Here is a 114993-nt window from a genome sequence, read left to right on the forward strand (position 1 = left end):
CTTGCCCCTTCCTACGGGCGCTCATGATGACAATTCCTCATATTTTATTTTACTCAACAGATAAACTGACGAAGTAATAAATCTGAATAAGAAACGTTTTGATAAGTACTTTTGTGTATCCTGTTGAAAAGAGAATAACAAAACTGAACAATTTCTGATACAATATTTAGACTTAAGTATAAAACTAACGAGTGAATTAGTTATTATTAATAAATCCAATGAAAGTCCAATATTTTCTTTCCAATCGTATTGTCAAATGTGTCCAACATGCTAGCTTTTTGCTGAACTATTAGATTTAAGTGAAAGACATCTAACAGAGGCAGGGGGACCTTATCGTTTTCTCAGAAGTTAGATTTAGAAACAGTGCTATCTGTTTATACGTACACATATATTTGTGTCTGGGCGTGTGCACGAGGTGGCATGTGTGTTTATCTGGTAGCTACCACAATTATTAATCTTTTTTTTCGTACCACAGGTGTTTTTTTCTGATCATCGGATCAGAAGCAGTTTTCGTTTTCATCTTATCTTCCTCGCTCTTCTCTACAACGGAACAGAAGCCGTCACAGTTGTCTTCTTTCTGACAAATGGTGTAGGCATTACCATGGCAACTAAAACGAGGTGCCTGTTGTCTCCATTTATTTCCTAGTCACTCAAATAAAAATTTACTAAAAATTCAACGCTTCATTTCAATTTATTTTTAAGGTCTAGTTTTTAAATGAAAAAAAGAAATATTGCTGAAACCATATTTTTGGTACATTCTAATCTCGTTAAATCTCATTTAAGAATGTTTTATCATCAAAAACGTTTAACGAATAACGTTTGCAATTGGAACTAAACCTGACAGTTTCGTTCTGTATGTATCTATTGTTTATCGTCGAGATATATTGTTAGAATAAAATGATGAAAACCTGGTCTTTCTTTAAATAAATATGCAACTACGTTTTAAAATCCTCAAAGAATCCAAGTATGCAATATGTATCTTTAGCCTTTCCCTTAGCTTGTCTTTATGACGTTACCAAAGTAAGCCTAGCCGAGCAGATGAAAATTAGAAAGTTATAGACGTTGAAACTTGTTTGTTTGTAGTACATATTTCTGCTGATGGAGATTTAATGGAGCGAATATAATCACGTTAGACGCAACCTTGGGGAAGGAATAGGATGAATGAACATAGGTTTGTTGTTCTTTCTAAGGCTTACAATTGCTGGTGAATATAAAACAACCAATTCTGGTACATAGAACAACATGTTGTAATATAGTGGTTCTGCCACATGCTTCATTTTGTTTTGATATAAGGGTAAAAGTGTAAAGCATTCGAAATAAATGGTGCATTTGTGGGTACTACTTCCACTAATAAAACATCTGTTCATATAGAAGTATCCAACAGATTTTATATATATATTAATTTGTTAAATTAGTGTTGATTAGTTTATCATCAAAATACCAATATTCTTATATCAAAACAGTTTAGAATCGTCTAAAGAGCTTTAAACCTTTCAAACAAGCTGTTCTTATTTTTAAATATTTAGTTTTATATATATTTACTTTCCTTATAATGTATTGATATTAATAATATTTGTGCTATGCTGAAAAATCAGCTTAGGTCACCGAAGATCAAATTTTAAAATGGTTGTTCATTGGATGGAACAGCACGTTGCAATTTTCTAGATCACAGATTAAATGAAAAATACGAATAATTAATTCTATGTTTTTTTGTAAGGAACACAAATACGTATTATATGAAGTAGAAGATCTGACTTAAAGAGATGGTTACATATTTTCATTTGGGGTGAATACGAGTGTGTGACGTGGGTGGAAAATAGGGAGTTGAGATATTATCAGTCGTTACTCAGACAAATATCAGTTTTCCCTCCGGACTAAGGTAATGCTGTGAAAATGTCCACCAGGGGTTATTATCACTATTACTGTTGTTTCCAATGTTGTAGCGGTCTAAAACTAATTGTCATGTGTATAATTTGTTTTGAAGTTTATTCTATATTGAAGACAAAAAATAAATGGAAAATTTATTTCGCGAACATTATTGGTGGTCCTAAATTTGTGCTTTGAATTTGTTTTTGAAACGATATAAAAACTGGTTGGTGTTTTATGGATTCCATACTTTATTTATTATTTTAACTCTGTTTTTGACAATCAGTATTTATTAAACACTGCGTCATTTTTTGTTATAATTGACTAATAGATAGAAAAGTATAAAATTATTTAACATATGTATAAACCCAGAGAAGAATGGTCAGATGAATAAAACTTATTTAGAACCCTAAGTAGACAGCGAAAGGCATCTGGTATGTTGAGCTATGCGTGAAAAACACGTTTATTAGATAAACATTTTCTTTGTGGAAATAAACTGAGTGTCAAAAACAGGTTCTGTAAAAGAACCAGTAAAGAATTATTATCAAAAGAAACGAATAATTATTATCATTATTATATATATATTACTATTTATCATTATATATATATATATTACTATTTCTCTGCCTCTTTATATTAATTTTACGCTCCCCGCTAATATAGAGGTAAGTCTACTGATTTGCAGCGCGAAAGTCAGGGGTTCGATTCTCCGCGGTGGGCTTAGCAGATAGTCTGATGTGGCTTTGCTAAACGAAAAACACACACTTATTAATTTCATATTTAATAGCAAGCATAGACTTATGAAAAGAAATAAGCCACCAAAAAAAATAAATTCAATTTCGTTATTCTGGATTGTAATTCTGTTAGCTATTTAATTTTGTGTAAATATTTTCGCTGTAACTTCTTTGTATCATTTTCTTTCGTTTGTCTGCAATGTGGGAGCGTTTTAATATCATTTGTAATAAACTTTCTTTGTAGTAATTACTTTGTTAGGAATATTTTTCTTAAAAGAATCTCATCAATCATTTCCCCAAAGGAGAAAAAAGGACCATATAAGTGGTTATATATAAAGACTTGAATATCTTGCGTGAAGTCGTGCAAAAAAACCTGTTTCCGCTAAATCTCCGTGAAAAATCAACACCTAAAAGACTTAAAGCTCATTGAACAAAGTAACTTTTGGTGTTTTTCACACATTGTTGATCCTGGTTTTCCGAACATTAAGTGCGTTACTAAACCAGCGTCCAGTGAAGGGTGCAATTTTTCATTAAAAAGTTCAACATCGACGGGACCTGAAAAAATAAGAGGCTCATATGCTGCAGTTTAAAAAAAATAGAAGTAACGATTTTTTTTTAAATCTAAATCTCAGGGATTAGACTTCGGAAACAAAAAAGCATGTATTCATAATTCGGTGTTTTGTTTTGGAAAGAAACAAAATCAAATTAAGATAGTTGGCTTAATAAAAAAAAACACAATGAGCTATTTGCGATGTCTACCGCGGGGAATCGAACCCCGAATTTTAATGTTGTGAGACCGTAACATTGCCATTGCCCCACCAGAGGATAACAAATATCACTGTTTAATAACTAACATTTTCGCCACTATATCTAGAATATTGGACAAAAACTGCGAGTTTCAATAACAAGACTCTGTAATTTCCTGCGCAAGTAAAAGGCGAACAGCAACAAAAACAAAAAAAGGATGAGTTGCGTTTTCAAGAAATCCAAAGTAAAACAGATGACGTATTAGGCTTAGTGTGATGAAAAACATAGTTCATCGTATTCTTCATCTTGTCTGTTTCTTTACTCTCAGACGTTCAGTCAAAGCTACTCAGGAATTATCTGCGCTAACCATCCTTAATTTAAAACTAAAAGATTAGCGGGAAGGCAATTAGTCAACAGAAGGTATCGCCAAATGTTGGGTTTTCTTTTCTGGTAATATAGTGAGAATTGAATGCCGCATTTATAACATCCACACGAGCCCAAGAGCAGAGCTCTGTTTTTATTTAATTTGTGGCATGAACGATGGATTTCCAAAAACATATAGCAGGAAGCGCTGATATATGTGAACGGGCGTGGCCTAGCTGTTTCTCCCTTCCCTTCCCATTGTCTCATAAACGTTTTCTGCTCTTTATAATCGTTTTTGATCTGTCTCAAAAACAGTCAAATTCGATTTTTCCTTAAAAGAAGAGTATTACAAAAGTTGATGGTGGGTACCTCCCATTATCTGCCTTCACTCTACCCTATAAGTTCGAGGCTAGAGAATGCAAACCATGAATCCTTGAGTTAATTTATAGACAACAGTAAACAACACGATTGTTTTTTTCCTGCCAAGCGCAGTATTCCTAATATCAGATTCAAGCAACAAAAGTTTAGAATCTCCCCTTCTTTCATCCTAGTTCGAATAAATTATCTTCCTTGATTTTGTGATATAATCATATTACGACTGTCAAAAGCTAAGAAACAATTATTTAACATGCATTTTGGTCACGTGTAGAATTAGCAGCACCAATCTCGAAAGAAACCCAAAACAAAGAATAACCTTAAAAGACATTACTTCTTCTGAGTTACTTCAACGTACCCCTTAAGGGATTTCTTTCTTACTTTGGAAGGAAAACCATTCTTAATTATGTTAATTCGTATTTTGCTTTTCTTACAAGAGTACTGTAGATCGATTTGAAGAACTCACTCCAAGTTTTCCATATGGCGGTGATTTTAGTAAATCACAAAATCAGTATATTTAAACTAATCAACAAACGAAATGGGAGACAAATAGCATTAGTAGATATTCATTTAGAGACAAAAAAATCAACATTTTATGGAAACGTTACTTTACGTCACGAGAAAGAGAGGGAAATGGAACGTCAAAGGATAGAGGAAAACACAAACCAGAGAATAAAAACTATTTGTTTCGTCTTCTGGTTTACGAGGTACAATAAAAAGACTAACTCGTTAACAATGGCACAAAGCTCTTCTCTAGTGACTAGGACGAAAATGATTTCGTATTTACATAAAAGGAAAATGAATACAGTAAGTTTGTGTACGACTATTATAGTCACATCTCAAGATTAAACAGAGAATTCTAAAACTGCTGTTTCTTTTAAAATACATCCGAGAGAAACTGAAAATAATGACTACATTTTTATTTATTGTTCTTTGATTCGATTTTCAACTTATTTATCCGAATAAATAAACATATTTTTCTTTCATAATAATATTTCTCTTTTATGCATAACATAAATATTAAGAATGTATGTTTTCTTATAACAAATCTACGTCGGGCTATTGGCTGAGCCCACCAAGGCGAATCGAACTCCTAATATAGCGTTGTAAATCCTGAGACATACCGCTGGACTAGCGTGGGGGTGAATTTTAATAATAAAAAGTTATTTTAATGTTTAGATTACAGAAAAAAAACTGTAAAATATATTTATAATTCATACTTGGATTAATCCCTATTAAGATATTATAACTAGGCCTAAGTTACGGATTTTTGCAAACTTGTCATAGACAAATAAAACTATGAAACGAGTTACGACAATAAACGTTAAAATGTATTTCATTACAAGAGGTATCTCACATGTAGGACTTAGATGGCAGATGGGGCTAATAATATCGCACATTTCCAAATTCTATCTCATCACATGTAGACGACAATGTCAACAGAATGTAATTAAAAAGTATCTTGTAAATTGTGGTGTACGTTTTCAACAGCCTTGATTTAAATGAAAAGTATATCAACGGGCAAGTATTTACAGCCTTACCAACAAACACTAATTACGTATTTATTCTTAATAGGTGAGCACAATTAATCAGTAATATCTAGTCAATTGTAAAAGGTGGGGTCACGGTCAATTGTTACCGCTACTTAAACGTAGAAGTACATCACATAAGAGTGCCTTACCATTGTAATAAGCAGTTACTAAAGCTATTAGTCAACTGTTTATTCAAATTATAACTTGCAGTGAAGGAAGTTAAGGTAGTTACTACCCAACAGTGTATTACTTATGAATTACCTTATCACTTGTTCTGGATAAGGACAAGAACAAACATTACTAGTCAACAGTGTATTACTTATGAATTACCTTATCACTTGTTGTGGATAAGGACAAGAACAAACATTACTAAACAACAGTGTATTACTTATGAATTACCTTATCACTTGTTGTGGATAAGGACAAGAACAAACATTACTAAACAACAGTGTATTACTTATGAATTACCTTATCACTTGTTGTGGATAAGGACAAGAACAAACATTACTAGTCAATAGTGTATTACTCGACAATATTGTATTGTATTTTTTTATAGCAAAGCCACATCGGGCTATCTGCTGAGCCCACCGAGGGGAATCGAACCCCCGATTTTAGCGTTGTAAATCCGTAGACATACCGCTGTACTAGCGGGGGGCCAAGTGTGTGTATTTTTGAATTAAGCACAAAGCTACAGAATGGGCTATCTGTGCTTTGCCCACCACGGGTATCGAAACCCGATTTTAGCGTTGTAAGTCCGCAGACATACCGCTGAGCCACTGGGGGGTATTTCTCGACAATATTTTATCACTTGTAGTGAATGAAGTTGATGTCTACAGCTATTTACTAGCGAGCAGCGTATCACTTATCAATTATCTTATCACTTGTAATAAATAGTGTCGAGATCAAACATTACTAGTCAACAGTGTATTACACGACAATATTTTATCACTTGTAGAGAATACGGTCGAACTAGAGCTATTTACGTATTAACCAACCGTGTATCATTTATTAAAAACCTCAACACTAGAAATGATTACGGTCAAGATCAAATATTACTAGTCAAAAGTGTATTACTTGACAATATTTAAACACGTGCAGTGAATTCGATCGATGTCTACAGTTATTTTTTAATCAACAGTTTATCACTTATCAATTACTTTATTACTTGTAATGGATACGATCGAGATCAAACATTACTTGTCAACAGTGTATTACACGACAATATTTTGTCACTTGTAGTGATTACGGTCGACGTCTACAGTTATTTACTACCCGTATCGCTTATTAATTACCTTATCATATGTTGAGGATATAGTCGATTTTGAACATTACTAGTCAGACGTGCATCACTTACCGGTTAATTTATCACTTGTAATGAATACAGTCGAGATCAAACATTACTAGTCAACAGTGTATTACACGACAATATTTTGTTATTTGTAGTGAATACAGTCGAAGTCTACAGCTATTTACTAACCAACGGTGTATCACTTATCAATCACAATATTCGTTGGTAAAAGAGTAGCACCAGAGTTGGCGGCGGGGGGCGATGACTAGCTGCCATCTCTCGAATCTTACACTACTAAATTAGAGACGAGTAGCGTAGAAAGCCCTTGTGTAGCTTTTCGTGAAGTTCAAAACAAACAAATTTAACTCATATGGGCAATGGTTTAAAGAATATGCCACACTAACCTAGTGCTGAATGTACCAAAACGGCGTTACTTTATGGAAAATCTCAACTGAATGCTACAAAACTGCAAGAATGCATGCAGTATGATTTCCTGGACAGCGACGCGTCCATTATTCGCTATCACTAGGAAACAGACTTTTATAAATTACGACAGTCGTTATGTCAGCCTTGGTCGGTTATAAGACATGAAAATGCAAAAGCTGTACTTGTTTCAGTTATTTTAAACACCATCACTAGCACTAGAACTATTGCTTCAGAAAGTTACCTTAGCCAAAGTCCGTAATTTTCATTCTGACCAAGTCCACTTCTAACAGAGTCCTGGAGAGCAGGATTATAAGGTACAACTGGACTTTTGTAATTGGATACTTAGTTGTGTGAAAATCCACAGGTTTTGTTGCGCATTGTAGGGTCCAACGAAGTACAGTTCTTGCGGATAATTTCTGGTCAACACCTTCAATGGCCACTATTGGGCGTCTGATAATCCGCATTGTTTACGACAACACCACCATCAAATACAATGGTGTAATGATGTTTGGTGTGGCATTTACTGTGAGAACGTAAATGTATCACTTATGTGTTGCTTTGTTTTCGCAGCTAATTTTTCAAGGTGTCGTGACTGCATTTTATCTTCAGTTTTTCTCCAAAGGGCAAAGGTTCAGAAGGAAGGTGCACCACCTCATCTTGTTACCCGTGTCGGCAACCATGTAAATAAAGTTCTTTACGACAATGATTGGAAAGGCTGACCCTGTTCTTTGACCTCCACGATCTCCAAATCTCACGCCAGTAGGTTTATGTTTGTGGGAGTTACACCAAAGAATAGGTGTGTTTCCACACCCAGAATTCGGCGAACATATTTAGAAACGGTTCGGTGAAAGTCTTTGCAAAGGTCCAATAGTCCATTAAACATCTACACATTGAGAATTTCTGTGCAAGTTAAGTTGATTGTGCTTACACGACTACTGTATCTTTGTTATTATTTCCTGACGAACACAGGGGATCCAGTTTGAAAAAAACAAGAAACTTTTCCGGAGTGTTATCGTTAGGCTCTCTTACTCTTGTATCGACACATTTTTCCTCCTATTGGTAGTTTCGGAGATAGTATTTAGATGACCTAGATTTCACCTTAATATAATGAAGTTATGTCATGTAACAAATGGTTCTAGATATGTCTAAACACCTTATGTTATCAGAATTGTGTACACTTATATCACAACGATAAGGACAAATGAGAACATTTGAGTCACCCGGTATATTTATTTACATTTTAGAAAGTGAAAGTTGCCAAGATGAAACCATATCGTTTTTTTTTCGCACATTTTAGAAGTATTGTTTTCATGTAGTATTTTCTATATTCACGAGGACACGTGGTAATTCCGTGCAGTCTAAGTTAGAAAATTAATTATGTTTTCGTCTCAGTGTTTAAAAGTGTAAATTTATTTATGCTAGTATCATGATTTTTACGAGATATGTCGATTTGAATAAGAAAAAGTGTGTGTGTAACTGTTGTTTTCTAAAAGAAAGGTTACATCGGACGATTTGTTATGTCTACCGAGGGACATCGAACACTCTGGTTTTAGCGTTGTAAATGCACAGACTTACTGCTATCCCAGAGTGAGACATCAGTTTGAGTGAAGATAAGATGTCATATCTGTGTGCGTATAGCATGTATTCACACAGTAAAACATACTTACACCTAAATCGATGGATATCAAACGAACAAATAAACTTACAGAAACTAAAGTCTCACAATAATATGAGCGTCGTAACTCATAAAATATAGTCCTTACTGTAAAAATTCACAACAAAATTAAAGTTTCTCGATAGAAACCGATACGTTTCTTGTTACGTTAAACTAATGTTGCAAGAGTTTCTAGTGGTTATAGTGATACAGCATAAACAAAAAGGTAAATGGTTCGCATCTGGTCCTTTAAACAAAACTTGTGGGAACAGGAACGTGTTATTTGAGCGATGATTAACTTCCACTATTCCATTAGAGTAACCAAATAGTTAGCGGTACGTTCTATTGGCTAAGTATTTGCTTTCCCTCTAATCTATGAGCTCAAAAATAATGACAGCAGGATGTGTAAATAGAAAAAAAAACAGTAAAATAATTTATACTTTAGTATTACTTTAAAGTTCACCACAAAGACAGGACGTTTTCACCGTCAATAAAATGACTCGGAGCTCGTGTTTTCAGTCTCGCCTCCTATTGTTAATTTTTTACTTGAAATCATACTTGCAAGAAAGACATTTATTCTTTCATTTGTTTTTCAAATACTTTGTATTCAAGTACATCTAATCAATATTTAGGTCACTGAACATTTTTAATAGCTCAGCTATACACGTTTAACGATCCTCATTAACTGGCTACGCTTGGTTCATTACTTAGGAAGTGAATTTTCCCAAAAGGTATATTGGAAGAAAATATAATCTGTAAACGTTGGGGTGTTCACCATCAAAAACTGGTTGAACAACAGAATCAGCAGACCTAACATTCATGTTAAAATCATTTTAAATTGCACATGTTTCCTCTTTTAATCTTTCCAATTAATCCATTATTTATTTCAAATGAGAGGAATGAAAAACATTGCATTGTGGATCTATTTTTTGTGTCGATAGAGGAAACATACTATAGGTAACTTGGTGCAAATACTATCCAGGGAAGGTCAATTTTGTTTAGCCATTTTACAATATTGTACGTGACTTTTGTTATTAGGGTCAACTAACAAAATATCATCACAAATACAATAAAAAAATACGGAAATTGAAAAAACAACAATTTAAAACACAATAGGCAATTGAAATAAACTATAACTTTTAGAACCTGACAACAAAAGATTTTAGAGCGAAATTATGTTTCATCTTCATGTTATAAAGTGCAAAATGAGACGTTTTAGAATATTTTCGATTTAGTAACTTAACATGATAACTAGTTTCTGATAAAGTGATTTTGTATGCCAGATTTATACAGTATTCTAGAATGTAATGGTAACTTTGGAATTTTTTTAGAGTTTTAGGGAATGTTGTATATAAAACAAATACTAATTAGAAGTTCACCAAAACCCACGGCAAAATTCGGTCTCAGTTAGATTATGGAAAATACGGACTTTTTGTTTTGCTTTACGTCTAAAAGGAACTTGGTGACTTTTCTTCCATGAGATTCAACCAAACGTAACAGGTGTTCAGATTAATTCTCAATCAATATTTTTCAAGATGAAATTTATTTTCAACATGGAAAAGTACAAATATTGCAGTACAGTCAAAATTACGCAGATAAACGACAACAGCCATCAAATCTCCTTAAAAGATATATATATATATAAGTACGTATATATATATGTTTGTGTGTATGTATATATATATAGATGTATACATATATATATCGTATCCTTTTCAACATTGTAATATCTATTTTTTTTCTCTGCGTTAAACTTTTAAGCCCTTTAGGATTTATTAAGCTTTCCATAGAACAGTCAAAACACAAACTGTGACTGGCAAGCAAGGCATACTTGAAAACTCGAAGAAATCCCTTGGGAAAATTTGGCCATTCCAGTTAAGTAGGCGGAAAGTTGGCTTTCTGTTCACATCTACACTAGTAGATGGCGCTGCACTTAAACGTTCGCATTTAACTCAAATTATACCAAATTTGTGGGAGACTTATGCAAACATTAGTATTAACATCAAGAGACACCAAAAATTACTCTAAAGTACTATTAAAGATTAAATCAAGAATATTAAAAATTACTATACGATAAAACAGTTTATATACGAGTTGAAGGCCTACTCTATAGCAAGAGAAGCTTTTTCAATCATGCTAAAATAGTTTCAGTTGACAAAAAAATTAACACTATATAATCACTGAAACGCTACAATAATGCACATCACAACTGAACACCAATATACTGCAAAGCAACACATATTGACAATTATCACAAAAACCTAGTCTAGGGTAATTAAGTACATTGTAATGGCTAATTAAGTAGGCTATAATTGTACACACAGCCATGTTGAGTTGTTCTTTTAAAATACCACTTTAACAAACACATTTTTCATAGAGTCACTGTATCCCGAAACTAATTTTTATGGAATGTTATCACGCAAGTGTACTCCATATCTTGCTTATAGCATCTTTAACTAGAATGGCCGATTTAAAAATACTGACTAGAAAATAAAGATACTGAATATGGGACCAAGATTTTAAAATCTAAATAATAATATTTTAGCGGCGTGAAGGAAATTCAAAAAGAAATCAAGAGAATAATTTGGAGACAGGAACCAGAAGTTGTTTGGATTTATATCAAGACCCGCCTTTGTTGAATCAGCACTGGTAAAAGTTAAATCATTCTTATGTTGTATTTAAGATCTTTTTCAACCATTTAGAACATAAAAACCAAGAAACGAAACGTCTTTAAACAACGAACCGAAATAGGGTTGATTTTGATTAATTGATTTCGTATATTATAGCACCATTTTGGAAAAAAATTCATAGGAGAAGAATGAGATATATCATTACCAACAGTTTATAACTATGTCTTTATCCTTTTAAACTAACGTAATTTAAGGTTAATTGAAAAAAAAAAGTAACAAAAAATAAAATGTACAACTGTCAACTGTTTCTACCCATGTCTTTACTCTTTTTGACCAATATCAATCACGGTTAATATTGTGAAAAAAACTGGATAAAACAATTTAAAATATAATATTTTACGTTTCGTGAACTGGATAAACAATTACATAAGATTAAAATTAATATATTCGTACATATACAACCCACAGTACATGGAATACTCAAATGAACATTCAGAATATATCTGCTTGATATTCAACAAGAATTTTGTGCTTCACGTATAGAAGAGGTTTTTCTTTAAGAGTTATAAAAATGTATCGAAGATTACGTCACTTACGTTTATGGTTTAAGCGCTTTTAATGTCGAACCTTATTTGAGGCAAGGGAAAAATAAACGAACTTGTAGAGATATTAATTTTGTTCTACTGTTATTTTAACATTTACAACTCTAAAAAGTATTATCTAAGACTTCGAAGAGGCTGGAAATATTTTATCGATTTTGTATATACTACTAAGTAACCTCTGTGTTAGTAACACTGAATAAGTAATTACAGAATAGTGGTAAAATTCATACTAGATAAAATGTATTATTTTCTTTCTGTACTGTAACAAGAGCCATCCTGTTATGGGAAAAAACAAATATATATATATATGTATCCTACTTCCTATTTCCGATCCTTTCAATCATTTCCATAATACAAGAACAAACAAACTTAGCAACAAAATTCGGTAATTTAACCAGATCCATAGAAGAGTATGTTTCTTTCTGAGCTGTAATGATAGATAAATAGAATTGTGTGACCGTTACACTTTCCTTCAGCAAAACGGTCAGTTCTCTCTGGGAATGATTACTGCTCAATACGCCCAAAAGTATCTTATTGCATCATAAATCTTAAGATATCTAAAATATTTAAAATGGAATGATTTATAAAATTACAGGAATAAACCATGATAAAACCACACCGAGGAAAATCTTAAGTAATCCCCTCTAGCGTCAATAGTCTTCAACAGATCGTTCAAAGAACTGTGGAATGCATCTAGTCGAAGTTGAATCTACTGTAATATTCAGATTCAATTCAGTATCAAAATTTATTTAAGTTGCAATTAAAAGTGAACTCACAAATTGAAGTACAGGTTATCAGTTAGGAATTACATATAGTATTGCACGTAGTCGGCAATAAACAGCACGGGCCTTTCTAACAATAACGTGAGATCAGAAATTAGAAGGAAATGTCATGAACAAACAGTTTAAGTCATATAGAGAATTCTTATATGAGAATATATGGCAGAGTAAGAACAATTCCCTAAAAGCAAGAACAAACTCTACTAAAGTGAATCTAAACTCTTGAATCGATTTGAACTTAACATTCCACTACTATATCATTACCAATAAATATTTTGAGCTATTTAAGCCTTCGTCGTTAACATGTGCCTTATAGGCACGAATAACGCTCATTTTTATCAAAAACTTATTTTTAATGTTGTATTCTGTACAGTACATTTCGCGACACCTATATTGAGAGTGTTTGTATGCGTTGCGCTTATTAGAGTATATATTATATCCAAAGATTCTTCAGTGTACGAGTATTCTATTTGTAAATGTCTTCCTTAATTCAACGGGTTAAACACTCAAGCCCTCTCGTGGAAGAACCAGTTTGCGAGTATTTAATTATGAGTATCATCAGGATATAACGTGATTCAAGTTTCCTTTTACTCCAAGAACCTTGCTCTCATCAAGGATTTTTCTATGAATATTTTCTATAAAAATATACTTCTCTCGTGGAAGTGAAATTATTGGCTGTGGATGTGGTTTGTAACTTTGGAATTTCATATGTCATGGCGCTTGAAAAATATGGGTGGCATGATAAACAGGAATGCATTATGCTCTTTCAAATTCTTTTTCCCCTGAATTTCTGAACATGCACCCAAATAAAACTGAGACAAAAATAATTGCATGCAAGTCGTTAAACATATATACTTATAGGACCATACAATATTATTAAAACGAAAAATAAAACAAAAGAAAAACAAAAGCAGAGGGCTAGGAAGTTATTTAAACAAAAACATAAATTAAAACAACCAAACAATAGATTGCAAATGAAAGTCATTTAATTCAAAGAAAAAAGGATTACAGAGTATAACGAGCCATCTAACGGCTTCAAAACCAAATAAAAACATGCAAAAAGGAAAACGAATTAAAGGCAAATTGAAAAAATAATCACCCATAATAGGAACGAACGCAAAAGATGCAAATTTAGTTTACCTTTTATAAATTTCTTGGTCTACTTTCTAAATTACCAAGGGAAGAATATTAGATTACTGATTGTGATACGACAAGCATTGTTAGACGTAAAGGAAAATCAGCTATTATTGGATTATTTACTACTACTAAATTTTTCTAAATAAGTTAAAATGAATAAATACTTATTTACTGTAAAAACAAAGTGGCTGATATCGGCCATTTTGTTTGGCCTACTTTGACTAGAGTTAATGGTTTTTTTGGTAACTCATATTTATAATCAGAAAGGAGAAAGTGAACGAAACGTAATACGACCTCATGGTTATGTCTAAATTTTGGAAATCATTTTAGATTACGAAAACGATGTTCTAATGTTAGAAAAAAAAGCAGTTTAAACAATTCTCTGAACGTCTTTATAAATAATACATCATTTTAAAATGCGCTGCATTACAACTTTGTTTTTCCCAATAACATAACTTTTTTTTTTTTTTGCGAATTACGTCTCGGTTTTTAAGGTTGGATTTCCGGTATAGAAAATTTTGACCAATAAATATAACAGATGACTAGGATTTCTGAATAGTCAACAGACGACTCGTAGCGATTATAGGTATTCCAAATCAGTTTTTATACTGTTCGCTTCCTTTTCAAGATTAAAGGAGAGAGGATAAGAAGTTCCAGCTATCCATCAAGATAATCTCTCTCACACTTCACTCAGTTAAATCACTCGCGGCATTAAGGGTTAGCAGCTTTATGCTTTACATTTGTTAGTCTTGAAGGATACTTGAAGTACCCTGTTACCAAGGGTGTAGCCGTTGAGGCTTTGAATGGCCACCAGAGCTTCGTCGTAGTTGGTCATGGTAACAAAACCAAAACCTTTGCACTTGTTGGTCTGCAGATCTCTTATCACCTTCACGCTTTGAACCGCACCAAAAGGGCCGAAAAGTTGCCACAAAAGGTTTTCTTCTGTGTCTGGAGCTAGGTTGTAGACAAACATACACCATCCAGATCCATTCACAGCATTGCCTGCCAACAGGGGGTTGGCAGCTAAAAGATCACCAGCAATAGGAGAGTACCTATAAAGAAACCATGATGAAAGACTCAATCCAGTTAAATGAAATATGAAAATCTTATATTCAGTGCTCTAATCCGCAACAGTCCTAAAGTGAAATTAATTTAAATCACGAAATTCATCATATACAAACACACTTGAACTACTTCAGAATAACAATCCCAATAACTGTATCAGTTACTGTTTAAGCTTCAGGTAGTATTATTTACTGGTGATTTTATTTTTCTTTATAATAATAATAAATTTTCCTCTCCTTGCAAAGAAAATACAGAAGAGTAAATAAGTTGTATTAAAACGATTTTCGATGCGCAAATTCCCAACTCACGTGACAACCACAGCTGATATAAAGCCGCTGTAGAACAGTATGTATTAAACATTGTCTAGGCGAAGCAGACAAAGGTAGTGTCGTGATACTCAAAACCAATCGCCGTGGGAAGGGTATGCAACTATCTATTCCGACGCCAACATTCATACAATCACACTGTAAAGAAGTGTTTAGATTAAGAGCTCAGTTTACAAGACAGGGATGTTATTTGCAGTTAATGGAGTTAAAAGACTGTGTTGTTGTTTTTTTTTTAATTTTCGAACACCAGAACCACCCATAAAGAGACGTGCAACAAGTTGTACCTTATCCAGGGTAAGCAAAATGTGGATTCTTGTAACAGATGAGAATCCACGAATACAAAGTTCATTGGTAAAAACAGTCCGTATGCCCCAGGCAACAATATACAACATAATAGAAAGAGGTCTCAGTCTAGAAACGTGCAGATCAAGATAAGGCTTACAGCGACATCTTCTGTCTAACCTCATACCTCAAGCAGCTGGAGAACGAAATGAGTTATTCGTGCTCTTCAACACAAAGATATACCTAACAAGTTACTAGATGCAGCAACTATGGCTTTGTGTGTGATCAGAATATTAAAACCGGTGATGAAAAATCGTTTTTCTCATACACTAAATGGTTTATGAAACGCAAAACAGAATAGTATTGTGCTTTGAACATGACAACTTGAAATGAAGTCTTTATCAACCTTTTTGTTAGTGTTTCATATAAATATTATTTCGCTTTCCATGTAAATTTCGATGCTACTTTTAAAAGTAGGCTTTAATCAATTATCATATTAATCTCAAACTTCTAGAAACGTTATATTTTAAAGTTTAGTTTATAACATCAATTTAAAAAATCCTACATCAAATAATGAACAACTTAAAAGAAATAGTTTTAAAAAGTAAATAAACATTCTGGAAAACATACTACGTGGAATATGCAAATAATTGTAATAAAAGCGAGTACAAATCAACTCCACGTAAATCATTAAGCAATTTTCCTGTTGGTTTTATAAAGTACCGGTACTGGTCTGCTTTCATCTTATACTTTATGTTATCGGTGCAGTATAAGAGCAACAGTCAGTTCCTGAGCGATGATAATTGGTGGTAGAATATTGTAACTGCCTTCCCTCTTGTCTGTTCTAGAATTAGAAAATACGGGAGATAGCTTTTGTCATAAATACAAACTACAAATACATGTTTATACGTTTCGCTGATCCGGGAAGTGAGGAAATAAATTATATATAAAAATACAACTGTAAAGTTACTTACCATATATTTTCCAATTTTCATGTTAAATAAATTATTTCACGGAATTCCGAAGTAGCTACACTAACAAATGGGATACGCACGCTTAAAATTTAAATAATAAAACCTCAACATCTCTATTAACAACACTATTTACTTAATCTAATTTAGCCATGTTCTTGAATAAAGAGGTTTTATTAACTCCACCTAACTTTGCGTATTACTAAGACAATGCACGAGATATTCCTTTCGTTTTTATAAGACTAAATGAAGTTTTTAAAAGGTACGTTTATATACTACAGCAGTAGGACTGATCAGACGATTTTTGTTCCATTTGATTGAATGCAATGACGTACGCTAATTTGCAGTCATGTGACTGTAAAAGATACAAGAATAAAGGTAAATTAAGGCGCACAGAGTTTTACGTATTATAGAAACGTTGCGCTTAAACCACGCGCAGCGATATGTAGGGTTTAATCCTCGCTTTTTATATGCAAAAACGGCTCGTTTGGGCTGAGAAAACACTTTTACATAGAAGAGCGAACAACGTTTCGACCTGACGATGACCGAAGAAGGTCGAAACGTTGTTCGCTCTTCTAAAAAGTGTTTTCTCAGCCCAAACGAGCCGTTTTTGCATATAAATTTCTCAACAAGTGGGTTTCTCGTCATCACTGATTAATCCTCGCTTGGCAACAGCGTGTGTGGAAGGCGTTACTCTTGTTATAACTACCGAACATGCGTCATGTTTCTTTGTCACATTGCCCACAGAAAGAGGCTAGAAGAGGATTATTACTATTTCAACTTCACATAATGACATGTTAAAAATCAAGTAATTATTGTAGAAATTAACCGTACGATTTTCGTGTTTCTATGTAGGACCCCATGTAGTGAAAGTGACTTAACGTTCCATTCAGCCTCAAACTAAGAAAGCGAATTATTTTGTATTAAAATAAAAACAACAACGAATAAATAGCAACATATAATGAAAGGACATTCTTAAAATATAAATAACAAAATAAAAAGCAAAAATTACTTGGCTTTGTATATGTATTGTAACGAGCTTTCAGAACTGTTTCCAACATGCAACTAGTTTCTTATATATATATATATACATAATGAAAATAAAGCTAATGACAGAACGTTAAACGGTTGTCAGCCACTGCTATGGGTGAATCTTTTGACTTCAAATAAAACGCAAACAAAAAAAAAGTTTACATATCGTTGCTACAGTCATGAACATGTAACATTGTTGTTGAGTGCAACAGTTCCATTTTATTTATTTTTTGTAAACAAATGAACTAACAGAAACATGCAAACAAAGGACAAAGGTTACACAGCACTCCGCTGCTGTTGTCACGGTTTCGCTCCACTACCGTTACGATTTCTAAAACAAGTGTTTCGATGAATGCAAGCTTATAAAACATGGCGGTACTATATGAGGCCTATGTTTTTTTGTTGTTTTTTTTTTCTTAAATATTTTTGATTTTAAAACTAATCTTCGATGTTAATGTTAGAATCAACACAAAATACCTTAACTTTGGAACATAAACCGCAACTGAACAACGTATAGGAAGCGCTAAGTAACCATACCTGGAGATCGGAGACAGAGGTATGTACCTGAAGCGGTTGGCCGGGTGATGTATTGGGCCAGGGAAACGTCGCTGTGGTGACAGAAAGGCTGCCAACGGAGCTATGGCCTTAGCATTGTTGCTCGGGTTGTTGGCAAACTTCACTGTTATCGGTTCGGTTGCGCCATCTGGGATCGTGTTGTGCAGCTGTTTGATTGCACGTTCTGCTTCAATCCTTTGATCAAAGCGAACGAATCCGACCCCTTTTGATAGTCCTAGAAGACAGATGAAAGTATTTACCTTTAAATGACTTACAGGTATAAGTTGACAGTTTAATTAACACCTAAAAATATAGGTGACAAACTAAAAGAAAGTAACACACATCCGCTACTACTATTTTATTTTTGTTTTTCGTAAGAGCATGCCTGCTATAACTGCTTAACCGATGTTTCAACACGATAAATGTCCGAAAATGTATCCTTTGAAGCAATCTTATTATTTTCGTTACAGCACTGGTAATTAAGAGGTTTCAGAAAATAGTGGAGATTTCGAAGCCTGTGTCTAACACCAGTTGTGTTTGTTCTTTGACAAACAACGTTCGAGAAATGCAACATATTAAATTTTGTTTCGTTACAAAATATCCTCTGTTTCTTTCACAAATACACACTTTATCGGTATTCAAAGCTGTGTTCCTAAAAGTCTCACATGTCTCAGTGGAGTACACATTTCATGCTCATTCGAAGGATGCGTCGTACTACAAAATCTTAAGTGTCTCTGAGAAATACATTATGAACATTCAAAGAGAGTGTCGAAATACAATATTTTAAGTGTCTCTGAGAAATACGTTATTAATATTCAAAGAAAATTTTGTTCAACACAATCTAAAGTGTCTCTGAGAAATACATTAGTAAGAGTATTCGAATAAAGCGTCATAACACTAAAGTTTTCGTATCTCTGAGAAATATATTATCAGCCTTCAAATAAAGCATTATTAAAAAAACTTATTTGCCTCTGGAAGGTACACTATAATCAACACTCAAAGAAAGCGTAGTGACACATAATGTTACGTGCCTCTGCAGAATATCTTATTAGGATTTAATGTAAGTGTTAATTAGAAAACAAAATGGTACGCTTCTCTGAAGAATACAAACCTTTCTCAGCTTTTAAAGTGAGTTGTTTTTTTCTAACACTCTCAGTGATGTGATGTAGCTCACTCATGTTACTGTTTTCATTAACAGTAACATCGTTACTTCTAATCCTGAAAGGACGATCTAACAGTTGGAGGTCATCTCTATATCTTCCCTGGTTTATCACCATGCTGTATTTGACTGTTAACGAACGCTTTTACATAAAACGGGAGCGAGTAATTGTAAGAAATTTAAACCACGTTATAATTCTCTCAAGGACAGCCCCTTCAACCACAGTTGGGAAGAACTGGATTGGTTTAATTGTTTGTACACTAAGTGAAAAAGAAAATTAATTGAAACTTAATCTGGGAAGGTCATTTGCATGTTACGAAATAGCAACACGGAGGAAGATTAAAAGAGACAAAACAGTTTGTTGGTTAAGAGTCCTTAACAACATATGAGATATATTAAAATATTTAAACATGAATACCATTCACACTCCAGTTAATACCACGAATTGCTGTTGAGATCCCCTGCGTATTTAGCATGGAATATTAGTTACTTCACTCAAACGTTTTGATCAGTCTTTTGCAACGACTATTGTTACGAGCAAAAAAACACACAATTACTCAATACAATGCAGTATGTACACCCCACCAAAGGGTGTGAACAGTTTTATAATAATTAAGTAAATGAGACCAGAAAATTTAATGAACCCAATGTGTGAGACGAGTTGTTCCTGATCAGTTCTCAGTGCCTTCCAGTGGCACAGCTGTAGGTATGCGGACTTACAACGCTAGAAACCTGATTTAGATACCGGCTTCAGACTTAACTACAAAAAACAATTTTTATTTAATCGTCGTAAAGCATAAATTGGAGCTCACTTTTAATTTATACGACGGGCAGTAAAAAGTTCTAAGGTTAAAACAGGTTTAAAAATAATGGCATAATATAGCATTTGATAGAGGTACGTATTCTAACTACTGCAAATTATGTGGATCTACCTACGAATTCTAGAAAACGAACATAACAATACCAGTATACATTATCGTAGAAATCTCCAGACATTCCAGTACTAGTTTCATGTTGAACAAGTTAAAACATGTTTTAAATTTATTTCTGTCAGGTAGCTAATTACAAACTGATACGATTACTTACAATCAAACAAAACCAAAACTTAATATCGAAATTCATACGTTGATAAAACACAAACAATATCCGTTATATTAAGTTAATTTAATACAGAGAGCTTTTATCATGGAGTATATCAACTACCTGGGATATTAATACCTGTGATGTTATCACAAAGAATGCGTGACGTGATAATCCGACCAAATGGATGAAATAAGTTTTCCAGTTCTTGCTGTGCCATAGATTTGGGCAGACCGCTAACATAGAGGTTGGCTCCCTTAATGGCTTCACTGCTAGGCCTCGCGTATGACACCTGTGGAACAAGAGAAACATGGAATGTTCTTCGATACCTTCATATTTTTTTTAAATTACACGTTATTGCCAAGTAAATAAAACATAAGGTGTTCTTCGATATCTCCTATTTCATAAAAAAAATACATGTTGTTGTTAAGTTACAATAAAACAATGGTATAAATGATTGTATTGGTTAGAAACTTTAGAATACAAAACACTTCAAACTCAGCTAACGATATATGAATAGGCGGTTCAGCTAAGAAGAAATAAACTGAATTTCTTGTTTTCAGTTAATAACACCAGAATGTTTTCATACAATTCCATTAAAATTTTTATTTTACTGAACGATATGCGTTACACTGAACAAATATAATAATATACTCTGAATTATTAACACCACCTATAACACTATGTAACAATATTTTTTACTTTTTTTTGTTCCTGGGCAGAAAGTGTTATTTCCCAATTGCTTATGCCTAAAGTAAATGGAAAAGAACTATTTTTATCTTCAAACTTTGCTTTTCTGACCTGGAAGCGTACAGTGAAAACATGATGGGAGACTATATTTGGGACCTGATACGTGAAAGTGATTTACATTACAGTCGCAAATCTCAAAAAACTACTCACTTCTAAACATTTTTGTATAACTTTAGTATAAATACATGTAAATCTTGATTCATATGTTGTTTTATTCAGATCTTATGTAAATGAAAATGTGCAAATTTGCCCGTTTTTACATAGAAAGTAGGTTAATTTCCAAATTTCATTATCCAGGTCATAAAATTAAAGTTCGAATGGAATAATGGCCATTTTTTGTACTTTTACAACATAAGCAATTAAGAAATAACATATATTATCCAGGAACAAAATTTGTGTTACATAATGTATAATTAGAAGACCTAGATGATACTAGTCCTCACCTAAACCTGAAATTTGAGTAGAATCATGTTTCACATCGTGTTTAACTTTCTTAAATTTACTAATTTCATATACAAATCTCTTTTTCGAAATGGTATTTTAAACGTAACCGTATAAACTTATTACATTAAAATCTGAACAATATTTGTTTTCATGGTAATAACTCACGTGAAATGGTGCTCTTTAAATAGGTAAACAGTGGCCGAAAGATATCTTACAGTTCTTAAATACAGTATCACAAACACTACGTGGATAAAACACTTGCGATTTATAAATTTGTACAATATTTAAATAACAAACGCTCATAAAATAATTCGCTGCAAAGCACGATTTTCATTAAAAACAACATTATTAAGATATCAGTTCTGTGATGTTTCTTTAAAATGGACGGAATTAGATTTACTGATGTCAGATTTACGTCGTCTACATTTAAACTGACGTAACAGTTAAAAATATCACTTGTGAAGAAGTATTGCCCTTAGTTCTAAGACAGAATGTGTGTTGTAGTTTTTTACTGATATTACACACTAATCAATATTTTATTTAATGTAATGTTACCTCAGTGTCACTCCTCAAGGGTTACACATTAAGTGTTATTACTTCAGACGTAATTTCATGCCTACAAATTCTTCAAAGGAAGCGTTAACACTGCTGAAGTAATATCATGTTTGTTGTTACCTAGTCCTCCAGTGGCTCAGCGGTATGTCTGCGGACTTACAAGCTAAAATCCGGGTTTCGATACCCGTGGTGGGCAGAGCACAGATAGCCCATTGTGTAGCTTTGTGCTTAATTCAAAACAACAACAACAATTGTTGTCACCCTACATGAATAACACACTAAACGCGATTACTTTTGAAGCAATTGCTACTTCAGCGAAATGGCACACTAAGAGATGTGTCTCTGAATTAATACCATTCAAACTACTACGCCACAGGATAAACACATGAATAATATTAGTTCTAAGAGCAGAGTTGTTCTCATTATTAAGCCACAAAGACCACATGCTATGAGTCCTAATTCTACGGAAGTAATATTATTTATAAGGCATAGGAATAGGTTTGATACACTACGAACGATATTAGATTTCATAGACAAAATGACGTGCCTTGAGCTGTTACTTCTAATATAACGTCGTTTTTGTTGGTGCATCAATTGAAATAGATATTTCGATTTACATTTCCTTTGCTTAGTGTCATATTCTGAGTTCTTTACGTCAAAAGTAACATCTTTCTCACAAGTATTCACAAAAATTAAATGAATTGTGTGCTAACAGGTTCCGTAGTATTCTTCGTCACAGAAACAACATATTTTGTTCCCATTAGTTCTTACACTTTAGTGTTTGATATGTTAGTGGAGTAACGTATTCCAAAGCGTGTAAACACATAGGACCTGGCAAATTATATTAGTGGAAGTACACATCCTTTCAGACATGAGTCTGACCTAAGATGAAGATGCAACTGATATTGATCACAGATATATTAGTTGATCGCTGTATTACTCTAAGAATATTTACAAGCAGTCTCATAGATACGGAGAAACAAAGATAATCAAACTCTCAAAAGAGTCTTAATAGGGCATGTATCACAGTGGCTAAGGGTGTTTCGTAGATATGATGATTCAAGTCATCCGTCATTGGAGCTGGCCAGCAATATATTGAAGATGAGGCATGGTAGTGGGTGCACGTGCACGTAAAGCGTGCAGCGCAGTGGCCAAGGAAATTTTTTTGGACATTCGAGTTTATCAGCAATTGAAAAAGTTGATAAAAGTGTCTAGTGCGTGGGGAAGCTTTATCCCCAAACATCACAAAAAAGAGATAAAGATGGTAAAGTTCAGTGATGATGAAACAATGTACCAACTGAGAGAAATTCAGTATAAGATATTCATCACCTATATCCAACTCTATTCTGCGAATAATTTTACAATAAATGGACAATGGCAGTAGAAGACCAACGTATTAAGCCCTTGGATTCAGATACAAATAAGACAAAACGTCTTGGGTGGTCTTAAGAGAAAAGACAGATTAGTAAAGAATGGCTACTGGTGATGAAATACCGTGTATCATAATTTAACTTTTTTTTTGTACAGCTGTGAGAATTGAAAATATTTACAATAATAGCTCGCCCCTCCTGTGTGGTCTGAGATGTCATGGCCTCTTGTGATGGAGCCATGATTCTGGACATACCACGAAAGGCAGAATGAGTGCCGCAGCTGGCTTCATCATTCAATCTGATTAAGTGACTCTGGTTCTGCCTCAAATGTGCCTTAAAGGGGACAGCTACTTCCAAGATGATGATGTTTCAATAAATTGTGCTCTTATTATGTGTGCATGGTTTGTGGTACGTGACAAAAATTTCTGGAATCCCCTGTGGCCATCACCATCCCCAGATTTCGGTTAAACTAAGCATCTATGAGACGAACTTGGAAGACACATTCGCCATTATGATCTTATGACCACCTTTCTTCATGAATTACGTGCAATATCAATGATTGAAAGTAGAAAACTCCCCACGGCACCATCCAGCACCTTGCAGATTATACGCCACGTCTTACCATGGCTATCATTCGGACAAAATGTAGCCCAACCTGCTATTAATTATTGTTCTTAGTTTATGTAGTTTTACTTTATGCAGTTGCTTTGTTTGTTTTCTTATAGCGAAGCCACATCAGGCTATCTGCTCAGTCCACCGAGGGGAATCAAACCCCTGATCTTAGCGTTGTAAATCCGTACATTTAGCGATGTACCAGAGGGGGAACAGTTGTTGTTTTTTTAAATGTCGATATTACCAAAACACTGCATTAACTTTAAACGATAACCTCGTTCAACATTTTACTTTTCCAACACTAAACTATTCTAAAATAGATTAATAACATCGCATAGTTATTTTATGTTCCAGCATATTAAGGTTTAACTTCATACCCAAATCACTTCGGAGAAAAAAATAATATGACATGTACATTCAATGTCAGTTTACAGTTTCAAAGCTTGTGAAAAAACAACAACATAAAACACGCAAAACAATTCACTTAGTTGTCTAAAATGGTCACAAATTAGTTATTATAACGTATTTTCATAATAAGGGGGTTTGGTAGTTAGGGCGCTTGACTCGCAATCTGAGAGTCGTAAGTTCAAATCCTCCGTCATCAAACATGTTGCGTTTTTCTGTTGTGAGATGTGTTATAATATGGCAGCGAATGCCACTATTTGTTGGTAAAAGAGTATCCCAAGATTTGGCTGTGGGTGATGTGGACTAATTGCTTTCCATCTAGTCTATCACTGTTATACAGTGGAGCCCCTCACTAACAACCCCCTTACTAACGACTTCCCCTGTCATACGACCGGAAAATTTTTGACGGTACCCTGTTTGCATTAAATTGACCCCTCGTGGACGACTTCCCCTCAAACGCGACTAACGACCTACCAAATTGAACAATTTTGATTATTTTACCTCTCACTAACGACTAAGTGACATTATTATGTGGCATATTCTGTGAAGTTACATAGCGGTCTGCCTTCTCATTTATGGCATATTACAAATGAGTTTAATTATTCCGTAGTTAAACAGTATTACGTTATCTACTTCAACAATAAATCTATTTCCAGTGCGTCGAATCGAAAAGAAGATTAATTTTCATTGGTAAATTAATCTTATTCTCAATGCGCTCAGTGTGCTTATTCTATAGTGCATAATGAACACTAAATCGGATTATTTAACAGACAGGATTAGTGTGCATAATATGAAGATTCCTCATAACACAGACTCATTTTTCACCAGAATGTCGAAGAGAAAGTTGCTTAACTCAGAAGAGAGAGTTTCCATCATTAAACGACACGACAAAGGGGAAACTGCAATAAAAATCGCCACGGATCTTGGAGTTGGTAAAACCCAAATTCAAACAATCATTAAAGAGAAAGAAAAAATTTTGAAAAAGTGGGAAACAGGCGAAAATCCAGAAAAAAAGCAGAACAAGAGAAGATGCCTATACGACGAGTTGGATGAGAAGGTGTGGCTGTGGTTTGTGAATACAAGATCCAGGAATCTACCAATTACCGGGAAACTAATTCAAGCAGAACAAGAGAAGATTCCTATACGACGAGTTGGATGAGAAGGTGTGGCGGTGGTTTGTGAATACAAGATCCAGGAATCTACCAATTACCGGGAAACTCATTCAAGAAAAAGCATTAATATTGGCGTATCAGCTTGGCAATGAAGGCTTCTCTGCTAGCAATGGATGGTTAGATAGATTCGTCAAAAGGCATAATATCAAAGCAGCTATTCTCTGTGGCGAAAGTGCTGAAGTTTCTCAAGAAGCAGTTGAAGATTGGACTAATCGTCTCCCATCCATCTGTGAAGGCTATTCCCCTAATGACATATTTAACGCTGATGAGACTGGGATACAATACAGATCACTTCCAACGAAATCAATGGTCAAGAAGGGAGAAACGACATCCGGTGTAAAGGTTTCGAAAGAAAGAGTTACAGTAATGCTTTGCTGTAGCATGTCGGGAGAGAAAGTTCGGCCACTTGTTATTGGTCATAGTGCTAAGCCGCGTTGCTTTCGTAATTCTGATATGAATTCATTGGGTGTAGATTATTATCACAACCGAAAAGCCTGGATGACAATTCCCATATTTACCGAATGGGCAAAAAAATTTAACAACAAAATGAAACTTCAGAAACGCAATGTTCTGCTTTTTATCGACAACTGCACTGCCCATGTTGCAATCCCTCTATCTAATGTAAAAATCGTTTTACTTCCTCCTAATGCAAATTCTAACCTACAGCCTTGTGACGCCGGAGTTATACAGACCGTCAAACTGCTGTATCGCAAAACATTCTTGAGACAACTTTTGTTTCATATGGATAACGACCAGACGGCTACAGGTCCCGAGTTGTGCAAAAAAATCACTCTTCTGAACGCAATTGTGTGGTTACGCGTCGCTTGGCTTCGAGTTAAGACTTCCACAATTCAAAAGTGTTTCTTGAAATGCGGCTTTAACTTCTGTTTAGGCGAAGTGTCAAACGAAAGTGAAGACAATGTTTCAGAAAACCAATCTGACCCCGACTTCAGGCCTGTCTTCAATGGTGTAACTCTTGGCGAATATGTCAACTTCGACAACGAAACTCCAGTTTGTGATGATTCAGTTTCTGACAATATTATCGCGTGTCCTGAAGAAATCGAGAGTGATGATGGTGAAGAATGTGACGACACAACTGTAGAGTCTTTCGAGCCAATTGACTGTGGCACTGCAATGTCATATGCAGAAAAACTTTTGCAGTTTGGTCTCAAACACGGCAAAATGGACATTGTAGATTGCATGGTAGCAGTGAGCAAAGACATTGAAACTGTACAATTTTCGAAGAAAAAACAAACAAAAATTAGTGATTTCTTTAAGAAAATGTAGTTTCTTATCGTATTTTAAGTCTGTATTTGATCATTTTTGTGCGTGTGTAGCATTTCTTCTACAGTGATTTCTTTATAAAAATGTATTTTATCATCGCATTTTAAGTCTGCATGAGCATTAGTGATTTAAGAAAATGTCTTTTATGATCGTATTTTAAGTCTGCATGAACATTAGTGATTTCTCTAGTTTACGATCGTATATCCAGTCAGTATTTGAACACTTTGCCTATTATAAAAACGTACATAATTTAAATCTTGGTAACGAATTGGGTATCCACCCCTCATTAACGACCTTTTTGTCGAGGCATTTTTGAAGTCATTAGTGAGGGGCTCCACTGTATAAGGATCATTAAGAACAGATAGCCCTCGTGTAGATTTGCGGCCCGACATGGCCAGGTAGTTAAGGCACTCGACTCGTAATCCAAGAGTTGCAGGTTCGAATCCCCGTCACACCAAACATATTCACTCTTTCAGTTGTGGGGATGCTATAATATGACAGTCAATCCCACTACTAGTTCGTTAAAGAGCAGCCCAAGAGTTGGCAATGGGTGGTGATGACTAGCTTCCCTCTAATCTTATACCGCTAATTTAGGAACGGCTAGTGCAGATAGCCCTCGTGTAGCTTTGCGCAAAATTCACAGCAAACTAAATCAAACCATGTAGATTTGCAAAAAATTTGAAACCAAACCAAATATAATAAGGTGTAATTTTAAGCCGATACCTTGTATTAATATCACATATAAAGCCTACAATGAAAAGTTTCATTCTTCTACTTGTTTTAAGTGCTTTATCCAGCCTGTCCACACATTTCGTACTCACACACACCGTTCTGTGCGACAGGATGATTGTTTGCCTTTGTACTTCACTACAGTATATCCACAATCGGACAGATCGTATACAGAGATTCCTAAGAGGTCACTTCGAATTGTTTTTCCTCAATGCTCATATTTTATTGTCTTACAAAAATAACATGTTATTCTTAGGGTTGGATTAAGCTCACCTGCTTTTCAAATAGTAGTTTCCAATTTCAAAAGAAATATTGAGATAATTGTTTTCAAAAGCTGCTACTTTTCGGCATATTAGTTATTTCGGTCTTGGTTGTTATTTGTAAGAATATAGTAAGCAGTTAAAATGAGAGAGAAAAAGAGAAATCGTAGATATTTTTAAGAATAAAACACCAGGTGATACTAGTACTAGCTCGGCATGGACACGTGCTCAGAAGTTCTCGACTCGTAATTTGAATTTTGCAGGTTGGAATCACACTTGTATCAAACATACTCGCCCTTTCGGCCCTAAGAGCGTTATAACGTGACTATTCGTTGGCAAAAGAGTAGCCCAAAAGTTGGCGGTGATGACTAGTTGCCTTCCCTCATAACCCTCTAGTCTTATGCTGTTAAATTAGAGACGATTAGCTCAGATAGCTCTCGTGTAGCTTTGCGCGAAATTAAAAAACACACAAAGAAACAGAAACTAGTGTCATTTTCTAGTCGAAAAATAATCAAACTACATGTTAGTGAGTTGAATAAACATAAAACTTAAACTGTCGATAAAGCATATAATGGGGGGTTTTCTTATAGCAAAGCCACATCGGACCATCTGCTGAGCCACCCGATGGGAATCGAACCCCTCAGTATAGCGTGGTAAATCGGTAGACATACCGTTGTACTAGCGAAGGACAAAGCATATAATAATTCTCAAATACAAAATTCTTGTATAAAAACGTTTGACACATAACACTAATTTCTCTATAATAATGTGTAAAAACATGCGATAATTAACATGAATAAAATTAGGACTGCTGTTATTATTATTATTATTTATGGATGCTTAAGTTCTATGTTTTTTTCTGTAATCTAAAGCCTTTTGTCAACGCCCTAAGGTCACGACATGGATGTGGAAAAGTAGTTCGTTATCACAAATGATTGGACGCAGCAAACAACATCTGTGCTCCAACCTTTCTCACTTCTGTATTACTATAAAAAAGTCTCAGTTAGGAAAGAATAGCACTAAACTTGTAATTCCAAAGTAACAACTAGAACATGTGTGGTGATCTGTTATTAGATGATGCAAAAGACAGGGGATTACCTCCACGTGCACTAGAAAAAGATTTGAAGCAGATAATAAGACAAAAGTGTATGCTCAAAGTGCGTGAGTCTGGCGAAACGAAATAGGCAAGACGTAAGACAAGTAACAAATAAACACAAAATGATAACTGTATCAATCAGTTCCAGAAACAAATGCTAAAGATAATGTAATTTGAAAATGGATGCCGACGAACTAAAACAAAATTATAAATGTATAAAGTAGTAGAATGAAACTGTCATGACAAACAGAATTGAAAATCAATTACTATAACACAACTGAAACTTAAAATGTGCTAGTCGACTGGCATAACAAGAGAATCTCTATAGGTAAGGCTTGTGAGTTGAATACCAGACCAGAGAACCAATGATACATTCGCAGATGACTTACCACAATGATACTGAGACTATGAATTGCAGTAACTTCCTCTCAGGTCCAGGGAACTCAGAGGAGGTGACCAGATGATGCTCCAGTGCGACCGAGAGCAGGACGAAAATTAATTAGATCAATAATGTCACCAAACATCGACCATTCGTGATACATTTAACTTTTACTCCATTTTAATGTTCTTCAATGAAGCTACAGTCCAAAAAAAGCTTCTGACAAGTGGTCATAGGTGTGCTGGTTCCTGGTGGACTAAAATAATACATAAGATAGTTTGTTTTGAATTTCGCACAAAGTTAACGAGATCTATGCGTTAGTTAATTTGTTTGTTTGTTTTTAATTTCACGCAAGGCTACATGAGGGCTATCCGCGACAGCCATCCATAATTTAGCAGTGTAAGACTAAATGGCAGGCAGCTAGACATCACCACCCTCCGCCAACTCTTGGGCTACTTTTTTACCAACAAATAGTGGAATTGATCGATACATTATAACGCTTCCACGGCTGAAAGGGCGTGCATGTTTGGTGTGACGGGGATTCGAACCCGTCTATGAGTTAGTCGTCCCTAATTCAATAGTGTAACTCAATAGAGAAAGCAGCTAGTTACCACCACCCACTGCTAACTCTTGAGTTACTCTTTTATTAACATTATAACGCCCCAAGGCTGAAAGAGCGAGTATGTTTGGTAAGATGGGGAGTCGAACCTGCGACCTTCAGATTACGAATCGAGTGCCCTAATCACCTGGCCATACCGGGCCAGATATCAGACCGAAGGAAATTTTTTATGAGTGGATAGTGTATTTAATCAAACATAAATGATAAAAATATTAAGTTATGAAACTATATATTCAACAGTATCCCCGTCTTTTATATCTGGATAATAACAATTCCTACTCCAAACTTTAAAAACCACACCAACATTTATAACGTAAACATCTCAACTGAAAGCTAAACTTTACTCGCGAGCAGATAGAGCATGCACGGTTTCACAGTTCGCTTAAGGCTCGTAGTACTACAGAACAGCGGTAATACGAAATATGCAAATTCGTTTAACACTTTAACACACATTATAGAGTCTCTTCAAAGGATAGCTAAAGACCACAGCAAAATTCCAAAACAGAAGCAATACTTAACTAAGAATAAATCGATCTGTTTACAACGAGTATGAAAACAACGAGCTAAGTTAACTAAACATAATGAAGTCGATAACAGTTGTTACACTAAACATCAAACTGGTGTTCATTAAATCAATATGATAACAACGGGTTAAAGAAATAATAACATAGCTTTCTCTGTATCAGAAACATTTAAAATAAATGTGACGGGATTATTTGTAACTAAGCAGAAATCTACAAAATAAACTATCTGTGCTCTGCCCATCACTGGTATCGAAACTCGGTTTATAACGTTGTGATTCCGCAAGCATACCATTGTGCCACGGGGAGGAGGGAAGTAGAGACGTGAAGCAACTGATGTACATAAATAAACAATTTATATATTTAGATATTCTTTCTATGTGCTTGGATAATGAAACCTCTATATAGCACAAACTTAAACATACCATAAATACAGGGTATGTTAAAGCATCAAACTAATCATCTCCACAAATAATTATGTTTTATTTTACCAACACTGAAACTTAAAGCTACAGACTTATTTCTAAACTAAGCTTAGTATGAACTTAAATCTACAGACTAATATCTGAACTAAACTTGGTAGAAACTTAAATCTACAGATTGACATCTAAACGCAGTTACTCTATTTATTATTTGATTTACTAAATAGATAAGAACTATGAAGTTAAACGGTAATACACTGTTCTAAACGTAAAACATTCCAATCCAGTAACAAAATCAATTCAAACCTATTAGAACGAACGCTAGTCTTAAAAAGTAATACATTGTCACCCAGCCTACACTCAATATATGGTGAGGTGACTAACGCATAGCGCACAAAACTCATGAGAACATAAAAGTACCAATATAAAACACAATCAAAATTACACTTTTGAGTTTATACCCTACATAAAATTTTGCAAAAAGAAAATACTGCTGTAATGTTTACATCTGGTTTTTATACCCTCTTTCATTTTCATACGCCCTAGTCCTTTAAGGTGTTACTTTTAAAGTGGTATTAAAGTGGTATTATTTTGCTTTGAAACCCATGCAGCCACATTTGTTTTTTAAAAAACACAAACAATAACTTTATGTGTATTTCTTTTACACCTTTCTCTCTATCGTTATATATGTGTATACAAACAACTCATCAACTAAAAATACACATTTAAATAATTCACGTATGGTGGTAAGATAAAACAGAACAATATATATATTTACACCAACTGGTCTCACACCTAGTCCTCATTAGTTGACATTATTATGGTGAAGCTTTACACTGTAAAAGCTGTTTTCTCCTGCTGGTGGAAATGGTCTTCACTAGGCTACTGATCTGTGTCAATCCCTTGTTGACCTTACAGAGATCACACTTACACTCTTAGAGTTCCTTTCTTCTCTCATTACAGTTATTAGAATGTGGTTCTTCCTTACATTAAGAGCTTATTTGCTTGGCTCACTACAGTTATTATGCAGTGGTTCTTCTTCACATTCAGAGTTCAGTTGGTTGTCTCGCTACAATTATTAGAGTGCGGTTCTCCTTCACATTCAGAGCTAACTTCCTTGTCTCACTACAGTCAATAGAGTGTGGCTCTTCCTTACATTCAGAGCTAACTTCCTTCTCTCACAACAGTCAATAGAGTGTGGCTCTTCCTTACATTCAGAGCTAACTTCCTTGTCTCACTACAGTCAATAGAGTGTGGCTCTTCCTCACATTCAGAGCTAACTTCCTTGTCTCACTACAGTCAATAGAGTGTGGCTCTTCCTTACATTCAGAGCTAACTTCCTTCTCTCACAACAGTCAATAGAGTGTGGCTCTTCCTTACATTCAGAGCTAACTTCCTTGTCTCACTACAGTCATTACAATGTGGTTGTTCCTCACATTCAGAGCTAACTCCCTGTCTCACTACAATCAATAGAGTGTGGTTCTTCCTCACATTCAGAACTTAAGTCTTTGCCTCATTGTGGTCATTAGAATGTTGTTCTTTCTTCCTAGAAACAAGGTTTCGATACCCGTGGTAGGGCAGAACACAAGGAAGCCATTGTGTAACCTTTGCTTATCTACAAACAAAATCAAAAAGTAATCTTATCATAACGTATTTTCTTTCATACTACTGTTTTTCCTAGCAGTTCCTGTGTATATCTCTTCGTGTCAGTAACAACACTCTTTATTTTGAATTTTGCGCAAAGCTGCACGAGAGCTATCTGCACTAGCTGTCCCTAATTGATCAGTGTAAGACTAGAGGAAAGGTAACTAGTCATCACCACTCACCGCCAACTCTTGGGCTACTCTTTTGCTAACATTACAACGCTCTAAGGGCTGAAAGGGCGAGCATATTTGATGTGATGGGTATTCGAACCCGCGAACCTCAGATTACGATTCGAGTGTTTCAACCATTTGGCCATACCGGGCCGTATTTACTTTTGAAACCTACTAGGTAATTCCAATTATAACTGGCAGTTCTGTGGCTCACTATTTTCTCTTGATGTGCACATAGCAGAGTTTGCACTTTCTTCCCATATCCTTGCAGGAAAGCTGCTAGGAAAACCGTACCGTATGGTTGTTCATTGTAACATTTCCAAGTGATTTCCATAGCTGGAGCTGTAAAAATTGGGAAGACTCCTCTGCTTTAGAAGAGTAAAACTGCTGCATTTCCCCTATCACTGGCATCTGTATCCAGAATGAATGGAAATTGAAGCTTAGAATAAGTTATTATTGGGCCATCAACGAAAGCACATTTTAATGACTGAAATAAGTTTCATTCTTGAGAACGTCTTGGCACTATAATGTTAATTGCTAATAACCAACAATATTAGGCATTAATTATTCCAACCTAATGAATTCTTGGACCACAACTATTGTCAGTGTTACCTCTAGCTCTTCTTAAATATCTCTGATATGATCTGAATCACAACATAGGAACTCAAAACAAATGCTTCAAACTCACATCATTGTCATGTATTTATGTACGATCATATAAAGTACATCATTTACACTTTGCTCTCGAGTGAAACCTTAACGTCTACTTTACCTATTTGTAAGCTACACGGACAAAACATGTAACACTGAAATAAACAGAATCTTATCTAGTTATACGTGTTTATTCTCTAAACTACCATATTTAGATTCTCAATAGTGGTATAAACTGAGTAGCTCAACTAATATGTTGTGAGCATATGTCAGTCAACTTTCTTTCCCATTGGAAACCTAGTCATGCATGTGCCAACAGCTACTTCAATGTAGTGACAAAACGACATATCTGGAATTCCTACAGTCTAACTTCAGTACTGAATGCAATTTGAAGTCTAATTTCATCATCCAGTTCTACCAGTTAATAGCAAACTCTAGTTCGAAAGTACTGAATCATATGGAAACGTCCAAACTGTCCACACGTTTATCTGTTCAAGGGAATAAAAAGCTTCAAAACACACTGCCAGGACCACCCATCTTAGATTCACAAAGTTACTGTAACTGAAATATATAGTTGCCTGAGAGACGTGCAGCCCAAAGAAGCAAATCCTGGTGTTTACTGCATTCACATGCAGCTACAAGTTTACAACAAGATGCAGCCTATGGATTTGATATAATCGGCGGTTGATGTTTTAAATATCTTGATACAGTCTATTCCTCATGAGTTGTACTTACAAGATATTCGATGAATTACCATAAAGTTGTTATCCACTTGTTTCGCAGGCCATGGTTGAGGTTCCTATATCTGAGCCAATACCATCTAGTAGAACATTTATTCTGGAAGACACAACGTTAATGGTATGTTTGAGACAAAGTTCTTTGGTAGTCTATAGCTTATCTACATTAAATTTAAATCCTGTGTTACGGCTTTGATGGAAATGTTTAAAACACTGCAAGGTGAAATAAACTCCCGATTGTTAATGTATTGACTGAAATCCCAACATCACATTCATGGAAAATTAAAGTATTTAATAGGCTAGCTCAAGATATTTTGAGCTGAAAGAACCAACACACTTTTTGAAATAGAGATTTCATTGTATCTTTCAAAGTCTGTGGTCAAACTCGAACTGGAGCTATTTGATTTGAAGATGCTATTCAACATTAAAACTTAAGGTAAATAAGCATTTCTGAATTGTGACTATCCACATCAATAACACACATATTAATTTCAACCAAGATTTTGGTCATAACATCTTTCGTATCATAGCTGTTTTTCAATAGCGTGGACATGATACTGTTATTTCTGTGTACACCATGTTTTTTGGCATTCTGCAACTTGCTGTAACTGAATGTTGAGTTTGGTGGTAACCTATCTCATATCTCAGAAGAGCAGGTACGCCCTGAAAGTTGTACCATAGTTTACTGACCAATAGTAGCTGCTTCTACTGTCTATTTTGAGCTTTGGGGCCGTATGATAAGTTACATCAAATCTTACTGCAACACACATAACTTCGCTTAATTCGAGAACATTTCTGAAAGTATGTGTGTAAGTTGTCTCTGACACCACATGTGTAAATAATGTAGTTCGTTAGCAAAAACTGTAAGATCTTTATTGCAGCTAGCTTTTAAGTCTGATTTGTTTGTTGCCTAATCCTAATGAAAGACCTATGGTAAAGCTCTTACACAGTTGAGCTATGATGACCAAATTTTTCCGCGCTCAGTTGTTGAACACAATCCAAGACTGAACCATATAGAGAGAGCTGAAACTGCTTTGTGGCTTTGTCTTGAATCAAAGTATTCCATTTAATTACCTGATTGAAACACATCAGACATGTATTCAATGCTTCGTTTGCATCATCTTAGTTAAGTTTATAACATTTTCTTATTTCACTTCACCATTCCTTGCTGAAAACAGTGTGGAAGGGAAGCCATCCAGCAAAGGTTCTCTACTTATGTGAAACTGTCTGTGCTGACTTCAACCATGGCGTTAATTCTCAGCCTTCCTACATCCGTATGAATATGAGTCATCTGAGCAATGTCACATGCAAGTAGATGCTGACACGTGAAATAAACAAGGCACAAGATGTTCCACACATGAAAACACATATCTTTATTAATCAGTTGCACAAACAAACAATAAGCGCAAGAGCGTTGAAATTGGGTCTAAAATTAAAATGAAATAAATGTATACAGTTGGATTTGATGAATATAAAAGGAGATAAATGTATAAAGTTGAATTTGGTGAATACAAAAGGAGATAAACGTATAAAGTTGAATTTGATTAATATATAAGGAGATAAACGTATAAAGTTGACTTTGATGAATATGTAGGAGATAAAGATATAAAGTTTAATTTGATGAATATATATCTCAATTTAAATTTTAGAACAAGTTGATCCTCAGCTCATAAACAAACACAATACTTAAATATTCAATTATTACAACTAGGTTAAGCAGTAAGTAATACATACACAATGATCCAGACCGTCACATCCACAATAATATGGCAAATTATGAAGCTAATCATTAACCCGTTTACAGGACCAATGGGACTCAAACAGCGGAAAAGCGAATGTGCTACTTCTCTAGAGACCTCTTATGACCATGCAGGATAAATATTAACGATTAATGGCGCCAACTTCAATCACCCTGAATGTGCTTAAGTTATTCCAGTTCTATTGTCTCCGAAATATAACTTCAAACCTAAGAAAGCTTTGGTCAGTTCGTAAGTGTACTGTTTCCCCAAGACTAAATTCAGTATCAAAATGTAACAAAAATTTTGAAGCCCATTGATATATTTATAAATAAAACACGAACCTGTAAAAAGATGACGTTCAGAATGTAAGAATGTGAACTATAGGAAATGTTAAGATGCGTTTAAATTCATAAAATAATTTGTCGAGAATTTGACCTACGTAGGAACAAGAAACGTCCTTGGAAGATGACGAAAGAATCCTACATCTGTAACAACTACAAATGGTTCTTGATACTGAGGACATTAACAGAAATGAGGCTTGTATGAGTGACCATAAGAAATGAAAACTTTATAAACTAATCGGTATTTTCTCAAAAGAATCAGCTATTCTTCTGCAAGGACCACACTATCACACACATGGTCCATATAAATATTATATATATGTATAGATATATATAATTACATTTTCCTGATCCATATATATATATATATATACACGAGTAAAGTGTGTAAGAGTATGGATCGCAAGGATATTGTTTCAAATCGTGATGCCACTGAAAACACTTATCACTTTCTCCTGGTGGCACAGGCACGAAGCTACAGAATGGCTACCTCTGCTCTGCACATCATGAAACGTGTTTTTGAGTGTTATAATACATCAACTTTCCAAGGAGGCCCGGCATGGCCAGGTGATTAGAGCATTCGAGTCCTCGGCGGAGGGTCGCGAGTTAGAATCCCGGCCACGCCAAACATGCTCACCCTTTCAGCCGTGGTAGCGTTATAATGTTACAGTCAATCCCACTGTTCGTTGGTACAATATAAAAATCACTTGATTCTTTTTTAACAAAAGTTTAAGAGATAATGAATACATAAAAGAAGAAGCCAATTTCAGTGACAACTTGCTGATGGCAAATTAACTCACTCGATATATTTATACGTTGACCAACCCTCTATACTATTTTTCCTATTCTCACGAACTGAGTTAGAAGTTTTGAATAAGCTAAGACTGAACAAAAAATATATATATTACCAGTCATAGTTTTCCAGTTTAACCTGCCTGATTTTAAATATGTTATGGGCGGTTACTCTAGTCATAAATAAGAAAAACAGTTTGTTTTGTTTGTTTAGAATTACGCACAAAGCTACACAATGGGCTATCTGTGCTCTACCCACCACGGGTATCGAAACCCAGTTTTTATTGTGTAAGTCCGTAGACTGGGGTCGAGAAAAACAGAGAAAATGAGTAAGTACAATGAAATATCTATCGATCAAAGAACGACGAGTTTTTCTATAAAAGCGCTTCTATAAGAGTGACATAGTGAAGGTTTTGTGTGGTTTTTTGAAAACATTCTAATGAAAGGTCCCCTGGGGGATATCGTTAAGTCTATGGATTTGTGTTGCTAAAATCAGAGATTCGATTCCTCTCGGTGGACACAGCGGATGGCTTGTTGTGGCTGCGCTATAAAACTTACATGCACTCTAATTAAAAAGATACAAAAACGTTTGTACACAGGTGTCGTCTTCTGTAGCAGTTCCAATCCTTTAAACTTTGTTTTGTAGAATATCGTTTCCAGTTCTTGTGCTAAACTAATTATGGACGTTTCGCTTTCCATTCTTAGTCTCATCATGTGAGATAAAAGTTGAGTATGGTTCATTGTTTAAATAATTCTTGTTAAAGTTATGGGTGAAATTTCTAACCCATCTTTACGTTAAGTGATAATTAAAGACTAATAGATGTTATTTAAGATAATGAGCGTATACGTTAGGTGCGTAGTTAATGTGGTTCCTACGATTATTAAGAATGCCTTTGTAATCCCCGCAAGTATTAATTATCGTAATGCAACAGTAAAAGGAACATTAAAAAGTAATGCAAGTATAATGGGGTATTAAGTATTAGCAAAGCAGTAGGGCTTGGCAAGGCCTGGTAGGTAGGTTGTTCGGCTCGTAACCTGCGGGTAGCGGATTCGAATCCCAATCACACCGAACATGCTCGCCCTTTCAGCCGTGGGGCATTATAAAATTACGATCAATCCCACTGGTCGTTGGTAAAAGAGTAGCCCAAGTGTTAGCGTCGGATGGTGATGACTAGCTACCTTCTCTCTCCTAAATTACGGACTACTAGCGAAGACAGCCTTCGACTAGCTTTGCGTCAAGCTTAAAGAACAACCAAACAATATTAAAGCAGTGCAATTACCAAAGCGATATTAACTTTCCGTTAAAGTTGTGTAATAGTTAATGTAATGTGGCCACACATTTACGCAAAATGGGTTTATCATGTGCTCTCTTGAGAAGACAGATTTTCCAGCTTCACGGGGTTGACTCATAGTGTAGTCTTCACTAACATGCACGAGGAAGCTGCACTACTTAAACTTAAGTGGCAAAGCTCTCGTGAGCTAGAGGTTACGGGTTCCAATTCGAAGCGAGTAAATACATCGTGAAAAAAATAATTGTACCATACGTAAGTTGTTGTAAATTAGTTTTACTTCTAGCTATGATAATGTAACTTGATTAAACATTATGAAATAATAAGTGAAATGAATTTTGATACAACTCTAGTTCAGACTCCCTGAGTTCTCAACTATCCCTCATACCAGGCCCGGCATGGCCAGGTGGTTAAGCGCTCGACTAGTAATCTAAGAGCAACAGGTTTGAATCCCCGTCGCACCAAACATGTTCACTCTTTTAGCTGTAGGAGCGTCATAATGTGACGGTCAGTCCTGCTATTCGTTGGTAAAAAAGTAGCCCAAGAGTTGGTGGTGGGTGGTGATGACTAGATGCTAGTCTTAGGCTGCTAAATTAAGGACAGCTAGCGCAGATAGTCCTCGTGTAGCTTTGCGCGAAATTCAAACACAAAGAAACAAACAATCACTCATACTCTACGGTATGGTAGTGTTGTTTTTTTATTTCATAGTTCCAAATTCAAATACTCCGGACAACAGATGATGCCTTACACTCGTTACATTATTTCTCCCGCACAAATGGTTTCGTTTTGCGATTTTTTTGTTTTGTTCTATCAATATTATAGTTTCGTTATTCGAGCATTTTATTTTGTTATTAATTACTTACGTGTCACATATAATATTTCGTGAACTGATCATGAAAATCAGTGATTACAACTAAATGATTACCCTGTTTTAAGCACGTGCTAGTTTTTATTAGTAGTTTTTTTATTCCCAGTAAACGTGGTAAAGGGGTAATAAATGTGATGTTTGTTTCTGGTTCAATGGAAACTTCAGAGCATATACCAATATTTTACAGGGTTTGGATCCCACATAACACCGACAGCTGGGAGCTTAAACAAATAACCATTTTACTTTGTTCACAGTTATCATTCACATTAACTAAGAATGGCAGTAAATGCTGGTAGCACAATACTCTGAAAATATTGTAGTTTTTAGGTGAAAAAAACAGCTAAGACCAACACACATTTATACGATTAGCGGAGTGGTCGTGGCAGGCATTTCCGTTTTATGACAGTTACAGTCCAATGCTCCAAATGGCCACAGTTGCAAAGAGCTCGTATTCCGAAAATGGAACTTAAATGCAAATACCAATGTATGCTTTTTGTTTATTCAAGTTGTCATATTACATAACCAATAGTATCCGTATAGTGTTAAATTAGGGTCGTCAGCCGATGACATTTTCATGATGACGAGAAATCCACCTAAGATAAAAAATGTATTCTAAAGACAGCTGGTATGGGTAGTAAAACTTTCATCAAAATAAAGTACGGACCAACATTTTGACCTTTTTGGGTCATCTTCAAGTTAAAGTTGCAAACTGTCTTTGCTACCCTGAAGCTGACCCAAGAAAATGAAAACGTTGTTCTGTATTATATCATTTTGAGGTGTAATGATTCCACAGAACTATATTATTGTTACCTATAACTAAAGCTTCCTAATCTTAAGAAAAACGATGGGATTTTTTTTTTCAAAACAATAGTGTCATTACAGCAAGTATGTTTGTTTATCAAATCTCCTATAGATTTCAAAACTAATGATACATCGAGAAGAAAAAACACGAACAAACTAATAATGTCTCCAGTTCAGCCCAGGTGTTGTTTTTACTTTTCATGCAACTGGAAGCTAATGTAAATATGACCACCCCGTTACCACTTATGCTACCGCCAGATAAATACACGAAATAGTACGTCATTCGCGTGGCATGCACGTGCCACTCGAGAGGGAATGTATAAGTAATGTTTATAAAGGTGAGGCTCGTGAATCTACTTAAGCCGTTTTATTGTAATTTACACCGCGACTTTAACAACGTCTGTACGTATTTCTATGAAAATTTTCACGGGGTTTGGTTTTTTTACTGAATATTTGGACAGTGGAAGTGTAAAATGTCTCAAAATAAACCGTTAAAGTAATATTAAATTCTATTATCAGGGTGAGTGTCACACAAACAGTTTTTTTCCCCTTAGATTCTTTTCCGTCTTAATTTCCAGGACAATGCTCTTTAATCAAAAGCAACTTATTCATACAATAATTACGTTTGTTTTGTTATTTAAACTGCTCTGAAGTTGATGTTTTTAAAAAGCGCCGTCAAGTCTTTGTAACAGTGAAGAAGATAAATGCGTTTATATGTAAGTGGGCGTTTGTTGTTTTAGCGCAAAGCTACACAATGGGGCTGTCTGTTTCCTGCCAATCACGAGTATCGAAACCTGATTTTTAGTACTACAAGCCTTCAGAAGTGCCGCTGAGCATGGATCTTATATAAACTAGAAACTTTGTATCCGCAACAGTATATATATATAGTTAACACCTTATTCTCTTCGGTGGTTTGACTTCCAACTCGCTTGCTTCTCTTTGTGTCTTTCAACAAGCGCTACATGTACTTTTCCACACGGTCTTATTCAACCTATACACTCTTTAAACCTTAACGTCTCAACCTGCGCTTTCGCAGACTTCTGTTTCAGGACGGTCTCAGATATTACGGTTCTTGGGTGTTTATTAAGCGGGAACGAACTGTTAACTACAGTAATTGCAAGGGTACGCATAAAGACTTACCATCTTAAAACTCAGTTTACTTTAGTGTAAAACTAGATATTCTGCACCACCCCCACACACATCCACACACGTGCGCAAGAGACACAAAAACAATTTTTTAAAATGTGTTTCAACTTCTTAACACACTAAATAATATATCATTTAGTTAACTTATTTTGAAACATTTCGAACAACAAATCACTAATTCATACTTGTTTAAAGTTTTTCCCCTGTTTCTGAATTACATGTGTTCTTCGGAAATGTCATTCACTCTCTGGATAATGAGACCCAGCATGTCCAGGTGGGTTAAGGCGTTCGACTCGTAATCTGAGGGTCGCGGGTTCGAATACCTGTCGCATCAAACATGCTCGCCCTTTCAGCTTTGGGAGATTTATAATGTGACAGTCAATTCCACTATTCGTTGGTAAAAGAGTAGCCCAAGAGTTGGCGGTGGGTGGTGATGACTAGTTGCCTTCCCTCTAGTCTTACACCCCTAAATTAGGGACGGCTAGCGCAAGTAGTCCTCGTGTAGCTTTGCGCGAAATTCAGAAACAAACAAAATCACTGAATAATGAGTTTATGAAGCTCAGAAATAATGGATTGACTTCGTTAAAATAAACAATAGGAAAAAGTAAAAGGTGTTTGTTTTTCAAATGAAAGTAAAGTTTTCGTGTGTTTTTTCAAGAGGGGAAATTTGAAAAATTATTATTTGTATTACACGATCTTTCTCGTCTCTTTTTTTTTTTAATTTCGCGCAAAGCTACACGAGGGCTATCTGCGCTGCCGTCTCTAATTTGGCAGTGTACGACAAGAGAGATGGCAGCTAGTCATCAACACCCACTACCAACTCTTGGGCTACTCTTTTACCAACGAATAGTTGGATTGCCTGTCACGTTATAACTCTCCTATGGCTGAAAGGGCGAGCATGTTTGGTGTGACAGGGATTCGAACCCGCGATCCTCGAATTACGAGTCATGCGCCTTAACGTCCTGGCCATGCCGGGCCCTTTCTCCTCTGACTCGCAACTTATTCATTGTCGTGAATGGCTACACAGATCACTCCTTTGAAGATGTCGAATTAACCCTTCAACCTCTCATTACCTATGAATTTGTGAAATCAAGATGGCTGAATTAATCAGCCTATGTGATGTTGTTTAGTGAAATCTAGACCTTTCATTAAATCAATTTGGTATAAAAATTTTTGTCAACGCTGAAAGGCTGTACTGAAAATTTATGACGTAATTTCTTACCAGACAGGTTCTGTTTGAGTGCTTTTAGTTCTTAAGGATAAATAAACTTACTGTTTTTCACTGTCTTTACATTAAGTGTCACGTCCGTTTTCACTTTTTAATTTGAAAAGTAACGTTAATATGAAATACTCGTGAGCTGTACTGTTAAGTTTTTCTTGTAGATTTGTTGGTTTGTTGTTAAGCCCAAAGCTACATCATGGACTATTTGTTTTCCACCCACCATGGGTGTCGAAACCTGAGTTTTAGTGTTACATACTATTACACTTACCATCTTGAGGGCTGCTTGTCTGTATTTTATGTCTAACGTGTTTTGGTTTCGCTATCGTTCGAAAAGCTTATTTTAAAATACGATGATATCCTTATAATCTATTTTCATTGAATGTTGTCCAATGGAAGGTCAACTGTAAGTTTAGTCTTCCAACGCTAAAATCTTAAGTTATTCGTGCTCTCTGTTGACAAAGCGCGAATATCCCATTTCACAATTTTGCTTTACGAAAACAACAACGGTGACTCAGAGGTAATCTCCAGACTTACAATGCTAAAACCCGACTCCCGACACCCCTACAGAAGACCGAGTGCAGAGTGCCTATTTTGTAGCTTCGCACTAAAATTCAACAAAGACCAAATTAGTTATCAAGGCTAATATAACTGCTATAATACCTATCTTACGAATCCAATACTTTAACTTTTATTATTTTAGTAAGAAACCATGTGTTACTTCTTAAACGCCATAAAAACTAAAGTAGGAAACAAAACAAAATTCCTATATTGTGTCGGCAGCAATGAAATTGAAGTCTGTTACACCGGTATTAATAAAGTCCTCTAAAGTTGAAACTGGCACGCTAAAGTGTCAGTATAATATATAAAGTGATAAAATTATAGTTACTTTATATTTTATTTCTGTAAACAGTGGCAATACTTATGGGGAAAAAAATCCACTTATCAGACCGATGATTCAGTGCTAAACTAATGGAATCCACATTGTTAGAGATCGTTTCGTAATAACATTGTTACAGATCAATAGAAAATTGCAGCCAAAGTAAGGTATATAAAGAAAAGTCCTTTAATTCTAGAATTTAACACTTATTAGAAAGTTTGAACAAAGCGCGTGTCAAACTACTAGCAACACGTGAGCGAAAGAAGTTAAGATTTCTGGAACCAGCATAAATCCCTTTGTTATTTGATGTTTAATTATGCCACAGTTAAACTTCGCCATTATAACTAATTGTGACTTTTCAGAGCTGTTTGGCAAACTAAGTTTCAGACACTGATATTAGGATTGACAACTAACAGAATTAAACATAGTTTTAAGAACCTCTGTAGTTTATTTGAATATTTTATGATACAATATACCTTGATACATGGGTCTTTTTGTTTCTTTGAATATTTTATGATACAATATACTTTTATACACAGGCCTTCAGGTTTTTGTTTTTATTTGAATATTTTACGATACAATATACTTTGATACACAGGCCCTTTTTGTTTATTTGAATATTTTATGATACACTATACCATGATACCTGGGCCTTTTTTGTTTATTTGACTATTTTGTGACGGAATAAATATAACTTTTACTTACCTCTATAGCATGTCTATTCATTTTATGATACACTAAACCTACATTTATAAAGATCTCTATTGTTTGTCTTATCGTTTTATTACCCACAAACGCTTTTTAATGCACGCAAAAATAGTTTAGTTCTCGATAGAATTTAATCAACAGCTGAGAATTTTATATAGACGGATAAATGAAAAGTCAGTTGAAAAACTAACTCATTCGACTGCAGAACTTACACTTTGAAACTTCAAAATATCAAAATCAGATCTAAAGTTACTATTTAAATCAAACGTTAAAGAATTTTCAGAGGTAACAGAAAGCTAAATTATGCGCAACGCCCCGCATATAAGTGGCTAGCTTGAATACTTATAATTCTAAAATCTAGGGTTCAATCCCTGATATGGACCAATTGCGAATCTTTGCGCTCAAAAACAAATAAAAACCTCTTGCGTAAAGGCCTGGCATGGCCAGGTGGTTAAGGCATTCAACTCGTAATCCGAGGGCCGCAGGTTCGAATCCCCGTCACACCAAACATGCTTGCCCTTTCATCCGTAGGGGCGTTATAATGTGACGGTCAATTCCATTCGTTGGTAAAAGAGTAGCTCAAGAGTTGGCGGTGAATTGTGATGACTAACTGCCTTCCCTCTAGTCTCACATTGCTAAATTAGGAACGGCTAGCGCAGATAGCCCTTGTGTAGCTTTGCGCGAAATTCCAAACAAATTCTTGCGTAAATAATAACCACATAATGCGTGGTCCAGCTTAGGTCCATTAAGTCCAAATTGAGAACACATAATTCAGGAGGAGTTAGTTTTATGTTGTTTCGTAATTTTATGTTAGAAATAAACTCAGTTAAAATATTTCTCAATTCTTGGTCCGCAAGCAGAGATATTCACAAAATAGTCGCCCGGGTCACGGTTGCCACTACCAGGATACTAACTTCCTTGTTGATGAAAAATAGTGCTTTTTGTGATATCTCAGGATCGGCACTAATGCATCAGGTGCTTTAACTAAATAAGCAGTAATAGACACTCTAAACCTAGAAGGACGTGTAGCACATACATCTGGGTTTTCAACGACGACTCGTTCTTGTGCGAAAGTGTTAATATAACACCAGCGTAAATAGATTTTCTTCCTAACACAGTGTATCTAGGCGATATGAAATTAAATGTAAGCAAGCAAATTAGTTATTAAAACCCGTTTTTGGTATATTTAATAGAACGTTTCTTGTACCACGTTTTACCCAATCATTTATGTGAAATACCATTTTAAGATCTATCGTTTTTTTTTTCTTCTTCCTAGTTTGCTTGCCAAGGAGGCCTTTCGTGCAATATTAAAACTCGCCATTTATGCTGAATGATCAGAGATAAAGATATACTAAAACGTTATTTATATATATAATAAGATCGGTTTAAAGTTAAACGCGGAAACCGATTCGAATAAGCCTTTGTATCTCATCGTTCAGTCCAGGTAACGAGTTTTGGTAATGTGCGAAAGGCCTTCTGAACAATCATTGCTATAGATAAAATATTCTATATAGTATATTTACACATTTTGGTTTAAAATACTATGTGGAAAAATATAAGGAAAAAATGATAAACCTTCAGACGTATCTTTAAGCCACTAGGTGCCTGCCTTTATTTTGAATTTCAAGCAAAACTACACGAGGGCTATCTGCACTGGTTGTCTCTAATTTAGCAGCGAAAGACTAAAAGAAAGTCAACTAGTCATCTCCACCGACCGCCAACTCTTGGACTACTCTTATACTAATGAATAGTGATTACCTGTCACATTATAAAGTCCCCATCAATGAAAGGGCGAGGACATTCGAAGGAACAGGGATTCGAACCCACAACTCTCAGATTGCGAGTCAAGCGCACTAACCACCTGGCCATGTCAAGCTAAGATATATGGTATTGAAGGAAAGACCTCATGAGCAGTGACTTATGGTGATACTATACTATATATTTATACACTGTCTTAAATCTGATAATTACAAATTATGAATAATGTAAAAGAAAATAGGAGTTAACATGGTTTTGTTACATAAATTAGGCCTATCAAATTAGGAGTTCACATGTTGAAACCATGCCCAGCCCGCAATATTTCATTTAACGAGTTCTCTGTCATTACTACAGGAGAGTCAGATCTTTAACTCTACAGTAAAGAAAGTGTACCCATAGCTAAAGAAAGTGTACTCATAGCTAAGGAAAGTTTACTCATAGCTAAGGAAAGTTTACCCACAGCTGAAAACCACCCTATTCTTAACGATCCTCGCAAAATTCTTTATACGTAAACTTATAACTCACTTGAAACTCAACTGTTGTGTAATATATCTGTAAAAGTTTGTTTTATTCTACCCTTAAAAACTAAGTAAACTATTAATTAATGATATTATAGTTTTAGTTAGTACATATCTTTGTAATATATTTCCCTGATGATGGAATGAGTGTATTCCGAAATGTTCGAACCTTGTAAACGAAATGTTTTGTGTTTTGTCAACTGTGTTCATCTTCATTATTAGGCCTATTTCTCCACCAGTTTTGTTCATAAATTTAAAGTAATTTATAAACACTCATTATACAACACAAAGAAATAATCAAAAGTAATTAGATAAACGTACCACATGCATATATTGTCAGATTTATCAAAATAAGACAATCTACACTACAATTTCTAGAAGTAGAAACACGAATAGTGCTTTAGGATAAAATCTTACAAAAACTACGTTATTTTAAACCAAGGTTTCATGGCTCTACTTACTTTGATGGTTTTATTCTGCAACCTGAGTCCGTTGAGTGTGTTAATAGCTTTCTCAGCATCATCCGAACGAATATAGTTAACGAAACCGTACCCCAAGCTCTGACCTGTAAAGATTTATAACAAATCCAACAGTAATCTTAAAAAAAATACAGACTGTAAATGGAGGTAATGGAGCCCATGAATCACCAAGCATATGTAATTTATTTACAGTGCATTAGAAATCAAACTTTGTATATATAAACTAGACACATTTCTCACAGTGGGCTCTACACATAAATTCAACTTTCTATAAAAAATTAAAACTTTAAAATTTAGACACTGTTAATAAAAACAGAACGCGTTAGATACGCTAATTAGAATATAACTGAAAGAAAAAAGTAAAATTTTCTTCTATTTTAGTAAGTTTTATGTTTATAATTACGTTTATAAATATATCAGTAATTCGTTAAAACCAAGTGTAAACTCATATTATCCAAGAATAATGAGGCACATTGGGATAATAAAGGTCTTACGTCAAGAAGTAGCGCGTGACCCATGCACATCATACCGCCTTATTGTAATATCTAGAAAACGTAAATTGAAAAATACATCGTTGTTTCTAACGTATTATTTGAGATCACCTCATACGTAAAAATTAGCGGTTCAAGTTAGTACATTTGTGCTGAGATTATATATTTTCATACTCTAGTTTGAACTGAATAAATCAAACGGATACTTTTGAATATTCAGTGTCATAAAAATATTCAATAACGAACCATTAAAATACACATATCAAGCACAAAACCATATTTCACGTAATTGAAAATTAAATGTTCAGCAATAATTAATTAATTAAATAAACTTTTAATTTGTGCTTGTTTATGAAGTTTTTAAGAAATGTTAATTATTATGAGCAGTTTTTGACAATATTATATCAATACGAGCAGTTGTTTGAACAACATTAAATTAATATGGACATTTTAAAAATATTACATTCATAGGGACATTTCTAACAACATTACATTAATATGAACAATTTAACAATATTACGTTAATTGGGACATTTTAAATAATATTACATTAATATGAACATTTTAAACAATATTACATTACTAGGGACATTTTTAACAATATTACCTTAATACGAACATATTAACAATATTACATTAATAGGGACATTTTATATTGCTGTGAACAGTTTTGAACAATGTTATATTAGTAGTGTAGTTTTATTTCACATAAAACATTCTATAATACGTTTTCTTCACAACAGTTTTTTAGAGTTTTGTTTTTCAAGCTACATATATATATATATATATATATTCTGGATTGTTCAAAATTTCACTATAGCTGCTGAACTACTATTCTCACTGCAAGCTTCAAGTTGTAAAAGACAGAAAACGTGAATAACCCAAAAACGTTACATGAAATATCTGGCCACTACGACACCACACTAAACAACTGCTGCTGTGACACGCTTGGTCAGTTATCATCTGTAGATAGTGTTAACTTACATCTGTTGCCATTAATGTCTGCATAAAAACTACCCTTAACCACAAAAGGCAGACAAGCTAACATCTGTCACTTGGTAACCATCTGTACACCTATCCTCTCCCCTTTCATAACTAGAGTGAGGAGGGGGGGTGAAGAGAGAGGCGTTTCTTCTAATAAGCTGTCCAATTTACCAACGAGTGTCTCACTTACGTCTTGACAAAGTTTCCAAACAACCAGATATAAAATACATGGTATGATGTTGTCAAACAACAGACTTACTGTGACAACAATGCATCCAGTCGGTACTTTATAACGTGAGTAAACTATTAATTCCCAGCTGTATAACTTATATTCATAGGTTGTTCGTATATATATATATATAAATCAAATAACTATGCACGCCAAATCTTTATAAATATTAACTGTCGATTGTATAATTTTATTTCAAATCGTCCAATTATTTCTATATGATGACACTTCCCTAATATGAATGAGAAACACGGATTTCTAAATTGAGCCAAAATATCAAAATATTCGAACACCTCAAAGTGTTGAGGATTTACATAACGAAAGTCGAATGTGCTAGAAGACAAAGTGCTTTCCCAACATAAAATGTTACTTACAGTAGAAAAATCAAACAGTTTTGAAGGCAAAATATCATTCCACAACACCTTACGGAGACCTCTGTCAGCGACATATGCCAGGTTCACGTTGTTACTCACATTACAGTGGCATTTTACACTCAAATTCCTACAATGTTTTCATATGTAAATTATGATTCGTCCTCTTATGTTTCTTAAACAGCACAAAACAAATTTACCTTCGAAAAATATTCTTAACATTGATTTTTTCTGCATGACTAGTCAATGTTTACTGGTTCTGTTCCTCATTTTTAATACTAGTACGACCATATACAATTATCATGTGTACAAAAGTTGCATTAAGAAAGCCATTGTGCTTTATAGTCGTTAAACTAGAACGAATCCAGTCACACTGAATATGTCGACATGCCATTATAAGCTTACTAGTGTAATTTGGAAATCCATCTGAGGTGTTATTGTATTATAATGAATAGAGTAAACCTGAACTTTGTCTTACACGTTATCACGTCATCATGAATATAGTAAACCTAACCTTTTTCTTACACGTTTTCACATCGTCATGAATGTAATAAATCTGAACTTTGTTTTACACGTTGTCACATCATCATGAATACAATAAATCTGAACTAAGTTTCTTACACGTTATATCATCATGAATATGGCAAACCTGAGTTGTTTTACACGTTGTCACATCATTATGAATGTAATAAATCTGAACTTTGTTTTACACGTTGTCACATCATTATAAATACAATAAATCTGAACTAAGTTTCTTACACGTTATATCATCATGAATATGGCAAACCTGAGCTGTTTTACACGTTGTCACATCATTATGAATGTAATAAATCTGAACTTTGTTTTACACGTTGTCACATCATCATAAATACAATAAATCTGAACTAAGTTTCTTACACGTTATATCATCATGAATATGGCAAACCTGAGCTGTTTTACACGTTGTCACATGATTATGCATGTAATAAACCTGAACTTTGTCTTACACGTTGTCACATCATCATGGATATAGCAAACCTGAACTGTTTTACACGTTGTCACATGGTCATGAATATAGCAAACCTAAACTGTTTTACACGTTGTCACATCATCATGAATACAGTAAACTTGAACTTTGTTGTACAGGTTATCATATCATCATGAATATAGTAAACTTGAACTTTGTTTTACACGTTATCATATCATCATGAATGTAGTAAACCTGAACTTTGTTTTACACGTTATTATATCATCATGAATGTAGTAAACCTGAACTTTGTTTTACACGTTGTCACATCATCATGAATGTACTAAACCTGAACTTTGTTTTACACGTTATCACATCATCATGAATGTACTAAACCTGAACTTTGTTTTACACGTTGTCACATCATCATGAATATAGCAAACCTAAACTGTTTTACACGTTGTAACATCATCATGAATATAGTAAACTTGAACTTTGTTTTACACGTTATCATATCATCATGAATGTAGTAAACCTGAACTTTGTTTTACACGTTGTCACATCATTATGAATGTAATAAACCTGAAATTTGTCTTACACGTTGTCACATCATCATGAATACAATAAATCTGAACTAAGTTTCTTACACGTTATATCATCATGAATATGGCAAACCTCAGCTGTTTTACACGTTGTCACATCATTATGCATGTAAGAAACCTGAACTTTGCCTTACACGTTGTCACATCATCATGGATATAGCAAACCTGAACTGTTTTACACGTTGTCACATGATCTTGAATATAGCAAACCTAAACTGTTTTACACGTTGTCACATCATCATGAATGTAGTAAACTTGAACTTTGTTTTACACGTTGTCATATCATTATGAACATAACAAACCTGAACTTTGTTTTACACGTTGTCATATCATCATGAATGTAGTAAACCTGAACTTTGTTTTACACGTTGCCACTTCATTATGAATATAACAAACCCGATGCTTGGCTTTCGCGTTGTCGTATTATTATATAAATATAGTAATATTGAAATATGTCTTATATATCAGCACACCAGTACGAACATGGTTAACCTCATCTTTGTCTTACATGTATCACTCTAATATGAATATTGTAAGCCTAATTTTTTATTAGAGCTCTCTTACGTGTCTACGTATGTGATATTCTACAAGGATGACGTTAATAGGTCTGTAATTTGTCTTTCGTGTTTTCATATAAATTTTATATCCCATGACGTAACTAGAAAATTTTCCATCAAAATATTTTAAATTTCCCAAATACTAGGTACGTGAAATATGTTATTAAACTTTTTTAAACTATTAACCTTCAGATACTAGCAACACGTGTCCAGCTGATCTAAGGGAACGATATGTTTAATTGGGATTTTTAAACTCCCTAATTTTTTACAACAATTTTAAAAGGCAGGCGACTGCACCTTCTTGATAACGCCACTGCTTCTACTATAACTCATTTTGGCTTTCATCTATTCCGTGTTTTCGTGTTGAGCTTTAAACTACTTATTCATATACGTAGCTTTGTTATAAAGTTCTAGAAACAATTTCTTTTTCAAAACTAATAAATTTTAGACGTTTCGTTTTTAATGTAATTTATAATTAAACAAACAAAGATACAGTCAATTGTGCAGCTAACGTTTGTTGGGCGTCTCAGAATCAACTTGATTGTAAAGTGAATGAAAAAAAAAACACAGAAGGTTTAGTTTTCTAGTTAGTGTTTGTTTGAAGGTAATCCTGAAGCTGTAGAATGGGCTATTTGCACTCTGCCCATCACGGGTATCGAAATCCAATTTATATCGTTGTTAAGTCTGCAGACGTATTGCTATGCTACAGGGAGAATTTGGCAAGTGTTATGGTAGGAATGTTCTTTATTGGGCTACAGGGAGAATTTGGCAAGTGTTATGGTAGGAATGTTCTTTATTGGGCTACAGGGAGAATTTAGCAAGTGTTATGGTAGGAATGTTCTTTATTGGGCTACAGGGAGAATTTGGCAAGTGTTATGGTAGGAATGTTCTTTATTGGGCTACAGGGAGAATTTGGCAAGTGTTATGGTAGGAATGTTCTTTATTGGGCTACAGGAGAATTTGGCAAGTGTTATGGTAGGAATGTTCTTTATTGGGCTACAGGAGAATTTGGCAAGTGTTATGGTAGGAATGTTCTTTATTGGGCTACAGGAGAATTTGGCAAGTGTTATGGTAGGAATGTTCTTTATTGGGCTACAGGGAGAATTTGGCAAGTGTTATGGTAGGAATGTTCTTTATTGGGCTACAGGGAGAATTTGGCAAGTGTTATGGTAGGAATGTTCTTTATTGGGCTACAGGGAGAATTTGGCAAGTGTTATGGTAGGAATGTTCTTTATTGGGCTACAGGGAGAATTTGGCAAGTGTTATGGTAGGAATGTTCTTTATTGGGCTGGTAGGGAGAATTTGGCAAGTGTTATGGTAGGAATGTTCTTTATTGGGCTACAGGGAGAATTTGGCAAGTGTTATGGTAGGAATGTTCTTTATTGGGCTACAGGGAGAATTTGGCAAGTGTTATGGTAGGAATGTTCTTTATTGGGCTACAGGGAGAATTTAGCAAGTGTTATGGTAGGAATGTTCTTTATTGGGCTACAGGAGAATTTAGCAAGTGTTATGGTAGGAATGTTCTTTATTGGGCTACAGGAGAATTTGGCAAGTGTTATGGTAGGAATGTTCTTTATTGGGCTACAGGAGGCAAGTGTTATGGTAGGAATGTTCTTTATTGGGCTACAGGGAGAATTTGGCAAGTGTTATGGTAGGAATGTTCTTTATTGGCAATGTATTACCAGCACTCATTTAGTAGCTTAAGTACGCCCCCTACAATTGCGAGTGGAGGGGTGTAGACACAATCGGTTTGAATCAGCCAGAATCGTAACTACAATTATAGAGAAATAAAACGTGGGACCCAATTACGTTTATGCGAGTGGATATATTTTTTAGTTATGCCATTCTAAAAACTTCGTTCCAAGTTGCGTGATATTACTTTTGAGTAACATGTAGAGGACGTTAAAATTGCAGGGGCTCATTGATATAAAAAGGGCCGTTTTTTAACATTACAAGGCAAGACTTTTTCTCTGGGCGTTGGATGTGTTGGTGAGACTGTGGGGACTGTGGATTGCCACATAAAGGATTCAGTTGTGTCATTTAGTTGTTGTGAACATTTTTACGTCTGAAAAAAAAGCTCTTTGGGGGCATATGAGGACAGAGGCTGAAGCATGAACCCATCGAGCCCCCCCCCCGTACTTGCAACGAATATTATTTCATTTGATATTTTTTTCTTTCTACTTCCTTTTTAAATTGCTTATTTTGTTTAGAATTTTAGGGCTCAATATTTGAAATAAAAACAAGAAATGTTTTCAGTCGTCTACTTTGGGACATTAGTTAGTTTGTTTGCTTTGAATTTCGCGCAAAGCTATTCGAGGACTATCAGCACTAACCGTCTCTAACTTAACGGTCTAAGACTAGAGGGAAGGCAGCTAGTCATCACCATCTATTGCCAACTATTGGACTACTGTTTTACCAACGAATAGTGGGATTATTCAGCGCTTTATAATGTCCCAAAGCTGAAAGGGCGAGCGTGCTTGGTGTAACGGGGATTTGAACCCGCGATCATCACATTGCAAGTCAAGCTCCTCAACCACCTGACCATGTCGAGCCCACTATTTCGTAAAATGCTTGAAAATGTTTTTCTTCTCGAAGTCAAAAGTTTTATTTAGCTCCACGCTCCCAATAAAAAAATACAACCTGACTTCTTTTTTTCCTTAATTAATAACAAAGAGATTTTGTGTCCTTTTGAGCCCTTAACATCAGAGATCCGACGTCTTCGTAATCTACAGGTAAATATTTTTGTAGGCTCGGCATGGCCAGGGAGTTAAGGCTTTCGACTCGTAATCTGTGGGTCATGGGTTCGAGTCCCCATCGCACCAAACATGCTCACCCTTTCAGCTGTGGCGTCGTTATAAGGTGATAGTCAATCCAACTATTTGTTAGTAAAAGAGTTGGCGGTGGGTGGATGATTAGCTGCCTTCCCTGTAGTCTTACACTGCTAAATTAGGGGCGGCTAGCGCAAATAGCCCTCGAGTAGATTTGTGCGAATTTCAAAAAAACAAAACGAAGCAAAGAAACAATATTTTTGTATATCACAGTGCTGGAGAGACCAAAATCAAAATGCTAACCAGTTGCTCAGCGATAAATCTGAAGGCTTATAACGCTAAAAACCGGGCTTGGATACCCGTTCTGGGTCTAGAACAGATAGTCATCCCATCGTGTAGCTTTTCACTTGATAACAAACAAACAGAAACTAAATCACTGTAACAACAATTACATTGGCCAATCCTGAAGCTTTACTAAGCAGACCCTACATCGTTAAGTGTTACTGAGTTTAAGGCTAAAAATACCTCTTGTAACAATGGTACTCAAATCAGTACCATAATCAAGTGGTTTAAAATGTAAGTGATTCGTAAGTTGTGTGTTACACGTTTTTATAGGTATTATTATTACCGGTTTTAAAGAATGCGTTGTTGGAATTCATCACATAAATATTTTTTTCTTCATTCATAAATAGGAGGTTTTGTAGCACCTTGACTTCGATGACAGATGCTTCAGCATCCAACATGTGCAGTCATCGAATATGAATAATATGAACTCAAGTAATACGAATATGGTGAAATCACTTACATATGCAATAAAGATCAAAAGATTAATTCACTTTGAAATAACCTTCGGACACAAAACTACATGTCTATATACGTTTACATTACCTGGTGAGTTGATAAGGCCCACTTTTCTTCTCTCATCTTAATTTATTTTGGGAAAGATGGAATGAATTGCAAGTTTCGTGAAGAGTCAATGTTTTAACGGAACAACCCGAAGAGACACCTACCTGTAACTTTATCTCTTATCAGTTTACACGACTCCACCTCTCCGATACTGGAGAAGAGACTTCGTATTTCTTCTTGAGTCATGGTTTGGGGTAGGTAGTTTACAATCAGGTTCGTTTTGCTATCTTCGGTCATCAAGCCTGTTTGTACGGAATTGTGAATGGTGCCGTTCTGCTGTGGTGACACCACTGTTGTGTCCATACCATTCATTTGTGTCACTAAAAATAGATAAACACACATTTTAAGCGTTCCATGTATAAAAACTGGTTTCTTGCTTGTGTTTACCTGTTCCGATATTAAGGTTCAAAACAAATGAGTTGTACGCACCGTACTGTACTTACAGATACTGGGGTTCAGAAAGAATGAGTTGTACGCACCGTGCTACACTTACAGATATTGTGGTTCAAAAAGAATGAGTTGTACGCACCGTACTGTACTTACAGATATTGTGGTTCAAAAAGAATGAGTTGTACGCACCGTGCTACACTAACAGATATTGTGGTTCAAAAAGAATGAGTTGTACGCACCGTGCTACACTAACAGATATTGTGGTTCAAAAAGAATGAGTTGTACGCACCGTGCTGTACTTACAGATATTGTGGTTCAAAAAGAATGAGTTGTACGCACCGTGCTACACTTACAGATATTGTGGTTCAAAAGAATGAGTTGTACGCACCGTGCTACACTAACAGATATTGTGGTTCAAAAAGAATGAGTTGTACGCACCGTGCTACACTAACAGATATTGTGGTTCAAAAAGAATGAGTTGTACGCACCGTGCTACACTAACAGATATTGTGGTTCAAAAAGAATGAGTTGTACGCACCGTGCTACACTTACAGATATTGTGGTTCAAAAAGAATGAGTTGTACGCACCGTGCTACACTAACAGATATTGTGGTTCAAAAAGAATGAGTTGTACGCACCGTGCTACACTTACAGATATTGTGGTTCACAAAAAATGAGTTGTACGCACCGTGCTACACTAACAGATATTGTGGTTCAAAAAGAATGAGTTGTACGCACCGTGCTACACTAACAGATATTGTGGTTCAAAAAGAATGAGTTGTACGCACCGTGCTACACTTACAGATATTGTGGTTCAAAAAGAATGAGTTGTACGTACCGTGCTACACTTACAGATATTGTGGTTCAAAAGGAATGAGTTGTACGCACCGTACTGTACTTACAGATATTGTGGTTCAAAAGGAATGAGTTGTACGTACCGTGCTACACTAACAGATATTGTGGTTCAAAAAGAATGAGTTGTACGTACCGTGCTACACTAACAGATATTGTGGTTCAAAAAGAATGAGTTGTACGCACCGTGCTACACTAACAGATATTGTGGTTCAAAAAGAATGAGTTGTACGCACCGTGCTACACTTACAGATATTGTGGTTCAAAAGGAATGAGTTGTACGCACCGTGCTACACTAACAGATATTGGGGTTCAAAAGAAATGGGTTGTACGCACCGTACATGGCCTTAGAAATTAGATTAGTATAAATTAAACAATACTGATTGCTAAAAAAACGTTTTAAAATGACAATTATTAACAATTCAGTGGCAAGCTATGTTCTCAATTCTAGAATTATAGTCTTGGTTCCCTTTGTATTAGTAATATTATTATTAACATTCTTGCGTACATATTTTTGGGTTTATAATCACAAGGAAAAGGCAAATTGTTGACATTTCACTAGGATAAGAAAAATATAAATGTGATTATAATAATGAATCTGTTACACCGATAGTCAGTGTAACTTTATTTAAAAAGAAATTAAACGAACTGAAGATAAGGAGTTAAAAAAAAAACGTTTTCGAAAACTGTAAAACTTAATGTAAGCCAAGTAGAAACCTTCAAATTCATATAAACTGTTAACTTCAAAACGTCATAAAGTAAAGAAAAGGTTTTTTTGCTATATAATAGAAAGAAAAAAGATTTTGTAAATTTAATTGTTCCATAATCAAAATAGGAATTATTAATATTAAAAGGATTTTTATTATTCTAATGCTAAAATGTAATTTTTATAACATTTCTTTTTACGGAATATTAATTATACGTTGGGAAAGTAATTAGTTTTAGAATAAGAGCTAAGTGTCACAGTACTGGAGAAATATATTTTTATTTTACATATGCTAATAGAGATATATCTCTTAATAAGTTAAAAATAATAGTTTGTAATTTGTTGTTCCGAAGTTGAGATTATGAGCATTTGATTACAGAAAGCTTGTTTGTTTTGAAATTTCGTACAAAGCAACTCGAGAGCTATCTGTGCTAGCCGTCCCTAATTAAGCAGTGTAAGACTAGAGGGAAGGCAGCTAGTCATCACCACCCACCGTCAACTCTTGGGCTACTCATTTACCAACGAATAGTGGGATTGACCGTCACATTATACGCCCCCACGGTTGGGAGGGCGAGCACGTTTAGCGCGACGTAGGCGCGAACCCGCGCCCATCGTATTACGAATCACACGCCCTTAAGCGTTTGGCCATGCCAGGTTACAGAAAGCTTCTCCATTGTCAATGCTAATACAACTAACATCAACTTGCTTTCTGTTGTCATTAAATTAATAGTTTCAGATTCTCAGATTATTTATATTTTAAAAACGCATGTTTTTATACTTATATTTAAGCCTTTCGTTCTAATGTTTTTCTCTTAATATTACAAAAACATACGTCTGTCGCATGTTTCATTATTACTTCTTAAGTCTCTAAACTTTTCAAATAAACCAAGAGGACAGCAAAAATACTAGAAAGATGGTTTAACCCACGCATTTTCTATTTGAAGCAATAATTTTGTAAGTGGAACGTTTCATAAATTTTCGAAATCAGCTAAGTATAGAAAACAGTTTGGAAAATGGCTTTAAATTCTAAACTTAGAAGAAAATAATATTTCTGAAATTTAAACATGTTTGTATAAGATTTCATAAACTAAAAGAACTCTATGGATAAAGATAAAGAGACAAGAGCTTAAGATTAAGAGTGTTAATTTTAATAGATGGGTAACAGTATGTTAACTTCTTAGCCAACAGCCCCTCGGTTTTTTTAACTGTGGGATTAACGCAGTTTTCTACCAAGTTCTTAGTTTATTAACATCTGGATATAACATTCTGGAATATAGTAGGAATATTCCTAGGTGTTTTGTGTCTGTGTATGTGTGTCAATATATGTATACATATACAACCCTATTTCAAAGGCGGCAACGTTCATAACGTAACAGAATAAATTATGATTAGTTTTTAGGTAAATAAAATTGTGTTGGATTTGTGTTTTTCGTATAGTAAAAGCTCCCTCTACAATTTAGTTTTTCTAGAAAATGGAAAAATAAATGCAACTTTGCGCATTTTATGGATTAATTGAGAACTATAGTGCCCTTTCTACGTAGAGGGCATTATAATGTAACAGTCAATTTCATTATATGTTATAAAGAACAGCTCAAGAAATGGTAGTAAGTGGTGTTAACTACGTGCCTTCCCTTTAATTTGCCCTCCAATGTCATAGCGCTATGTATCCGCACTAACACCGCTAGAAATCGGGTTTCGATACCCGCGGTGGGCAGAGCACAGATAGCCCATTGTGTAGCTTTGTGTTTGATTCTAAACAAACAAATAAAACGCTTTAGTTTATTTTTCATATCCAACAAAACATACAAACGAACACAAAAATATTGGTTTGGTTTGAATTTCGTGCAAAGCTACACGTGGGCTATCTGCGCTAGCCGTACCTAATTTAGCAGTGTAAGACTAGAGGGAAGGTAGCTAGTCATCATCATCCACCGCCAACTCTTTGGGTACGCTTTTACCAAGAAATAGTTGGATTGACCGTCACATTATATAACGTTCCCAAGTTGGTGTCACAGGGATTCGGAACCCGCGACCCTAGGATTACGAGTCGAGTGCCTTAACCACCTGGCCATGCCGAGCCGAAAAATATTGAAGCCAACTGTTCAAGGTATGGAACTGAGTTCATTACGATAACCGTGTAACAAAACACGGAAAAATACGGATTGCTTGATGTATAATACGTAAAATGAACAGTGTGTGATGTAACTTACTGAAAACCATTGTGTCAAGGCCATAAATTATTCTATCGGCGTAGCAAAGTATACAAGCTGTAGCATTTCTACTATTATGCTTCTTTGCTATATTAATATAATAAAAATATTTCGAACTATTAATCAGTATACGCCGGATATGTTTATAGATTAGAAAGGAAACTGGAAAGAAAATTCATTGACTGTATGTAGTAATAGCGATGTTTTTCAGACACATTGGTTTAAAAATGTTCAAATACGGTGAAGAAGTCATTCGGGTACGCGTATTTTGCTTTGGATATGTTCGTAAGTACGGTGTTACGACTTCTTATTTCAAAATATTTCCACAAAATGATTACAAAATGATAAACATTGACTCGATTAGGCTGTGAAATGTCACCTTTGCACATAATTTATTCGTTTGTTTGTTTTTATAGGTTTAACTAAACTGCAGGATAGGTATATGTGCAAAGTTGTTCTTAATTTAAAACTGATAGCCTAGAAAGAAGGCAGCCGGTCGATAGCACCCACCGTTAACTATTGGCCTGTTCTTGTCTGATTGAACAGTAAACTTTAACTTTCATTCTTAATGTGAGTCATGGATCTCGATTTATCAGCTGGAAAAAGTTGCTGGCGCAGATCATTCGAAAATCCAATGGACCAAAACAAGGAAAAGTACGAGTCTCAACTAATTTGATTAAATCATCTGAAAAAATACGTCCATGAAACTACTTAAAAATATGAACGAGATTTGAAAAAAATTCTTAAACGCCATCAAACAATTAGTTACGTTTTCACTTTTACATTTAACGTGATTTTGCGAGTCAATTCAAAACAGCACCTAGTGGATTTGTTTAAAAACATATCATTATGGATGTATCATACATGACTGAAGCAATGCAAGCTCGAAGATATTTCAATATAAACTTTGTAGTAAATGAGTTTTCAGGATTACAACGCTTAAAAGCGGGTTTCAATACTCACGGTAGACAAAACACAAATAACGTTTTTGTAGCTATGCGCTTAAAAACGACCAAAGTAAATAAGAAAGAATATTTTGATGTAATTTTAAACAGCAACTTCATAAATATCGCGTAGACCCAGTAAGGCCAAATGGTAAGGGTCGTTATATGTGTCCATCAATCCGACTATTCGTTAGTAAAAGAGTAGCCCAAGGATTGGCGGTGGGTGCGGATGACTAGCTGCCTTCCCTTTAGTCTTATACTGCTAAATTAGAGACGGCTAGCACAAATAGCTCTAGTGTAACTTCGCGAGAAATTAAAAAACAACAACAACCAACCAAATAAACATAAATGTCGCAGGAGGTGTGTTAATTAATTGTTTATCAGAAACAGAGAGGGATATAACCTAGCTTGGTAGTAAAGTCATATAGCTGGTTTATCCAAATATACAATCCATATGATTGTAACGAATTTCAATCTGGACTATCAGCAATCAGAGGCACAGAGTTTCCGAGTGGCCGCCCATCTTCCCAGCAACAGTCAGACTCACTAATTATTAGATCTATCTAGCTTTTCAGATCAAATTTTGAATTTAGAGATCCTATTGTTCATCTTCTGATCAGGCTACTAACAATAATAATATTGCGCTTGTCAGTACCAAACCTATTTATGAACGCCGCCACGGTATCTTTGGGCTTCATTGACGAGTTTGTCTCAACGAGGGCTGTTAAAAAGTCCATCGATTAATCACATCCATACCAGCAACCCATACTGCAAGTCAAACATTTCGGGACCTTGAATATGTGAGTAATCAAAACAATAATGAGGATTATGGATGACGTAGTAAAGTCCCTGTCATGGTCAGCGGGGCTTGTAGATATATATATATATACTGAAAATCTACTAGGATTGTCCTGAGAAATAACTGGAACGAACAACGATGACCAACAAGAAGCAATCATTAACGGTGGAGTTTCTGATGGTGATGTAGCAATCAATAGCTCGTTCAATGTCTCTACAAAGCGGAAACTGGGAATTATAATTGTGAACTCTCATCTTATCCTACATCACATACAAGTTTCATCCGAATCGGATGTACCGTGAAATATTTACTTCCGATCTCTGTTTCAGAGTGAGATAGTGTGTAAATCTATCAATAATTATTAAGAAGTTCATGTGGTACGCGGGTCTTCTGATTTATATATATCAGCCCATGTTTGGTAATTTCAAATAAAAAAACCCAGAACGCGCACTTACAAACCCAGCAGTAAAATTATTATAGACAGAACCCCACTGGGATGTTTTGAAATTTCAAGCTGTAAAACAATTGGAATAAATAACTTCACTAGAGCGGGAGCATCTTGGCAAAAGGGGTGGCTGTCTATTCCACTTTGGTTTAATCGACAGTTGCTGCCATGCGTTCTGAGTATAACACTCTTTCACGTGTGTGATATGTTCAAATACTTTTGATTATGTAACACCTATATCACAATTATCCATTAGAAGCCATGAAGCAAATAACAACAACATGACTTGATGCAACCTCATCCACTTAATGTTTTCTTCTTTTAGGCCTTCTTGTACTGTTCACATTTGGTTGAGCATTAGTTTAATGAGTGATGAGAACATAAAAAATTAATCAAAACAATATTGACATTTTCTTTTGAGTAAGACTGACCTGTTACCATTCACATACAGTAGAAGTTACAAGAAGATCTCTTGTAACTTTGTTTGTTGAACCAAAACAATCAGTTCGTGTTGTCATGTTCACGGTCTTCAGCTCCATATCAAATAGACAAAGATACTGTTTTGTGAGTCAGGTATGTTATATAGGTGCTTGAACAGTATCTCCTGTGAGTCATGTATGTTATACAGATGCTTGAACAGTATCTCCTTGAGTCACGTATGCTGTACAGGTACTTGAACATTATCTCCTGTGAGTCACATATGTTATACAGGTACTTGACCATTATCTCCTGTGAGTTACATATGTTATACAGGTGCTTGAGTATTATAACAAATAGTGAGACTGAACGTCACATTCTAACCCCCACACGGATGAAAAGGTGAGCATGTTTGGTCTGACGGGGGTTTTCGAACCCGTGACTCTCAAATTACGAGTCGAGTGCTCTGACCATCAGGTCATGTCGAGCACGAAGGAAAGACCCTAGAAATACCAATAAACAAAATGATCTGTTCTAAAGGAATTGTAGTTAGAGATAAAAGTAAGGAAGAAGGAACCTTGAAATAATACTAATTAAAGTAGTTCTTCTAAAGGAATTCTGTATAGAGGCAAAAGTTATGAAGGAAGGAACCTTGAAATAATACTAATTAAAATAGTCCTTCGAAAGGAATTCTGTACAGAGACAAAATTTAAGAAGAAAGGAACCTTGAAATAATAAGAGCAGTGTATAAAAAATCATAAGGTAGCTAAAATGATTTTGTACTGTCTTATCACTAAAAGCCCGTACTAGGTCAGCAAAAACTGAAGAGAATAGAATTATTAACAGTCTTGTTGTGACGTAATAGTATACGCACAACTATCAAATAATTGGTATCAGTGTTTTGCACACAAGTAAATCGAACAATTATGGAACAGTATATAAAATAATTCTCCAACAAACCCAGTCTCGTAAACTGTGTCAATTATGATTAATTGTAACAATTACGTAAGAAATAAAATGATTATAAAATGCCAACTTTATGAATAGGCCAATAATTAAAGAATATTAAAAAGTATACATATAATAAGCAGCGCACTGGTAGCGAAAGATCTTAGCGCTCTTGAAAACGCCAAAATATATGAAAAATGTTGATTTGTTTTTCTATAAAATCTATAGAGATGCAAGATGTGATTAGAATAACTGCAAGAAACTGTGTAGTGCATCCATATAATGACAAAGTGTTGTCGAGGCACTGGCAGTACAGTTATCATGATGGGGAAACCATCACCGTTGGATCGTATATATCTAAGTTACTACATACGTCAAATTTCAAGGAATCGCGATCACTATGGAAGTAGTGCTGTTTACAAGCTGATAACTTTGACTTTGTTAATGACGTCAGAAAACGTCGTGGCTTCATTAACGCATATAACATAACTGTTTTTTACCTTTCTTTTTTTGTATCAGAAAAAGAGGACCTTTAATGCATTTTGTGAACGAAAACACGCACTAACTGTACAAGCTTGTAAAAGTATTTAAGAATGAGCGAATGTGCGTGCTTGTATAAAGAAAGAAATGGCCTGTATAGCGTGTCCCACAGTAGGACGTCATATGTGATTAGGGTTTAGTGAAACATTAAAACCTAGGAACGGGTGATGCTGAAATCCAGAAAGTCATGTCTCTCCAGAGGAAATATGGGACATTAGTAGACAGTGAACGGCTTGCTGACGTTACTGTTGGCATGGCAACTCAATTCCAAACACTACTAGAAGCTTCATCGATTCCATCAGAACACAATTGGCTAACAGCACGAGTTACACTAACCGGTTGTCAGCCAGCTTCATTTCACTTGGATTCTCTCAAACTGGAGTCACTCAGATCCGTAGCCGGGGGAAATGTCTGTTTTAATAACCAAAAACGTTCTATATTAAGATTTAAGCAGAGGAAATTTCAAACCTGTTTCTGAAAGAAGGGAAAAGTCTGGTACCCTCCACACCAAAAGAAGTCCGATCACAAAATTATTACACCTATCTTGACATGGAGTGATTCCTATACGTTGTTTTTGATAACGTGTACATTGTGAGTGACAATATAAATAACGAAATAGGCTTCAACAGGTTTTAAGGACGTATTATCCATTAACATACCTTAAACTCTGTGACACAAAGAAATAAAGTAAAATTACATATTTTTATGCTTTCCTTTATTATTTTATATTCTTCTCATGTGTGCGTGTATTAGTCTTTGTCTTATAGCAAAGCCACATTGGGCTGTCTGCTGATCCCACGAAAGGAATCGAATCCCTGATTATTCGTTGGTAAAAGAGTAGCCCAAGAGTTGGCGGTGGATGGTGATGACTAACTACCTTTCCTCTAGTCTTACACTACTAAATTAGGGACGACTAGCGTAGATAGCCCCTCGAGTAGTTTTGCGCGAAATTTAAAACAATATTTTTATAAACATATACCTCAGCAAATTTGTTGTATTTAATTTTTGTTAAATAAATAAATAAAAAGGATTCTCTTCGTTGTAATTAAATATTCCTCAAACATTTATGGTTTTATACGTACCTTGTGAGCTAAAGGTCCAAATCGAGGCACATTTCAAAATCTGTTGTGGTACCAAAACAAACGAAAACAAATCTATTTTCTCCAATCATTATTTACCAATATATATATATATGCGTCTCCATTTTCTAAGAACAACAACTGAATGGTGTTTTTTACTTTGAAAAAAGAAAGACGATATTCAGTATATATATATGTGTTGAAAACGAATGCGAATGTACCAAGATACAGCGGTAAGTCTACGGATTTATAACGTTAAAATGAGGGGTTCAGTTCCTCTCAGCGGACTCAGCAGATAGCCCAATGTGGCTTTGCTATTAGAAACATACACCAAGTATTAAACATAAACTGTGGAAATGTTGAGATAGTTTTATAAAAATCATGCGACATTGATACCATTAGGCATCTCGTTCTCTCAAATGCTGACAACACACTATTTCGAGTACAAAGATGACGACCAAAATAAGTTTCATGTACAGTAGCACTTATTAAAAAAAATCATTCTAGCTTTTTACTAAAAACAATAGAAATATAGTGAACTGGTTGAGAAATTTAATATCTTATAAATAGCTCTGAAACAACAATATTGTGTTTTCAGATTAAACGAGGTCCTTTAAATTAGCACAACTCGAGATTATATTCTTGGAATTATGGCCGAAAATATCATTTTCAAAAGAGTACCTCACAGATCTATGATTTCTCATAACATTTAAATACTTCTGATCAGAGAAAGGTTCAAATAATTAACGATTTTTTTTAACCATAGTAACTTCATGGTTTCAGTTAAAATGACGCGTAACTAGTACGTTTCATATTCACCAGAGCATTTACCGCGTTTAAGTGGTGGCTCCCGCCTCCCGATTCAGTGGGGCCTAACTTCTGGTTTTAAAGGAAAAAAAAAGTGTTTTTTTTTCAATAATAGTCTTTGCGAGTGGATTGATTAACCAGGGTAATTATGTCCTGGACGTAACAGCTAATTTTTCTAGTAACATCTTAGGATAATTTTTCTAGTAACAACTCAGGATAATTCTGTCGTCGATTAACAGCTAATTTTTCTAGTAACAACTCAGAATAATTCTGTCGTCGATTAACAGCTAATTTTTCTAGTAACAACTCAGGATAATTTTTCTAGTAATAACTCAGGATAATTCTGTCGTCGATTAACAGCTAATTTTTCTAGTAACAACTCAGAATAATTCTGTCGTCGATTAACAGCTAATTTTTCTAGTAACAACTCAAGATAATTTTGTTGTCGATTAACAGCTAAATTTTCAAGTAACAACTCAGGATAATTCTGTAGTGGATTATCAACTAACGTTTCTAGTAACAACCCAGGATAATTCTGTAGTGGATTATCAACTAACGTTTCTAGTAACAACCCAGGATAATTCTGTTGTGGATTATCAATTTACGTTTCTAGTAACAACCCAGGATAATTCTGTAGTGGATTATCAACTAACGTTTCTAGTAACAACCCAGGATAATTCTGTTGTGGATTATCAACTAACGTTTCTAGTAACAACCCAGGATAATTCTGTTGTGGATTATCAACTAACGTTTCTAGTAACAACCCAGGATAATTCTGTTGTGGATTATCAATTTACGTTTCTAGTAACAACCCAGGATAATTCTGTAGTGGATTATCAACTAACGTTTCTAGTAACAACCCAGGATAATTCTGTTGTGGATTATCAACTAACGTTTCTAGTAACAACCCAGGATAATTCTGTTGTGGATTATCAACTAACGTTTCTAGTAACAACCCAGGATAATTCTGTCTTGGCGGACAAAGAATATAAATGACTACAATGGTATATACACGCCTAAAGCCTTTACAAACATACAAATCATATACTGATGAATATTGATTTCCAAGATACGTAAAGTCAATTACTGTATTAAAAAACAAGATATAAAAATTAAACTTTGAATTTTTTGTTCATTTATTAACTAATCATTTTACCATTTACAGAAATACCGTTGAAGTAGTAGAGGATTTTATCCGCTGGTTAAGTTTGAAAGAAAGCTGGAGATATATATATATATATATATTAATTTAAGAAAGCAAAGCATAATCCAAATAGGTGGCGTGTTGAGCATACAAGGTCTACTTAAGAAAGTACCCAAACATGCACTTCACAAATACTTGCAGTCTGATAATCTAAATATAAAATAGTACACGCACACATTAGGCAGAAATATTTAATGTTTGATTTTTAATTTTGCGCAATGTTTCACGAGGCCTATTTGCGCTGGCCATCCCTAATTTAGCAGTGTAAAACTAGAGAGAAGCAACTAGTTATCACCACCCACCGCAAACTCTTGGGCTACTTTTTACCAAGGAGTAGTGGGATTGACCATCACATTACAACGCCTTCACGGCTGAAAGCGCAAGCATGTTTGGCTTGACGGGGCTTTAACCACCTGGCCATACTGGGCCTAACATTTAGTGATCTAATATATTTAACTTTAAGTTAAGTGTTTGAAAAGTAACGTAGACTAATAAAAAAATCGTTTTCACACGAAAGTGTTATATAATATATTTCACACTAATAAAGCGACAAAGTGAATTATTATCAATAATAAATTCTTACAAGTTTTTAATAGCAATGTGAAAATTAAAGTTTAAATTTCATTACTTAGTAGCCGCGTGCAAAAAACAGATAAAATAAGAGTCTCTATGTATAAAATAATTTACTCACTATTTTCTTCTTTCACTTCAAGAAGTTTCGTTACTCACGCAAAATGGAAAAAAAAAAAAATTTTAATAAAAATAAATAATTACTGTTATTGATAGAAATAGTTATAAAGCACTGCTGAGCTGTACTTTACGAAGGCAATATTCCTGGTTTCAAATGAACGCTAGTTTTTCTCTAACTATTACTGCCAACGTCAAAACAGAATGACGTTACAGACGCTCCAACTGCCTGCTTCACACCAAAAGTTAGAAGCGACAGCTGCTATGTCCGCCAGATGGTTTAGGGTTGGTCCCTCGACAGAAACAGCTATCAGCTGACATTCCCTCCCCCCTTTTTTACCCCTGAATATCACCCAATAATCTCTTCTCGTAGTCAATAGCAAAGACTTCTAGTATAGCAGAGCAGAGTGTAGTGTCTTTCACACTTCCCGAAACTATTGTTAGGCCTGATTAGTGTTAACGTTGTGCGCGTTTCTTTTTGATTATCGCCAGATCGTGACAGGGCGCTCGCTATTCAATGTTTCACGGGACTTGAAGCAATGAGAGACGAAAATGCAGGGCCCCAAAAAATTACGATTATATCTTTATTTTGAAGCGGAAGTTAAGCCCGCATACATCTAACCCATGCCGGAAGCTAGATAAACGATGAAGTTTAGTGTAATATGTCTAGATAATTTAAATTACAAACGCATCGAAACATTCTTACGAAAAAGAAAGTATTTTTTGTGGTTGCGCTAATGTTTACAAAACTAACAATGAACTGAAAGGGGCAGTCTTGGTTTCAATTTAGTGTCAAAATTACTGTGAACACATGAATCTTTCTTACATAATTTTAACACTTTTTACTTTAACTTAATTCAACTAATAAGTATATTTATTTTTTGAAACGCTATTTCTCAGTTTATATATATCTACAGGGTGGCCCGTAAGTCCCTACCCATTTATATGTTATTATGTAAAATTTAATTACGCATGTATTATAAATTTGTTTCTTTTTTTTCAGAGAAATATGACCGATGTAAGCCCATTTACACTTGAAGAGCGTATTGTGACAAGTACGTGGGTACATGAGCGCAAGAATACTGGTGACACCCTGGATAAAATAACTGGATACATAAGATATATGGATGGGTAGGAAGTTACGGGCCACCCTGTATATATATATATATATATATGAATATTACAAATGTTTGGAGACGGGTTATAAGGTAATAATTACGACATAACACATTCAAACCGTCTATAAACTTTTTTTTCATGAACAAAAAAGTGGGTTTCTCGTCATAAAATATATATATTGTTCGAAGAGTAAACTTGAATACCGTTTGATTCTAACATTTGTCCTGCCAATCGCGCAGGTGTTCTAAACAGCTGTATCAGCACTTGAAAGTAAACTAACCGTAAACATCTGCAGTCAGTGTTAAACACGAGTGTTAGCGCACTAGCGAACATTTCGAAATATTAAGTTAGAAACTTAAACAGAAGGAATTTTGAGTGGTAAAAGAGTGATGTCGTGCGTATGACGTAACAGTAATGATGCAACTGTTAACTAAGGGTTTGGTTTGTTTTGAATTTCGGACAAAGCTACTCGAGGACTATCTACGCTAGCCGTCCCTAATTTAGCAGTGCAAGACTCTTGGGCTACTCTTTTATTAACGAATGGTAGGATTGACCGTCACATTACAACGCCTTCAAGGCTGAAAGGGCCAGCATGTTTGGTGCGACTGTGATTCGAACCCGCGACCCTCAGATGAGAAGTAGAGTGCCTTAATCAACTCTATCATGCCGGATCTCAGGGAATCGACCCCTAAATTTCAGCATTATAAGTCATAGTGGGACATAAATTCTCCAAACATAAATTAAAAGACAATCAGCATTGACCTATCACTAGAGGAAAGATGGCGAATTATCATTACTCATCGCCAACTATTGGACTGCTCTTTTACGAACAAATAGTGGGATTAACTGTTACATTATGAAGTTCCCACGGCTGAGAGAAGAAGCATATATGGTGGGACGGGGATTCGAATCTGCGACCCACAAACTTCGAGTCGAGCACCGTCACCTCTAGGCCTAGATATTGGAAGAAGAGCAGCTAGAGGGTGGGCACCAACTTCAAACTTGTGGGTTACTATTGCTTAATAACGTTAGAAATCGCGTTTCGATACCCGTGGTGGGTAGAATACAGATAACCTATTGTGTATAACTTCAAACAGATGTCGCTGAAGTGAAGTAGTTGGATTTTATAAATGATTTACAGATACCTAACAAAGATATATTATATACTTCATCTAATCGAACTCTGGATGATGTTGTTTTTGGAATTTCGCACAAAGCTACTCGAGGGCTATCTGTGCTAGCCGTCCCTAACTTAGTAGTGGAAGACTAGAGGGAACGCAGCTAGTCATCACCACCCACCGCCAACTCTTGGGCTACTCTTTTACCAACGAATAGTGGGATTGACCGTCACATTATAACGCCCCCACGGCTGGGAGGGCGAGCATATTTGGGGCGACGCGGGCGCGAACCCGCGGATTAGGAGTCGCACGCCTTACGCGCTAGGCCATGCCAAGCCCTAATTCTGGACGAAACAAAAATATATTTTATATATCATCTAATCAAACTCTGGACGAAACAAAAATATATTATATACTTCATCTAATCGAATTCTGGACGAAACAAAATTATATTATATACATCATCTAATCGAACTCAGGACGAAACAAAATTATATTACATGTATATACATCATTTAATCGAACTCTAGACGTAACAAAAGTAGACTATGTAGATCTTTAATAGAACCCTCGGAACAATTGTCTATAAGAGGAACTACATGTCAATATTTACACAGATCAGAACTATAGGAGGCTAATTTTGAGGCTTAAAAATAATAAGATAAACATGGATCTAAACTTACAAGAAGGTAGGGGTACTGCTCGGTCTATTTGTGACAGTGGGCCCCTCTTCCAATATATGATTCAAAATTTACGGAATCAGATAACCTACAGATAACTAAGGTTCAATGAAGGTCGTCACCCGGTTGAAAGCTCCAAGTCTCTTTAGAACAATGTGTGTTTCAACGTACACATGTCACTGCTTTTACTGTTATACTGTGTTTCATTCATGTCTCTTTTTTGTAGTGGAACCTTTACTTCGGTATTATTTCAGCAAGCAATACATTGTTTGACAAACATCACACTACAATCTACAACCGTGGATTTGCTATGCTAGACTGCCGCATCAACTCACACAAATACAGCTGTCTATCCAGTTTTAGCGGTATCTTTGGTTTAACAACGTGTAAGTAAGCCATACATTGTTTGTCTGTAGAACCACACCGCAGTCTACTTCCGTCGGTTTGCTATGCTCGACCGTCGTCTTATTAACCCATACCGTACAGATGTTTATCCAGTTTTAATGGTATCTTTGGTTTATCAATGTGTCAGTAAGCACTACATTGTTTGTCTATAGAACCACACCGCAGTTTACCTCCGTCGGTTTGCTATGCTCGACCGTCGTCTCATTAACCCATACCATACAGATGTTTATCCAGTTTTAATGGTATCTTTGGTTTATCAACGTGTCAGTAAGCAATACATTGTTTGTCTATAGAACCACACCGCAGCCTACCTGTGTTGGTTTTCTATGTCAAACACAAGATATACGAAAAACTTTAGAAAACAAAGTAGCTGTAAAATCATCTTTATTTTTCATGATCCAGAAAAGAAAATTGAAAAAGTTTTTCAATGAGGTAGAAAGCTTGCATCATTGTTTTGGGTTTAAGTACAAAGGAACATACACCGTGATATTTGTGCTAAATACAGACGTCGAAGCCAACAAACATACCCCTTACCACACGATGAACCTCCAACTCCATTGCTTTGAAAATTCTTTATCGAAGCGACGTTTATTTCAACCGTCCTATAACAGTAACCCAAGCTTTACGTCCAAAGTTTCTTGCTTAATTGTGAAGGCATAGTTTTAATCATTCGGAAACTATTTCTAAATTATGCGAAGTTATTCGAAAGTTATGTAACAAAGGATACGTCAGTGAAAATCTGTATTGAATAGAAAAACAAGAAGAAACAAAGAACATCGCAACGTTTTAATTAAACAAGCGTGTGATAATTTACATTTACGAGCATTCGCAGTTGCCAGTTACCTTCAATTACCTTTAAACAGTGAACTCGTCGAAATTGACCTGCACTCTGTAAGAGCTACCATATAGACCACAATGCATGTGCTTTACTGACAACAACGTGTGTAATAATGAGTTAGAACAAAGAAACGTGTACTGAATCTATATCTATCTTCTAAAATCTGCACACACATTGAAAACTAGGTACGCTATTGTCGTGTAAATTATTGCTAAATATAGTTTCATTAACATAAAAATTTATAACTGTTTTTAATGCAATTTATATGAAAGTTTTAATATGCTCAAGACAGCAGACTATTAGAAAGACAACGGTTTATGCGGTGAATTACGTAATATACTCGCGAATTTTGCTGGAAGTTCTGGTACCAATCTTCACTTGTTCTTGGGTTTAATATGAACTTTCATTTTTTGCACTAATTAAAAGAAAATCCACTTCAGATCCGGGTTTTGCACAAACAGTAGGCCAAGTACAGCCTGGCTGCTTCAAAAACTAGACGTTAACTTATATTCTTCGATATTATTTTATACAAACGTATATTTTAAGAGTCATAAACGGACGAAAAACGTGTATTTTTTGTCCCAATTTTTTCTTACATTGGCTAAAATAACAACAATTTAATCAACTAACACGTTTACCTTCTAAAAGAATGTTATGCTTGTAGCAATAAGCATTTTTAACGTGAAAAAGCTTATATTTATGATAACGTGTGAGATTAAAGCGTTCTAGCACAATGGCATTTCGATATGTATCGATACTTACTGTAGCAGAATTTAGAGATATCACCGTTCTCAATAGACACATTTAAACTTATTGTTTAAGTCAGAAACCAAATTCATGTTTGTTACATGTGACTCATGAGCTATGCATTTGCATAGAGTGATAAGTACAATGTAGTTTTATTTAACTGCTTTACGTGTAACTTAACTATATGTTCCTCTCATAAAGTTGAGTCAATATTATCCTGTTAAACCCTGCTTGTAATAGAAATTTAACAGTCTATATTCTCAAAATATAAAAGTGTTGTTTCTTTAGTATTTTTTAAAAATAAAACAGTGCACCCTTTTCTGGTAATTAGTGAGGCTCATCAGCGAATGTGTGCATTGTTTTATACAAAAAATATCGATAAGTGAAAGACGTTTTTTAAACATTTTCAGACGATAGATCGTTAAATGTATATTACTTGGCGAGGTTTACTCTTAGAAAAGCAATGTATAAATTGGAATTCGATATCTTCAGGTTGTTACCAATAACAGTTAATTTGAAATTTCCTTTTCCTTTCCTAGTTTTCGTTTATAATTTACTGCGCCTTTTCTCTTTGGTGCGACTATATCTCCACTCTCGAGTTTCGAGTATACTATTTGTCATTTCTGTGGGCTGTTTCGAATCAGATCAAATTCGTGGAAGGAATTTAGGTTTAAAAATCATTCGAGTCTCAAAAAAAGATTTTGGGTCTCGAAAGACAACGCAGAGTAGTCAGAAACTTTTATTTTTCCTAAGTTTCAAAACTTCTAAATGTTTTTATGTCATTCTTTACTGGTTGAGTCCACAAGTTGCACCACATCGGATATTTTATGTTTTTATCTGTTAAAACGCTTAGAATAAATCACCTAAGCTAAACTAAGAAATAACATTCTCATTGAAAAAAAACCCAATGCTGAGTTTTAAAATCAGCTCACATTCAACATAACCAAGCAACAATCAAATTAGTATTCAACATTACATAAGTTAGATTATAAAATCTAACTCGCATAAAACACATTCAAGCTAAACTATAAAATTACAATCGTATTCAACATACGTAAGATAAATAAGACTTCAGTTTACCTTCTCATGTTTCTTATTTTATTAACCTAATATACCGACAAAACTTAACCTTATTTTTTCATACGTTATTCTTACGTATTTATTCAACCATTTATTTTCCCGAAGAATCTTATTTACACGATTCTTCATGACAGAGGAAGATCTTTACACAATTGATCGCTTGCTAAGCCTATTTCACAAAAGTGCATAAACCAAAAGCCATTTCCTAAACAACCACTGCAGTGTGCGAGTGGCAGCATAAGATTAATTTAGCGTTTTTATAAAGACTTTATAGACCCCTCTTTCTTAAATAATTACTTTTCTTCCACGTTCCTTGGTTGATTGTCCGTAAAATGAACTGCATTAATTCATGCCTGTAAGAGCAGAGTGTAACCTATTTTCCAATACAGTAACAAACAAAAGTAAAAGAATCACACAGTAGAAACTATCTGTATGACAATTGTATTTTGCAGTTGTGTAGTCCACGTATTATGAACCAATCGAAAATGCTCAATTTTCTTTTGTCTAAACAAAGAAAACTTCTCTATATATGTAAAAACGGCTCGTTTGGGTTGAGAAAATATTTTACGTAGAGGAGCAAACAACGTTTCGACCTTCTTCGGTCATCGTCAGGTTCACAAAGAAAGAGGTAACTGACCAGAAGCTGACCACATGTTTGAAAAGGGGTTGCGTAACTGAGCGTCGGAATGTAGAGGGCGTGCTTAGATGTTTGAATATATAATTTTTACTGTATACAGTAAAATAATTAAAAACTAGCCCAGATTTTTGCAGCCATCTTGCATTGTTAGGTGCAAAGATATATGAAATACTCCCACCTCCTCAGTTACCACCATCATCACAAACACACACATTTATGTGTGGTAATCTAGTATGACAATAATAATGTGTACAAATGCCACAAAATAAATGACGAAATGAATGAATATTTTTCTGTGTGTGCGATCCGTTACCTGCATATGACTTATACCGCTCTGATAATGTTGATAATAGTAAACAAACCCTAATGTATTCCAGTTTGAGTAACCACGGTTTTGAAGTACTATTAAACTTTTGTAAAACGTAAACAAGAGTCAATGTATTATTACTGCACTTGAATGAAGCCACTTAGTGTTGTAGGTTTTAAGAAACAAAACCATTAGAAACCTTCGAGTTATGCAGTGAAAACATAACTTTTATATACTGTATGAAAACTTAATTTACAAGTCAGCCAATAAATCTAGTTATAAAACATGTGTGTTTAATACCTGATAACTTCCAAGTTAGCAAGAGGTCAAAAATTATACATTTAATGCAAAGTATGCCACATTTAATATTTACTTCCGGATAATTATCAGACTAGTAAGAGGTCAACACTGTATACCCTGTTGCAAAGTGCGCCACCTATGATATTTATTACAGGATAATTTCCAGACAAACACGACGTGAAGGGTGTACATCCTGCATTTATTCTAAAATACTTATGATAAGATTCCACAACACTTTGTTAACTTGTTATTTTGTTGTTTTTTGCAAGATACAAATGTTATAAAAAACTCGAACGTTGAGGAAAAGTCAAAATTACATTATTCATAGAAATGTTTTGGATTGTAAACGGCTTGGGAAATGTTCATTTTTACATTCGTATGTTATTGTTTTTAACTGGCTTCTCTACCTATTTATCCCACAGTACACAGCAACAAAGAACTGTGGGTTATTGATATATTATTATACTTCTCTTCATACAATATTTACTAGAAAACTTCGAAGCGGTAATATGTATTTTGTATAGTCGACATTTGTATTTATTGTAATTAGTTTTCTACAATTAACAAAAAAACATTATAAAATAAATTAATTAATGCGTAATTCATCAAATGAGGTGTGACAAGATACAATATTTTCACACTTTAGAAAGTAACATATTAGCATGTTATTACCTAAATGAAGACACACGCACATACAATTAAAGCTCGCGAGACTAAAATTACTTAAGGATATAATGTAAACTACTGTGGTTCGCAAGATATAATAAGAAACCAGTTTTATATATATATATAATGTGGAAATGCTAATTTGCAAGTAACGTTTTCTATTCACTTTTATCGTTAGACCTTTTAAGTCAACAACTAGGTAATTATACGTATTTGGTAGTCATAGCTTCGAAGTATTATCATTATATATTATACATGTACGTAAGTAAAAGTAGGTCCATCTGGTTACACTTCACACAGTTAGACGTTAATATGTTTGGAGGTATTTCCATATATCTTCATTTACGCTGCCACGTATCTCCATAATCAAATTTAACAAATTCATTAGTTCTTAGACAATAATGTTTTTTGTTGTTTTTTTTTAAATTGCATACTCTTAATTGGGCAGATAAGTTAGATTAGGTACATTATTCTCTGGGATATATTTCAGTTTTGTTCTATGTAGGTACCTTGTTTGACTTGGAGTTATTAATAATGAACTGGTAACAGGTTTGAGTAATTGCGTTGATTGAAACAAAACAAGGATTTTTTTAGGTATTTGTAGATTGATTAAAGAATAATTAATTCTTCATCTAGATAATTATTTTCATTGTGTTGAAACTTTATTACATCACGCGTGTAGAAAAGGAGCGATGTGCGGCAGATCCCCTAAGTTAATAAGTTAAACGCAACTATGTGTAAAATATATTTAAAAGGTGAAACACAGCTTCAGATAAAACCAAATTTACAATTTTTGGTGAAAAGTATTACATTTTTCCGAGGGGGCATGTAGACCACCCTCATAATGACTTCCTTATTCATCCCCCACTCCAAGAGTAGTATTCCTATTTATAGATTTTTGCCTATGCTCGTTTACTTTATTAAACGTTTCTGCACTTTGTTAGAAAGAGCACTTACTTCAATAGTAGCCCAGAATGGCCAAGTTATTAGGGCGCTCGACTCGTAATCTGAGGGTCGCAGGTTCGAACCCCCGCCACACCAAACATGCTCGCCCTTTCAGCCGTCAATCCCGCTATTCGTTGGTAAAAGAGTAGCCCAAGAGTTAGCTGTGAGTTGTGATGACTAACAGCCTTCCCTCAGTCTTACAGTTCTAGCTGAGGAACGGCTAGTGCAGATAGCTTTCGTGTAGCTTTGCGCAAAATTAAAAAACAAACAATACTTAAATAAATAGCGGCAAAACAAAGTTAAATATTTAGGATGTAAAAATTTACTGTTTCTGTCTATTAACATCTTTACTGTCGTTTTTCTGCTGTTTAGTAAATACCTTTCTGGTGGTCCTCGCGATTTGCAATTGATGGGGGGAAGATGTTTAAAACACTCTCAAATAAATAGTCAATTAAGCTTTTCTTATTAGAACTACTTTAAAATGTGACTAGATTTGCGAAACGAACAAACTGATGGAAGCGTTATTTAAGCATAACCAGAGCTACTTGTTCCGAAATGAGGAATATTAAGGCCTAAGAGAAAACAACGTTCGAGAACGCAGAAGAACTTCTCATACATGGATGTCTAGTTATAATTCGTTTCTGTAAGTTAACTTAGTAAATTGTGTATAAAATGAAACTGAAGATATACGTTGTGTGAACATTGACATCTGTAAACCTTAGTTTTCTATTTTAAAGTCTCGGATTAAAAACTTTAAAAGCATATAACAAAATTATTTTTATGCTTAGTTAAGCAGTAATAAGCCTTGTCGAAACGTAACCAACAACCACAAAAAATAACATTTGTAAACGTTCGTTGAACCTGTAGTTAAAGCATAGGAGTAACGTAATTCTTTTACATAGGAAAAGAAATACTTCATTCCACACACATACACACACACATCACTTATGACGTTGTCGTATCTTAAAAGCTGGGCAAACATTGAGATCAAAGCATCTACACTAAGCTCAATAAATGTGAGTTTATAGTTTAATTTCTAGGGTATATATAGCCGCATTGTCAAAACACCAATAACGAGATATGACACCAATTGTGGACAGCAACTTACTGTCATCGAATTGGAGCCCTGAGAGCCAATTATGCCTTTCAACAACAAAAAATTGCTTTAAAATAGGTGCACAACACACTTTAAACAGACATTTCGTGCTGTTTAACCATATTTACTTTAACTACTAAATCTTCTGAATTTTAGCTGAACAGTTAAAATAGTTATACAATGGTAGTTATAATTTCAAAGAAATGTTACAATTAACTGTCTGGTTGGTTCCAGACCAGTGTGTGCGAATTTAATATTAAATTATGTTACTTAGTGAAATGTTACGTTGCGTGTTTGTCTCTGAAGTCTCTTTCATTATTTGTAAATACATGTGTTCCACATCTATGTTTGGTAGAACATTATGTTACGTGCTTATTTGGCCTTGAATTGTTTTGTTTTATAAACACAAAAATGCACAATAGGTTCTCTGTGTTGTTCTCATACAACAGGTAACGAAACCCCATTTTTACCGATATAAGCCCTCAGACTTACACAATATGGTATACACAAGTGTAAAACACTGTCGTACGGCAGGCAAAGGCAAAGTAAAGGGATAGTGAATTTTGTACCATTGTTCGTGGACCAAACTGATGCGGTGGTTAAACGTTACGTGATTAATAGTTCAATACACAATGAATAGAGTAAAAACGTACAGAACGTTGAAAATAATAAGTTAACGTCTGAAAATGAAACATGGCTGGCTCTTGTTATTAGTTATGTTCGATGGATGAAATACATTTACTAGGAATTATTTAATTGTTTCGGATCAGGTGTGTTTCTTGTATGGTAAATAAACACGCACGAACACAGACGTACAGATATTGGTAAAAACTAAGCACTTAAAAAGTGTAGATTTGATATAAAAATCTAAAGACGTGATTCAGTGATTACTAATATAGAGTGATGTTACCACGGCCCCGCTTCGAACATGCTACGTGATTACACATATTTAGGAGCATACATTACGAGTGGATACTATTAAAGTAGTTCTACTCACCCTGGAGTGACCACAGCTTCCCGGTAACGGTGTTGATTCCTTGTAAGGGCTGCAGGGTGGCTGAATTACACGCTTTCACGTGGACAAGCAAAAAATAGGAAAATAATTTATGTAAACTGAAATTACTGATGAATAAAAGAAGCGAGTTACAAATGAAATAGTTCTTTCTTTTGTCCGTTCTTACAACGTTCTTCTGACAGAGAAAATTCTGAGAGTTTTTGGAAGATTAAAACAACCTTGAGACTTCGTGATATTTACTAGCTGCTACAAAAATCTTGAGCTTTGTGTAATTTTATACAGAAGTTGTTCGCTTAAACCAAGCTTAAAATGAGTAAAACGAATTTAAATCTATAACGAAACAGTGTCCAGCAACTTCGTTTTGCTGAAATAAACTGAACCTTCACCTGCTAAGAGCTGGAACTAAATACCGCACGCCCCGCAACAGAGCAGGATAAAAGGAGAGCCGCCACACAGCTTATTATGTTCGTGTTACTCCGCGCGTGCGGGAATGGCAGCTGCGCATGAGGCCTTTTCGTTCCGCCTCCAATCGTTACGGCATTACTTCTGAAAAGGCTAGGCATGACTTTTAATTCTTTCAAGACTATTATATAAGTGATGGTTATAGGAAAAAAGTACAAATTTTCGAATAATGTCTGTTGTTTTTTCTTTCTGTTTGCACTTACCGCGGATGCATATAAACAATTTTAGTAGTTTCTCTGTGTAATCGAAGATTAAGTTGGTAGGCTTGAAATTAAGAAAAGTGCCTCTTAGCGTGCAGTAATTTAATAACTTTTAATAATATGAATTTCTCTAAAAAATAATTAAATTATTGCATTTTAAATTACTATTCAAACGTTCAAGCATTTTATATAGCAACTAAAACTAAAATACCTAAACATTAAACATTTATTTAGGGAAAGTTGTCGACAGATGGCACTACTATTGTTCATGCTACAATCAACCAAGTATGTAACTTACTGTGACTGAATGCAGTTAATGTCATGTCACTTAATAATCATAACAGTTAGGCTAATATTGTTGTTTATCATGTGCACTCTAATTTTAGATTTTCGTAACTGAAACGCAATTGAACAAAAATATTTCACATACCTTATTTCACCACATTTTACTTCGAAAACTAATCTAGATAGCTAAATAAATATAGATGGTAAATCAGTCTTGAAACGTCACTAAGATACTTTATTCGTAAGTCGTATTCAACGTACGTATTTGTGAGATAACAATATTCCACTGATTTGCTTATTAGACTATTTTATCTTTGTTTTAAACAGTGTTTTTGTTTCCTTAGTACAAAGCTTTGCAATGTTTCGCCAGGCTCAAACCCAGAATTTAGGTGTTATAAGTCCTGAAACTTACCGTTAAATCGCCTGAGAGTAGATTATGACATTTGTTTATCCATTAAATGTAAGTTTCCTCTCAGTTACATACTCAGTGTTGTTTAGTGTAATAAGTTCTCAGACTTACTGCTAAGCCACCAGGAACGTCTATTTTGCTTCTTGGAAAAGCTGGTGCCCACCCCACCGCCTACCGAAGTAGTCATCATTTTAAACTTTTTATTTTACACTTTCCATCCCAGATCATTCTAAATTAATGCTAATTATTCATAATGTCTATTTTTTAATGAGTTGCAATAAATGATTTAAGGTTAAGAAAGCCCACTGATGATTCGGCACGCATATGTAGAATTAAGAATAAAACATAAAGCTAGGCCTAACATGGCCACGTGGTTATGGAGGTCGAATTATAATTCGAGGTTTCGCAGGTTCGAATCCCCAGCTCACCAAACATGCTTCTCCTTTTAGTTGTCGAGATCTTATAATGTGATGGTTGGTAAAAGAGTAGCCCAAGAAATAGTGGTGGATGGTGATGACTAGCTGCCTTGCATCTAGTCTTACACTACTAAATTAGTAACGGTTGTTTTATTCTTGAATAATTTTCAATACTACTTCAGTAATATTGAACAAATAACTTTTAATTAAAATATACATGGAGTGGAAAGAAAATATTTTATTACTGTCATTGATGTTAGAAACGTGGATTCAATGGACAATTGTCCCCAATTTTAAGAGCAAGTTGGAAAATGTTTTAATGAATCTTTTAACAAAGTATACTTGGAAACTGTCATATCATCTTTTGACAAGCTGTCTCAGCGCAGAAGGGAAAATCTCTTTATTTTTACAACCTCAATAAAAATTTACATTAAGGACTAAAGTGCCGATTTTTTAAAATTGTTTCATTAGAAGAGGTATTAACATTTCAGATATTAGCATTTCAGTTATAACTTGAGTTTTGGAGAAAATGTGTGGACTATATGATACAAAATGTATCAGTAATGGAACTTATAATGTTACATTTTGTGCGTGTCTACGTGTTTGTATGAATCAGACAATGTTTCACAATGCGATGGACATCTGGTTCACATCTTTAGAGGGATCGTAGTTACGGTACTTCGCTCGTACGTTTTCACAAATTTTTATTTAGTCGATTATTTTCCTCGCATTTTGTAGTCTTTTGAGCACTACTGACCACGGTAAAGGAAGATACATATACCCATTCCTCAACTAAAGATTCTAGTTTATCTAGCGTTGCTTTAGGATTTTGTTCTATGTTACCTACCGATATCTTACGTTTACCTTTTGCGTTATTTGGCAGAACCTAAAGCTTATGTTTTATATAATCTCGTGGTGCCTTATGTTTCTGTTCAATGTTACTTACTGATGGCTCATGTTTGTGTTGTACATTACATCGTGGTGCTATTTCTGTTTAATGTTACCTACTGGTGCCTCATGTTTCTGTTCTATATTACTTTATGGTGCCTTATGTTTCTCTTCTATGTTACCTAGTGGTGCCTCATGTTTCTGTTCTATATTACCTCCTGGTGCCTTATCTTTCTTTTCTATGTTATCTAGTTGTGCTTTATGTTTCTGTTCAATGTTACCTAGTTATGCCTTATCTTTCTGTTCTGTGTTAGGCAATACGTTATCGGACTTATTTAGGATTTTGAGCGACTTTAATTATTTGATATTGTTATTATACAACATTGTTTTGTGAAATATTGATATTGTTAGTATGTAACATTGTTTTGTGTAATATTGATATTGTTAGTATGTAACATTGTTTTGTGTAATATTGATATTGTTAGTATGTAACATTGTTTTGTGTAATATTGATATTGTTAGTATGTAACATTGTTTTGTGTAATATTGATATTGTTAGTATGTAACATTGTTTTGTGTAATATTGATATTGTTAGTATGTAATATTGTTTTTTTGTGTAATATTGATATTGTATAACATTGTTGTAATGTTGATATTGTAGTATGTAACATTGTTTTGTGTAATATTGATATTGTTAGTATGTAACATTGTTTTTTTGTGTAATATTGATATTGTTAGTATGTAACATTGTTTTTTGTAATATTGATATTATTGTATGTATTGTTTTGTGTAATATATGATATTGTTAGTATGTAACATTGTTTTTTGTGTAATATTGATATTGTTAGTATGTAACATTGTTTTGTGTAATATTGATATTGTTAGTATGTAACATTGTTTTGTGTAATATTGATATTGTTAGTATGTAACATTGTTTTGTGTAATATTGATATTGTTAGTATGTAACATATGTAACATTGTTTTGTGTAATATTGATATTTTAGTATGTAACATTGTTTTGTGTAATATTGATATTGTTAGTATGTAACATTGTTTTGTGTAATATTGATATTGTTAGTATGTAACATTGTTTTGTGTAATATTGATATTGTTAGTATGTAACATTGTTTTGTGTAATATTGATATTGTTAGTATGTAACATTGTTTTGTGTAATATTGATATTGTTAGTATGTAATTTTGTTTTGTGTAATATTGTTTTGTGTAATATTGTTAGTATATTGTGATAGTATGTAACATTGTTTTTGTGTAATATTGATATTGTTAGTATGTAACATTGTTTTGTGTAATATTGATATTGTTAGTATGTAACATTGTTTTTTGTGTAATATTGATATTGTTATTGTATGTAACATTGTTTTGTGTAATATTGATATTGTTAGTATGTAACATTGTTTTGTGTAATATTGATATTGTTAGTATGTAACATTGTTTTGTGTAATATTGATATTGTTAGTATGTAACATTGTTTTGTGTAATATTGATATTGTTAGTATGTAACATTGTTTTGTGTAATATTGATATTGTTAGTATGTAACATAACATTGTTTTTGTGTAATATTGATATTGTTAGTATGTAACATTGTTTTGTGTAATATTGATATTGTTAGTATGTAACATTGTTTTGTGTAATATTGATATTGTTAGTATGTAACATTGTTTTGTGTAATATTGATATTGTTAGTATGTAACATTGTTTTGTGTAATATTGATATTGTTAGTATGTAACATTGTTTTGTGTAATATTGATATTGTTAGTATGTAACATTGTTTTTGTGTAATATTGATATTGTTAGTATGTAACATTGTTTTGTGTAATATTGATATTGTTAGTATGTAATATTGATATTGTCAGTATGTAACATTGTTTTGTGTAATATTGATATTGTTAGTATGTAACATTGTTTTGTGTAATATTGATATTGTTAGTATGTAACATTGTTTTGTGTAATATTGATATTGTTAGTATGTAACATTATTTGTTAGTATGTAACATTGTTTTGTGTAATATTGATATTGTATATGTGTATTGATATTGTAGTATGTAACATTGTTTTGTGTAATATTGATATTGTTAGTATGTAACATTGTTTTGTGTAATATTGATATTGTTAGTATGTAACATTGTTTTGTGTAATATTGATATTGTTAGTATGTAACATTGTAATATTGATATTGTTAGTATTTTGTGTAATATTGATATTGTTAGTATGTAACATTGTTTTGTGTAATATTGATATTGTTAGTATGTAATATTGATATTGTCAGTATGTAACATTGTTTTGTGTAATATTGATATTGTTAGTATGTAACATTGTTTTGTGTAATATTGATATTGTTAGTATGTAACATTGTTTTGTGTAATATTGATATTGTTAGTATGTAACATTGTTTTGTGTAATATTGATATTGTTAGTATGTAACGTTTTTTGTGTAATATTGATGTTGTTTGTATGTAACATTTTGTGTAATATTGATATTGTTAGTATGTAACATTGTTTTGTGTAATATTGATATTGTTAGTATGTAACATTGTTTTGTGTAATATTGATATTGTAATATTTAGTATGTAACATTGTTTTGTGTAATATTGATATTGTTAGTATGTAACATTGTTTTGTGTAATATTGATATTGTTAGTATGTAACATTGTTTTGTGTAATATTGATATTGTTAGTATGTAACATTGTTTTGTGTAATATTGATATTGTTAGTATGTAACATTGTTTTGTGTAATATTGATATTGTTAGTATGTAATATTGTAACATTTTTGTGTAATATTGATATTGTTAGTATGTAACATTGTTTTGTGTAATATTGATATTGTTAGTATGTAACATTGTTTTGTGTAATATTGATATTGTTAGTATGTAACATTGTTTTGTGTAATATTGATATTGTTAGTATGTAACATTGTTTTGTGTAATATTGATATTGTTAGTATGTAACATTGTTTTGTGTAATATTGATATTGTTAGTATGTAACATTGTTTTGTGTAATATTGATATTGTTAGTATGTAACATTGTTTTGTGTAATATTGATATTGTTAGTATGTAACATTGTTTTTTGTGTAATATTGATATTGTTAGTATGTAACATTGTTTGTTTTGTGTGTATTGATATTGTTAGTATGTATTGTTTTGTGTAATATTGATATTGTTAGTATGTAACATTGTTTTTGTGTTTTGTGTAATATTGATATTGTTAGTATGTAACATTGTTTTGTGTAATATTGATATTGTTAGTATGTAACATTGTTTTGTGTAATATTGATATTGTTAGTATGTAACATTGTTTTGTGTAATATTGATATTGTTAGTATGTAACATTGTTTTGTGTAATATTGATATTGTTAGTATGTAACATTGTTTTGTGTAATATTGATATTGTTAGTATGTAACATTGTTTTGTGTAATATTGATATTGTTAGTATGTAACATTGTTTTGTGTAATATTGATATTGTAACATTGTTTTGTGTAATATTGTATGTAACATTGTTTTGTGTAATATTGATATTGTTAGTATGTAAAATTTTCTGTGTATTGATATTGTTAGTATGTAACATTGTTTTGTGTAATATTGATATTGTTAGTATGTAATATTGTTTTTTGTAATATTGATATTGTTAGTATGTAACATTGTTTTGTGTAATATTGATATTGTTAGTATGTAACATTGTTTTGTGTAATATTGATATTGTTAGTATGTAACATTGTTTTGTGTAATATTGATATTGTTTGCATGTAATATTGATATTGTTAGTATGTAACATTGTTTTGTGTAATATTGATATTGTATGTAACATTGTTTTGTGTAATATTGATATTGTTAGTATGTAACATTGTTTTGTGTAATATTGATATTGTTAGTATGTAATATTTTGTGTGATATTGATATTGTTAGTATGTAACATTGTTTTGTGTAATATTGATATTGTTAGTATGTAACATTGATATTTTTGTTATTGTTTTGTGTAATATTGATATTGTTAGTATGTAACATTGTTTTGTGTAATATTGATATTGTTAGTATGTAACATTGTTTTGTGTAATATTGATATTGTTAGTATGTAATGTATTTTGTGTAATATTTGATATTGTTAGTATGTAACATTGTTTTGTGTAATATTGATATTGTTAGTATGTAACATTGTTTTGTGTAATATTGATATTGTTAGTATGTAACATTAACATTGTTAGTATGTTGTTTTGTGTAATATTGATATTGTTAGTATGTAACATTGTTTTGTGTAATATTGATATTGTTAGTATGTAACATTGTTTTGTGTAATATTGATATTGTTAGTATGTAACATTGTTTTGTGTAATATTGATATTGTTAGTATGTAATATTGATATTGTCAGTATGTAACATTGTTTTGTGTAATATTGATATTGTTAGTATGTAACATTGTTTTGTGTAATATTGATATTGTTAGTATGTAACATGTAACATTGTTTTGTGTAATATTGATATTGTTAGTATGTAATATTGTTAGTATGTAACATTGTTTTGTGTAATATTGATATTGTTAGTATGTAACATTGTTTTGTGTAATATTGATATTGTTAGTATGTAACATTGTTTTGTGTAATATTGATATTGTTAGTATGTAACATTGTTTTGTGTAATATTGATATTGTTAGTATGTAACATTGTTTTGTGTAATATTGATATTGTTAGTATGTAACATTGTTTTGTGTAATATTGATATTGTTAGTATGTATTGTTTTGTGTAATATTGATATTGTTAGTATGTAACATTGTTTTGTGTAATATTGATATTTTTTTTGTGTAATATTGATATTGTTAGTATGTAACATTGTTTTGTGTAATATTGATATTGTTAGTATGTAACATTGTTTTGTGTAATATTGATATTGTTAGTATGTAACATTGTTTTGTGTAATATTGATATTGTTAGTATGTAACATTGTTTTGTGTAATATTGATATTGTTAGTATGTAACATTGTTTTGTGTAATATTGATATTGTTAGTATGTAACATTGTTTTTGTGTAATATTGTATGTATTGTTTTGTGTAATATTGATATTGTTAGTATGTAACATTGTTTTGTGTAATATTGATATTGTTAGTATGTAACATTGTTTTGTGTAATATTGATATTGTTAGTATGTAACATTGTTTTGTGTAATATTGATATTGTTAGTATGTAACATTGATATTTTTGTGTAATATTGATATTGTTAGTATGTAACATTGTTTTGTGTAATATTGATATTGTTAGTATGTAACATTTTGTGTAATATTGATATTGTTAGTATGTAACATTGTTTTGTGTAATATTGATATTGTTAGTATGTAACATTGTTTTGTGTAATATTGATATTGTTAGTAGTATGTAACATTGATATTGTTAGTATGTGTGTAATATTGATATTGTTAGTATGTAACATTGTTTTGTGTAATATTGATATTGTAGTATGTACATTGTTTTGTGTAATATTGATATTGTTGTATGTAACATTGTTTTGTGTAATATTGATATTGTTAGTATGTAACATTGTTTTGTGTAATATTGATATTGTTAGTATGTAACATTGTTTTGTGTAATATTGATATTGTTATGTAACATTGTATGTAATATTGATATTGTTAGTATGTAAGTATTAACATTTTTGTGTAATATTGATATTGTTAGTATGTAACATTGTTTTGTGTAATATTGATATTGTTAGTATGTAACATTGTTTTTTTTATTGTAATATTGATATTGTTAGTATGTAACATTGTTTTGTGTAATATTGATATTGTTAGTATGTAACATTGTTTTGTGTAATATTGATATTGTTAGTATGTAACATTGTTTTGTGTAATATTGATATTGTTAGTATGTAACATTGTTTTGTGTAATATTGATATTGTTAGTATGTAACATTGTTTTGTGTAATATTGATATTGTTAGTATGTAATATTGATATTGTCTGTATGTAATATTGATATTGTCAGTATGTAACATTGTTTTGTGTAATATTGATATTGTTAGTATGTAACATTGTTTTGTGTAATATTGATATTGTTAGTATGTAACATTGTTTTGTGTAATATTGATATTGTTAGTATGTAACATTGTTTTGTGTAATATTGATATTGTTAGTATGTAACATTGTTTTGTGTAATATTGATATTGTCAGTATGTATATTGTTTTGTGTAATATTGATTTTGTGTAATATTGATATTGTTAGTATGTAATATTGATATTGTTAGTATGTAATATTGATATTGTTAGTATGTAACATTGTTTTGTGTAATATTGATATTGTTAGTATGTAACATTGTTTTGTGTAATATTGATATTGTTAGTATGTAACATTTTGTGTAATATTGATATTGTTAGTATGTAACATTGTTTTGTGTAATATTGATATTGTTGTATTTTGTTTTGTGTAATATTGATATTGTTAGTATGTAACATTGTTTTGTGTAATATTGATATTGTTAGTATGTAACATTGTTTTGTGTAATATTGATATTGTTAGTATGTAACATTGTTTTGTGTAATATTGATATTGTTAGTATGTAATATTGATATTGTCAGTATGTAACATTGTTTTGTGTAATATTGATATTGTCAGTATGTAATATTGTTTTGTGTAATATTGATATTGTTAGTATGTAAGTATTAACATTTTTTGTATGTAATATTGATATTGTTAGTATGTAACATTGTTTTTTGTGTAATATTGATATTGTTAGTATGTAACATTGTTTTGTGTAATATTGATATTGTTAGTATGTAACATTGTTTTGTGTAATATTGATATTGTTATTATGTAATATTGATATTGTTGTATGTAAATATTGTAATATTGATATTGTTAGTATGTAACATTGTTTTGTGTAATATTGATATTGTTAGTATGTAACATTGTTTTGTGTAATATTGATATTGTTAGTATGTAACATTGTTTTGTGTAATATTGATATTGTTAGTATGATATTGTAATATTGATATTGTCAGTATGTAACATTGTTTTGTGTAATATTGATATTGTTAGTATGTAACATTGTTGTGTAATATTGATATTGATATTGTTAGTATGTAACATTGTTTTTTGTGTAATATTGATATTGTTAGTATGTAACATTGATATTTTTGTGTAATATTGATATTGTTAGTATGTAACATTGTTTTGTGTAATATTGATATTGTTAGTATGTAACATTGTTTTGTGTAATATTGATATTGTTAGTATGTAACATTGTTTTGTGTAATATTGATATTGTTAGTATGTAACATTGTTTTGTGTAATATTGATATTGTTAGTATGTAACATTGTTTTGTGTAATATTGATATTGTTAGTATGTAACATTGTTTTGTGTAATATTGATATTGTTAGTATGTAACATTGTTTTTTGTGTAATATTGATATTGTTAGTATGTAACATTGTTTTGTGTAATATTGATATTGTTAGTATGTAACATTGTTTTGTGTAATATTGATATTGTTAGTATGTAACATTGTTTTGTGTAATATTGATATTGTTAGTATGTAACATTGTTTTGTGTAATATTGATATTGCTAGTATATAACATTGTTTTGTGTAATATTGATATTGTTAGTATGTAACATTGTTTTTTGTAATATTGATATTGTTAGTATGTAACATTGTTTTGTGTAATATTGATATTGTTAGTATGTAACATTGTTTTGTGTAATATTGATATTGTTAGTATGTAACATTGTTTTGTGTAATATTGATATTGTTAGTATGTAAATATTGATATTTAGTTGTAATATTGATATTGTTATTGTATTGTTGTATGTAATATTGTTTTGTGTAATATTGATATTGATATTGTAATTGATATTGTTAGTATGTAACATTGTTTTGTGTAATATTGATATTGTTAGTATGTAACATTGTTTTGTGTAATATTGATATTGTTAGTATGTAACATTGTTTTGTGTAATATTGATATTGTTAGTATGTAACATTGTTTTGTGTATATTGATTGATATTGTTAGTATGTAATATTGATATTTTGTATGTAATATTGATATTGTGTAGTATGTATTGTTTTGTGTAATATTGTTTGTTGTGTAATATTGATATTGTTAGTATGTAACAATTTTGTGTAATATTGATATTGTTAGTATGTAACATTGTTTTGTGTAATATTGATATTGTTAGTATGTATTGTTTTGTGTAATATTGATATTGTTAGTATGTAACATTGTTTTGTGTAATATTGATATTGTTAGTATGTAACATTGTTTTGTGTAATATTGATATTGTTAGTATGTAACATTGTTTTGTGTAATATTGATATTGTTAGTATGTAACATTGTTTTGTGTAATATTGATATTGTTAGTATGTAACATTGTTTTGTGTAATATTGATATTGTTAGTATGTAACATTGTTTTGTGTAATATTGATATTGTTGTATGTAATATTGTTTTGTGTAATATTGATATTGTTAGTATATAATATTGATATTGTTAGTATGTAACATTGTTTTGTGTAATATTGATATTGTTAGTATGTAACATTGTTTTGTGTAATATTGATATTGTTAGTATGTAACATTGTTTTGTGTAATATTGATATTGTTAGTATGTAACATTGTTTTGTGTAATATTGATATTGTTAGTATGTAACATTGTAATATTGATTTTGTGTAATATTGATATTGTTAGTATGTAACATTGTTTTGTGTAATATTGATATTGTTAGTATGTAACATTGTTTTGTGTAATATTGATATTGTTAGTATGTATGTAATATTGATATTGTCTGTATGTAACATTGTTTTGTGTAATATTGATATTGTTAGTATGTAACATTGTTTTGTGTAATATTGATATTGTTAGTATGTAACATTGTTTTGTGTAATATTGATATTGTTAGTATGTAACATTGTTTTGTGTAATATTGATATTGTTAGTATGTAACATTGTTTTGTGTAATATTGATATTGTTAGTATGTAAAATTTTGTGTGATATTGATATTGTTAGTATGTAACATTGTTTTGTGTAATATTGATATTGTTAGTATGTAACATTGTTTTTGTGTAATATTGATATTGTTAGTATGTAACATTGTTTTTTGTGTAATATTGATATTGTTAGTATGTAACATTGTAATATTGATATTTTTGTGTAATATTGATATTGTTAGTATGTAACATTGTTTTGTGTAATATTGATATTGTTAGTATGTAACATTGTTTTGTGTAATATTGATATTGTTAGTATGTATGTAATATTGATATTTTGTGTAATATTGATATTGTTAGTATGTAACATTGTTTTGTGTAATATTGATATTGTTAGTATGTAACATTGTTTTGTGTAATATTGATATTGTTAGTATGTAACATTGTAACATTTTTTGTGTAATATTGATATTGTTAGTATGTAACATTGTTTTTGTAATATTGATATTTAGTATGTAACATTGTTTTGTGTAATATTGATATTGTTAGTATGTAACATTGTTTTGTGTAATATTGATATTGTTAGTATGTAACATTGTTTTGTGTAATATTGATATTGTTAGTATGTAACATTGTAATATTTTTGTGTAATATTGATATTGTTAGTATGTAACATTGTTTTGTGTAATATTGATATTGTTAGTATGTAACATTGTTTTGTGTAATATTGATATTGTTAGTATGTTATTGTTTTGTGTAATATTGATATTGTTAGTATGTAACATTGTTTTTGTAATATTGATATTGTTAGTATGTAACATTTTGTGTAATATTGATATTGTTAGTATGTAACATTGTTTTGTGTAATATTGATATTGTTAGTATGTAACATTGTTTTGTGTAATATTGATATTGTTAGTATGTAACATTGTTTTGTGTAATATTGATATTGTTAGTATGTAACATTGTTTTGTGTAATATTGATATTGTTAGTATGTAACATTGTTTTGTGTAATATTGATATTGTTAGTATGTAACATTGTTTTGTGTAATATTGATATTGTTAGTATGTAACATTGTTTTGTGTAATATTGATATTGTTAGTATGTAACATTGTTTTTGTGTAATATTGATATTGTTAGTATGTAACATTGTTTTTTGTAATATTTGTATGTAACATTGTTTTGTGTAATATTGATATTGTTAGTATGTAACATTGTTTTGTGTAATATTGATATTGTTATTGTATGTAACATTGTTAGTGTGTAATATTGATATTGTTAGTATGTAACATTGTTTTGTGTAATATTGATATTGTTAGTATGTAACATTGTTTTGTGTAATATTGATATTGTCAGTATGTAATATTGATTTGTGTAATATTGTATGTAACATTGTTTTGTGTAATATTGATATTGTTAGTATGTAACATTGTTTTGTGTAATATTGATATTGTTAGTATGTAACATTGTTTTGTGTAATATTGATATTGTTAGTATGTAACATTGTTTTGTGTAATATTGATATTGTTAGTATGTAACATTGTTTTGTGTAATATTGATATTGTTAGTATGTAACATTGTTTTGTGTAATATTGATATTGTAATATTGATATTTTGTGTATATTGATATTGTTAGTATGTAACATTGTTTTGTGTAATATTGATATTGTTATGTATTGATACATGTGTTTTGTGTAATATTGATATTGTTAGTATGTAACATTGTTTTGTGTAATATTGATATTGTTAGTATGTAATTGATATTGTATTTTGTGTAATATTGATATTGTTAGTATGTAACATTGTTTTGTGTAATATTGATATTGTTAGTATGTAACATTGTTTTGTGTAATATTGATATTGTTAGTATGTAACATTGTTTTGTGTAATATTGATATTGTTAGTATGTAATATTGTTTTGTGTAATATTGATATTGTTAGTATGTAACATTGTTTTGTGTAATATTGATATTGTTAGTATGTAACATTGTTTTGTGTAATATTGATATTGTTAGTATGTAACATTGTTTTGTGTAATATTGATATTGTTGTTAGCATGTAACATTTTGTGTAATATTGATATTGATAACATTGTTTTGTGTAATATTGATATTGTTAGTATGTAACATTGTTTTGTGTAATATTGATATTGTTAGTATGTAACATTGTTTTGAATAATATTGATATTGTTAGTATGTAACATTGTTTTGTGTAATATTGATATTGTTAGTATGTAACATTGTTTTGTGTAATATTGATATTGTTAGTATGTAACATTGTTTTGTGTAATATTGATATTGTTAGTATGTAACATTGTTTTGTGTAATATTGATATTGTTAGTATGTAACATTGTTTTTGTGTAATATTGATATTGTTAGTATGTAACATGTAATATTGATATTGTTAGTATGTGTGATATTGATATTGTTAGTATGTAAATTGTTTTGTGTAATATTGATATTGTTAGTATGTAACATTGTTTTGTGTAATATTGATATTGTTAGTATGTAACATTGTTTTGTGTAATATTGATATTGTTAGTATGTAACATTGTTTTGTGTAATATTGATATTGTTAGTATGTAACATTGTTTTGTGTAATATTGATATTGTTAGTATGTAACATTGTTTTGTGTAATATTGATATTGTTAGTATGTAACATTGTTTTGTGTAATATTGATATTGTTAGTATGTAACATTGTTTTGTGTAATATTGATATTGTTAGTATGTAATATTGTTTTGTGTAATATTGATATTGTTAGTATGTAACATTGTTTTGTGTAATATTGATATTGTTAGTATGTAACATTGTTTTGTGTAATATTGATATTGTTAGTATGTAACATTGTTTTGTGTAATATTGATATTGTTAGTATGTATTGATTTTGTGTAATATTGTTATTGTTAGTATTGTAACAGTATGTAACATTGTTTTGTGTAATATTGATATTGTTAGTATGTAACATTGTTTTGTGTAATATTGATATTGTTAGTATGTAACATTGTTTTGTGTAATATTGATATTGTTAGTATGTAACATTGTTTTGTGTAATATTGATATTGATATTGTTAGTATGTAACATATTGATATTGTTAGTATGTAACATTGTTTTGTGTAATATTGATATTGTTAGTATGTAACATTGTTTTGTGTAATATTGATATTGTTAGTATGTAACATTGTTTTGTGTAATATTGATATTGTTAGTATGTAACATTGTTTTGTGTAATATTGATATTGTTAGTATGTAACATTTTTTGTAATATTGATATTGTTAGTATGTAACATTGTTTTGTGTAATATTGATATTGTTAGTATGTAACATTGTTTTGTGTAATATTGATATATGTAACATTGTTTTGTGTGATATTGTTAGTATGTAACATTGTTTTGTGTAATATTGATATTGTTAGTATGTAACATTGTTTTGTGTAATATTGATATTGTTAGTATGTAACATTGTTTTGTGTAATATTGATATTGTTAGTATGTAACATTGTTTTGTGTAATATTGATATTGTTATGTATGTAAGTATTAACATTGTTTTTGTGTAATATTGATATTGTTAGTATGTAACATTGTTTTGTTTTGTGTAGTATGTAATATTGTTTTGTGTAATGTGATATTGTTAGTATGTAACATTGTTTTGTGTAATATTGATATTGTTAGTATGTAACATTGTTTTGTGTAATATTGATATTGTTAGTATGTAACATTGTTTTTGTAATATTGTGTAATATTGATATTGTTTGTATGTAACATTGTTTTGTGTAATATTGATATTGTTAGTACGTAACATTGTTTTGTGTAATATTGATATTGATACTGTTAGTATGTAAAATTTTGTGTGATATTGATATTGTTAGTATGTGACGTTGTTTTGTGTAATATTGATGTTGTTAGTATGTAACATTGTTTTGTGTAATATTGATATTGTTAGTATGTAACATTGTTTTGTGTAATATTGATATTGTTTAGTATGTAATATTGTTTTGTGTAATATTGATATTGTTAGTATGTAACATTGTTTTGTGTAATATTGATATTGTTAGTATGTAACATTGTTTTGTGTAATATTGATATTGTTAGTATGTAACATTGTTTTGTGTAATATTGATATTGTTAGTATGTAACATTGTTTTGTGTAATATTGATATTGTTAGTATGTAACATTGTTTTGTGTAATATTGATATTGTTAGTATGTAATATTGATATTGTCAGTATGTAACATTGTTTTGTGTAATATTGATATTGTTAGTATGTAACATTGTTTTGTGTAATATTGATATTGTTAGTATGTAACATTGTTTTGTGTAATATTGATATTGTTAGTATGTAATATTGATATTGTTAGTATGTGTGTAATATTGATATTGTTAGTATGTAACATTGTTTTGTGTAATATTGATATTGTTAGTATGTAACATTGTTTTGTGTAATATTGATATTGTTAGTATGTAACATTGTTTTGTGTAATATTGATATTGTTAGTATGTAACATTGTTTTTTGTGTAATATTGATATTGTTAGTATGTAACATTGTTTTGTGTAATATTGATATTGTTAGTATGTAACATTGATATTTTTGTGTAATATTGATATTGTTAGTATGTAACATTGTTTTGTGTAATATTGATATTGTTAGTATGTAACATTGTTTTGTGTAATATTGATATTGTTAGTATGTAACATTGTTTTGTGTAATATTGATATTGTTAGTATGTAACATTGTTTTGTGTAATATTGATATTGTTAGTATGTAACATTGTTTTGTGTAATATTGATATTGTTAGTATGTAACATTGTTTTGTGTAATATTGATATTGTTAGTATGTAACATTGTTTTGTGTAATATTGATATTGTTAGTATGATATTGTGATAGTATGTAACATTGTTTTGTGTAATATTGATATTGTTAGTATGTAACATTGTTTTGTGTAATATTGATATTGTTAGTATGTAACATTGTTTTGTGTAATATTGATATTGTTAGTATGTAACATTGTTTTGTGTAATATTGATATTGTTAGTATGTAACATTGTTTTGTGTAATATTGATATTGTCAGTATGTAATATTGTTTTGTGTAATATTGATATTGTTAGTATGTAATATTGATATTGTTAGTATGTAATATTGATATTGTCAGTATGTAACATTGTTTTGTCTAATATTGATATTGTCAGTATGTAATATTGTTTTGTGTAATATTGATATTGTTAGTATGTAACATTGTTTTTGTGTAATATTGATATTGTTAGTATGTAACATTGTTTTGTGTAATATTGATATTGTTAGTATGTAACATTGTTTTGTGTAATATTGATATTGTTAGTATGTAACATTGTTTTGTGTAATATTGATATTGTTAGTATGTAACATTGTTTTGTGTAATATTGATATTGTTAGTATGTAATTTTGTTTTGTGTAATATTGATATTGTTAGTATGTAACATTGTTTTGTGTAATATTGATATTGTTAGTATGTAACATTGTTTTGTGTAATATTGATATTGTTAGTATGTAACATTGTTTTGTGTAATATTGATATTGTTAGTATGTAACATTGTTTTGTGTAATATTGATATTGTTGTATGTTAGTATGTAACATTGTTTTGTGTAATATTGATATTGTTAGTATGTAACATTGTTTTGTGTAATATTGATATTGTTAGTATGTAACATTGTTTTGTGTAATATTGATATTGTTAGTATGTAACATTGTTTTGTGTAATATTGATATTGTTAGTATGTAACATTGTTTTGTGTAATATTGATATTGTTAGTATGTAACATTGTTTTGTGTAATATTGATATTGTTAGTATGTATGTATTGATATTGTCAGTATGTAACATTGTTTTGTGTAATATTGATATTGTGAGTATGTAACATTGATATTTTGTGTGATATTGATATTGTTAGTATGTAAACTTTTGTGTGATATTGATATTGTTAGTATGTAACATTGTTTTGTGTAATATTGATATTGTTAGTATGTAACATTGTTTTGTGTAATATTGATATTGTTAGTATGTAACATTGTTTTGTGTAATATTGATATTGTGTGTATTGTATGTAACATTGTTTTGTGTAATATTGATATTGTTAGTATGTAACATTGTTTTGTTTTGTGTAATATTGATATTGTTAGTATGTAACATTGTTTTGTGTAATATTGATATTGTTAGTATGTAACATTGTTTTGTGTAATATTGATATTGTTAGTATGTAACATTGTTTTGTGTAATATTGATATTGTTAGTATGTAACATTGTTTTGTGTAATATTGATATTGTTAGTATGTAACATTGTTTTGTGTAATATTGATATTGTTAGTATGTAACATTTTGTGTAATATTGATATTGTTAGTATGTAACATTGTTTTGTGTAATATTGATATTGTTAGTATGTAACATTGTTTTGTGTAATATTGATATTGTTAGTATGTAACATTGTTTTGTGTAATATTGATATTGTTAGTATGTAACATTGTTATTGATATTGTTGTATGTAACATTATTGTTGTGTATGTAATATTGTTAGTATGTAACATTGTTTTGTGTAATATTGATATTGTTAGTATGTAACATTGTTTTGTGTAATATTGATATTGTTAGTACGTAACATTGTTTTGTGTAATATTGATATTGATACTGTTAGTATGTAAAATTTTGTGTGATATTGATATTGTTAGTATGTAACATTATTTTGTGTAATATTGATATTGTTAGTATGTAACATTGTTTTGTGTAATATTGATATTGTTAGTATGTAACATTGTTTTGTGTAATATTGATATTGTTAGTATGTAACATTGTTTTGTGTAATATTGATATTGTTAGTATGTAACATTGTTTTGTGTAATATTGATATTGTTAGTATGTAATATTGATATTGTTTTGTGTAATATTGATATTGTTAGTATGTAACATTGTTTTGTGTAATATTGATATTGTTAGTATGTAACATTGTTTTTGTGTATATATTGTAATATTGTTAGTATGTAATATTGTTTTTGTAATATTGATATTGTTAGTATGTAACATTGTTTTGTGTAATATTGATATTGTTAGTATGTAACATTGTTTTGTGTAATATTGATATTGTTAGTATGTAACATTGTTTTGTGTAATATTGATATTGTTAGTATGTAACATTGTTTTGTGTAATATTGATATTGTTAGTATGTAACGTTTTTTTGTGTAATATTGATATTGTTAGTATGTAACATTGTTTTGTGTAATATTGATATTGTTAGTATGTAACATTGTTTTGTGTAATATTGATATTGTTAGTATGTAACATTGTTTTGTGTAATATTGATATTGTTAGTATGTAACATTGTTTTGTGTAATATTGATATTGTTAGTATGTATTGTTTTGTGTAATATTGATATTGTTAGTATGTAACATTGTTTTGTGTAATATTGATATTGTTAGTATGTAACATTGTTTTGTGTAATATTGATATTGTTAGTATGTAATATTGATGTTGACAGTATGTAACATTGTTTTGTGTAATATTGATATTGTTAGTATGTAACATTGTTTTGTGTAATATTGATATATTGATATTGTTATTGTATGTAAGTATGTAACATTGTTTTGTGTAATATTGATATTGTTAGTATGTAATATTGATATTGTCAGTATGTAACATTGTTTTGTGTAATATTGATATTGTTAGTATGTAACATTGTTTTGTGTAATATTGATATTGTTAGTATGTAATGTTGTTTTGTGTAATATTGATATTGTTAGTATGTAACATTGTTTTGTGTAATATTGATATTGTTAGTATGTAACATTGTTTTGTGTAATATTGATATTGTTAGTATGTAACATTGTTTTGTGTAATATTGATATTGTTAGTATGTAACATTGTTTTGTGTAATATTGATATTGTTAGTATGTAACATTGTTTTGTTTATATGTAATATTGATATTGTTAGTATGTAACATTGTTTTGTGTAATATTGATATTGTTAGTATGTAACATTGTTTTGTGTAATATTGATATTGTTAGTATGTAACATTGTTTTGTGTAATATTGATATTGTTAGTATGTAACATTGTTTTGTGTAATATTGATATTGTTAGTATGTAACATTGTTTTGTGTAATATTGATATTGTTAGTATGTAACATTGTTTTGTGTAATATTGATATTGTTAGTATGTAACATTGTTTTGTGTAATATTGATATTGTTAGTATGTAACATTGTTTTGAATAATATTGATATTGTTAGTATGTAACATTGTTTTGTGTAATATTGATATTGTTAGTATGTAACATTGTTTTGTGTAATATTGATATTGTTAGTATGTAACATTGTTTTGTGTAATATTGATATTGTTAGTATGTAACATTGTTTTGTGTAATATTGATATTGTTAGTATGTAACATTGTTTTGTGTAATATTGATATTGTTAGTATGTAACATTGTTTTGTGTAATATTGATATTGTTTTGTGTAATATTGATATTGTTAGTATGTAACATTGTTTTGTGTAATATTGATATTGTTAGTATGTAACATTGTTTTGTGTAATATTGATATTGTTAGTATGTAACATTGTTTTGTGTAATATTGATATTGTTAGTATGTAACATTGTTTTGTGTAATATTGATATTGTTAGTATGTAACATTGTTTTGTGTAATATTGATATTGTTAGTATGTAACATTGTTTTGTGTAATATTGATATTGTTAGTATGTAACATTGTTTTGTGTAATATTGATATTGTTAGTATGTAACATTGTTTTGTGTAATATTGATATTGTTAGTATGTAACATTGTTTTGTGTAATATTGATATTGTTAGTATGTAATATTGATATTGTCAGTATGTAACATTGTTTTGTGTAATATTGATATTGTTAGTATGTAATATTGATATTGTTGTATGTGTGTAATATTGATATTGTTAGTATGTAACATTGTTTTGTGTAATATTGATATTGTTAGTATGTAACATTGTTTTGTGTAATATTGATATTGTTAGTATGTAACATTGTTTTTGTAATATTGATATTGTTAGTATGTAACATTGTTTTGTGTAATATTGATATTGTTAGTATGTAACATTGTTTTGTGTAATATTGATATTGTTAGTATGTAACATTGTTTTGTGTAATATTGATATTGTTAGTATGTAACATTGTTTTGTGTAATATTGATATTGTTAGTATGTAACATTGTTTTGTGTAATATTGATATTGTTTTGTGTAATATTGATATTGTTAGTATGTAACATTGTTTTGTGTAATATTGATATTGTTAGTATGTAATATTGATATTGTCAGTATGTAACATTGTTTTGTGTAATATTGATATTGTCAGTATGTAACATTGTTTTGTGTAATATTGATATTGTTAGTATGTAACATTGTTTTGTGTAATATTGATATTGTTAGTATGTAACATTTTGTGTAATATTGATATTGTTAGTATGTAACATTGTTTTGTGTAATATTGATATTGTTAGTATGTAACATTGTTTTGTGTAATATTGATATTGTTAGTATGTAACATTGTTTTGTGTAATATTGATATTGTTAGTATGTAACATTGTTTTGTGTAATATTGATATTGTTAGTATGTAACATTGTTTTTTGTAATATTGATATTGTATGTAATATTGTTTATTGTAATATTGTATGTATAACATTGTTTTGTGTAATATTGATATTGTTAGTATGTAACATTGTTTTGTGTAATATTGATATTGTTAGTATGTAATATTGATATTGTCAGTATGTAACATTGTTTTGTGTAATATTGATATTGTTAGTATGTAACATTGTTTTGTGTAATATTGATATTGTTAGTATGTAACATTGTTTTGTGTAATATTGATATTGTTAGTATGTAACATTGTTTTGTGTAATATTGATATTGTTAGTATGTAACATTGTTTTGTGTAATATTGATATTGTTAGTATGTAACATTGTTTTGTGTAATATTGATATTGTTAGTATGTAACATTGTTTTGTGTAATATTGATATTGTGAGTATGTAACATTGTTTTGTGTAATATTGATATTGTTAGTATGTAACATTGTTTTGATATTGTAATATTGATATTGTTAGTATGTAACATTGTTTTGTGTAATATTGTATTGTTAGTATGTAACATGTGTTATTGATATTGTTGTATGTAACATTGTTTTGTGTAATATTGATATTGTTAGTATGTAACATTGTTTTGTGTAATATTGATATTGTTAGTATGTAACATTGTTTTGTGTAATATTGATATTGTTAGTATGTAACATTGTTTTGTGTAATATTGATATTGTTAGTATGTAACATTGTTTTGTGTAATATTGATATTGTTAGTATGTAACATTGTTTTGTGTAATATTGATATTGTTAGTATGTAACATTGTTTTGTGTAATATTGATATTGTTAGTATGTAACATTGTTTTGTGTAATATTGATATTGTTAGTATGTAACATTGTTTTGTGTAATATTGATATTGTTTGTGTAATATTGATATTGTTAGTATGTAACATTGTTTTGTGTAATATTGATATTGTTAGTATGTAACATTGTTTTGTGTAATATTGATATTGTTAGTATGTAACATTGTTTTGTGTAATATTGATATTGTTAGTATGTAACATTGTTTTGTGTAATATTGATATTGTTTGTATGTAACATTTTGTGTAATATTGATATTGTTAGTATGTAACATTGTTTTGTGTAATATTGATATTGTTAGTATGTAACATTGTTTTGTGTAATATTGATATTGTTAGTATGTAACATTGTTTTGTGTAATATTGATATTGTTAGTATGTAACATTGTTTTGTGTAATATTGATATTGTTAGTATGTAACATTGTTTTGTGTAATATTGATATTGTTAGTATGTAACATTGTTTTGTGTAATATTGATATTGTTAGTATGTAACATTGTTTATTGTAATATTGATATTGTTAGTATGTAACATTGTTTTGTGTAATATTGATATTGTTAGTATGTAACATTGTTTTGTGTAATATTGATATTGTTAGTATGTAACATTGTTTTGTGTAATATTGATATTGTTGTATATTGTTTTGTGTAATATTGATAAGTATGTAACATTGTTTTGTGTAATATTGATATTGTTAGTATGTAACATTATTTTATGTAATATTGATATTGTTAGTATGTAACATTGTTTTGTGTAATATTGATATTGTTAGTATGTAACATTGTTTTGTGTAATATTGATATTGTTAGTATGTAACATTGTTTTTGTAATATTGATATTGTTAGTAATATTGATATTGATTAGTATGTAACATTGTTTTGTGTAATATTGATATTGTTAGTATGTAACATTGTTTTGTGTAATATTGATATTGTTAGTATGTAACATTGTTTTGTGTAATATTGATATTGTTAGTATGTAACATTGTTTTGTGTAATATTGATATTGTTAGTATGTAACATTGTTTTGTGTAATATTGATATTGTAGTATGTATGTAATATTGATATTTTTGTGTAATATTGATATTGTTAGTATGTAACATTGTTTTTGTGTAATATTGATATTGTTAGTATGTAACATTGTTTTGTGTAATATTGATATTGTTAGTATGTAACATTGTTTTGTGTAATATTGATATTGTTAGTATGTAACATTGTTTTGTGTAATATTGATATTGTTAGTATGTAACATTGTTTTGTGTAATATTGATATTGTTAGTATGTAACATTGTTTTGTGTAATATTGATATTGTTAGTATGTAACATTGTTTTGTGTAATATTGATATTGTTAGTATGTAACATTGTTTTGTGTAATATTGATATTGTTAGTATGTAACATTGTTTTGTGTAATATTGATGTTGTTTGCATGTAACATTGTTTTTGTGTAATATTGATATTGTTAGTATGTATTGATAATATTTAGTATGTAACATTGTTTTGTGTAATATTGATATTGTTAGTATGTAACATTGTTTTGTGTAATATTGATATTGTTTGCATGTAACATTTTGTGTAATATTGATATTGTTAGTATGTAACATTCTTTTGTGTAATATTGATATTGTTAGTATGTAACATTGTGTGTAATATTGATACAGTATGTAACATTGTTTTGTGTAATATTGATATTGTTAGTATGTAACATTGTTTTGTGTAATATTGATATTGTTAGTATGTAACATTGTTTTGTGTAATATTGATATTGTTAGTATGTAATTGTTAGTATGTAACATTGTTTTGTGTAATATTGATATTGTTAGTATGTAACATTGTTTTGTGTAATATTGATATTGTTAGTATGTAACATTGTTTTTGTAATATTGATATTGAGTATGTATTGTTTTGTGTAATATTGATATTGTTAGTATGTAACATTGTTTTGTGTAATATTGATATTGTTAGTATGTAACATTGTTTTGTGTAATATTGATATTGTAGTATGTAACATTGTATGTTAGTATGTAACATTGTTTTGTGTAATATTGATATTGTTAGTATGTAACATTGTTTTGTGTAATATTGATATTGTTAGTATGTAACATTGTTTTGTGTAATATTGATATTGTTAGTATGTAACATTGTTTTGTGTAATATTGATATTGTTAGTATGTAACATTGTTTTTGTGTAATATTGATATTGTTAGTATGTAACATTGTTTTGTGTAATATTGATATTGTTAGTATGTAACATTGTTTTGTGTAATATTGATATTGTTAGTATGTAATATTGTTTTTGTAATATTGATATTGTTAGTATGTAACATTGTTTTGTGTAATATTGATATTGTTAGTATGTAACATTGTTTTGTGTAATATTGATATTGTTAGTATGTAACATTTGTGTAATATTGATAATATGTGATATTATTTAGTATGTAACATTGTTTTGTGTAATATTGATATTGTTAGTATGTAACATTGTTTTGTGTAATATTGATATTGTTAGTATGTAACATTGTTTTGTGTAATATTGATATTGTTAGTATGTAACATTGTTTTGTGTAATATTGATATTGTTAGTATGTAACATTGTTTTTTGTGTAATATTGATATTGTTAGTATGTAACATTGTTTTGTGTAATATTGATATTGTTAGTATGTAACATTGTTTTGTGTAATATTGATATTGTTAGTATGTATGTAATAATATTGTTAGTTGTAACATTGTTTTGTGTAATATTGATATTGTTAGTATGTAACATTGTTTTGTGTAATATTGATATTGTTAGTATGTAACATTGTTTTGTGTAATATTGATATTGTTAGTATGTAACATTGTTTTGTGTAATATTGATATTGTTAGTATGTAACATTGTTTTGTGTAATATTGATATTGTTAGTATGTAACATTGTTTTGTGTAATATTGATATTGTTAGTATGTAACATTGTTTTGTGTAATATTGATATTGTTAGTATGTAACGTTGTTTTGTGTGATATTGATATTGTTAGTATGTAAAATTTTATGTGATATTGATATTGTTTGTATGTAAAATTTTGTGTGATATTGATATTTTTAGTATGTAACGTTGTTTTATGTAATATTGATGTTGTTGTAACAGTATGTAATATTGATTTTTGTGTAATATTGATATTGATATTGTAGTATGTAATATTGTAATATTGATTTGTTAGTATGTAATATTGATATTGTATGTAACATTGTTTTGTGTAATATTGATATTGTTAGTATGTAACATTGTTTTGTGTAATATTGATATTGTTAGTATGTGTAATATATTATTGTTAGTATGTAACATTGTTTTGTGTAATATTGATATTGTTAGTATGTAACATTGTTTTGTGTAATATTGATATTGTTAGTATGTAACATTGTTTTGTGTAATATTGATATTGTTAGTATGTAACATTGTTTTGTGTAATATTGATATTGTTAGTATGTAACATTGTTTTGTGTAATATTGATATTGTTAGTATGTAATATTGATATTGACAGTATGTAACATTGTTTTGTCTTATAATGATATTGTCAGTATGTAACATGTAATATTGATATTGTGTGTAATATTGATATTGTTAGTATGTAATATTGATATTGTTAGTATGTAACATTGTTTTGTGTAATATTGATATTGTTAGTATGTAACATTGTTTTGTGTAATATTGATATTGTTAGTATGTAACATTGTTTTGTGTAATATTGATATTGTTAGTATGTAACATTGTTTTGTGTAATATTGATATTGTTAGTATGTAATTGTTGTATGTTTTGTGTAATATTGATATTGTTAGTATGTTGTAATATTGATATTGTTAGTATGTAACATTGTTTTTTTGTGTAATATTGATATTGTTAGTATATTGATATTGTTAGTATGTTTTTGTGTAATATTGATATTGTTAGTATGTAACATTGTTTTGTGTAATATTGATATTGTTTGTAACATTGTTTTGTGTAATATATTGTTAGTATGTAATGTATTGTTTTGTGTAATATTGATATTGTTAGTATGTAACATTGTTTTGTGTAATATTGATATTGTTAGTTGTTTGTATGTAATATTGATATTGTTGTGTAATATTGATATTGTTAGTATGTAACATTGTTTTGTGTAATATTGATATTGTTAGTATGTAACATTGTAACATTTTTGTGTAATATTGATATTGTTAGTATGTAACATTGTTTTGTGTAATATTGATATTGTTAGTATGTAACATTGTTTTGTGTAATATTGATATTGTTAGTATGTAACATTGTTTTGTGTAATATTGATATTGTTAGTATGTAATATTGATATTTTTGTGTAATATTGATATTGTTAGTATGTAACATTGTTTTGTGTAATATTGATATTGTCAGTATGTAATATTGTTTTGTGTAAAATTGATATTGTTAGTATGTAACATTGTTTTGTGTTAGTATGTAACATTGTTTTGTGTAATATTGATATTGTTTGTATGTAACATTGTTTTGTGTAATATTGATATTGTTAGTATGTAACGTTGTTTTGTGTAATATTGATGTTGTTTGCATGTAATATTGATATTGTCAGTATGTAACATTGTTTTCTCTAATATTGATATTGTCAGTATGTAACATTGTTTTTTGTGTAATATTGATATTGTTAGTATGTAACATTGATATTTTTTGTAATATTGATATTGTTAGTATGTAACATTGATATTGTAATATTGATATTGTTAGTATGTAACATTGTTTTGTGTAATATTGATATTGTTAGTATGTAATATTGTTTTGTGTAATATTGATATTGTTAGTATGTAATATTGATATTGTCAGTATGTAACATTGTTTTGTGTAATATTGATATTGTCAGTATGTAACATTGTTTTGTGTAATATTGATATTGTTAGTATGTAACATTGTTTTGTGTAATATTGATATTGTTAGTATGTAACATTGTTTTGTGTAATATTGATATTGTTAGTATGTAACATTGTTTTGTGTAATATTGATATTGTTAGTATGTAACATTGTTTGTGTAATATTGATATTGTTAGTATGTAACATTGTTTTGTGTAATATTGATATTGTTAGTATGTAACATTGTTTTGTGTAATATTGATATTGTTAGTATGTAACATTGTTTTGTGTAATATTGATATTGTTAGTATGTAACATTGTTTTGTGTAATATTGATGTTGTTTGTGTAATATTGATATTGTCAGTATGTAACATTGTTTTGTGTAATATTGATATTGTTAGTATGTAACATTGTTTTGTGTAATATTGATATTGTTAGTATGTAACATTGTTTTGTGTAATATTGATATTGTTAGTATGTAACATTGTTTTGTGTAATATTGATATTGTTAGTATGTAACATTAACATTTTTGTGTAATATTGATATTGTTAGTATGTAACATTGTTTTGTGTAATATTGATATTGTTAGTATGTAACATTGTTAGTAATATGTATTGTTAGTATTAACATTGTTTTGTGTAATATTGATATTGTTAGTATGTAACATTGTTTTGTGTAATATTGATATTGTTAGTATGTAACATTGTTTTGTGTAATATTGATATTGTTAGTATGTAATGTATTTTGTGTAATATTGATATTGTTAGTATGTAACATTGTTTTGTGTAATATTGATATTGTTAGTATGTAACATTGTTTTGTGTAATATTGATATTGTTAGTATGTAACATTGTTTTGTGTAATATTGATATTGTTAGTATGTAACATTGTTTTGTGTAATATTGATATTGTTAGTATGTAACATTGTTTTGTGTGATATTGATATTGTTAGTATGTAAAATTTTGTGTGATATTGATATTGTTAGTATGTAACATTGTTTTGTGTAATATTGATATTGTTAGTATGTAACATTGTTTTGTGTAATATTGATATTGTTAGTATGTAACATTGTTTTGTGTAATATTGATATTGTTAGTATGTAACATTGTTTTGTGTAATATTGATATTGTTAGTATGTAACATTGTTTTGTGTAATATTGATATTGTTAGTATGTAATATTGATATTGTCAGTATGTAACATTGTTTTGTCTAATATTGATATTGTCAGTATGTAATATTGTTTTGTGTAATATTGATATTGTTAGTATGTAACATTGTTTTTGTGTAATATTGATATTGTTAGTATGTAACATTGTTTTGTGTAATATTGATATTGTTAGTATGTAACATTGTTTTGTGTAATATTGATATTGTTAGTATGTAACATTGTTTTGTGTAATATTGATATTGTTAGTATGTAACATTGTTTTGTGTAATATTGATATTGTTAGTATGTAACATTGTTTTGTGTAATATTGATATTGTTAGTATGTAACGTTGTTTTGTGTAATATTAATATTGTTAGTATGTAACATTGTTTTGTGTAATATTGATATTGTTAGTATGTAACATTGTTTTTGTGTTTTGTGTAATATTGATATTGTTAGTATGTAACATTGTTTTGTGTAATATTGATATTGTTAGTATGTAACATTGTTTTGTGTAATATTGATATTGTTAGTATGTAACATTGTTTTGTGTAATATTGATATTGTTAGTATGTAACATTGTTTTGTGTAATATTGATATTGTTAGTATGTAACATTGTTTTGTGTAATATTGATATTGTTAGTATGTAACATTTTGTGTAATATTGATATTGTTAGTATGTAACATTGTAATATTGATATTGTTAGTATGTAACATTGTTTTGTGTAATATTGATATTGTTAGTATGTAACATTGTTTTGTGTAATATTGATATTGTTAGTATGTAACATTGTTTTGTGTAATATTGATATTGTTAGTATGTAACATTGTTTTTGTAATATTGATATTGTTAGTATGTAACATTTTTTTTGATATTGATATTGTTAGTATGTAACATTGTTTTGTGTAATATTGATATTGTTAGTATGTAACATTGTTTTGTGTAATATTGATATTGTTAGTATGTAACATTGTTTTGTGTAATATTGATATTGTTAGTATGTAACATTGTTTTGTGTAATATTGATATTGTTAGTATGTAACATTGTTTTGTGTAATATTGATATTGTTAGTATGTAACATTGTTTTGTGTAATATTGATATTGTTAGTATGTAACATTGTTTTGTGTAATATTGATATTGTTAGTATGTAACATTGTTTTGTGTAATATTGATATTGTTAGTATGTAACATTGTTTTGTGTAATATTGATATTGTTAGTATGTAACATTGTTTTGTGTAATATTGATATTGTTAGTATGTAAAATTGTGTGATATTGATATTGTTAGTATGTAACATTGTTTTGTGTAATATTGATATTGTTAGTATGTAACATTGTTTTGTGTAATATTGATATTGTTAGTATGTAACATTGTTTTGTGTAATATTGATATTGTTAGTATGTAACATTGTTTTGTGTAATATTGATATTGTTAGTATGTAACATTGTTTTGTGTAATATTGATATTGTTAGTATGTAACATTGTTTTTGTGTAATATTGATAGTTGTAACATTGTTTTGTGTAATATTGATATTGTAGTATGTAACATTGTTTTGTGTAATATTGATATTGTTAGTATGTAACATTGTTTTGTGTAATATTGATATTGCAGTATGTAATATTGTTTTTGTAATATTGATATTGTCAGTATATAACATTAATTTGTGTAATATTGATATTGTTAGTATGTAACGTTGTTTTGGGTGATATTGATATTGTTAGTATGTAACATTGTTTTGTGTAATATTTTATTGTAATATGTGATATTGTTAGTATGTAATATTGATTTTGTTAGTATGTAATATTGATATTGTTAGTATGTAACATTGTTTTGTGTAATATTGATATTGTTAGTATGTAACATTGTTTTGTGTAATATTGATATTGTTAGCATGTAATATTGATATTGTCAGTATGTAACATTGTTTTGTCTAATATTGATATTGTCAGTATGTAATATTGTTTTGTGTAATATTGATATTGTTAGTATGTAACATTGTTTTGTGTAATATTGATATTGTTAGTATGTAACATTGTTTTGTGTAATATTGATATTGTTAGTATGTAACATTGTTTTGTGTAATATTGATATTGTTAGTATGTAACATTGTTTTGTGTAATATTGATATTGTTAGTATGTAACATTGTTTTGTGTAATATTGATATTGTTAGTATGTAACATTGTTTTGTGTAATATTGATATTGTTAGTATGTAACATTGTTTTGTGTAATATTGATATTGTTAGTATGTAACATTGTTTTGTGTAATATTGATATTGTTAGTATGTAAATTGATATTGTTAGTATGTAACATTTTTTGTGTAATATTGATATTGTTAGTATGTAACATTGTTTTGTGTAATATTGATATTGTTAGTATGTAACATTGTTTTGTGTAATATTGATATTGTTAGTATGTAACATTGTTTTGTGTAATATTGATATTGTTATTATGTAACATTGTTTTGTGTAATATTGATATTGTTAGTATGTATTGTTTTGTGTAATATTGATATTGTTAGTATGTAACATTGTTTTGTGTAATATTGATATTGTTAGTATGTAACATTGTTTTGTGTAATATTGATATTGTTAGTATGTAACATTGTTTTGTGTAATATTGATATTGTTAGTATGTAACATTGTTTTGTGTAATATTGATATTGTTAGTATGTAACATTGTTTTGTGTAATATTGATATTGTTAGTATGTAACATTGTTTTGTGTAATATTGATATTGTTAGTATGTAACATTGTTTTGTGTAATATTGATATTGTTAGTATGTAACATTGTTTTGTGTAATATTGATATTGTTAGTATGTAACATTGTTTTGTGTAATATTGATATTGTTAGTATGTAACATGGTTTTTGTGTAATATTGATATTGTTAGTATGTAACATTGTTTTGTGTAATATTGATATTGTCAGTATGTAACATTGTTTTGTGTAATATTGATATTGTTAGTATGTATGTATTGTTTTGTTTAATATTGTAATATTGATATTGTTAGTATGTAACATTGTTTTGTGTAATATTGATATTGTTAGTATGTAACATTGTTTTGTGTAATATTGATATTGTTAGTATGTAACATTGTTTTGTGTAATATTGATATTGTTAGTATGTAACATTGTTTTTGTAATATTGATATTGTAGTATGTATATTGTTTTGTGTATGTAACATTGTTTTGTGTAATATTGTTTTGTGTAATATTGATATTGTTAGTATGTAACGTTGTTTTGTGTAATATTGTTAGTATGTAGTATTGTAACATTGATATTTTGTGTAATATTGATATTGTTAGTATGTAACATTGTTTTGTGTAATATTGATATTGTTAGTATGTAACGTTGTTTTGTGTTATATTGATATTGTTAGTATGTAAATTTTTGTGTAATATTGATATTGTTAGTATGTAAAATTTTGTGTGATATTGATATTGTTAGTATGTAACGTTGTTTTGTGTAATATTGATATTGTTAGTATGTAACATTGTTTTGTGTAATATTGATATTGTTAGTATGTAACATTGTTTTGTGTAATATTGATATTGTTAGTATGTAACATTGTTTTGTGTAATATTGATATTGTTAGTATGTAATATTGATATTGTCAGTATGTAACATTGTTTTGTGTAATATTGATATTGTTAGTATGTAACATTGTTTTGTGTAATATTGATATTGTTAGTATGTAACATTGTTTTTTGTGTAATATTGATATTGTTAGTATGTAACGTTGTTTTGTGTAATATTGATATTGTTAGTATGTAACATTGTTTTTGTAATATTGATATTGTTAGTATTAATATTGTTTTGTGTAATATTTATATTGTTTTATGTAATATTGATATTGTCAGTATGTAACATTGTTTTGTGTAATATTGATATTGTCAGTATGTAATATTGTTTTGTGTAATATTGATATTGTAAGTATGTAACATTGTTTTGTGTATATGATATTGATATTGTTTGTGTATGTAACATTGTTTTGTGTAATATTGATATTGTTAGTATGTAACATTGTTTTTTTGTGTAATATTGATATTGTTAGTATGTAATATTGATATTGTTAGTATGTAATATTGATATTGTCAGTATGTAACATTGTTTTGTCTAATATTGATATTGTTAGTATGTAACATTGTTTTGTGTAATATTGATATTGTTAGTATGTAACATTGTTTTTTGTGTAATATTGATATTGTTAGTATGTAACATTGTTTTGTGTAATATTGATATTGTTAGTATGTAACATTGTTTTGTGTAATATTGATATTGTTAGTATGTAACATTGTTTTTGTGTAATATTGATATTGTTAGTATGTAATATTGATATTTTGTGTAATATTGATATTGTTAGTATGTAACATTGTTTTGTGTAATATTGATATTGTTAGTATGTAACATTGTTTTGTGTAATATTGATATTGTTAGTATGTAACATTGTTTTGTGTAATATTGATATTGATACTGTTAGTATGTAACATTGTTTTGTGTAATATTGATATTGTTAGTATGTAACATTGTTTTGTGTAATATTGATATTGTTAGTATGTAACATTGTTTTGTGTAATATTGATATTGTTAGTATGTAACATTGTTTTGTGTAATATTGATATTGTTAGTATGTAACATTGTTTTGTGTAATATTGATATTGTTAGTATGTAACATTGTTTTGTGTAATATTGATATTGTTAGTATGTAACATTGTTTTGTGTAATATTGATATTGTTAGTATGTAACATTGTTTTGTGTAATATTGATATTGTTAGTATGTAACATTGTTTTGTGTAATATTGATATTGTTAGTATGTAACATTGTTTTGTGTAATATTGATATTGTTAGTATGTAACATTGTTTTGTGTAATATTGATATTGTTAGTATGTATTGTTTTGTGTAATATTGATATTGTTGTATGTAACATTGTTTTGTGTAATATTGATATTGTTAGTATGTAACATTGTTTTGTGTAATATTGATATTGTTAGTATGTAACATTGTTTTGTGTAATATTGATATTGTTAGTACGTAACATTGTTTTGTGTAATATTGATATTGATACTGTTAGTATGTAAAATTTTGTGTGATATTGATATTGTTAGTATGTGACGTTGTTTTGTGTAATATTGATGTTGTTAGTATGTATGTGTAATATTGATATTGTTAGTATGTAACATTGTGATTTGTGTATGTATATTGATATTGTTAGTATGTAACATTATTTTTTGTGTAATATTGATATTGTTAGTATGTAACATTGTTTTTGTGTAATATTGATATTGTTAGTATGTAACATTGTTTTGTGTAATATTGATATTGTTAGTATGTAACATTGTTTTGTGTAATATTGATATTGTTAGTATGTAACATTGTTTTGTGTAATATTGATATTGTTTGTATGTAACATTGTTTTGTGTAATATTGATATTGTTAGTATGTAACATTGTTTTGTGTAATATTGATATTGTTAGTATGTAACATTGTTTTGTGTAATATTGATATTGTTAGTATGTAATATTGATATTTTAGTATGTAACATTGTTTTGTGTAATATTGATATTGTCAGTATGTAATATTGTTTTGTGTAATATTGATATTGTTAGTATGTAACATTGTAATATTGATTTGTATGTATGTAATATTGATACATTGTTTTTGTGTAATATTGATATATGTAACATTGCTTTGTGTAATATTGATATTGTTTAGTATGTAACATTGTTTTGTGTAATATTGATATTGTTAGTATGTAACATTGTTTTGTGTAATATTGATATTGTTAGTATGTAACATTGTTTTGTGTAATATTGATATTGTTAGTATGTAACATTGTTTTGTGTAATATTGATATTGTTAGTATGTAACATTGTTTTGTGTAATATTGATATTGATATTGTAATATTGATATTGTTAGTATGTAACATTGTTTTGTGTAATATTGATATTGTCAGTATGTAACATTGTTTTGTGTGTATTGATATTGTTGTATTGTATATTGTTAGTATGTAACATTGTTTTGTGTAATATTGATATTGTTAGTATGTAACATTGTTTTGTGTAATATTGATATTGTTAGTATGTAACATTGTTTTGTGTAATATTGATATTGTTAGTATGTAACATTGTTTTGTGTAATATTGATATTGTTAGTATGTAACATTGATATTTTTGTGTAATATTGATATTGTTAGTATGTAACATTGTTTTGTGTAATATTGATATTGTTAGTATGTAACATTGTTTTGTGTAATATTGATATTGTTAGTATGTAACATTGTTTTGTGTAATATTGATATTGTTAGTATGTAACATTGTTTTGTGTAATATTGATTTTGTGTAATATTGATATTGTCAGTATGTAACATTTTTTTGTGTAATATTGATATTGTCAGTATGTAATATTGATATTTTGTGTAATATTGATATTGTTAGTATGTAACATTGTTTTGTGTAATATTGATATTGTTAGTATGTAACATTGTTTTGTGTAATATTGATATTGTTAGTATGTAACATTTTGTGTAATATTGATATTGTTAGTATGTAACATTGTTTTGTGTAATATTGATATTGTTAGTATGTAAAATTTTATGTGATATTGATATTGTTTAGTATTAATATATTGTTAGTATGTAACATTGTTTTGTGTAATATTGATATTGTTAGTATGTAACATAATATTGTTTTGTGTAAATTGTTATGTGTAATATTGATATTGTTAGTATGTAACATTGTTTTGTGTAATATTGATATTGTTAGTATGTAACATTGTTTTGTGTAATATTGATATTGTTAGTATGTAATATTGATATTGTCAGTATGTAACATTGTTTTGTGTAATATTGATATTGTTAGTATGTAACATTGTTTTGTGTAATATTGATATTGTTAGTATGTAACATTGTTTTGTGTAATATTGATATTGTTAGTATGTAACATTGTTTTGTGTAATATTGATATTGTTAGTATGTAACATTGTTTTGTGTAATATTGATATTGTTTGCATGTAATATTGATATTGTCAGTATGTAACATTGTTTTCTCTAATATTGATATTGTCAGTATGTATTGATATTGTTGTTTTGTGTAATATTGATATTGTTAGTATGTAACATTGTTTTTGTGTAATATTGATATTGTTTTTATTGTAGTATGTAACATTGTTGTGTAATATTGATATTGTTAGTATGTAACATTGTTTTGTGTAATATTGATATTGTTAGTATGTAACATTGTTTTGTGTAATATTGATATTGTTAGTATGTAACATTTTTTTTGTGTAATATTGATATTGTTAGTATGTAACATTGTTTTGTGTAATATTGATATTGTTAGTATGTAACATTGTTTTGTGTAATATTGATATTGTTAGTATGTAACATTGTTTTGATATTGTAATATATGTAATATTGTTAATATTGTATGTAATATTGTTTTTGTAATATTGATATTGTTAGTATGTAACATTGTTTTGTGTAATATTGATATTGTTAGTATGTAACATTGTTTTGTGTAATATTGATATTGTTAGTATGTAACATTGTTTTGTGTAATATTGATATTGTTAGTATGTAACATTGTTTTGTGTAATATTGATATTGTTAGTATGTAACATTGTTTTGTGTAATATTGATATTGTTAGTATGTAACATTGTTTTGTGTAATATTGATATTGTTAGTATGTAACATTGTTTTGTGTAATATTGATATTGTTAGTATGTAACATTGTGTAATATTTTTGTGTAATATTGATATTGTTAGTATGTAACATTGTTTTGTGTAATATTGATATTGTTAGTATGTAACATTGTTTTGTGTAATATTGATATTGTTAGTATGTAACATTGTTTTGTGTAATATTGATATTGTTAGTATGTAACATTGTTTTGTGTAATATTGATATTGTTAGTATGTAACATTGTTTTGTGTAATATTGATATTGTTAGTATGTAACATTGTTTTGTGTAATATTGATATTGTTAGTATGTAACATTGTAATATTGATATTGTTGTAATATTGATATTGTTAGTATGTAACATTGTTTTGTGTAATATTGATATTGTTAGTATGTAACATTGTTTTGTGTAATATTGATATTGTTAGTATGTAACATTGTTTTGTGTAATATTGATATTGTTAGTATGTAACATTGTTTTGTGTAATATTGATATTGTTAGTATGTAACGTTGTTTTTTGTGTAATATTGATATTGTTAGTATGTAACATTGTTTTGTGTAATATTGATATTGTTTTGTGTAATATTGATATTGTTAGTATGTAATATTGTTTTGTGTAATATTGATATTGTTAGTATGTAACATTGTTTTGTGTAATATTGATATTGTTAGTATGTAACATTGTTTTGTGTTGATAGTATGTAACATTGTATGTAACATTGTTTTGTGTAATATTGATATTGTTAGTATGTAACATTGTTTTATGTAATATTGATATTGATATTGTAGTATGTAACATTGTTTTGTGTAATATTGATATATTGTTAACATTGTATGTAATATTGATATTGTTGTATGTAAATTGTTTTATTAATATTGTTAGTATGTAACATTGTTTTGTGTAATATTGATATTGTTAGTATGTAACATTGTTTTGTGTAATATTGATATTGTTAGTATGTAACATTGTTTTGTGTAATATTGATATTGTTAGTATGTAACATTTTGTGTAATATTGATATTGTTAGTATGTAACATTGTTTTGTGTAATATTGATATTGTTAGTATGTAACATTGATATTTTTGTGTAATATTGATATTGTAGTATGTAACATTGTATGTAATATTGATATTGTTGTATGTAACATTGTTTTGTGTAATATTGATATTGTTAGTATGTAAAATTTTGTGTAATATTGATATTGTTAGTATGTAACATTGTTTTGTGTAATATTGATATTGTTAGTATGTAACATTGTTTTGTGTAATATTGATATTGTTAGTATGTAACATTGTTTTGTGTAATATTGATATTGTTAGTATGTAATATTGTTTTGTGTAATATTGATATTGTTAGTATGTAACATTGTTTTGTGTAATATTGATATTGTTATTGTATGTAACATTGTTTTGTGTAATATTGATATTGTTAGTATGTAACATTGTTTTGTGTAATATTGATATTGTTAGTATGTAA

The 114993-nt window shown here is 30.8% G+C and overlaps 1 protein-coding gene across 5 annotated transcripts; it reads right to left on the minus strand.

Annotated features, from left to right (window-relative positions):
- Positions 1 to 13965: 13965 nt before the first annotated feature.
- LOC143241919 (ELAV-like protein 4) lies at positions 13966 to 78215 on the minus strand. Of its 5 annotated transcripts, none has more exons than XM_076485237.1 (6): positions 77779 to 78215; positions 54920 to 55135; positions 46944 to 47047; positions 20727 to 20895; positions 18347 to 18599; positions 13966 to 15185 (listed from the first exon to the last, which is right to left on the minus strand). In XM_076485237.1, exons 2-6 carry the CDS (start codon positions 55125 to 55127, stop codon positions 14861 to 14863), a joined length of 1059 nt encoding a protein of 352 aa, XP_076341352.1. In that variant the 5' UTR covers positions 55128 to 55135; positions 77779 to 78215; the 3' UTR covers positions 13966 to 14860. The 5 variants fall into 5 exon arrangements, with proteins under 5 accessions (XP_076341352.1, XP_076341373.1, XP_076341358.1 ...); XM_076485258.1 differs by lacking the exon at positions 77779 to 78215 and adding an exon at positions 66848 to 67318 and having other exon boundaries at positions 18374 to 18599; positions 20742 to 20895; XM_076485243.1 differs by lacking the exon at positions 77779 to 78215 and adding an exon at positions 66848 to 67318 and having other exon boundaries at positions 20742 to 20895.
- Positions 78216 to 114993: the final 36778 nt, after the last annotated feature.

This window comes from Tachypleus tridentatus, chromosome 2, assembly GCF_004210375.1.
Source record: "Tachypleus tridentatus isolate NWPU-2018 chromosome 2, ASM421037v1, whole genome shotgun sequence".
In the NCBI taxonomy this organism is placed as follows: domain Eukaryota; kingdom Metazoa; phylum Arthropoda; class Merostomata; order Xiphosura; family Limulidae; genus Tachypleus; species Tachypleus tridentatus.

Bases quoted from the DNA above. Each gene is read 5' to 3' on its own strand.
- LOC143241919 (XM_076485229.1), bottom strand. The intron at 47,048-54,919 runs GTAGGTGTCTCT...AAATCTTTACAG, and splicing joins GATAAGAGATAAAGTTACAG to GTCAGAGCTTGGGGTACGGT. The intron at 15,186-18,346 runs GTATGGTTACTT...GTTTCTTTATAG, and splicing joins CCTCTGTCTCCGATCTCCAG to GTACTCTCCTATTGCTGGTG.